This window comes from Acanthaster planci, linkage group LG07, assembly GCF_054643075.1.
Source record: "Acanthaster planci isolate LZ-2023a linkage group LG07, COTS_SCS, whole genome shotgun sequence".
NCBI classification, from domain to species: domain Eukaryota; kingdom Metazoa; phylum Echinodermata; class Asteroidea; order Valvatida; family Acanthasteridae; genus Acanthaster; species Acanthaster planci.
In genome coordinates this window covers 730524-847055 of record NC_141783.1, presented here as the reverse complement: position 1 = coordinate 847055, position 116532 = coordinate 730524, and the positions used below count along the sequence as shown (strand labels likewise).

At 41.6% G+C, this 116532-nt stretch overlaps 6 protein-coding genes and 3 long non-coding RNA genes across 15 annotated transcripts; 5 read left to right on the top strand and 4 right to left on the bottom strand.

Moving 5' to 3' along the window:
- The first annotated feature begins 6300 nt into the window (after window positions 1-6300).
- LOC110986153 (lysosomal alpha-glucosidase-like) lies at window positions 6301-26135 on the top strand. Of its 2 annotated transcripts, none has more exons than XM_087138619.1 (18): window positions 6301-6457; window positions 10452-10868; window positions 11538-11683; window positions 13650-13815; window positions 14195-14294; window positions 14673-14911; window positions 15696-15827; window positions 16692-16802; window positions 17613-17726; window positions 18053-18140; window positions 18500-18617; window positions 19870-20003; window positions 20687-20838; window positions 21434-21582; window positions 21909-22050; window positions 23253-23481; window positions 23994-24196; window positions 24664-26135. In XM_087138619.1, the coding sequence occupies exons 2-18, from the start codon at window positions 10461-10463 to the stop codon at window positions 24739-24741; spliced, it is 2709 nt and encodes a 902-aa protein (XP_086994745.1). In that variant the 5' UTR covers window positions 6301-6457; window positions 10452-10460; the 3' UTR covers window positions 24742-26135. The 2 variants fall into 2 exon arrangements, with proteins under 2 accessions (XP_086994745.1, XP_086994746.1); XM_087138620.1 differs by lacking the exon at window positions 6301-6457 and adding an exon at window positions 7680-7697.
- A 1385-nt stretch (window positions 26136-27520) lies between these two features.
- Window positions 27521-56889, top strand: LOC110986132 (meiosis regulator and mRNA stability factor 1-like). The gene is made up of 24 exons (XM_087138618.1): window positions 27521-27656; window positions 30507-31995; window positions 32715-32926; window positions 33382-33499; window positions 33833-33999; window positions 35546-35718; window positions 36158-36399; window positions 37489-38243; window positions 39199-39374; window positions 40648-40728; window positions 40900-41076; window positions 42764-42934; window positions 43730-43896; window positions 44279-44490; window positions 44797-44904; window positions 45148-45270; window positions 45625-45670; window positions 46208-46410; window positions 48004-48235; window positions 49446-49669; window positions 50547-50820; window positions 50948-51025; window positions 51711-51836; window positions 52868-56889. The coding sequence occupies exons 2-24, from the start codon at window positions 30531-30533 to the stop codon at window positions 53092-53094; spliced, it is 5757 nt and encodes a 1918-aa protein (XP_086994744.1). The 5' UTR covers window positions 27521-27656; window positions 30507-30530; the 3' UTR covers window positions 53095-56889.
- A 142-nt stretch (window positions 56890-57031) lies between these two features.
- LOC110986135 (actin-5C-like) lies at window positions 57032-62735 on the bottom strand. 2 transcript variants are annotated; one of them, XM_022247787.2, is made up of 6 exons: window positions 62626-62735; window positions 61494-61678; window positions 60867-61106; window positions 60230-60476; window positions 59168-59359; window positions 57032-58443 (listed from the first exon to the last, which is right to left on the bottom strand). In XM_022247787.2, exons 2-6 carry the CDS (start codon window positions 61617-61619, stop codon window positions 58118-58120), a joined length of 1131 nt encoding a protein of 376 aa, XP_022103479.1. In that variant the 5' UTR covers window positions 61620-61678; window positions 62626-62735; the 3' UTR covers window positions 57032-58117. The 2 variants fall into 2 exon arrangements, with proteins under 2 accessions (XP_022103479.1, XP_086994747.1); XM_087138621.1 differs by having other exon boundaries at window positions 62649-62667.
- Window positions 62736-65479: 2744 nt separating this feature from the next.
- Window positions 65480-70598, top strand: LOC110986145 (uncharacterized). 2 transcript variants are annotated; one of them, XR_002599083.2, is made up of 5 exons: window positions 65480-65609; window positions 66970-67051; window positions 67924-68112; window positions 69605-69689; window positions 69884-70598. It is a non-coding gene; the product is annotated as an uncharacterized LOC110986145 (long non-coding RNA). The 2 variants fall into 2 exon arrangements; XR_002599084.2 differs by having other exon boundaries at window positions 65503-65679.
- On the bottom strand, window positions 69925-71367 carry LOC147798496 (uncharacterized). Its single transcript, XR_015425782.1, has 2 exons — window positions 71128-71367; window positions 69925-70232 (listed from the first exon to the last, which is right to left on the bottom strand). It is a non-coding gene; the product is annotated as an uncharacterized LOC147798496 (long non-coding RNA).
- Window positions 71368-72445: 1078 nt separating this feature from the next.
- On the bottom strand, window positions 72446-78958 carry LOC110986144 (uncharacterized). Its single transcript, XR_015425781.1, has 5 exons — window positions 78864-78958; window positions 77138-77229; window positions 75915-76066; window positions 74970-75046; window positions 72446-73524 (listed from the first exon to the last, which is right to left on the bottom strand). It is a non-coding gene; the product is annotated as an uncharacterized LOC110986144 (long non-coding RNA).
- A 1582-nt stretch (window positions 78959-80540) lies between these two features.
- LOC110986137 (uncharacterized) lies at window positions 80541-85755 on the top strand. Its single transcript, XM_022247790.2, has 3 exons — window positions 80541-80697; window positions 81481-81554; window positions 83083-85755. The coding sequence occupies exon 3, from the start codon at window positions 83083-83085 to the stop codon at window positions 83914-83916; it is 834 nt and encodes a 277-aa protein (XP_022103482.2). The 5' UTR covers window positions 80541-80697; window positions 81481-81554; the 3' UTR covers window positions 83917-85755.
- A 624-nt stretch (window positions 85756-86379) lies between these two features.
- Window positions 86380-100668, bottom strand: LOC110986134 (lysosomal alpha-glucosidase-like). Of its 2 annotated transcripts, none has more exons than XM_022247784.2 (18): window positions 100590-100668; window positions 99297-99716; window positions 98690-98835; window positions 97942-98107; window positions 97454-97553; window positions 96828-97066; window positions 96536-96667; window positions 94730-94840; window positions 93925-94038; window positions 93353-93437; window positions 92721-92838; window positions 92071-92204; window positions 91073-91224; window positions 90294-90442; window positions 89254-89395; window positions 88481-88709; window positions 88068-88270; window positions 86380-87969 (listed from the first exon to the last, which is right to left on the bottom strand). In XM_022247784.2, the coding sequence occupies exons 1-18, from the start codon at window positions 100590-100592 to the stop codon at window positions 87892-87894; spliced, it is 2721 nt and encodes a 906-aa protein (XP_022103476.2). In that variant the 5' UTR covers window positions 100593-100668; the 3' UTR covers window positions 86380-87891. The 2 variants fall into 2 exon arrangements, with proteins under 2 accessions (XP_022103476.2, XP_022103478.2); XM_022247786.2 differs by having other exon boundaries at window positions 100475-100599.
- Window positions 100669-100880: 212 nt separating this feature from the next.
- On the top strand, window positions 100881-115627 carry LOC110986139 (sorcin-like). Of its 3 annotated transcripts, none has more exons than XM_087139143.1 (10): window positions 100881-101069; window positions 103197-103262; window positions 103614-103691; window positions 104275-104496; window positions 105644-105771; window positions 107182-107256; window positions 107539-107613; window positions 109200-109368; window positions 110179-110239; window positions 110770-115627. In XM_087139143.1, the coding sequence occupies exons 3-9, from the start codon at window positions 103650-103652 to the stop codon at window positions 110212-110214; spliced, it is 747 nt and encodes a 248-aa protein (XP_086995269.1). In that variant the 5' UTR covers window positions 100881-101069; window positions 103197-103262; window positions 103614-103649; the 3' UTR covers window positions 110215-110239; window positions 110770-115627. The 3 variants fall into 3 exon arrangements, with proteins under 3 accessions (XP_086995269.1, XP_086995270.1, XP_086995268.1); XM_087139144.1 differs by lacking the exon at window positions 103197-103262 and adding an exon at window positions 102829-102954; XM_087139142.1 differs by lacking the exon at window positions 103197-103262 and having other exon boundaries at window positions 100883-101069.
- Window positions 115628-116532: the final 905 nt, after the last annotated feature.

Sequence of the window (116532 nt, the reverse complement as noted above, 5' to 3'; positions counted from 1 at the left end):
AACGGAAACTGTCACCGCAGAAATCTCCCGACGAGACACCCAACTTAATTCCCCTCAAGTCCCCGCAGCCACAACGGAAACTCCGGAAACAAACGCAACTCACAGCCACTCCATACGATGCAGCAACCACTCCGATGCCCTCATCACCAACATCCCGCACAACGGCTGCTTCTGCATCCTTTCACGCCCCTTCCACTCCGGCACCCTTCTCCCCCAGCCCCGTCCCTGTAACCCCCGTCTCCTTAGTTGAAGCGACCGATTCTGACTCTCCCGTTACGGATGACTCTCAGACCTTGTCTGACGGAGGAAATATGCCTGCCACTCTTCCCACTCATTCTGGTCCCCTTAACAGCTCACAACTCATCACGTTCCTCTCCGCAGTTAAAGAAACCCCGAAGAAACCCCAAAGCAATTTCCTGTAAGTTCACCAAAGACACTTCAGGACTGATTCGTCAACTGAGACCACTGGTGAATAACCCCATCATACAGAATAATCTCCAACATAGAATTCGCAAACTAATAAAAAAAATTGGAATCTTAATCCTCTTAGATAATTATGTTCACAACGCATGCTCTTTTTGTCTTTTTGATGGCGCTGTCAATAATTACCCTCAATACTGGAGGCTGCCATCAAACTACCCGAAATATGGCTTTCCACCAATACTTCTCAAATCTGCCCCAGAAATTCGATGTTATCCTTTTACAGGAAACTTATGCCCTCAATGAACAATGTTTGTGTTGGAAAAAATGGTCAAATTACACTCCTGTTTGTGCACCCGGAGCTGCACCTGGCTCTGGGGTCACCGTTTTAATTCGTAGCAGTCTTGATGTTGTAGCTTCCAGTGTTGTTGTGACAGGTCACCTTCTTTTCACTCGGGTTAAATATCAAAACACAGTGTATAATATATATAACTTTCTTGTTCCTCAAACTGACAACATGGCCATTGACGTGTTCGACAAATTTTGTACTCATTTGGATAGCTTTTCTAGTGATGACAGTATAAATATCGTCGGAGGTGATTTTAATTGCACTTGTGATCCGCTCATGGATCGTGCTAACAGGCCGACTGAGCACCGTCCCCGTGTCTGCATGGCTCTCAAAAATGTACTTGTTCATTGTAATCTCTGTGATGTCTGGCGTAGACTAAATCCCACTACTAAACGGTACACCTGGATGCGTAAAAACCCTTTTGATTCAGATAGAGTATCCCAAGTCAGGCTTGACCGCTTTTATGTTCCAAATAATTTAATTGCGGCCACTCCGTCGTGTCGCATTGTTCCTTGCTCCTTGTCCAATCATTCTGCCGCTCACTTACACATTAAACTTCCATCGCCCCATCACTGGGGCAGTGCTTATTGGCATTTCAACAATTCTCTTATTGAGGATCAAAATTACCCTGAGATATTGAGTCTTTTCTGGAGCAACTGGCAGTTGGACAAGGAACAAATGAGTGACTTCTGTAAGTGGTGGGATCTCGGCAAGGCTCAAATCAAAACTCTAACGCAAAAGTACAGCGGTAGACCCGCCGCTGAAAAGCGTGCCACCTTTCCACGCTTGAATTCTAACATCGAAAAACTTCAATCTGCGCCAGACCTCACGCTGGAAATTCAGAACGTCCTTAATTAAGGACCAGCGTAATGAATTAAACGTTTTCCTCAAAAATCAAGCACAGGGCGCCCTCGTCCGTTCTCATTTTCAACACATTAATGAGACTGATTCGAGTTCTGCTTTTTTTAACCTTGAAAAATCTCATTCCCTGTCTAAAACTCTCTGCAGCGTTCGTCTTGCAGATGGCAGTATCACTGACGAACCCGACAAAATAAAGTCTCACTGCTGTTCCTTTTACGCTGACCTCTACAGTCGCGTTCCTACGGACGAAGGTGCCCTCGATGTTCTCTTGTCTGATCTGCCTCGGCTTGACACACTGGATGCCGAAGATTTAGATGCTCCCCTGTGCATTGAAGAATTGGATTGTGCCGTCAAACAGCTTAGTAAAAATAAAGCGCCCGGTTTTGACGGCCTCACTTCGGATTTTCTTCTCTCCTTCTGGCCGCTCTTCAAAAATGATTATCTCGACGTCTTAAATTTTGCCATCTCCTCCGGTTCCCCCTCCCCCGTTCGTTTCTCAAAGCAGTGATCACCCTCATCCCCAAAAAGGGTGACCTCATTGAGATTTCGAACTGGAGGCCGGTTTCGCTACTGAACACTGATTATAAAATGTTTACTAAGCTGCTTGCCAACAGATTGAAACTATACATTGGCAATGTGATTCATTTGGATCAGTCCTGTTGTGTTCCCGGTCGTACGATTTACGACAACTTAAATCTAATTCGCGATGTTAGTAATTATTGCAATTCTAACGATCTTCCTTTGGGCGTGGTCAATCTTGATCAACGCAAAGCCTTTGACAATGTGGATCACGCCTATCTATTTAATGTCTTGAGTGCCATGGGATTCGGGGAAAATTTTTCTCGTTATCTTCGCCTTTTGTACAGCGGTGCCGAGAGTCACATCAAAGTCTGCGGGTCCCTGACTGCCCCCTTCCCTTTTCCGAAGGGGATTCGTCAGGGCTGCCCGCTCTCGGGGCTGCTGTATACCTTGGCTATCGAACCTTTTCTTCACGCTCTCCGCAAAAATCTTCCCGGGCAGCGTTTCCTGCTCCCCAATTCTAAAGACTATTGTTCTGTCTCGGCCTACGTGGATGACATCACTGTTTTTATCACCTCCGACGCGGGCTTTGAAACTATTGAAAGGGTGTATGATCTTTTCAGTGAATGTAGTAGTGCTCGGTTAAATTGTGACAAATCCAAGGGGTTATGGGTAGGCTCCTGGACCGGACGAAATGACAAGCCTTTGAATTTTGACTGGAAAAATCAAGGTCTCTGTTTTCTGGGAGTTCACCTTGGAAATAGTAACAACAACAAGCAAAGCTGAGATAATTGTAAAGCACGTCTCTCAAAGACTCTCTCAAACTGGAAACACCTCTCTAGGCTTTTGTCGTTCAAAGGAAAAATTCTCATTGCCAATCAGCTGGCTGCTGCTAAAGTTTTTCACTGTCTTGCTGCTCTCTCCTGTCCCGAAAATGTCCTCCGCGACCTTCAAAGACTGTTCTTTTTCAAAGCTGTGAGAAAGGTGGGCTTGGTCTAGCTTGCCTCCAGGCACGCAGCCTTGCTTTCAAATTTAAACTTCTTCAACGATTTTTCCATTTCAACTCCCACCCTGTTTTTCGTTAATGGATCACAATCTTCGCAAGTACAGACACCTTAACCTCGGCTACCAAATTTTCCTTCTAGACCTAGATCCGAAATTTTTTACCAGTCTCCATCCTTTCTGTAGCGAAGTGCTGCGTGCCTGGATGGCCCTCGGAGCTCGAATCGACACACCCTCGGATTCACTCAACCATGTCCTTAATCTGCCCATTATCTCCCTTCCCTTTGTCGATTCTTTGCCTGGCGGTGCGGCCCTCGCTGGTCGTCTCTGGGCGCGCGGATTAAAATTCGTCAGTCAACTCGTCGACATGGACACAAAAACATGGCATCCCGCTCAGGACTTTCATCTCCCTTCACTCCGTCGACGTCCACCTTCATCTCGTCTCTTTCAACTGGCAATCGCCAACCTCCGTCTCGTGTTATCCAAGGCCTTTCCGGCACTTTTCAACAATAACGAACTTATCCAGAATCCACCCGTGGATCTTCCCCCTCGTCCTCCTTCCCCCGGTCACGTCCTCGTCGATAAGGACACAGACGCTCTTCTGCTTTCACTTAGAACTCTTTACCTCCACCTCAACGGCAACATTAATCATCTGTCTTCTCCTGTTCTCATCCCATGGCACTGACTTGGTTTTTTCCCGTCTCCTTTCGAAATTCCCTGGAAAGTCGTTTACGAACAGCCTACCAGCAAGAAGGAAGGGGACATCCAGTACAAATTACTCCACAACGGTTTGCCCTCGCTCCCAGTACCTCACCATCTCAACAGTGAATTGTCTGTGGTGCGGCGAGAGGGGAACCATCGTCCATCTGTTCGTCACCTGTCCGCGCATCCAACCCAGTCTGAATCTCCTTCACTCTCTCACCGGCTGTCTCCTTCCAGATCTCGACCTCAACTTCGACATATACTGGACTCTCGTTCCGCACGCTGGAGGTCGATCCAAAGAGGCCGTCCGCCTGGCAAACTTCCTCAGTGTCAGTCTCAAAAATGTCATTTATAATCTTTACCCTACCTGTAAATTCTGCGATCCCCTAACAATTTGGCAACATCGTCTAAAAAAACAAAATCATTCTCGATCTTCACTATCATAAAAATCAACAATTCCATCTCTCGTTTCCTCGACACATAGTCTATCAACGACACCCTCTTTGGCTACTCCAATACTAAACTGACATGGTTTTTGTGAACCCGTCACTGTCATAACTTATAAGTCACTGTTAGAAGTTGTACATTTTTTTTCACTCTTAATCATGAATATTATAGATGTTAACAAGTGTCATATTTCTAATATGATGCTTTATTTTCCTTCATGAATAGCTGAATTATAGTTTGTATTTTCTCTTGATTTCAATAATGTATCTAATTATACTACCCTCCCGTCCCCTCCCAGGGTCGTCGGTAAGTGGGAAGTCACCGCCAACTTCACGGCGGGGCGGGGTGTTTTCTCACCGGTCACCCCGCGGCCCAAACATCTTCCAACGGGGGTTTCTCCGGCAGTGGGCACTCACTGCCCTCGTCCAGAGACGCCGGTGGACCCCACTCCTCGTGTGTGTTCTTGTGCTAACTGTGTACTTCATATTGTCTTTAATAAGTTCTCTCCTAATTTTTTGAGTTAATTATTCAATGTATTGCTAATGTATTTTCTCTTCCCCTCTCCTCCTAGGGTCGTCGGTGAGTGGGTCATCACCGCCATTACTGGAATGTCTCAAGATGTACTTGGGAGTATCTTTTATCATCTACAGCTTATCGTGTGACAGTCGCCCTGTGGTAAAATTAACGTGGCTTTTTTTTCTTTTCCGTTAAAAACTAAAAATTGGTGCGGATTTTTTTCAGATGTTCTGTTTTTCCTCCATGAAGTGACATCTTTTTTGCACACATATCCACCGTTATGTCGCTTGATTTGAATTGAAGAATAACGAGTAGGCGTAGGCCTATTATTTTGTATGAAAAATAAGTTATATGTCTTTCTTTTTTCAGATCAGCTTGAAATTTATTAGGTTTATGGTAAAAACAAGATTTGAAAAGCGGCTATATCACTGCTGCAGAAAAAAGGATCGGTGGCTGGTCGCTGCTGGTTCGCAAGATGTCCTTTGTTTTTATCAATTTTCAGTGGGGAGGTAGACACAGTGTTACACGAAATCGTGAATTGAGAAAAGGGCCAGGGTACGTCTCATGATGCACCACGTGACAGTGTTGAGCACGGGCGATATGTGATTGAAATGCAGCTTATCGGTACTCACCGATAACCCAGTTGTTGACAGACACATACCCCGTATCGATAACAATACATAAGAATTAAAACAACCCTGGTCTTTGGAATTCGCTGCTTAGAAAGGACTTTGTATTAGAACAGGCTTATATCAAGAGTCAACTGCACATGCCATCGACGGCATGACTAAGGCTCCGACGCATAGGGCCTAGTGCTTCCACATTCAAAATGAAAATTTCCCTATCCCCAGAGCCAAATTTCCTTATTTTCCTCCCGATTTCCTTTTTTTTTGTGAACCACCAAAAAGCCTAATATACTACCAAAACTACTATGTTTGTTTGGTAGATGATAAGCAGAGGTCAGTACAATCATGTGTTCCTTCCTCCATGGTACAATGCTCAATCTCACGGTCTTGAACAAAAAAATCAGACTGTGTGCATCATGCATGTGTGGCGATACTGATCTGCATAACAGACAAACTTGTGCGCACGCGCAGAAAGTTTTATTCTACTAGTCTTGTTTCCAGTCAAACTGAATTTGACAGAATATTACTGTAGAGTTTGAAATGCAAATTTTGCTGCTAATTTTGAGAATATTTGTAAAATTAGCTCGGTATTTAATTATTTCCTTAGAATTTCTTTAGATTTGGGGCATTTCCTCAAAATTTCCTTCGAAAGCAAAAATTTCCTTAAAATAAGGAAATTTCCTTGAAAGTGAAAGCACTGGATGGAACAGGAGAAGAGGTCAGTAACTTAGCAGATATAAACGTGAAAAAATATACTATTGATGTTCACGCACCACTGATCTCTACTACAGTAGAGATCGGTGACATGGACCGATGGAGCTCTTTACAAGGGTCAGGTCAGGTTCAAGTTGACGAGCACATTAACTGGATCACTACGATCACGCGATCGCTACTACTTACTAGCTTTTACTACCCCAGAACTGTACGTGGGGTCTGACGTCCGCTTATCCCCGCGAACTGTACCCTGGCAAGGTAGGGCGTATGTTTGGCAGTGGCTGTGACAGTTTCCTCCAAAGTGAGTCAAGCTCTTTCTTAAAATGTACCCCGACCATGTACGCAAATCTAGCTGGCATTCAGTATGGGCCTAGGCCTGTAGATTATTTATTTCCTCAGGCTGAAGCTGAGGGAGAGACTCGTTGGGTGTAGAGATTTTCAATTGTACAAGCACAGGCATTATTCTTGTTTAATGCTGGTTTGATGATCTTCAGAGTTGCTTGTGCTCGTAGTGGCAGCTAGTAATATTAGTAGTAGCTGAAAAAACGTCGTGCATGATCTTAAATCCTGAGTCAGCTTTCTTGCTTGTTGTATTTTCTTCAGGAGAGAGAGAGAGAGACTGAGAAGTATAGATCCAGATAGGCCTGTGCCGGGTACCCGCCCGTCGATTTCAAAACCCAGTTCCACTTTTCGGCCCGGGTACCCGTAAAAAAGTAAATAAATTAGGAACAAACATCCATGTATAAATTGTCTGTGAAATTTCTTACTGAAGGGTATACTTCCTGGAAAACTGTCGTGCCGCTGAAAATCCGGTCCTGCGGTCGTACATGAAACTTCAATTCGGAGATCGACAGCTAATTTTGTTACCCACTCCGCCCATTGTACCGTTAGTCGTTTTCCTAGTTCCGGAATTTTCGTAGTTCACAAAAGCGAAAAAACACTAAAATTCCTGGCGATAGGTCACTCACTTCGTGTGATTTCAAATATTTTTTAGATTGGATAGTCATATAAACCTTTGCATCTAATGTCTGCTTAATCAAAACGACCTTTTTTGAAGTTTCCGTTTTTGTTAATTTACCGAAAACTGCAAGCTTTTCCCCCTACTTGTACTTCCGGATCGTGCGGCATTACCACGCAAATTCGTTGCGGAGTTATCACTCCAACTACACGGGCGCAGCAGAAATTTCTGTGACGTAGTTGGTCAACTGTGCGGCGCGGCGAAGGTACCGTTGATAGCTCACTGCACGAGTCAGAGTTCGCAATTTCTACATTTTAATTCATTGGAATTCTAATTTTTCATCTAATTTTCTCAAAATTAAAAAACTATTTATTAGAAAAGCAACTGTTTACAATGGTTCTAGCTGAAAATGGATTCTTCGTATGGTTACTTTTTATTTGTGAAGACGTTTTTGTCTCGATCCTAAACCGATCCAGAACTCACCACACATGATGCACACAGCCTGATTTTTTTGTTCAAGACCGTGAGTTTGAACGTTGTACTGACCTCAGTTTATCATCTAGCGAATAACATAGTAGTTTTGGTAAGTATATTAGACTTTTTGATGGTTAACTAAAAAGTAAGGAAATCGGGAAGAAAATAAGGAAATTTGGCTCTGGGGATAGGGTATTTTCATTTTGACTGTGGAAGCACTGAGGAAAGGTGTCGTAGTCACTTTCGTCGATTGGTCCCGTGAGTCCAAATATAAAAGCTTAGATTTTGAAAAAAAATTGAAGTATATCCAAAACACAAAGTTGACTTCTGACGATATGTCTTTCGAATTTGAGGATTTTTAGCCGCAGTCTTAACGAATAATTTTCGCGATCCGGAACTAGGAAAATGACTGTACCAAACCTATATGAAAAAGAGACCGAAGGAATTTGTCTTCTGAGGTGGAAGCGCTGTCGATGTATAGTTGCATGACTGTACTGCCTGAATGACTTTTGTGCGGAAGTAGTAGTGCTTACTCTTTGAGTCAAGAGTATTTTTGTCAAATAAAACAATATGAATGAAAATTACTTTATGTCGGGTTGACGATGGTGGACTGTGTAATATTCCAGCGGTACTGGGACTCCACACGGCGTGGGGTAAGTAGTGATCATGCACGAATTGTGCGGTTGATCGGCCTCTTTTTATAACCAATGTGCTCTACAAACCCAAAGAGTCAGAGAACCAGTTTAGTTTTTTATACCAAGAATTATGCCGTTTCAAAATTATTTTTAAATTAAAGCAACCTGAATTTCCTCAGTGATTCAGCGGAACTGTAAGTGAGGAAGTGAACAAAAAAGTAGGAAGGATGTTTTCTGTATGTACGAAAGCATTTTAAATCTAAGTATTTTTTTCATTCGAAAAAAGGGACTTGAATGTTGACAGGTGCAAGTCATAATACAGTTAGCCAATCAAATGTCACTTGTCGAAGCACTTATACATTAAAATCTCGACAATTAGAACCTCAGGGGAATGGAGTTATCCTGAAAAGGTAATTATTAAACTAAACCACTTCATCGTAGTACCTTCGGCACGTGTGGCAAAACTTTCGTATCGCTTATTAGTCAAGGTGAAGCGCTGCTATTGTTTTCACTTGGGCTTTCCTGTGTGGGGTCACATGACCTTTCCTTTTGCGGTCACATGGCCGCTGCAGAGTCATCGATTGGACTGCCTGAAGGGGGCTACAATTGGGCTCGCGTTGCCGTTTGAAGCATTTTGGTGGCGGTGTTTTGAATCAGAAACTTCAAAATAAGTGGATATAATGGTGTGGGCATTGTTCGAGTTACGGTGGTATTTTTGTACATAAAACTTTAAGCCTTTTACCGTGACGTACATAGCGTAGCACCATTTGTGCACGCCACGTGCGTTCCGCGTGAATGCAGCATCCGGGACATTTCCTTTGAGCGGTTGCAGGTGCGTGTATCTTGTAGGTGGTTTGCAGCTCTGTTCTCTTTTCTGGCGTTCCCAGTGAGGATTTGTTTTTCTGTTTCATATACCCACCAAATAAAAAAAAAATGCAAACTGAAGGTAACAATTTCGTTTGATAAAAAGGTAGGAGAGATAACTCCGACGTTTAGAACAATGTGCTGCTAGCTTCGTAGGTACCAAAAAGAACCGTGTTTCGGGCACTTGGTCCACCAGGTCGCGCGCAATGTCATTTGGTATGATCTCTTTTCCGGGTAGCTGATGTTAAGAAAAAACAGGTACCCGGTTCTAAAAATACCCGCAAATGCACACCCTTAGATCCAAAGGTGGAGACATTCAGGGATGTCATTCAGAGTTGCTGGTTAAAGGTACGCAGTGGTATCGGTAGGATTTTACTAGTGGGAGGAAGGCACCGGCATCTTATGGGGCACCAGCTTTTGGTGGTGTGGCTTTTTTGGGGGGCAAGCTTTTGTTAGCCTTGTTCAATATCCATTCATCGTGTATTTCGGGGGGTGGCATGGGGGAGGGGCACCGGGAATTTGCCCCGCCCCCCGTGGCTACAGCCCTGGTAGATCTCTCAATTCAGCCTTTCAGGTGCTAGCTCTTCGGCAACTTTATTTAAAGTCAAATGTTACTAAATTTAGTCAATGTATTTTAATTTGGAGGTGTTGACAATGGTACATGTACTATAATATGTTGAATTGGTATGCCCACCAGCCACGTTTTCCTTGCTTCAGTTGGACGCAGTACTCAACATACTGTCCGATGTTGGTCTACTAAACGGTAACCTTAGACTCTGATGGAATTTCAGGCTATTCATGGTGAAGGACAGCAATAGGTGGATAGGCTTGCAGTAACACCATGCAAAGGAAAATATCTCTTATGAGTATGTGTGGTTCTGAAAAGAACCGGGAGTATACTCAACGTTTCGGACTGCGTGCTCAGTCTTTGTCAAGAGCCTAAGACTCTACCGACATCAGTGTGTTTGAATGGCCTCTCGAGCAGTTCATTCACATTCCTGCTCAGTGCTTTTATTACTGCTTCCTTGTCCTCTATTCCATGTTGTCTCAAGTGGCCTCACATTGTGCAATCAGTCAATTTGTATAAACTCTGACTTAACTATTCCTTGAAACAATCTTTCACTACCTTGAATTAAAAAGAAAAGGCAGTTGGTTGATGGCAGAATGATTGGCAAATTGTGTTGTAAGATCAATAGATTGAACAATTGCACAGACAATTGGACCCAGTACATCGACTGTATATCTATATAAGTTCTAGAACGAGACGAAGTGTGAAGCATGATATGAGAAGATGTAAAGTGCGGATTACATGACTACACTTTCTAAAACAGCACTAATTCAATGCTTTTTGTTTCATTTTGAAGGTAGAGAATATGAAGCTTTGTAACATGCAGTCACTGAGAGCCATTGGCTGTCATCGAGCCATCTTTGGTATTGCCTTCATCGGCTACATGCTATCAGGGGTTACCCTGACATCTGGCATGCAGTGCTCTGGTATTCCTCCATCTTTCCGCTTTAATTGCTACCCTGAAAAAGGTGCAACTCAGCAGGAATGCCAGCAACGTGGATGCTGTTGGCTAGCATCCAAAAACCTGGACGAGGGTGTTCCCCACTGTTTCTATCCGTCAGATTTCCCGACCTACCAGATGGGCTCCCCGCAACCGACAGCATTTGGTTACACTGTGATGTTAAAACGTACCACCAAAAGTTACTATCCAAATGATGTGATGCAGCTTCAAATGGATCTTTACTTTGAGACTAGCTACAGATTACACTTCAAGGTAATTCATGACATCCAGTAGATTAATTATATTCATCTGTAAACATCCATATTCATAGATATCATGGAAACAGTTCTATATTTTATTCAGCTGTTTCTTTTTGTTTCTGAAACTTTGCCTGTTAGGTTTACGTATACTTGGTGATGATCCATATTTACATCTTAACCCTGCAGCACAGTGCATCAGGTGAAAAAGTCTGGTGCACATTGATGCGCTGAGTAATCAACAGCAGCCAAATAAACTGACTAAGTTGAGACAATGAGAGCTAATCCCATTGAACAATGCCACTGTTAGATCTTGTGGTGACTGGCAACCACAGACTCCCAGGTCGTTTGGCCTTGGGGATGAGTTGACCTGTTGGATCTTGTGGTGACTGGCAACCACAGACTCCCAGGCCGTTTGGCGTTGGGGATGAGTTGACCTGTTGGATCTTGTGGTGACTTGCAACCACAGAGTCCTAGGCTGTTTGACCATGGGGAGAGTTGACCTGTTAGATCTTGTTACACTGGGCAGGCAAGCCACTTTGACAAATGATGCAGTCTGATGTGTCATGCAGGGTATCTAGCCAAAGTTCCCCGGAAGGTTAGGGGTTACTGCAGAGAATGTGTGCATTGTACATGTACTTGTATCTATGTAACCTTTGTGCGTATTAAATTTGTTTGATTTCAGATATATGACCCAAAGTCTAAACGTTATGAGGTTCCCATCCCTACACCTAAAGTTACCAAGCGAGTGCCATCAACAGACTACAAAGTTCAGTTTTCACGGTCTCCAATGGGCTTAATTGTCACCCGTCAAGTGGATGGTACTGTGATGTGAGTTGTGATAAAGTTTGTTATTTTGGCGGTGTGGTTGTTTAATTTCCCGGGCCTAACCTAAGTTCAAGGATGTCAAGTCTGAAACCGTTTAAGGTCTCGACTCTAGCCTAAACTCAGGTTCTTCTTCAGTCAAGAGATCACTCAGAGAGACCTAAAGGCTAAGAGAGCAGATCCGTTTGGGTGGAAATATACCACCGATAATGATGACTGTGATATACCAGGCAAGATATGAAACGGAGGGGTACCCCCCTTACCTGTCTAATCCCCATACACACTCTAGACTATTGTTACCTAACACATCTCCCCCAGAAGTCTGTGAAGAATTCCTGAGATTCCGATCAAACAAGGACCAACTGACACAAAGGAAGGGGGTTCTCTCCGTCCCATGTCTTGCTTCAAATGGACTGTGATGCTCTCTGCCAATTAAACAATACACAACAAGAAGGACACCTGACAATTAGATTGCCGTTAACCTTAATAACAATGTGATTTTTTCAGACATTCAACGAATAATTACTTGATTAAGTGATTAGGGATAATTTGTATTTGGTAAGCTTTATTACAACCTCTATTGCTTTGCGTGGTCTTGACTAATGTTGCCTTGTGCAACTCATATGCAATACACAAAGCAATATCACATCACATAAATGCTATTAGCAATGCTCAACCAATGTTGCCAAACGTGAGACCAATTCAATTACCAATTATCAACGCCGGACTCAAGTAGCATTGCACATCTCTATGTCGCACTACCTAAACAACATGGCATTGCATAGCCCGGTGTCACATGCACTAAGCACCACAGCACCATGGGCCCAGCCCAAATCTACTACGGTCCACCCGCAAGTGAACGGCTGGACCGTACAACCTGTGTATGCTACACAGAGACAGTCTGCCACGCCTAGCAGCCCTATAGCAACACACGCCATGGCGAGAGCACCAAGAACTCACGTCTACTCAGCTTTGCTGACACTTGCAGAACCTTTAAGGGCAAGCTCTGCGCATTCACGCACTTGCATTAATCATGCGCAAATAAAGAGCTTACTTACCCAGATTACTACTCTGTGCCCATCATGTGTACGTGTACATCACGGGACATGTACACACGACATCAGTAATGCAGTCCTCATCATTATGCACAAACTTTCTGCTACATTATTTAAATTCGTTACCAGCATCATATTGTAACGAAATCCCTTTAATTAGGACTCCTCCAGTAGTGGCCCTCCATTCTCTGGTGATACAAAATAATTCAAATGTAAATGACTGATCTACAGACTGCACACTGAGCTCTGCTCAAGCTTATCCAACTTAACAAAAGAGTCCTGGTTAAGAAAAGAACAAGCCAAATTCTCAGCATGCAATGAGCCATGAGCAAACACAAAGAAACGAATTCTAATTAGTTGAAGGATTTTCGTTACACTATTTTACAGAAAACAAGCTTTAAGTTTAAAAATCTCAAAATTAAAATCATTTGACTGCACTCTAATCATGGAAGTCAAGTGCTATATGAAATTTAAAGGATGTCCTATGTATGTTACCATGGCAAATTCATTAGCCCTTGGATTTTGTGTCTACATAGTGACAAGTCCATGAGTTATATAATCTTTATGAAGGCGTGCCCAGCAAATGCAATGAAATTGTGCATTATCAATTCAGGATGGCCTTATTGTAATCTCAACAGGGCAACCGTTCTTGGTTTGACTGCATCACCGACTGTCACAGTGAGAATGGACTCTGTAATGCCAGTAGGAGCCTCTAGAATTTTACTGCACGCAACGGACAGACTTACCTTGCTACATGAACATAAAAACAACTTCCTTCCAAAAGTGGTTGCCTTTACACCCTGAAAAAGACAGAATTGCCATTCAACTCATCTGTTGTATCAGTTTATTTGATTTTATGTAGTTATGCTTTGTGATACAAGATTTTATTTTCTGTCTTTTTATTTGCAATTTTACAGATTCAACAGTACCCTGAGTCCCTTGATTTTTGCGGACCAGTTCCTTCAACTCTCAACCAGCCTGGTCACACCATACATCTATGGTCTTGGAGAACACAGAGGTCGTTTCAGGATTGCTTCAGATTGGGAGACCTATCCATTGTGGGCGAGAGATCAACCTCCTCGTGTACATTTTGCATTGACCTCAAAATTTACACTGCATTCAAGTATAAGACAGAGGCAGCAATCATTTTCTTACCATTTCTTTTGAAATAACTATTTCTTTCAAGTGATTAAACACTGACAAAATTTTGAAATATTTGAAGTCATTAAATATTGTAAATGCTAACGTATTACAAGACGTCAGATGCATTTTGGTAATCAGTGTACTGAGAAGCTGCTATTGTTTATTCCAGGAATGGATATCCAGAATTACATCTTATTTCTTTTTAACTTAAAAGGTTACTTTTCCTCCAAACTGCAACCCAGTTTAAATTGTCCATGTCAGGCCAGTTCATAGACTGAATGATGTGCCCAAACATCCTTGTTGGGTTTCCTCAATGCAGGTTGGTGATAATTTGTATGGAGTGCATCCGTTCCACTTGGGTCTTGAGGGCAGTTCAGGCAACTCCCACGGTGTCTTCCTTCTCAACAGTAATGCTATGGGTAAGAAATATCACCCTTGACCTCAATGAGCCACTCAAACGCACCCAATCTGTTCACACCGGTGTATTCACTTCCAGTGTGTAGTATACATGACTCATTTTCATTTGAATGTGCACAAATAACAAACCTTGAGGTTCTACAAGTGGGCACTATACATCGGTCAGTCCAATCTCTCCCCAACACTTCTGAATTGATACTTGCCTATGGAGCATATTGTTGCTTGCAGAGCAGGGCTCTCATTAATTCTTTTTGGGAGTGCATGATGAGATACAGAGCAGATACCATGTGACATGCTTTCAGCCAATCAAGTGAGGGAACCTGTGGATGAGAATGAATTGTTTTCATTCTCATATGTCTCATTTTTGATTGTCCAATCAGAGGTCGTGCTACAGCCTGCTCCAGCGCTCACCTACCGGACCATTGGTGGAATTCTAGACTTCTATATCTTCATGGGTCCTGGATCGGACCAAGTTGTCCAGCAGTACACCGAGGTCATAGGTCGACCGTATATGCCTCCTTACTGGGGTCTTGGATTTCATCTGTGTCGCTGGGGTTATGGATCATCAAACAGGACCTTGGAGATTGTCAAACGGATGAGAGCTGCTTCAATTCCACAGGTATTTCAATTCAAAATGGGTTTTCAGGACATAGGTATTAAATGGCCTTGCTGGTCCTTTATACAGTTTATGAGTTTTCTTGAGTACTGTCAATGATTATAAATGGGTTTGTGCAAGTTCACTCCTGTACCTCTTTTGTAATTGCACAAGTGATAAATTGATAGCGTTTGGGAAATTCAAAAGTTTTATGCTTGACCAAGTAAACGTTTCTAATTTTTTTTTTCAAATGGATTCAGTTTACGTTGTATACAAGTTTGAAGATGTTGTTATATTGTCAGGGTTGATGTTTAAATTTTTGTAATCAGCAGCACTCATGAAAATATTATTTCCAATTTCCAAACCTCTTTGGGTTTAATTGGCTTGAATTTACTTTTTGTCCTCCGAATTTGACCAGTTTATTGAATTTCTGAACAAGACGGAGGCATAAATAAGTAACCACTGAAAATAGTTGATTGATTTCATGATGACGACCTTCAATTTTAATCTCGTCTTGAGCAACTGTCTGATGGAATAAAAATACAAAAGCTACACTGCAGAATTGTCTATTCAATGGTTTCTAAGCTGGTAAGTCACTACGGATACTCTGGAAGAGTGGTTGGAAATTTTTGCAGACAGGGAGCTGAATGTTTTGGGCTTATTCTTTAAGAACTCAAAGAAAAGTTTTGGTTTCTGCCTGATTGACTAGGATAGAGCAGGCTCGAGCAACAAGAAGTACATTATCATTGTAATGTATCATTTATGTTTGTATTCGTGTGCTTTTTCTGTGCACGCGTCTGTTGGATAGGACAATCAGTGGAACGACATCGATTACCTAGATGGACAAAAAGACTTCACGATCAACAGCGGATCATATTCAGGACTGCCTGAAATGGTCAAGTATCTTCATTCCATTGGCATGCATTATATTCCAATCATAGTAAGTTGAACGATAACGCTAACTATTGATGTTTTTGTAGTGTTCTTTTGTGTTAAGAGACCTTTCTGACTACCAGAATAAGAGGCCTATACTGAGATGGTAGCTCACTTGCAGGTGGTACTTATGTATTCTCAGCCTGCAGAAAGCTGCCAAAGTACCCATGCTTGAGGCGATCTTGACCACAAGTGTGTTGCCAACGAAATTGTGGCGTCTCCAGATATGTAAACCCTAATGCAAACCACTGTTGATTACATTCTTGTACAGGGGTGTGAGAATTCAGCTTTTTATCTGATTTCAGCTTGTTTTGTCCGGATGTTGACCCTGAATTTCGGCTTTTTTGTACACTTGGTCTGTACAACTTTTGATATTTTAGCTTGTTGCTAGCTGTTCTGAGCTTTGATTTTAACTGGCCACTCACACTGGTACCCCTGCTTGTACACAATTGCGTATGCACAGTTTTGCCATTTCACAGGTCAGTTTATTGCAGTATCCATCTTTGATGTTTTTAAAATTTGTTATTCATTTTACTTGTATGATAAAGCAATTTGGTGCTTTATCAAGTCCATGTGAGGTAACGCCAGACATCATGCCAACACTTGAATCCCCACACAGCTATACTGTTAGAGCTGATCTTGTGCATGCCTGATGTCACTCATTTTGACCCTTGGCATCATGACTTTCAGTCCGACATTTGAACCTTTCCCTCTAGAGTAAGCCTTTTACATTACAAAAAGGAACAAATTGTTCAAAACTTTTTGCCCCAATCTTGCACATTAGTCACTCTACCCCTTTAGGTTGTCAATGCCATGATCATGTTTTTTTCTTGTGTGTTACTTCATGAGTTGTTCACTTTCTTGTTTTCAGGATGCAGGTATCAGCAGCACTCAACCTGCTGGGACATATCCACCGTATGACACTGGCATCGCACAGGATGTGTTCGTCAAAAACAGCAGCGGAAAGCCAATTGTTGGAAAGGTGAGAGAGCAAGACAGCATGGATGTGTACATGTGGTGTTCCTCTTATGTTGTCCTCAGACTGACGTGCGATTCTCTTGCGTAGTGATGGAACTGTTGACACCAAAGTGAAATAGTAATGCTAAGGTTGCAGAACTGAAACTTTTGACAAAGCGGCAACTTCATACAGGTCAATGGCAGTTGATTCCACCTTGTCTGGAAAATGTTAGGAGAGTTGACTTTTGTTCAGCCCTTTTTTTCTAAATGTCACTGTTGCTATGCTCGGGATGCAAACAAATCAATAACTAATTTGTTGCCAACGGTTGAACTCAGGCAAATCTTGGTTCTGAAATGTCACTCGCCAACATTTCTGTGTGATTTTTGGGTCAACCTGATGAGGGCAGATTAATCGTAGTGACGTTCAACCAGGAACCTGTTGTTCACTCTTCTAATATAAATATCAATCCACTGTGCTCAGTTCTGACCACCACAGAACCACTTCTGGTTGAAAGACCCATTCTTTGGGAACAAATTCCAGGGCCATTCACTGAATCCACAGTCCCTTTCAATCAGAAATACTAGCAAGTATACAGGTTTTTCATGTTTTTTGCTTTTTCATGCAAATAGAAGTTTGCTAGTCAGTAGGCCAAGTACAGTTATGCAGTTTGTGGTTAGGGTTGCAAATTATTATAGGGTGTTACTTAAATGCAACCAATTTTGCTAAAGGTAAAATTTTTTGTGGAAAGATCTGAAGATTAAGACCGAGGATTTTTTTGCCAATGTAGATGAAACCTTAATTTATTATTTCACATTTCTCATGCTTCTATTGAAGGTGTTTCCGGGCGCAACTGTGTTTCCAGACTTCTTCAATGAGACAACAAAGAGCTGGTGGCTTGATCAAATCCGGAATTTCCACCTTAACTTGTCCTTTGATGGAATGTGGATGGTAACTTTCCAACTTGCTCCTGTGTTGTCATCAGAAGGAGTTATTTCATAAACAAATCTTATGATGTATACCCAAATGTGGCCAGATGGATATTTCATTTGGTGGGCATGAAGAGATTAGCCCAGAGTGTTATAAAATCCACCGCAGCATTGCTATAATTTCTGCTGTCCTTGGTTTTGTAAAATGCTAAACTCCCCTCACGTGCGTGTGCATCAAGCCAGCTCAAGGGTCATGATTGTCATCTTGGGTCCATCATGGAGGATTTGGGTAACTTCAAGAATAATGTCTTCATTTAATCAAATCTGTTGCTGGTTTTCATTGTTTAGGATATGAACGAGCCTTCTAGCTTTGTAGATGGTTCTGTTGATGGTTGCCCTAAGGATCCCTACAATAACCCACCCTACACTCCAGCTAGTACGTATATTTTTCTATGAAGACTCAGTTTTGAAGTATTTTGGAAGTCAAATGGTAAATTTCTGTTTGGCAGAAACTTTGAATGCTTCAACACTTCAACAATCTCTGTGGGATGGTCCCATGCGATCAGTTATGATGTGTTTAAATGTCTTTTTGGCTTTACCATTTATGAGATAGACTCTATACCAACAGTCAGTGCTTGTGAGGTTTACATTGCTTCAGGATGAGGGTCTTTCCATGTTAATTCAACCGATTGAAATGAAATTCAGTGTGCTGAGTGGATTCCTTTAGAAACTCCCAGAACTGAAATTTTATGTCAATCGGTCAATCATTTGGTCATTTTAATGTGGTTTTTTCAGCAATAGATGGGGGCCACCTATATTCAAAGACCCTCTGCCCATCTGCCACCCAGTCCATCGGCAAACACTATGATCTTCATAGCCTCTATGGATATTCAGAATCCATTGCCACCAACGAGTAAGATTAATCCTTGATGAAAAGTTGAAAACTCAGTCCTAATAATAATAATAATAATTTATTCATTTATAAAGCGCTAATTTCATATAGATATGCTCAAATGCGCAGTACAATGAAGACATTTAGCATGGAATAATGAATATATATTTAAACATGGTTGAGTCGATGGCAAACAAGGGTGCCTCAGGTAGCCGCCAAACAACCCACGTTCACCAACACCAGTAAAGGGGAGACAGTAAGAAGCAGTTACAGTTTTAGAGGTGGGAGGAAAACCCCAGAGGAATATTCTGGGTAAAACCCACGGAGTCAGGTAGGGACTGAAAACCCAACCCACATGTGGACCGGGCCAGGAATCGTACCCGGAACCACAAAGGTGGAAGGCGAGGAAAGAACTACCTTGCCAACCCATCGCATGTTAAGAATGAAATCCATTCTGTCTTGGGTGTCACCAGGACTATTTTGGGGTGGGCGAAGCCCTATTTATTGGGGGGATGCACTCATCAGCAACCATTACGAACTGACGAACCATTAAAGTGCAGCTGCAATGAAATTTTCTCAGGCACTTTTGTGCAATTTTGTACTCTTCTTCAACATATGAAAAGTCTTTGACATTCCTATTTGGTTAAAAGCAATGAAAAGTGCATTTTTTAAAGCAATTAAAATGATCTATGCTTTCCTGGACAACTGAGGGCGCTGTTGCTGCGATATCATGCAGGGAAAACATAATTCAGTGCATAGGTCTTTTCGTCAAATTGTGAACCCTGACTTACTTATTCAAAATGTGTCTGGAACAGGAATTTATGCTTGGTTATTGCTATACATATAAGCAACAATTAACCAGCAAAGAAGAGAAAATTAAGTCCAGCAAAGCTATAAAAATGCAGAAATGTTTTGTGTACAAACCAATGTAGCATTGAAGCCTTCCTCTTGATATGACATCACAGTTATGCACATGAATACTCATTCCCATAAAAGCTAAAAAGGCAGTAACATACCCTTTGAAACAGTGAAGCAAAGTTGAAAATGAAGTTAAATGAGACACAAAGGTGCATTTTTCAGGTTTATATTGAAACGTTGATTGCAGATAACATTTAACAGTAGAAGGGGGTAGGTTTGGAATGTTTTTACCCACATTTGTTATATTTCTCGCTGTTTTCCATTATTTATTTTTCAATTTTTTTTAAGGAGGCAAGCCCCCCCCCGATACCTTTGTATTCATTCCTTTATTTGACTCTCCATTGCGTCTCTCCAGGGCTCTGATGGAAGTACGCAAAAAAAGAAGTTTTCTCATCGGCAGATCAACGTACCCAGGGAGCGGCAAATACACCGCTCACTGGCTGGGGGATAACAACAGTCTATGGCCAGACATGGCTTATTCTATAGCAAGTCAGCATCATTATGCACAGTTTGGGATCACTTGGAGAATATTCTGATTTATTTATTTATTTTATAAGATGGCCGTATTTGTTATATATTTTAGGTCACTGTTGTCCGCAAGCAGTTTGCAGGAGGGTTATCTATTTCACAGGAGGGTTATCTATTTCACAGGAGGGTTATCTATTTCACAGGAGGGTTATCTATTTCACAGGAGGGTTATCTATTTCACAGGAGGGTTATCTATTTCACAGGAGGGTTATCTATTTCACAGGAGGGTTATCTATTTCACAGGAGGGTTATCTATTTCACAGGAGGGTTTATATATTTCACAGGAGGGTTTATATATTTCACAGGAGGGTTTATATATTTCACAGGAGGGTTTACATATTTCACAGTTTGTGACTGTGGTCTTTTATTGATGTCAGTGATGTCAAGACCACTTCCTGATAAGGAAAATTGAGATAAGCACAAAGTGCAGTGTGTGGTACAGAGAGACCTTTAAATGGCTTTTTCACAACCACAAATTGTTTATATCTATATGGAAAAGAATCGAGCAGTCAATTATTCAAGATCCTCACGGTACATGTACTGAATTTTAAGTTTCTGAAGGGAACAGTACTAAAGATTACTCATAAATAAAAATCTTGCAAATATAAATGTAATATTTGTGGTTTAAACGGTTGTTCCAACAGGCATTTTATCCTTCAATTTGTTTGGCATACCTCTGGTCGGAGCCGATATCTGTGGCTTCAACCTCAATACAACGGAAGAACTTTGCCAGCGATGGATGCAGCTAGGGGCTTTCTATCCATTCTCCCGCAATCAAAACGCAATAGGAAATAAAGTAAGATAGGTCCATTATAAGTCCACATTTTAGAGCACTTTGTTTTATTGAGTGTGTTCTAAAGACAGTTTATATTAATTTAAATTGGGTTATTCTAAAATGATCTGAAATAAAGTTATCTCCAGTTGTTGTTGGTTTCTAATACCACACCCTTTTGAGAAGTTACAAGTAATTCATTCATATGCCAAAACATGTAGTTCATTGTCCTTTATAAGCAGAATTTTGTAGAGCTGCTTGAGCATAAATTTGTTTTAAGTGTGAAAAGCCTTGCTTGATAAATGAGATTACCAGGCAAAACTCTGTGTGATGTATATTGTTTTGGAATGGTATTTAGCTGTCTTTTGGTTAGTATGACAATTACATAGAGTTTGAGCTGGTAACCTTTTTTTAAGCACAGTTTTTTCGTGCTTAAGCAATTTTTTTTCTGCTTAAACGGCTCTATGATTCTGGCCCCAGTTTTAAATGGGTAAGCCACTTCTTATGGTTGAATTAATGTTTTACCGCCCCAGATAGATGGTAAGGGTGTTCAGGGATAAATCTTAAAAATAAATAAATCTTGTTGCTCTGAATTTGACTCCAAACATTTTTTTCACAGGATCAGGATCCGGCTGCGTTCAGTAAAGATATGCAGACTTCAACCAGGAATGCTCTTCAGCTACGCTACGGCCTCCTGCCATATATCTATACCCTGTTCCACCTTGCACATACCCAGGGCTCCACTGTGGCCAGACCGTTGTTCTTTGAGTAAGTATGAAGTGTATATCATGGGCTGTAGCGTTGACTCATTACTCACTTAAAGCTGACTTGCAAAAATGTAACACATTTAATGTAAAAAATGGAGATACTTCCAGTCTATCATTATAGTTCTCTACATGTATGAAGTCCTTTAAGAAGGTTTCTTATGCTGGACACCTGATTTTTCTTTAGTTTGACTTTGAGTTTCTTCTTGTGACTGGTCTTGTGCCTGGTCTTTTGACTGGTCTTGTGTCTGGTCTTGTGCCTGGTCCTAACTAAACACTGAGATTTAAGGCATTTTAACAATAAATGTAAATGTTTTTTGTATGTCCAAGATTCCCAGGGGATCCTCAGTTGTATGATGTGGACAAGCAATTCATGTTGGGCTCGGCTATAGTCGTCACTCCAGTTCTGGAAAAAGGAGCATCAAGTGTCACTGGGATTTTCCCTAAAGGAGTCTGGTTAGATATTTCCAGTGTGAGTGATGATTTTTGTCTCGTGTATGTAGAGACAACATGGATGCAAAACAAACATCTAGACTTCACAACATTAAAGATTGTAATTGTTTTTTCAATGGGCACCATTTTTTTCAGAAACTACTTAAGATTTGGGAACTGGTAGATTTACAAAAAAACATTCTATTTTTGTCAAGTCAGTTATCTGACCACTTTTGTGGTGCTAATATTTTGGCACATGACAGCCCACATTTCTGCCCACAGTGGGCGACAGACTGTCGTGTATCTGGTTCGTAAGTGTGACGTCACTTCGGTTTAAACCCTGCCCACTGCACATGCACTGCACATAGAGTTACATGCATTGGTTGCCGTTTATGTGGAACCATGGAAACGGAAGGATGAACCACTTTGCACCGCGGGGGACTCCTGTCGGTTTATATGGGTGGCCGGGGTCTCCAGAATCGGACACAAGGAACTGGGCCCTGTAACAAAAGACCGTACTCCGAACAAAAGACCAGGCTGCTGGGCATTACCGGCATTTTTCACTCTCAAAAGTGGAGATAATCCAGCCTTGTTTTGAAACGGTATACCACGGTTTTGGGCATTTAGAGCGAGCGGATTACCACCGGGGACCAAAGCGCTCCACCACTGCAGCGATGAGCCACAAAGCACCACTGCATGCTAATCTGGCCTCTATTGAAAAGAGGTCAGCAGTGCACTGTTCCGGTTTCGGGAACAAAAGAATCATACTAACACCGCACAATCTGGGTGCTTTTGACAAGGTTGCAGGCCTGGCTGAAATACTCGGGTGTCAATGAAGGTCACCTGTCAACTTAGAGCAGTGCCTAAAGATTACTGCCTGTGGCTATAAACGTGCGTTAAATGAAATGATGAATTTTTAAAGAATTTTGAAAACAGAAAAAAATGATAACCTAACATGTACCCGATACCAGGTCCCCTGGCTTGAAGTGGTTAAGTGTGACATTAATTTTGTATCGCAGTATCAGAAGCAATGATGTAATTTTTACATAGCTGAGTTTTTAAATTCTAAACCTACTTGGCATATTTTGTAGAAGACCATGAGGCCTTTTTCGGTTTCTGCTCGCACCTATAAGCTCAAATCCTTTTGAAGATGTTCTTCATGTCTGAAAGCCTCAAACTTCTGGATTTTTATTTGCCGATGACTGAAATGCATGCCTCATGATGAGTGTCCCTTTCTTGTAGGGGGATTATTTCCAAGTGGACAGCACCAAGCCGGTCTCTTTACCAGCACCCCTCAACAAGATCAATGTACATATGCGAGAAGGTCACATTGTACCTATGCAGTTACCCTCGGGGGGCAATCTCACCACCACGACCCAGTATCGCCAGCTAGGCTTCACTCTGCTAGTCACTCCCAGCATCAGGAGCCCTGGTACCGGTCAACTCTTCTGGGATGATGGAGACTCTCTGAGTAGGTTTCTCAAACCTCTAACATGCTGTTTGTCCTCGTATTACATACACTTTATTATGTGCACATGAGAAAGAACCTTTTATGATCATGACTGCCCAGAAAAACCTATCACATTGTCGTCGCTTTTTGTTCTATATGTAAAACTGTATCATCTAAAACATATTTAGCTCTCATGTTCGGGGTGCCTTCACCATATAAAGTTTGCTTTCCTAGTAATGTACCCACTGAATTTCCAATTGTAGTGCAATCTTTGTTCTCCACACAATATTTCCATTTTCACTGAACTGAGCTTACCCTAGGCTGAAACGATCTTTAAAGCACGCTTGAAATTCGCTGTATCAGTCAGCGCGGGTATTCATATCATGTATCTGTGAGCGTCTCTCGAGGCGGATACCGTAGCATTATAAATATTTGTTATCATGATGATGTAGTGTGGTCCTTTTCTTGTGTGATAGTGAGAATAAACTTAATTGTCTACTAAATAGTATTGTCATAATTGTCATCCTTGGCAGACACATACGAGAGTGGTAACTATCTCTTGGTGGAGTTTGCATCGAATGCAACAGCGATGAATTCCACCGTGGTGCATGATGGGTATTCAGGATCACAGCCCGTCACTGTAGAGACAATCATCCTCGGCGCAGTTCCTCGCCCGGTCAAACAAGTGACAATCAACGGCACCGCTGTTCATTTTGCATATGAGAAACCACTGCTGGTAAGAATGTAAACATGCATGTCACAATTAGGATAAAACATCCAAATTTAGTGTGTGTCACATTGAATTAAAACATCATGACCGTCATGAGTGTGTGACAGTAGAGTTTGGGGGGAATTGGCTGCACTCTTGAGATGCCGCAAAATAACCCTGCTCTTTGAGGATTCAAGAAGCAATGTAATGTACGTGTGCCGCTGGGTTTCGGATTGAAGCCAAATGCATTTGATTGCTTTGCTTGTTTGTTACTGGAACATTCTTGTCATTTTCCGTTAACATTTTGGAGTGGTGTCAAGTTTTTTATTGAGGGGGTCTGTTTTTGTGTTTGGGATTAGGCTAACGATGAGATAATGCACGGACCACAGAATTCAAATAAAAGAATTCTTTCATTTCATACTTTCCATGTCAATCGGCGGCTTATTGGATTATTCCAAAATGAATTTAATTTATAGTTTCCGACTTCATTTCAGGATGTCTACATCAAAGACTTGACATTGCCCTTGCAATTTAACTTCTATGTGAAGTGGGAATACCAACCATGGGAATGAAGTCATTGGACCGGAAGTCTGGAACAAACACGACGATGGATTGGTTACTTTCAATTTACCTTAGTGATTCATGTTCGAGTTCTAATTATGGAGTAGACGAAAAATTCTTAAAGGGCAGATGCAACGAATTCTTCTAAGTTACCATTTTATGCAGCTGTCAAATCCTCTCATGTGCATCAAAATAATTTGACATTGATTGTTTTTTTAAATTCTATTGAAAATGCCTTTCTTTGAACTTTTATACTTTATTTCAAAGACAAATGATGGCACTTGTGGCCACTGAGTTGTCTGTCTCGGAAGGATGTAGTTTGGTTGAGGGATTTTCAGCTATTGTTAAACCATAATTGCTTATTGGAAACATTTGTGAGAAAGAATAGCTGATTGGCTTTCTGCTGTGTACTTACACATCGAATCTGTTTGAATTTTAAAACAAAAAAGAAAAATTTTGTGACAGAAAAATATCAATAATTCCAGGACCTTTCTGTGCTAAAATAGCTGTAACACTGAGGGGTTCTGACCCGACCTCCGCACTTTCACTCATGAATGAGTAAATTCACATCAGGAAAAAGAAAGTACCAAGGTGCCCTCGAAATTTCCACAACAGATATCGAAAGCAAGATTAACTAGAACACAAAGGTGCATTTCCAAGGACTTTGTTTTTTCTTTATAAATTACATGACACGTACAGGCCTTGTAAAAAAAGGTGACGACTTTGGAGAACTGATGGAGAAAACAAATTATAAATTGTATAACAAAACGCTGAGATATCACAGTGGGTAGCAAACTGAAATGATTACTGTGCGGTATTTACTCATCTTAACCATAAACATTATGTACCGATAAGCATTGTACATGTATTACGATAAATGATGGAAAAATCCATCCAAATGTATTTGGTTCAAATACTTGATCTTTAGGTATTCTTATTGGTTCTTATGTTTCAGTGATTTTTTTTTCTGATTGAAATATATGTATATTGGAGACAACGTCATTGAAGGTTGCTTTTGTTAATTAGGGCAATACCAAAGCCACAGTTCAAATGAAAGAGATGATCAGATCATTAAATTTTGTAATTAAATTTTCAAACTTTCAGTGAAACTGTAAGCTTCTAGTTGGCCCAGAGATTAAGTGCACTTTACTTCATCAGATGTACCAATGTGAATCTATGGGAAATAGACATAGAACATTGAGCATTAAATAAAAGCAATTTCATGTAATATCCCGTGGAAGCAATATTTCTTCTAATTAAGTTGAATTATTAAATTCTTTTGTAAGTTTGAGGAGCTGTTAAAGAATTCCAATTCAGTGTTTCTTTTAAATAAATTTCATATTCTGTTTAGTTCTTCTGTAAAACTGCCAGCCAGTGATTAGAATGATTAAATAATTTGTTTCAAGGTCATGTTTACTCATTTGTTCACTCGCACATGAGAGAATAAAACACACGCTTTAACCCCATTTTAGGTCATCAAGCCACCTGGTTCCTACCACCACCGAATTGAAGGTTTGCAAAATGTCCGGTAACCTACTACGCCAACTCAACATCTTCATTCCAAGTCCAACTTTCCGGAGATGTACACCCAAACCCAGGCCCTGATGACAGGTCTTCAAGTTCCAAGGAACACTGAGCAAAATTCAAAGATTAACTGCATTTTGTATAATGCCAGAAGCCTTTAATAAACGTCAAAGTTAAACGTTATAGCTTGCCAATAAAAGTTTCATCAAGCGCGGCAGAAATAGAGCATTAATTACGTCTTTTTGTGCATGATGCTCCCACTTAATTAATCAAGCTGACTGTTTAAAAAGTAAAGGCCGTGGTTTGGAGGCGTTGCACCTGCAAAATTAGATTTCACATCCTACACACGATGGGGAACCGGGATCCGTGAACGTTTCTTTCATTTCTTGAGATGGAATAAAACAAAAATTAAAAACAAGTCGTTGTTCCTCTCCCAATTTAAGAAAAAAATCAAATGAATCGTTTCTCGTTTTACCCACTCGAGAACAAAATAGAGCGAAAATATTGTTTCTTTTTTCATGTTGAAGACGATCACAAACGAAAAACGAAATTAATCTAGGCCCCTATTTGTAATGTTTTTAAATCCCAGTTTGGTCTTACTGATTGGACTTAAATTTTGAAGTAGGATGCTAGTACTAATTCCCTGACTCTCTGTACGTTTCTTTCATTCGTTTAAAATGCAAATCAAGAAAAAGTCACTTCTCGTTTTCCCATTTGAAACTTTACGGGGGGGCCCGAATGCCCCTCCGCCCAGCTCAGGGACAAAAACGTGGACTAGGCCCTAAATTGAATGAACCAATACGATCGTGAACAATGTCGTAATGGATCATCTTTTGTGCTTGTCGGCAACAACTTAACAATGAGACAATGAGACATCCCCGGCCTGACTCCCTCCCTTGGAAAAATTCATGGATCTGCCCCATTACGGGATGTGTAGAACATGGAATGTCTAAAGACGTACTTGGGAATGTTCTTTATCAACCGCAGCTTATGACAAAGATTTATTCAAGAGTTGTGTGAAACAAAATAATAACAAATCTATGGTGGCCTTGGAGGGACATGGCCAATCGTCAATATTGCCATCAATATTGCGACCAAAATTCATGACTCAGTCGTGAATACTCACCCCAATATTTACGACCGTAAAGCGAGTCGTGAATTTTGTTTAGTATTGAAAGCAATAATGACGATTTGCGATGTCCCTCCAAGGCCACCATACTGTGTGATTGGTGTTGCATAATAATTTATTATTGTTTATGTGTGGGCATGCGTACGCGCACTGCACGCGGATGGTTCAGTCTGATCATGGTCTAATAGGTGATGGTGCAACATGCCCGTTGCTGCAGACCTCACATTTCTCGTGGTATGTCAGGATCAGGGTCGGTGAAATCGCAAATCGAAGGTAGGCTGCATATAGACGAGTTCTTGTGCCTGGTGATGTTTTAAAGGTTGGGAGAATTAATGCATGGAGGAATAAAACACATGTAACGACTCTTTTCTCGCCGCTAATGTGCGTGGTATTGTTTGGAAACGTGTTGGTCCATGAACGAAAGCTGAAGTCATAACCACTTGAATGCCATGACTGCTTGAACCTTGGGCCTCGTGAGCTGCTTACACAACAAAGCTAGTGACATAAGTATTAGTTACTGCCGGATTTATTTCCAATCCATGCAATCAGGAGATATTTGTTAGGAAAACTGCACGAGTTTACTGTTTGTATAACTTTACCATCTCACTCTCATCTGTTAATTTCCTCTGAAGGAAAATTGTTATTGTAGGCCTGGGCCTGTGCCCTTCAAATTCCTTAATAATCGGTAGTAATGATCCACAGTATGTTCCCGTTTAAGTAAACTTCAAGCTGTGCCAAGTCTGCAAGTTGCTTGCAACTGTGTATTTGTTATTTAGCCAAAGGCACACTGTATAGATACATGTACACCGTAGTCATGGTCGTGCTGTGTTTATGATATACAAACAAGTGAATGAAGTGTGCAATTTTCAGTGAACTGGTCCTGCATTTTTATGAAGCCATATTGGACAGCCACGGAGGAATGTACCCCCAGAAATGTGGGGTCCGACATCCGTCCCGCTCCCATGGGAACAGACGTCGGACTCCACAGTTCTGGGGGTAGAAGGAATGAACACGACAGTACAGCCTAGGGCATCTTTAGAAAATGTAAGAGTGAATTTAAAAACATTTCAATACAAAATGTTTAATCGGCCATATTTGCCTCACAATGACAATGTTAATTGTTAGGTTGGATAACAGTGTTTTGATACAGAACGACCTACAGTGGAACAAAAACATTTTAGAGACTTCTGTCAAAGTTAATTGTAACTTGTATATGCTCCGTTTACTCAAAAGTTTGATTTTACATGACCGGAGCTCGTAACTGCATACCAAAGTTATATTCACCCACTGCTAGAATACGCTGATGTGGTGTGGCATTCCTCACATGTCAACCAATTAGTACAACTGCATCGTCCAGCCTGTTGAATCATTTTGGATAGAATGTTCATTTCGTATAACGATGCCCTTAAAAACTGTGATCTTGAAACCCTGTCTGGTTGAAGAGAAAACCACTGTCAGTTGTTTGCCGAATGGCTCTCCAAGTCTACCTGCACTGTGGATCTTCTGCGTCCTACAAGATACTAGAAACACTCTTGCAAACTGCAAAATGCCCATAAGATCTCCCAACTGTGTACCCAGACTTCTCGTTTCAAAAACAGTCCTATTCCATATTTTATTGACTTATTAAATAGTCTCAGTCCTAAGTTTATTATCAACATAATCATTCTGTACTTACATGTACAGTATTTACTACAACAATTCCAACCTTGTTTTCTTACTTTCCTGCTCACTCCATGCTTTTTTTGTATCAGTTTCTTGTTTTCATTAGTGTCTGTGTGTAAATTTTAGCCAGTACATTTTTATTTCAGATGTATTTTTTTCTATATACTTTGTCCAATTTCCTATATTTATACAGGCTTCGATCTTTACTGCGGCCACCAGTGACCACTGTCGTGATGCCCCAGTGAATTGCCGTGATGCCCTTTAAAAATAGCGCGTACCTTTCGGCCACTTGGTCGACGTGCCCCTCTTCAATGATCAGTAGGCCTATTTTAAAGTTGTATTCAACTTTCAAGTTACAATAGCACTAGCGTTGCTGTCAATGTGGTATAGCAACCATATCAATGTAGATGAGTTGTGTGATTCTAATGACATGGCACCAGACTACTTTTATACATAGACTGGTTACAGAACAGAGCACAGAATTACACATTCTGCACCAATTGGATCGTGTACATTGCACATGTTGAGACAGAGTCACTAATATTTTGGGATTGCGGACGGGAGTACGACCCAGTCTATATTTTTTCTTGCTATTTTACTGGTATTCACACGGGCACGGCATCAGGCTTCTGTTGGATAAATGTTTGAGATCCAGTGACCGACTTGCTTGAACTACATTGTTTGTAATTACATTGATTTTCGAAATACAGTGTTACCTTTATGGCATCATGAAAAGTAATCACACAACACCAAAGGGTAAATTAAAGAACTTTTTAAAATTCAAGCAGACTGCTCAGCATGTGAACAGAAACAGTGAAAATTGCAGGTTGAAAGTTTAACACCGTGTTGAAATTGAAGGAAAGTCAGTATCAGTTCCAAATGGCCTTGGTGCCCTTTCAGTTGGCCTTGGTTTTTGGGAGCCTTCAAGGCCAAGTGGCCTTGACCCTCTGAAGCTTGAAGTCTGTTTATAATTTAACTTGATGTTGCTAATTGTGGGTTTTATATTTATACTGTACGTACATTCCTTTTGTAATTTGGATATTTTTAATCAATTATAACTTTACTGCAATTTGGCCTTCGGCCACGAGAGTAAAAGTAATAAATCAAATCAAATCATAAAGACTTCATGGTTTCATAAAGCACACTTTGTTGTCTCTATAAAGCAGCAGCGATTACACCAGTCTTTGCTTCGGTAGAAGGCACCCCGTACGCGTACATGTACACGCCTATCAGAACTGATCTATCCCATTTTTACCCATTGTCTCACACCTGCAGAACCACCAATTACTTGGCTATCCCATGTACATGTAGACCCACGTCTCGATACCCTCACACCACAAAGTGTCATAGTGTGATAAGTTGCCTTATCTGCTCGAGTCTGCTCGTTATATCAGTTTGAGGTATGTTTGTTTTCTCATTTATGCTACGTTAACGTCTGAGTAAATATTTCCTGTTTTGCAGACAAACGCACAAGCTTAAACAAGGATGGAGGACACGAAACAAGAAGATCCAGAATTTTGGTACACTAGTAGAAAAGATGGACAGGTGTCTGAGAAGACGACAAAATCAAGGGTGCGCTCAAAAAGTCACAGCCCAAGTCGTCTCCAGGGAAATTCAACGTGCAATTTGAACCCGACTAGTCAAATAGATTGTCCGCTTAACAGTTCTTCATGCCTGGTCTCATTGTCAACAACTGTCAGGGTTTCAAACGGCGACCAGAAAGAAGAAGGTTTGGAATTTGAGCGTCGGGAGACACCGGAAGAGGATTGCAGGAATGCATCATCGAGACAAAAACAAGGGGATACTGTCTCTCATGCAACTACGGAGAAGAAAACTTCATCCGCAAAGAGAAAAAAGAAAAGATCAAAGGCCAGAGCTCGTGATCGTGCCACCATGCAGTTCATCAAGAAGGTTCAACATGACTCTAACCCTGTCTCTGAGCAGAATACATCAGGACAGCACAGTTCCTGTAGCGACGGGGACGTGGATGACGTGAGCGGGAGAGATGGAATCCAAAGTCTTCCGTTGAACACTTCAAATTTAGACTCGGAAAAAGCCACCCCAGTGATGGCCTGTAATGTCCATCCAGAATCTGGACTAAGAAATGTCGCACCATGTTGGTCATCCAACCCTGGAGTGCACGGTCTGTGCCCGACTATGACCCACAATGCTTATGTTCTTCACTGGCTACAGCAGCAAACAGGCCCGGTCAAAAACCAGCACGTAGAGGGAACTCCGCGTAGTCTCGGTAGTCCTTGTCACCAGACTTTCCAGGCCGCTTGTAATGCGTGCAGTGGTCTGCCGCTGCATAGCAGCCCAGTGCGTCAACCGCTGCACGCGCACAGTGGCTGCGCGTGTACCCCCAGCAAGCAAGACGTGACAAATGAACTGATCGCCATGATCCAGCAGGAGGCCTCGCAGACGCCGTGCTCGTTCCAGCTGCCAGCACCTATGGTCCCATGCCAAGGTCAATCCCACATTCCCATCTCTCCGGACGCGCAGTCTTTCCTGGCAATGTTGCAGCGCCGACCCGAATTGCTAGCTTCACCCTGCAGCGTCTGTTCCGTGCAGCTGTCTCCCGGGAGCGTCGCCCATCCCTGTACGAACCAGACCATGCCGTGTACTCCTCACGGAGGTCAAGCGTGCAATACCCCCCAGGGCTCAACTTGTCCATCTTTCCTCAGCCCGCCCCGCATTCAGCATAGCAGTCCCTATGTCCACTGCCATTCTCCAAACTTGTGTTCCTTAGAGCACGCCGCCGCGTTGTTACATCAGAGTCAACTATGCGACAGTCCAGTACGCCTCAATACCAGCAGCCTGAGAGCTAGCTACGGGAGTCCTTCAAGACAAGTGATGATGCAAAATAGTTCCGTCAACTCATCTCAGCAGATTTTTGAAGATAGCATGGCATCCAGCCCTTGCCGCAATGCCAGTGCTGACAGGGCCAAATGTGAGACCTCTTTTTTTCACTATATAACTTCACATTAAATGTTTATAAAAGTGTAACTCATTTGCTTTATGTACATGCAACCCCCATGAAATAAGTTTTGCTAGTTAACCCTAACCCTACATTATACTACAAATTACTGCTTGTAATAAAATGTAATGCTGAGCACAGTCGCTTGTAAGAGGACATGACTTTATTGTTCTGTGAAGCCATAAGATACAATAGATAAGACAATGTACCATACAGTGCTGTGGCACTATGAATGCATGGCTTTATTGTTCCCTGTACAAGTAACAATGGAAGTGCCCTAGCCAGAAGTAGTAATTTGTAGCGCTAGGTCCTTCAGGCTCAGGCTATTACTTAGTATTTTGTAGCCAAACAATATGCTTGGCGGTTAGGGTTAAACATCCAGGGCACATCAGCTTGGCTGCTTACTTCAGCTGGTGTAAGGCCCAGAACATGCACTTACCGATGGCTCAGAACTTGATTTTCAACAGAAAGGTTATTCTAAAACGGCACTTGCATACATACTGTATGGAGGAACAGTTAGCTTGCTCCAGATGAACGTGTACCTTGTGCTGTTCGTTTCTGAAGCTCTTCTGTGCTTCATGTACATGTAAAAAAGCTGAACTGAATTGAAGCTGTAGTGAAATTGCTCTCGTAGCATTTGACGCATGGCACATATCCATAACTCCTCCTTTTTTGTCTTTATTTACGTGTAGTTGATGACAAAGGTGCCAGTGATAACCCGCCTCCCATCGGTGTCTTCTGGGATATTGAGAATTGCGCCGTGCCTCGGGGAAAGTCGGCATTGGCCGTTGTTCAGAGTGTCAGGGATCGATTTTTCACCAACCACAGAGAAGCGGAATTTATGTGCGTCTGTGACATCAATAAGGAGAGCACGACAGTAATACAGGAACTTAACGACGCACAGGTAAAGTTCTTCACATACCCTCTGAGCATAAATCAAATATTTGCTTATTTTTAGCATTTGGGACACTAAACCAAAATAGCTATTATTTTTGTTAAGATTTTCCTTTTTTTCTTTATCCACTTTGTCAATAGGTCTTATTCACATTTCTGATTTCTCTTCTAATTGCTAATTTTGGCACAATTCTAAGTTACAAGAATTACAAACTTACAATTTACACTTCTAAGTCAAAACATTTTTTACCCTTGGGAAAAATCACAGATTTTCCGAAAACTGAAATACGTTTGCATGGTTGTATTAGTGACAAAAATGTGTTCTTTTCCTTCTCCGCCATTTTTTGCTTTGATACATTTCTTTCTGCATGATTTGTAGATACCAATTTTGTAACAATCTCTTCCAGCGACCTTTCGCTAGATGACTCATATTTATGAGGTAGAAATGTTCTATTTTCCTGTCAGGTGACCGTGGCACACATCAATGCTACAGCAAAGAACGCAGCAGACGACAAACTGAAGCAAAGCTTGCGCCGCTTTGCTGACACACACAACCCTCCAGCTACTGTGGTACTCATATCAGGTGTGTGTGTTTTTCTCATCCAAATCTTTCCTCATGCACTTGTAGTCATAGTGAATGCATGTTCACTGCAAGCCCTGTTACTGCAAATCAATGTCATGACCAAGTCATATTCAGTGAGTTAAATCACGTCTCAATTATATTTCCACAAGTCAACATTTCAGTTTTAATTCTTTTTTCCCAAGACAAGACAATTCTAAAGTTAATTTTTTTCCAAGTCAAGTCCCAGGTCACAAGTCATTTTCTCAAGCCTGTCTGACATTGACACCGTCATTTGACTTTTTTCTGGCATCCTTTATTGATCGTGTGATCTGCGGTGTATTGATATATCTATAGGTGATGTCAATTTTGCACGTGACCTGTCTGACCTACGACACCGTAATAACCTCAGAGTTATCTTGATCCATCGAGATGAAGCGTCAGAAGCCCTGAAGGCATGCGCCAATGAGGTGGTCAGATATCAAGATCTCGTCCAGGACTTACCTTTCAGATCACCCAATAAGGTACCTGTCAAGATATTTTTTCCATCTTGACCAGTTTCTTCAACATTGGCTTGCTTCTTTTTTTTATAAGTCTGTATCTTTTGGTCCTCTGCACAAATGTAGAAAAAGACACAGAGGTGTAGATGTAATAGTCAACTGTCATGGTTGGATTTACGGACAACGGGTTTTGTTGGTAGTTCAGTTTTATGCTGACGGAGCAGTTTATATTTGTAACTAGAAAATACACCTTTGCAGTATTTATGCAGGATAATTTAGCTTCTGTTTATTATGCCTGAGAAATATTTGTGAATGAAAATATACATTTTTTGTAATCACTGTAGATTATTCAGTACAGTTTACATCGATAATAGCACATGATTTACTTACGACACACCGTAACACATCAGTCCCAAACCTGATTAAAATTTACCAAAAGACATCAAAGTTGTGGCCGCAAGAGATGGATGAAATCGTTGCTGTGAGTGTGACATTTCCTGTTGGAAAGTTGTGATGACCCTCCACGTGGTGCCGACTTTGCCCTTATGAAATAAGATATATGGGCAATTCCAGAAATTTGGGGTCCAACAGTGTGACATTTTTGTGTCCCTGTTACATCTGACCTTTGTTTTTGACATGGAAATATCACTGGAATTGATTTAAAACTATTACTATTTGGCGGGTAGTTTGCATTAATTCATTATTTTTGGAAAGTAGAAAATATATTCTCTACTTAAATGATACCCACTGCATTAAAATGCTCTGGCCCCTGAATACGTGTGCAATGCAGCACACAGCATACATGTACATGTATGCCACAGTGACACGCAGTCCACATAAGGAGATTCTTCTGAACAACTTGCAAAAAGACTATACCATAAAATGGATGGGGGTGTTTGGGAGAATGGAAGTAAAATTGTAGAACAAACTTGTTGGAAGTCTATTATATATTGACTTCTTTTGACTCAGTGACTGAAAAAGATATTTATGAATGGGAATGAATATGTGCTTGGCCAGTCTAATGTTTAAGAGACCTTGCTCCTGAGGAGAATGAACGCTGATAATGCCCCTCGCCTGCGACTCAGGCATTAGTCGCGTCCATTCTCCTGAGGGGGTCTTAAAGGCTAGCCAAGCACATACTTATCCCTTTATCAACCCTCCTATGCTGAAGTCACTCTTTGGGTCACTTGGTGAACACCTCAAAGAAGCACAGCTGTGTCGTGTTGTGCACTGCACCAACAGTCCCTCACAGGAATATCAGATTGCACTTTTGTGCTGCCCAACAACTGTGCTTCACTGTTTCATGTGCATCATTGTGCAGTAAACCAAATGCAGTGAAGAGGACTGCACAAAAGACCCTGGGTCATTTTGTGCTGGCAACCAACTGTGTACACACTGAACCTGTGCATGTTTGAGTTCCATAGAGAAACTACATGGTCACCAGTGACTGTGGGCATTTGTGCACATTTGTGCTGTAAAACCAAAGGAGGGTTAAAGGATGGATTCATAACATCAGTGTTTGACACAGAAGCCCATACATTTGATGTCCCTTATTTTTGCTTTGCTCCAGCAAACGGCCATTGAAAGCTGCACTCTGATCATCCATAACCTTCCTTGCCGCAAAGATACCACCCAGCTGAGAAATCGTCTCAGGCAACTGTCGGACAATTGTGGGGGTAAAGTCATTCACATGTCGTACAAGAATGCCGTCATCCAGTTCCCCAATGCAGAGAAAGCAAGCAGGTAGGTAACGTCCGCGTACCCACCAGTATTGGTGCTCAGGGCACTGTGCCTCGGATAAAACTCAAGGGGGCGCTATTAGGTGCAAGTGCTTGACTAGAATGCATTATATAACAATATCACCTAGCCTGAAATGTGTTCAATTTGTGACTCATATGTCCATTTTTTTACTGTGACATTACAAATTTACAAATCAAATCTGTTTTCCGGTGTGTCAGTTATAGTGGCTGAGTTGTTCTTTCATCAAACAAATCCTCCAAATTTCTTGGTGGATTGTGAAAAATCTTGAAGCAGCAGGGTTCGTTACATGAATATTTGCATTACGTCGGTGGACACCACGGATACCCTTTCGTGCATAGGTAGTCTGTCATGTTTGAATGACCTTTGTACCTCTGGGTGAATTGATTGCAACATTGCCTCCCTGTGATTATACCATCCTAAGGGCCAAGATCAGACTGGACGGAGAGAATGTATTTGGTAACAAGATCTCGGTCGCTTACCCCAAGAACAAGCTCCAGTCCCGCAACGCAAACTCACCGGCGAGATATTCGAGCAAGGCGTCACCCCAGTTGGCTCAGGATTTGAACGACGATATGACAGCATCCGACAGTCGAGGAGACGATGATGCAGATTGCTCCGATCCGAAGGACGATGCCGTCGAAGGACAGGATGGCCCTCAAGAAGGTATTGGTTCACATCTCAGGCTCCAGATCTGCTTTCTTTGGGTCGTGCAAGCTGCGTGATGCAAACTTCTAGAAACTGGTATCACGTTGTGCAAGCGTAGGGTGCTGCGTTCTACAACAGGTCTTTCATTGGCTTACAGTGTGGAACCCTCATTGAGTCTGAGGCCACATACAGGACGGCATATTTTCGAAAGCCAAATTAATTCATTTTTTTATTCCTCAATCAAGACAAAAAGATTTTGACAAGGGACGTGCTGTTTCCTGTACGAAAATCGTGAACAATTTTTGTCTCACTGACACATTCACTGACACATTAAATGAATTTCAGTGATAATTTTTTGGTTACGTTGTGGAACAAAAACACCAAAAGAGTCCAGTCAATCAGTCATGTTTACAGAGTTTGCCTGATGGTTTGACTTTGTTACCTTGTCTTGGGCGCTCCAACACCCTTTCTTTATATTGCGTCAGTGTGGAGGCCATAGAGGTTTTTCACATGATGTCACTTGATGGGCAAAGGCAGTTCAGGAAAACGTTCCAAGTCTGCAGTAGCACGTGCATTCCTGGATATGCGACTTTCTATAGGCAATTTCATGTACGGTAGAATGCCGACAGACTTTGAAGGTGGTGTAAATTATACACTGACCATCAAAAATCATGTGACATGTGATTTCTGTTTCAAAATAAAAATCAGTTTCTAATTTTATTTCAAGGCTGACATGTAAATTTGTTGACATTTTTTCCATTTTTTGACTGCAAAAAGGAATAATTACTTAGTTAGAACATAAAGTGCTCTACCGTGTGGTTCCAACTATGGCTTGTATGGTCTTTCACATGTGTAGAACATTTGTGGGTCACTAAGACATTGTGTCCTGTTTGATTTTTTTTTCTGATTGGTTGAATACGGCCGTTTCACAATAGTGCGCCATCAAGAGTTTGCAACGCGTTGGCCAATCACAATGCACGAAATTTGTCGACCAAATGCGCGTTTGGAAAGGGTCGGCAAATTTTGCGCGTTATGATTGGCCAATGTATTGCAAACTCTTGGTGGCGCACTATTGTGAATCGCCCGTATTGTTCCTTTGTTCCTCAGAGGGGTCATCGAGATCGGACACTGAACACGGGGCCTGTAGTGAGTCTCTCAACAAGGATGGGAACTTTAGTCGGTCCAGTCAGCCGCATTCCAGCTCCGCAGATTCCCGTAAGCCACAAGCCGCAGACGAGCCGGCAGCACGGAATGCCTCAGCCAGCAGGATAGCTGCAGCATTTAGACCCATACAGCACGATGCGGCATGCAGAACCGAGTCTGGTGACAGACCTGGGAGCAGCGCTGACAGCAAGCCGGTTGTTGAGATCTGGCCACAGAAAGACTTGCCGGATGCTGACGCTAAGGGTGCTGCTAACAAGAGAGGCTTCTTACCTGTGCCTGCCTCTACGGTCTCGCTGATGAACTGGTCGTCAACAGTTGGGATGAACCAGCAGTCAATCCGACCTCAGATTACAGGACAGCCCAGCTACAATGCTGACGCGGCACCGGGTCTGTTGCCATTCAAACCAGCACCATCAGTTCAGCGCATTCCAACCCCACCGCATCCTCCGCAAGGGCAGCCCGTCTGGAACCCGAGAGATTACGAACCAGTCGGGCAGTCGCCAACATTGAGAGGCATCTACAGGCCGCCCTCACCGATGCTGGCCAATCCCATGGGTGACTGGCAGTACATGTCTGTCCAGGACTCGGACAACGGCGTCAGGAAAGGGGCGGAGTTGCTGGTGACCAACTTGGACAATAAAATGTCGCGACAGGACCTCAAGAAATGTCTCCTGGCCAAACTCAATGATCACTGCAAGGCAAGACCACAATGCCGTTAACGCATTGGCTATTTCACTGCATAGTACATTGTTTTACCCATTTCCTGCCGAGGTGCCCAGTTTCGGGGACATAGGCTTTATACACGAAGCCATGCTGCCCGAAGCTTGACAAAAGAGCTGGGCCTTGTAACAAAAGACCGCACTCGGAACAAAAGATTGAGCTGCTGGGAATTGCCAAAGTTGTTTCAGTTTTCAATAGCGGAGGTTATCCGTTATTGTTTTGAAAGATTATACCACTGTTTGTGGCATTCAGCGCGAGCAGATTACCACCGGGGACAAAAGTGCTCCAGTAATGAGTGATATAGTACCGCTGCACGCTAAGCTGGCCCCTATTGAAAAGACGCCAGCTGCACGCCATGCCAGTTTTGGGAACGAAAGAAACTTATGTAACACCGTACTAGCTGGGCTCTTACCAGGGGGTAGGCCTGGCTGAAATACCCGAGCATCAGTAAATGTTGTCTGTTAGATTAGAGTAGCCACCAGAAAATGTCCATTAAATGTAGTAAAGATTTTTTGAAGAATTTTGAAAAACGGAAAATATTGAAAATCCCATGGGTTTACATCATGCAACTTCAATTAAACCCAGCAGCAACGGGTTAATCAGACTTCAGAAATACCTGAGACAATGAATCTTTTCCTATTGGTTGAAAGCCTGTCACATGACCGATCTTAAACGGTTGATAGAACACAAACAGGCAATACAGACCATGTGTTCCTGCCAAATAAAGGATTGTTTCTGACTACTCACGAGAGGAACATGCTCTACAATGGCTTGAGCGGTGTTTGGAAAAACAAAAGCAGAAAGGTGTTGGAAATATAGGAATTTCTTGAAAAAAGAAACTGAAAAATTAACAGACGGAGGTCCATTCCTCAGAAAAACGAGATAAATATGTTTATTTCTGACTTCAATATTCCTGTTCTAACCATTCTGTAGGTGCTTCATCTGATCTTTGGGAGTCCGGTGCCAGGCCGTTACCAAGTTGTTGTGCGAGTACCTAGTGTCCCAGATGCCATCAGAGCCATGGCCAACATAAACAGATGTCAGATTGGCTCCAGACTGGTCCACGTGTCTCTATTAATGCCCAGTGATACCAATGCTGATAAACTCAGGTAAGATCCAATGTTTGTGCCACCTTTTGCCTTTCATGGAAAGATCTGTTTAGTTTGAGAGTTTTTTTTTTTTTTTTTTTTAATCTTTGGCCTCAAGCTTAATGTGACCCGCTCTGCAAAAAAGGGTAATAAGCCACACAATACCAAAACACATATGGCCAGTTCTATTTTCTTCAAAAATGCAATTTTGTGGTTTTTTCCTGTCATACTTTCTGTAATATTTATATTTTCAAAATTTGTGACAACAAACATAGATACTGATGAGAAAAGACGAAAAACTGATCATTCAGAAAGAAATCCTACATAGCATCGTGTTTCCAAGCGCTACATGTTATAAGCTTTTTCTTGAAAATTGCTTTTATTGAATTTGAAATGTGGATATACAAATGTCTATATATCTCCAGAACGCAGTGCACTACAGGGGTCATTATCAAATTGTAGCTTTTGATGTACAGAATCCAGCCATATCAAAACTTCATAACCTGAATCTGGCGACGCATTACCCATTTTTCTAGAGCTGGTCGTATATCAGCTTTCGCCGTGCAAACCTTCTTCAGTTATGCGTGACCAGATTGGCGTGAACCCCAACTCCATTTTGCAATTTTGCAAGAATGCAGTCTGAATTTTTCAACATCCTCTAGCTTCCTCCATGTGAAATTGGATACAATTTCAGTCCTCCAAAACCTTCCATTATTTCTGGAATGTGTTCCATGGAGGGGTGACCGTTGCCTCAGTCCTTCATAATCCTACGGCATTTCCTGTCAATATGTTAAGGCTTTGCAAATGGTATCTTGGAATGGCGGCTATGATTTCACGCAATAATCTTGGCCTGACTTTATGCGTGGCCCAGTGTAAACGACACAGGGTTCGGTCCAGCCCAAGAGCTTGATACAAAATTAGCTACGTGTTTTTGCCATTCAGCCTCAATCCACCCACATGGTCCAAAACCACTCGCAGGATTTTAGAGGATTTAGGAAGGTTAAGGTTAACGACTTGCCAACTTGAATACCAAGACCATTGTGCCATCAGCTAACCAAACTTTGTTGGAGAAACACTCTGAGGAAAATCAAATTGACTCATTAAATTTCCTGCCGTGATATTTGAAAACATGAACACAAAACGATGATTTCTTGTTCTTGTAAATCAGTCGTGGTTTAACAAAGTTTATTTTGGGTGCCTTTGAGAGGTGAGCGTTCATGTACACTTTTATAAACAGGCATTATGGTATTAAATGAACCTTTATTTTGATGATTTTTGTTTATTTTTCGAATAGGCTGATGATCATTCCGATGCTACAAGAAATCCCTGGAATGTGCCTTCCATTGTGTGATTTGAAGCCCTCATTTGAACACAGGTAACCACGCCTGACATGATGTTACAGATGTTACGGGACGATTCACATAGATGTGAATTCTTATTTCGAGATTTTGGCTATTTGAATTTCCACAAAATGTCTATTATCTTTCTGTACACGCTGAAACAGTAAATACAAGAAGGACTTAATGCATCTGTGTTTTGATTTCAGATATCGACAGACGTTGTATGTTAGCGATTTGTATCAGATACCTGATACGGTGACGATCCGAGAAACGCCGATGGGGAAGGTGGTTGCCTTGACAACTCAGAGCAGATCCAGCACACCCAATTCAGGGATTCATTCACCGGCGGGGAACCAGTCACCGGCGTCCTTCCTCCCTCTCAAGTACGTAGCACATGCATACACCCTCATGTAAATCTTTAAACTCATACACAAATTTTATAATGAACAACACCTGAGTAAACCCTGTTACGTGATTGGTTGATTGTCAATCACATGCTTGTGTAATTAGCAATCTATTGGTGATCAATGTTATGCATGTGATACGCACTTTGATGCACAGTTATGTCTCCAATATTGATGGAAACGGACTAATTCAACAGTACGCGGCGATAGACTTAACCCCTTGACGACGGGAATTTCTTCCCGAAAGCCGACTCCAAGAATTCCAGCCTCGCTTGGCCACGAAGGCCACCTGCCAAACCGCAAATTCTCGGTTTGTGGCCCAGCGTGCTCTGCACGCTTTGAATTACACAGTGAAAAGGCTGATTGTTCGGTGGCATGCAGCTCTACTCAAGCTTCCACATTCCCGTTGCCTCTAGTGGGGACTATTGTGAAGCTGGTGATTGTGATGCAAATTCGGCCTTTTCATTTCTGGGCTACACCCAAAGGCCAATTACCATATATACAAGACCTAGGGTCTGCCTTCTTTTGTCGTGTTCGCTGGGCCAAGAGTAATAGCTGAAAAGCGGGCTGAGGATCTCAATTTTTACGGCGTGTCTTAACGCGTCCCGGCGCGAAGGGGTTAAAACAGGATGTCATGTTTGTATGTGCACTTTTCCAAAGGGCCTGTGTCCTCCCCCGCCATTGAAAAGCACGTCACGTGAACAAAGTGTGGTGCTATTATATTATAGGTCTATTGCATTTGTAGTGGCTGGTACATGTGCATGTCAGTGTCTCGGCTAGCCACGTCCCGAGGACAGCCAGAAAAACAATTGGTCTGGCAGATTATGCTCATACCAAATTTACAAGCCTCCCATCTTTTACAGACATCTTTAATACTGGTTAATAAGTCCTCACATTTCTTTCGAAAATACCAGATGCAGTGGAAATATTGTCTTATGTGGGACCAAGGGGTGTCAGTTTCACACTTTTCCTGGGAGGGGGCACGTAGTTTATAACCTTGGCTGGGAGGGGACAGGCAGATATTGCATTCCCAGATAAAACTCTGCTTAATGTAGGTGCAGTTTACCTGTTTGCATTGTTGGGGTGAAGGCTTTGGCCCTCAAGGCCAAGGTTTTGACCCTGAAGGCCTGGGCCTGGACCCTGAAGGCCAAGGCATTGACCCTCAATGCTAAGTTTATGACCCTCAAGGCTAAGGCGTTGACCCTTATGTCTTAAGGCTAATATCAAGGCTTAATCCTTGAGGCAAATGCCGTCTAGCATAAACTTATTTATGCAGCAAAGATGTTTTGCCCTCCCAGGCCTATTATGGTAATAAACTGTGATGGTGTAAATATGAAGGTGTGCAAATCTGGGTATATTTCCTCTTCCGTGGTACAACATGATTAAAACATACCTCACACTGTAAAGACAGCTCACAGCAAACCCTGAGTTGTGTGTCTGCATAACAGCAAAATGTGACAGAAATTTTCCTTGAAAATCCTAAAATCGATTACGAGACATTGGTCCCACAAGGCCAAGACTTTTGCCCTCAAGCCTTAAGGCTAACGCCAAGACCTTCAAGTCAAGCCTCAAGGCAGCCTTAATGCCAAGGGTTCAGCATCAAAGGCACTGCATCACTGCCTGATTGTTTGTTTGTTAAATTTGTTTGTTTTTCCTTTTTTTCCAGAGAGCCTGTGCCAGAGCCCTGTGAAGCCTTCTGTTCCATGCACGATTGCCAAGACTCGCTTCAGTACAGGAACCTGACTCAGGATCCATTTGTCGTTGTGTCGGTCAGAACGTTCGCTGCCCAAGTTCACACGCTACTCCTGATGCACAACGGAAAGATACCTCTTGTCAGGTAAGCGGACATCTTTGCCTGCCAGTAAAGATAGTTAATATTTGACAGCCAGCACAAGTTTGAAGGAGACAGTCCCCAGTAAGTAAGAAATTGAAAGGGAAAGTTTGTTAATAGGGGCATGTAAAATGAGTTCTCGTTCATCTTGAAGGCTAATGTCGGAATTAAATTTGGTCGGCAAACTTTGCTGAGTTCAGAAATGGTCAATGTTGAAAAGACCCCTCAACAGTCGTTGAGCCAAACTTTAGGCCACTTGAAAAAAATAGTTTAACATCAGTTTTATTTGTGAAAAAGAGAAGGAAGGAGGTTTTTTTTAAAAATACTTTGGTATGCATGCTGATCTGGACTGCCGCAACCATGGAACGAAAGTGCGATGTTCGCAGAAGTGCACATGACATTGTGTGTATGTACTCGGGTCGCATGTTATGCATGCACGAGGTTGTGTGGGCATTGTAGAAACTATGGGGGACAGCTAAGGACATCGGAAAAGACAACTTTGACAGAAGAAAAGAAACCCCACGGCAAGATTTTTTTGGTGGGCGCTGATACTAAACTAACTATGTGGCGTTATTAACATCACAGTGACACAGCAACAGTTGCAAATATTCTATCTACCCCCGGCCCCATTCGGGTTTTCTTTAATCACCCTGTTGAACCTGACAGAATCCAACAGTGAGAATAAAGGCATTCTGTTCGCCGCTCACATCAACAAAATCCCACAGAAAGAGCCCCTTATCAGATATCTGTGGATTTAGCATGGTTAGGGTTATTAACTACGTCTGGCTTTTCTCCACGCAGTTTTATGGTTTGTTACGCTGCTGAATTCGCCAAGTTGACAGAGGACTATGAGGACGGAGTACCTTTGGAACATTCATTGACTTGCATCCAAGGTGTGCGCGTAGGAGTGAGTCGAGATGGCTACAAAACCGTTTGTTGGGAGCAGAGCAAACCAGAGGCAGAAAATGGTAATTTTTGCTGCAGCAGTCAAATATCACATATATTTTATACACAGTAGTCAATTGACAGGTAAAGTTTATGTGCATTAGTCCACTGTCAAATTTCATGTACAATAGTCACATGTCAAATACCTCTTATGTGTGGTAGTCAAATGTTTTATGTACAATAGTCAAATGTCAAATTTATCTTGTTTGTGGTATTCAAATATCAAGTGTGTTTCACGTACAACAGTGAAATGACAAATATATCTTATGTGTAGTAGTCAAATGTCAAGTAGGTTTTATTTACAATAGTCAAATGGCCAATATGTCTTACCTGTAGTAGTCAAATGTCAAGTATGTTTTATGTAAAATTTCTGATCCTGTGGATTTTTGTGTGTTTTTTAAAAAGGAAGCCGAAGCACGACTCCTTTGCTGCCTCCACAGTTATTCCAGTTCAGCAAGGAGGTTGTAGAACTTCTCAAGCATACTCCAAGATGTCGACTGGCCTTCTCCAAGTTCATCCCCAGCTACCACCATCACTTTGGTCGCCAGTGCCGCGTGGCCGACTACGGCTTCCTAAAGCTCATAGAACTCTTTGACGCAATATCACATGTGCTGCAGGTAACTCGTTATTACCGGTCATTCAGAAATACCTCTGACAGTCTGTCGTTTGTTGCTGGTCAATAGTTATCACAGGAATGGTTTGGTGAAACTAGCAGCCAGGTTATGAATACTTTCCGATTTCGTTTTAAATTTTGACTCGGAATTGAAGTGCATAATGTAAAAGAATGCTTGACCTCTGTTGCATTTAGTTTGACCTAAGGGTTTGTATAAAACTCCCAACCACAGGACTTTTTTGTTTTTGGATCAGTTTACTTCTCTAGCTTGTGAGAAGTTATTGAAATAAATGGATGTTTTGTATGACAGGTACTTGGAATAACTGAAAATAAACTGCTCACGTTGACGCATCGGACGCAGGTTAAACGTTTCTCCCAAGACTTGCTAAAAGTGCTGAAATCACAAGCCAGCAAACAGGTCAGTTCTGCTTCTCAGTGTGCGGGGACTTTTTGTTGTGTTTGCGCTGTTTTTCGTTTCTTGTTTCTCGGTTAGTTTTGTTTTTACGAGTAACCTTGAGAAACTCGATTTTTCCGATTTTCTCGTTCGACACGATACTCTGTGAGAGAGATTTTGCTGAAGTGTTGAAACCTTAGGACATTTGTGTTCTGCAAGAGTAACTGACAGGTGATTTCAAGAAATAAATTCTTAACTTTTTGCCAGATAACTTTCCAGGAGTTTCCGTCAGCCTACCTGCGATGCTTCAATAAGCCGTGGAAGGTCACAGATTATGGAGTGTGTGATCTCCAAGACCTACTGACGGAGGTTCCCGAAACCATGGCCATGGTGAGGAATGTTGATTTTGGCTTTGTTTTGCCAAACCCACCGGGATATTTTAGCTGTAAACCCTTCCGAAGGCAGAAACGCATAATGTACAATGCCATATTGGCTGGAGAGGGATTGAAGTAGTGGTCAGTGTCGTTGAAGCAGCCTCGTGTACGGAGTGCTTTCCGTGCTGTTACTGTGATGCTACTTGAAGCAAACTGTTTTAGACGTAAAAAGTAGCTTTTTGACACATTTGCGCACTGTGTCTTGACTAACAAATGCGGAGAATTGATCAGGAAATCGAAGTTATCTTGTTTTATGACCAACCCTTGTTTCCATTCTGGCTGATCATGGTCTGGTTTTCTTGTGATACAGATAAATTGGAATGGGGACGACACCGTGGTCTTCATACCGAAGAGAGGTAAGCGAGCTCGAAGCCTCGCCAGGTTTTTGCAGAAATACCAGCGATTGCATTAGAAGAGATCGACATCATGAAGGAACTTTGCGTTAATACTGAAGGATGAGATGATTGCATTGAGACTGCTTGCACAGTGTGTTTTTCCTACAAGCGGTTGCTAAAACTATGACTGGCCATTGGTGCAAAAGTAAAAGAACAGTTCATAAAGTGTTCAAAATCATTGGTAGCTATTGGCTCCCATACAAATTCCAGGCAAAGTGAGAGCGGTCTTTTTGTAGTAAACATTTGACAGCAGTGCATCCCCCCCACTCGAGGCCTGTGCCCCGCCTCCCATGTACCCCAGCTCAGAAATAAGAGAAGGAAAAAAATCCGCTGACGGTCCGTGTTTCAGTGGTGACCAAACCCACCGAGTGCCCCCCCTCGAGAAATGAAGCCCCTCCCCCAAACTACCCCTCCTGTAAAATGTACCCCAGCGATGCCACCGCTTGACACATTTTGAAGTTAGGGCTGAATCATGTCCCATTTCCTCTTGGTCAAAAGAGCAAAACAAGGAGGAGCTGATCCGCATGCGCAAGTTCAGCCGGGAGGTAGTTGATCTCCTCGCCTGCCAGCCCCGCCATCGCATCCTCTTCTCCAAGTTCATCCCCACCTATCATCATCACTTCAGTCGTCAGTGCCGAGTCGGCGACTACGGCTTCAACAAACTCCTGGAGCTGTTTGAAGCGATGGAGGACGTCATCCAGGTGAGCAATACGTCAAGGGCTGGTCCTCATGGACAGAGTTGCATATTGTATATCGCATGCTGGGCTATACAATAGCACGGGCAATCTCTTTTTGGGCTCTTGGGTCGTTCTCTAAATTCAGCGTCCAAAAGCGTGGCATTTTTGTGTCCCTGTTACACCTGACCTTTGTAATTTGCATTAATTCATCACTCTCAGAAATAAGAGAATGTTGCCTCACCTTCCAAATTCGTATGTCAGATGTGACAGGGACACGAAAAAAAAAAGGACCCCAAATTTATCGTGTGATTCTCGTTTGTTAAAGAGATACTAATCGCAAGTTTGTTCGGTCAGATTGTCAAAAGCCAGGTTGTGAGGTTCCACCCCAGATCAATATTTGCTGATTGGACTCAAAAGGATTTCATTTAACACAGTGGAGCTATGTCACATGTACAAGACTTGTATTTATTGCATATTGGAATGACCACTTCAACTTGTAATTTACTTCCTGAATAGCAGAGTGGGGCCTCCTGTTAATTTTTGTGACTCATGGCTCCCAGGGTCAGGGGTTTGAATCCAACTGCTGTCCACAGGTTGTGTCCTTGGGCAAGGCACTTTACCCCTACTTGTTAGCGGCCGCTCTCCGCCGTGGAGTAAACATGGGTACCAGCATTAGCCAGGGAGCAAATTGTCATGGCAACCAATATAGGGAGAGAATAGAAATATTCTCGATAGATTTATGGCAAGAAGATTAGAGATTAAGTTCAGCTTGATGAGCCAAATGGCTCAGACAGACTTGATTATTACACATTACTATCACAGATTCAGTGAAGACCGCAGAGCTGTTCTAAATTCCTTGGTACATCCATTTTTGTGCACAAACCTATGGAAAAGTTTTACAGCTTTATATGGCAATTTGCTTATCTGTGTCTGTATTCTAAAATGATGCCTCAGCAGAGCCAACGACCCAAAAATTGAAACGCACAATCAGTGAATGAGCATTTGACGCATGCGCATATGCACTTCATATGATTTTGGCTGAGGCCGTGTCGTGCGGCTTAACAGTAATAAAAATACGACGTACATTAGTTGCGTGTATTATTCTTGCACTTTGAGAACATTGTTTGGAATATTCCATCTGATCTCGTTTCGTTCTACAAACCACGTAAACTCGAGCGTGATTTCAAAATGGCAGCCCCCATGAGGCATCAAAAACTTTTGCATCGGGAAGGAGGAGTTAGCCATCTAGTAATTCAATTCGCAGTTAAGCCTGAAGTAAGTCATACCCATTCCAAATTCAGGTAACATTTACAGCCAAAAGACCATAGAATTGATAACTAAAAGCTTACATCTTTGCCCAAATGAGCTTTTGCAGGGGAAACACTAGTTTTTGTGTGCCTGGGTTGACCGTCAGTCAAGTTCACATGTTTTAACAAAATAGCAAACCCTTACATTTTTTAAAGGGTACAAATAATTTTGGGCTCAACTGTAGCTCTTTTGTAAATACTTTTTATCAAATTTTCACTTGGGAAGGCTGAGTTATTACTTCATCTGCCAATTCGGGGCTTATTTCTGTGATTTTTAATCCTTGTATCTATCTACACGTTTGGACACAAGGTTGAGGAACAAGGGGACGAACGCGTAGTCATACTGACCGCGAATGAACAGTTGGCTGTCGTAGCTCATCGCACGTCGGAAATCCTACAACGGAACCGTCTCCACCTCATCAACTTGGGCGTGTTCCACGATGTTTACACCAGGTGCTACATGTACCCAATCTGCCTCAAGGACTTCCATGCCAAGAACGTGCAAGAGCTGCTGGCTAGATTTCCTCATGTGGTTGAGGTAGGTCGCATTCGAATGATCGTCGGCGGCACCCAAAGTTTCGAGACCTAGATGCCCAGTGGGAGAGGCACTGTGCGACATTATCTCTTGAAGCTAACTGGTACTTCAGTTAACCATTGTTGACAACTGTGATGTTGGACATGAGGTTTTGAACACCGTTGAATATGTCTAGCGCCCTCAGCTTCACCTGAAGTGTTCTGCATCCCCTGGGCCATTTTCCAATACTCAACTTGGGCTCCGTCTCAGGCTTCAACTGTTTTTTCACTACCTGACTTTGAAGCAGTAAGCACACTAATTAGTCTAATAGTGCCACAAAACATCAAATAAGATGCAAGAGAGCAAAAACTTACAGTAATCCAATTTGATTTAAACGCTTCAGGCCCACAATCGGGGATTGATTTCGGGGATGAAGCCTGAGACAGAGATCAAGTTGAGTATTGGAAAACGGCCCTGGGTTTCCAAAATCTCATATCCCCCATCCAGCAGTCAGCGATTGGTTTTTTGTCATATATCCATCTTGATGATTTTTTTTTATTCGCTTCTTTTTCCAAGGGGAATTAAGGGTAATAAAAAATCTTTCAACAGTGGTGGTTAGCGGTTCCTGCATTAACCTGTAGACATCAGGGGCGCGTGTACATGCATGTGTGCGTGTGCATGATATTATACAATCCTGACTGATGTGATGTCTCATGGTGAGGGTGACATGTTCTTACGTCACCTTGTCACGAGATCATTCTGAACCAAAGAAAAAAACAGTATTCAAGACTGGGATGACACTTTACAGTGTTTCCATTTATGATCAGTTATTTTTGTTGACAATGGAGGGTTTGCATGGCTGCCATCTTGCAGGCCAGTGCTTTTGTTCTGCTGGGTATGTGCAAAGGAGGCTTCCCTGTGGGACAAAAGAACTGCCCTGCACGATGGCTACCAAGCAAAGCTTCTATTGAGGTTTTAATAAGTCCAAGGAGAAAATAGGTCCAGTACATGGTGGTAAAGCAAGAGGGACAACGCTGTACACCCATCATGCCAGGCCAGCCAGGGTGCGTGTTTGTATGGGCCAACTCTGCCAACTCGGCACAGAGAGTCAGCAAAGTTGAACATGACTCAACTTTGCCGACTGTCTGATCTGTCTTGTCAACTCTCTTTATCTTTTCATTTCCATAGTTTGGCAGTGTTATTCACGTAGGTTTGTACCAATTTGGCTTTGTAGGTAGTCAGCGATGGTTCCATAGAGCGTCTGCATCTGGTGGAGAAAGTCCACCTCAGCCAGTTGGCACAGCAGATGTTGGTGGTGCTGTTGGAAACGGAACAGGGGTACCTTGCTATCACTGATGTCCAAACCGCTTATCGCAGTGTCTGGCACCAAGACTTGATTCCCATTGAATATGGGCACAGCAGGCTGGTCACGCTCATGAAGATGCTTCCGTACGTCCTCAAGGTAAGACCCTCGTTTTCTCCTAGAACAGGGTTTCCACAGTCATGGAAAATCCTGTGGAAAAAGATGTCCTGAAGTTCTGGAAAAGTTTGGGAAAAATAGTGTGTCCTGGAGTCGTGGAAGTCATGGAAATTAAGATCATGCAAGCCTTAGTTTTGATGGACGGTGTTTGATGCAGTAACGAGATAATGATAAATTTACAGGTTATCCTTGTCAGTCCGTGGTAGTGGCTACGGCAGTCTTCCAGGTCACCGTTACCAACCAACGTTTCTCTATAAAATGCCATTAAATGCCATGGACATTATCATATTTTAGTTATGGAGAGTCCTGGAAAATCATCGAATTTGGCCGTCAGATTTCTGTGGGAACCTTGTGAGAACCAGCCTGCTTAGAAAATGTACTCAAGACACTCGTACTCATACTGGCAAATACTCATACTCAAATGTCAAAAGTACTCTAACTCAGCAAAGCCTTTGAAGGCAATTCTGTTGTGTGACTGCTCCTTTGTTTATCAAACTCACTCTGACACAATGCCTTTGGCACTTTGATTCAACGCTCTAAGAATGTCTTCAAAGTACATTTCCATTTATAATTGATACTTGTTGCTCCACCTGCTGTGAGAGTTGAGCATGAAATCATCTTGTGAGCTTTGAAAGATTTATACTAAAAAATGTGAGCTAAACAGAGGCAAACAGTTTAAAAAGAACAAATTTTTTCTGTCCTGGATATCGTACTTGTAGATTATAATGTTTTCTCATGTACACAGAAAATGTTGGCTAGTATTCGAGAAGGTGTAAGACCCTGGCAGACATGAAATATAAGTAAGCACCCTGATTCAAACAAATTACTATTTTCATTTCTTGGTTTGTATGACCCTCAGGTGCAGAACGAATGGTTGGATGACTGCTTCGTGGAACTGACCCCAGCCCACCAGTTTGCGCGCAGGGCCCGCTACGTCCTGATCACGGACAACCGGTTGAGCATGACCCTTCAGGAGTTGGTCACTAAATATCACCGGCTGTATGGAATGGAGCTGCAGCCGGCCAACTTCGGCCACAGCACGCTGACCTCGCTGATTGAAACGGTGCCCAGAGTCCTGTCACTAGTCAACAAGGGAGCAAAACGAGCCGTGACTCTCAATCCGAGTTGCTTAGGTAGGGTCAAAACTCAAAGTATGTCAATATCAACTCTTTGTAATGCATTGAGTGTTTTTTTTTCTAGAATCTGTAGTTATTTGAAGAAAGTAATGTAATTCTTTTAAGTGTTCTGCTTTACCGCCAGTTCCTGGCTTGCAGATGGACATGGGGAAGACCAACTCTTTACGAAGACTAAGCGATCAGCGACTGTCCTATGTTAAAGGTATGTAATTGAGAAATCAGGAGTAACAAGCAATATTTGGTCTGAACTGTTGAGCTGATCATGCACCCCTCACAATTTGACACAGTGTTGGGGGGGTGAACCTTGGGGTATGTATGAGCGACAACCAGGTCTTGACTACTGGCTGATTTTACCTGGTGCCCAGGATTCGTTTGGTGCAGAGGTTACCAGGGAAGATCAACCAGTGGTCCACAAAAGGTCATCATGTGAACTCACCCGACATTGGCGACTGTTATCGGCCCAGTTCAGGGAGTTGGTTTTGATTTTTTTCAGTGACATGACCTTCCTGGTGAGCCCTCGCTTGAAAGCTTCATCCAGTGCAGAGTGTAAAATCTTCATTTCTTTCTGTCGGTGTTGTAGTTGAGCCCAGCTTAAGTCCTCATGAGTCCATCACATGTCATCTGGTCTAAATTCAAGTCGCACACCAGGCAAATTATTAGCTGTGGCAAAAACATTCCTTGGTCATCGTTCACGCCGTAACTTAAGCCCAGTCTTGTGAAAGGACTTGTGACTGGACTTTTGAAAAGACTTGTGGTGCTGTCGACTAGAACACAGCTTTCTGTGCTACATCATGAACAAGTTCTTATGGGTTGGACTGATTCTTGTAAATTCTAGTGTTTTGTGCCATCTCTCCATTGCATATTATTTGATCTTTCATGTACTTTAGGAGAGCATCCTAGACCGTCATCTACCCCTGTGGAATCAACCAGACCCTCTAGTTCACCGCGGCTAGTTCCTTCGGCATCTGCCCAATCTCTGAGTAGCCCTTTGGAGGCACCTCCTATCTCATCAGGTATTTTTCAATCACCCGTACACTTAATCTGACAAAAGTGCATCTCAGCCTTGCTTCGTTCATGATCTTTCTGCACACTGATGCCAGTTTTTTTATTGTAGTGATCTTCCGCTTTTTTAGGAGCTAAGACTACCTTCTCATACTTTCCTCCATGTAGATACAATTCCGCTTTACAAATTCCCGCATCAACTTAATGTTACAGAAAATCTTTATTTGGATTAGATGGGACAAAAACCAGTCTGTTGTGTGTCTTACACTCTCCCATTTTGCGTGAAGTCTTCAGAACTCAATTTTCTCAGCTGTGGTGTTCGTTACTTGTATAAAATGCAAAAAGAGTAGATTCAACTTTCAAATGTTGAATTTAGTTCCTAATGTGTTTACAACCTCCCATTTAAATCTAATGTTTTCCAAGATATGTTCTACCGATATCAAGGTTTGCACATTTTGAGATGTTGCCCTGTCCTTATTTGTGTTCCATTTTTGCACTCATGGAAGATTTCTCAAAAGAGAGTGTATAAATTTATAACCACCTGTTGATCAGTAAAGTGGAAATTAGTCAGAAATACGTCACAAACTTTTACAAAATATTTTCAAGTAAGATAGAATTGGGGTGTTCCGTGCAAGTTGGGAATCTAAAGAGAGTCTGGTCTCTGGATTGGAGCCTGTTCCTCACATTCTTGCATCCTTAAAGTACCACTCACCAGTCTACTGCAGCCAACTTTGGAAATTTTGATCTAGTTGTGTGTAGTGGAGAACGACCAGGCTGTTGATTTATTTGACCATTGGCTGACTAATGTCGTCATTCAAAATGGCAGCCTCCTCAAAAGAAATTGCTTGGAGAAGATTCAAAAGGGCAAAGCATTTTTTCCCCTGTTGGTGCTTGAACAGTTCCTAACAAAAAGGTACAGAGAACCAGTCTACACTGCTGTAGAAAAGAAAAAAGTGATGGGTTGAATATCTTTGAAAAAAAGAGAAAAATAGGTGAATAGAAATTGATGCGAATTCCTCCGCGATTTCATGTCTGATCACAGATGCATCAGTCAGCCCAGCAGTTGTGGAGAGATCGTCATCGTCGGCAGTCTCTCTGTCCGACAGCAGAGAAGAATATTCAACACCTCCAGAGAAGTCAAGCAGCGACGTGGAAGGCCGGACTTTGAGCACCCCTTCCGACATCTCCAAGGCCTCACGACGACCCGGTACCAGGAGCCGAGGACGCTGTCAGCTGGCCGCCAATTTTTCAGTGAAGGGAAGCGAATAGGTTCAGCACGTGTAAGTAAATACGACAGTAGGGCTGTTTGGATTCCGAGGTCGCCGTGCGATGCACGTCACCGTTCGTACCTTGCACTTTAGTTATCTCAGTTATTTGACCTGTGGTCATGTTTTGAATGTTTATAAATTGTCTTCAAGATGTACATGAAGTTGAGGTTCATGTAATGAGAAAGTTATTTTTCTACAGTCAGTACTGAAGTGAAATTTGATTGCATTGCCGTCCCTGAAAATGTCAACTCTGATTGAGAGAGTTAATCGTGCAAGTTAATTTTTTGGCCCATCAGTTAGTCATGTGTTGGGAATTAAGCCAATAGTTAAAGAGCACCTCTAAAGAAAACAGGTTTTCTCTGATTTTATCAGTTCAAATAAATATGGAAGTCTCCGAATTGAATGCAGTGTCATTTGTCGTCAGAAATCAACTATAACAAGTTAAAAAGGGCTCTTTTGGGAGGTTCATGTCAAGATGCGAATTCTGAATGTACATGTAGATTGCATCATTCGGAGAAAACAGAGAAAATGAGGGGAACCCTCGCCCTGTGTTTGTAGTGGATAAACCCTTGTGCGTGCCAACAATGCCTACATGCATTGTTGGCATGCATAAGGGTTTATCCACTACGAAGACAGGGCCAGGGTTCTTCTTGTTTTCTCTGAATGATGCAATCTACATTCAGAATTCGCATCTCGGCATGACAGGAAAAAAAAAAGTTTTTAGATTGTTATGGTTGAGCTGTGAAGACAAATGACACTGTGTTCGATTTGGATGCTTCCATATTTATTTGAACAGATAAAATTCGAGAAAACATGTTTTCTTTAGAGGTGCTCTTTAAAAGAGACTTGCATGTAGGCATGTACATGTGTGGTCACTGCTTGTAGACCACCAAGTTATGGCGTGTCGTTCATGACTTCTGCAATGCTTGCTTTTTTTTGGCAGTATTGAGGACATTTCATTCCATGCGTTCATAGCTGGGAATGAATCAGATCACGATAAAGGTTAGGACTCTTTTCCTGTCTAATTGTGGCAAACGTTGATACTACAGAGATTTGGCCTATAAGTACATCGGTGAACCAGACAGGCCAATGAGCTCGTGTTGTATTGTGATGGTAGAGGCCGTGTTTGTTTCACATGGATCAGGATCAAGATCAGCGATTCGTCATTGGTTTACGGACTCCAAAAACCTGTTTAGTGGATGGTGGGAACCAGTGTTCGAATCACTGATCGAGATCCAGATCCGTGTGAAACAAACAGGCCTATAAACAACAGTCTCTTTGCCTTGATTGGATACTTCATGGTCACATGACTTTGCTGAACTTGAGGGTAAAAAACCTACCTCTGTTAATTTATTCGAAGACAATAAAAGTGCTTATAATATATGCACGCATTATTTCTATTTGTCTTGGTGCTGATGATAAAAATTTATAGGTTTATGGTTGTCATCAGATATGTCACAATGGTACCAAAGTATTTGCTAGGATTATATCGTTTACTATTCGTAGCTTCAAATAAGATTTTGAACAAGCTTTTTGTCCTGGAGGTTGCCACTTAACTCTTACTGCCATAACTTTACATAATAGCTTAAAAGAACCCTGGATCATCAAGGGTATGCATGCACAGACATACAAGAATGTTAAGTTCTTCCATTACTGTGACAAGGTCCTTATTCGGTGTTGTGGCAAAAGTAGAGGAAACTTGCCTGCGTCCAGCAGCTTTCCAAGTGGGTTCGATTAATCACGTTGAAAGATTCTGTCAGGTTGTTTTGTGCAGCCAGTCTAAATTTGGAGCCGCCTTGCGGAGAAAGAATGACGAATGTATTTGTGTACATTTACCAGTTGCAAGAAGTCTAAGTATGAACGCACTGGATCAAGAAATTGATCTCCAATATTTGCCTGGATTTGAGCAAAATGATCCCAGTGCAGGGTCGTATCTCACATCTCAATGCAGTCAACAGGACTTTCCAGTAGCAGAGGTGTACCCATTATGCTGACGGCAACTGTTGGCAAGTAATGGGCTTGCCTTGCTGGAAGAGAGGACAGTGAGCCCTGGCTTCACAAAGTAAAATTTTGTGGAATTGAACTCCTTTTGTTTTGGAGTAATGGGAGACTTTGAGATGCTTTTTACCCAGTTCTGAGCATGCATGCGTTGTTCTGAGCGTGCGTGCCTCGTTCTGAGCATGTGCAATATCCTGATAATGGACCTGTATGTCTGCTGCCACCAGTGTCTCAAAGTCTCCCATTGAGCAAGTTTTTCTAGATGCAGGGAAGTTTGATATCAATGCGTTCCTCAAAAACAGGATTGAATATGATACTGTGTAGGTCAGAGTATGTTGGTTGGAATACAAAATACGTTCAGTTCGGCTCCACGTGAAGCAAGATGTTTCACTTTTGTTTCATGTTTTAACTTTACCCTAGTGAATGAATTTGTTCTTGGGGCATTACAGAATGATTTATACATTGTGTGTATAAATTTATTTATACACAAGTAGAGGTGCTTAAATTGAAAGAATGTCTGTTATTTAAATGGTAGCCGATTATTTCTGATTAACAGAAAAGAATGTTATTGAAAAGTTTAAAATGCCAGTCAGGCATTGTCACATATTAATTTGGATGCAGACAGATCACACATCTACGAAGCATAACTGTTTGGGTTTGCCTTGGAGCTGCATACTCCCCCAGGAAACAATTATTTCAGGAATGTCTGTAGGCCTGATGAGCAGGGGTAATAGTGATGTGTACACCTGCTCAGGACATTTAGATATGTGTGCTCAATTAACACACAGCACAGTACCTTGTGTATGCTCTTTGGAATTTTGAGAATTTTTAGGGAGATGAAGTAGACTTGTCAACAAAGGGGGCGGGGCGAGGGGAGGGGGCTTGGATACGCATCATAATGTTCCAGGGAGGCATACCTGAATTACGTGTATGAAAACCATTTAAGTGGTTTTTCTGTTCAGTCAACCTCGGAGTTACCGTTCCCAGTGCGTTTACAAAGTTCTAAACCTTTTTTTCCCAAAATGAAAAACTGTTGAAACTGAGGAGAAGTTGCCATCTGTAGATCTTACCCTAACAGGCAAGCGTTTATTTCAGCTTCATGTAATTTTTAATTTCCTGGAGAAATACCATTCCAAAGGTGTTCAATGATGCTTAAAAACTCGTATAGGTCAGCGTACTGAGTAATTCCTACTCAATTGAGTAATTCCTACTCATTTTCTTACAAAACAATGGAGACCTCTCAGCTCAGCGTATTGCTCGTTTGTCACAGTATTCAGCATTGTGTTGAATGCAGCAAAGTTCTTGGCATGGGGTTGGGCCTTGGTGATGTTAAAATTTTACTATGTTGAGTTTTTGGCTGTTGTTTGTGATATATATCTAACTTGTCTTCCTGCCAAAGATGTAGGGTGTTGGAAATGTTTAGTCAACATGACGATATGCCAAATTGGATTCACGGAGTGGTTTGTGGCATTTGGCCTTCAATAAAGTCTATATTTTGGTCAGTATTGGGATGATTGCTAAGGATCGTAGATATGGACCTCAAACTGTGCACTAGTTAATTTTGTAACTGGTTTTGTTTGCACTGTAAAGATATCTAGAGTTTATTGTTGCAATCCTTATTTTGCCGTTTGTTTTAGAAAGGAACAGTTCTTGTCTGGATTGCTTTGGGCTAAAAGAAAGCCTTCTTGAACTCATCAAGTACATTATTATACATTATGCCATATGTTACATATGGAGTTGATCTTGTATGCAGATAAATGACAGTTGTCAAAAAATAAATTTGGTTTTGCATTCCAAAGTGCTGTTTCATTATTTTTATTTGCGATTTCAATATTGTATTCACTAGGCTTCGGTTTCATTAGACAGGGCTGGTGTGACCATACACACAACAAAGGAGAAATGCACAAAATGAAACAACAGCCAGGTGATACTCAGTTGGATCAGGCAAAACAAACAGGAAACCTTTTATTTTTAATAGTTCTGAACAGGTATTCAGGTTTACTGACTTTGTATTTTTCACGTTACCAACTTACAAAGAGCTTTGGACAGCAATATCATTGAGAGTGTCATTAGCAATCAACTAATTTTTTTATCAGTAACACCGTCAAATTTTGGAGTTTGAATCAAAACTGTTAATCACACTTGCAACCAACTCAAAATCCAAAAAGTTTGTATTCTTTGAAGCACAATTTTCATTCTACTGAGGTATTGTGTGCAGTATGTGAGGTTATAAATTTCACCTTTTATGCTTATGATTTATGCAAACTCCGATGTCACTGTAAAGTCATTTTTCAACTCAAACAACGGGAATTTTGAATCCAGCGTGAGTCAAGTTTGGTCAGAACATTTAAGTTAATTGGTTATGGACAGGAGGCTGAGCATTTGAACAAAAAGGAAGGCCAAGGGTGTTGAAGTGTTAGCAAAAAGGTCCTAGACCAAACATTTCTATTCCTGCTTGATCAGGGTAGTAGTGGAGCCGTGTTACTCAGGATTGATTTTACACTGTTTTTCAGTTTTTACTGCACTGAGGGACTCGGAAAAAACCTTTAGCGTAATACTGTCCCTCTAAAAAAAAAAAAATGTAATCTTATCAAAATTGTGCCCGGAAAAAAGCCGACATTAGGGGTAATGCCGACATCAGTAGTCTTCAGAATTTGATTGGTGATGTTTGTGTTTGCAGTAAGTGAGATTGCTCCACATTATGGAAGCCTGTTTCCAGTGGGGTGAACAAATAATTATTGGCTTCAACATTTCAATGGACATTTTGTGAAAATTACACTTTCTCAGAAGGAAGAAAAATGATTGAAAATGGAATTAGTTTGTGAAAAAATTTCAAGTGCATCCTGGCACACTCCTGACTAAGCTTTGTATTCTTTTCGTGACCGATCTGAAACAATTAACTTGACCAATTTCTTTTTCTCATGTTCATTTTGAAGTTTAACATTCAATGTTGAAAATATGAACAAGAACACCGGAAGTAACCACAAAAAACTAACTGGAGCAAGGTAATGTCTGTCGTGGAACATTTAGAAGCACTTGCGATGGACAATGCTAGGCCCAGATTCGTCATACTCTTGTTTACTGATCCACATCTGTTGGAAAGTGGAAAGTGAGGCCAGAATGGAACCGCCGATCCACACGGAGTATTTTCTCTCAGGAGGAGCGATGATCTTGATCTTCATGGTGCTGGGTGCCAAGCCGCTGATTTCTTTCTGCATCCTGTCAGCAATGCCGGGGTACATGGTGGAGCCGCCAGACAGCACAACGTTGGCGTAGAGATCTTTACGGATGTCCACATCGCACTTCATGATGCTGTTGTAACAGGTCTCGTGAATGCCACACGCCTCCATTCCTGAGAAGCACCAAACAAGTTCCAAGGTTTAACTTGATTTCAATCTGGGGAGCATCGTGCAACTTGAGCTGGCGCTAATGGCTGAGCGTGTAAAGATTGAATATCATAAATCTTTAACCGCACTTCAATGCTGCTTATTCATAGTTTTTCACTGCAATCATCAAGGCTCCCCTTCAAAAATAGGCAATAATACGGGTAGATTGTTTGGTATAAATTCCTTAGGTGACGTGCGTGGATGTGGCCTTTTCTCTTTATCTCTCATACTGTTCAAGATCTGTTATGTTACAGTGTTGAATAAAGGGCTTCAAAATCCTCCGCAGGGACCCAATAAGCCTGCATCTTTGTGAAGCCTCAACGAGCCAGGTTATTTTGGTCCATGTCACGACCGAAGACTGTGCCAAGTTTGATTTGCTTGAAACTTTTCTTGAAAGGCTCAGCTCCTGGAAAAAATGCACTATGGCAATATCAGAAGAAACGCCGAGGAAGGGGTTGACAACACCCCCCCTCCCGAGCTCTTTTAGGGTTAAGTTGTAAGATTTAACTGCTGCGAATTGAAGACTTTAACTGTTCCCATATCATTTTCAAATACAGACTTACAAAGCAGGCAAGGAAGATGCCTTTGCAAGCTGACGAGTGCGGTGTATAGAAGCCAGTGTCAATAAATGAGACAGCCAAGATTGGCACAACCCAAGAATGAATGTGTATAAACATTGTGATTTGTTACCGATGAATGCCGGTTGGAACATGACCTCTGGACCTCTGAATCTCTCATTTCCAATGGTGATAACCTGACCATCAGGAAGCTCGTAGCTCTTCTCAAGAGCTGAGCTAGACACGGAGGTGGCCATCTCCTGTTCAAAGTCGAGAGCGACGAAGCACAGCTTCTCCTTGACATCGCGAACAATTTCTCTCTCGGCTGCAAAATGATTAAAATGTTTGAAACATCTCCTAATTCATCACTGTTTCGGCAACGCACAGATGGGGACCAAATTGCATTTCCACAGTGGAAAGTCGCAACTGATTGAAATAAAGCTGGCCCTGCATCAGTAATTCCCTTCTTGCCCCTCTCAACTACCATCCCACCCCTTCAGAGAAGTGCACCAGTCCGGCAGGGAATTTCAATAATTCTTTTGTTTAAAAAGAGAAGCCCGTGTGCAAGGCATCTGAAACAGCCATGTGCTGCTGCTGCAGGTTGCTGTGCTAAGCTAGGAGAGTTACAGGTGAAAGACTGCAGGTTAGTTGCCTGGGCACTGCAGGAGAAAGCTTCACTGTTGTGACAAGGTAAGACGTAAAAACAAATACTCAATCCCCCTTAGGTTGGAAGTAGAGATATAAATGCACTCACTCCCACCTTAACTCTTCAATCCCCATGACATGACCAAGCCTTGCGGTTGGGTATTTGTTCCTGGTTCGTATTTGTGTAAAGCTATTTCAATTGCCTTGTTTCATCGCACATGACTTGTATCGTCAAAACTATAGACTGCGTGTATTGGTCCTAGTGAATACAGCAATGTGTTTCAAGCCTTTAAGATAAAATTTGTCTACTCTGCACAATCTTTCATTCCACTAAAGGTCAAATTAACAAATGCTCCTGATGCGCATTAAACTATTTTTAAAATCTGCGTCTTTGAACTGATGGAATATGGGAATAGCATTTTCTTCAAGAAATAAAGTTGACTTTCCAATTTCTAAGATGGCCATAAATATTTGCATATGTTAACAACTTTGAAACTTACAAGATGGAACTTTGAAAGTATCCAATATGGTTTCAATAAAACTTCCGAACCTGTTGTTGTGAAGGAGTAGCCTCGTTCGGTGAGAATCTTCATCATGTAATCCGTGAGGTCCCTGCCGGCTAGGTCAAGCCTCAGGATAGCGTGGGGTAGTGCGTAGCCCTCGTAGATAGGCACAGTGTGGGACACACCGTCCCCAGAATCGAGCACAATACCGGTGGTGCGGCCAGAGGCATAGAGAGACAGCACGGCTTGAATTCCGACGTACATGGCCGGCGTGTTGAACGTCTCAAACATTATCTACAGAAAAGGAAAGGTGAAAAAATTACAGATATCCAGTTTAGGTTCTTCTTTTCAGAGTCACTTAGATTTTTAGGTTCCAAAGTTGGTTTATTGTGTAATGTAGGGATGTGTTCCACTCTTGCAGTTGAATGTTGGCAATAGGACCAGTCATTTTTAAGCATATCAATTGTTTGCCAACATCCACAATCCTCAACATCAATGGTGTCATTAGTAAAGTTTATTCAAAGTGTATGGACTCTCTAGCACTGACGTACCCTTTGCAACACAACATAATTGCAACGCAACACAATGCTACAAACAAATGACTGTGGCAATGTCGATAGTTGATGTTGACGATTGTTTTGTACGTGTTCAATCGTCTGAAGACAGCTTCTGTGCATATGTCACCTGTGTCATTTTCTCCCGGTTGGCCTTGGGATTGAGCGGGGCCTCAGTCAGCAGCACCGGGTGCTCCTCGGGAGCCACCCGCAACTCGTTGTAGAAGGTGTGGTGCCAGATCTTCTCCATGTCGTCCCAGTTGGTGACAATGCCGTGCTCGATGGGATACTTGAGGGTCAGGATACCTCTCTTGCTCTGAGCCTCGTCACCTACATAGCTATCCTTTTGGCCCATGCCAACCATCACACCCTGGAACAAGTTAAGTTGTTATATCTCTTCTGGTACCTCTGTAATGCATTTTCTAGTTAGAGTTGCATTGTAAGCCGTAGATTAGACACTGTTGGCTCTGTATTTTAAAATTCAATATCTAAGAGGTGTGCCTGTAATACATCAAAATTCTTGATCAAGGTACATTTAAACACAAATTATCAACCATCATTATTGAGGGACTACTCCATTATCCATCCAGGGGGAAAAGTTTCCCCACCTAGATTTCCCAAGGCTTTCCAATAGATTGAGTCCCTTCTAGTGATAACTCACAGACTTGAGGCCAGGGGAGCATTCAGCAAACTTTCAATAATGTGCTTGGACCCGTGAAAGATTTTAGAAACAGGTGACAAAGCCTGATGTTATTACCTGGTGTCTTGGCCTTCCAACAATGGAGGGAAACACGGCTCTGGGGGCATCATCACCAGCAAAGCCACCCTTGCACATACCCGACCCATTGTCAACGACCAACGCAGCAATATCGTCGTCACACATTTTGAGGAATTAGAAACACTTGCTTCTTGGTTGAATCACGTGACACAAATCACTTGAGCCTACAATAATTAACACATAGAGAAAAAATGAGTTTTACTTGAAGCCCCATATGCTTTGTAGAAAATGCTTTAGCCTGGCTATCCTTAAGCTTAGATCTAGGAGTAGAAGTGTCTTCAAACTTGACATTAAGAAAAAGACACCCTTGTTCGGTGTTCACAGAATTTATTGGGGCCTAAGGCAAGAATTTTGATTGGCTAGGCAACATTAATTCAAACTTTCCAATTAATTTAATCCAAAAGGTAGATCAGCTAAGTTAGGCCTACACGGAAGTTTCACTCAGCACTGCTCACTGAAAAGTGAGACCTAGGCCTACTCAAGTGAGGTTTTGTAGTGGACGAATCTCATACTTGCCCATGTATCATGTGAAAGTCAGAGCAGTTAGTATGGTTAGAAAACGTAAGAGCCAACAATGAAACTTCCTGGCTTAAACTTTTAAGGGGCTATTGATCTCATCAAGTCATTACATGCATTATTCTCGACTCGAATCGGACTTGAGTCACCTCAAACATTGAGCAAGGAACAGAATCAGTTAACCTGATGAAGTAGGCCTAGGGGCCTACTGCCTACTTACTCCATGACGATCTGATTTTCGGCATGGAAACTTTAGGCCTATCGCTAAGTCTACATCATTTCCACTTTTTGAAGCCGTCAAAGAAAGATTAACAGACCAATAATGAAGCTTTCAGAAGCCTAAGGGGTCTAGCCTTAATAAATTAAGCCTTAGGCCCGAACAGAGAGCCTAGTATGAGTAGGCTACTGGTAAACTTCGCTTGCTTTTTGCGTGGCCTCTTTAACGACAGAAAGACAGACGTCTAATTTTCACCCTCCAGTGCAAGATCACAACAGGGAAAGGCCCAACGACAGATGCAAGGAATAATTAATTGTTTGATAGTACTTTCTGTCATGTATTTGACTGTACAAACCCACTATAAACCAGTAAACTTACGTCAATATCAGTAACCACCAGACCTTTTTCTTTGTGGATTGAGCGAAGAGAACAGACGCACGTTACGCGCACTGTTGCTACAACCGCACGCTGGGCCTGCCGTTCATGCAGCGCAGTGTACGTGTGCGCACATAGAAGTCACGCGCTTACTCGATTGTGGCCATTTAGTGCACGGGTGGAGAAACTATTTAAAAATCACTATAATTTCCCCCAGGCACTTTACTGAATAAATACTGAGAAAAGACAGTTCTTTTCTTACGTCGATTGTACTAGGGTCTATAGAATCCACAGCTTCTTGTATTTTAAAACAAAGTGTTATTCCAAAATTTTTTCTATCATAAGCAGGCCCACCCTGAGAGAAATGAACCGTTCCATGTACTTTCATCACCGTATTTGGTAATATCTAGGAAGGCTGCATTTGATTTGTCGCAAGTTCCACTGGCCACGCCTTCTCCCTCGCAACCACCGCGCGCCGGTTATTGTTACAGTGTCCCATTGAGATCACTTTGCCTGTCGCTAAATCCCCAGGCGTAGCAGGGATACCTTATTTTAAAGACAACGCACCATGTTTTTGAGTTTTTATCTGAGAGTGTTTTCTTTCCTTACACGAGGTGTTATATTTTTGCATGACGTGCTGATACACTTCCTTAGAAATGTTTCGCTTATTGATTTATTATTGGAATTATGTGAATTACATTTTGTACCGCAGCACATGCTGAATATCGAACAGATAGACCTCTTTTACTGTAACTTTTAGTTCGCGACTCGATCAAACGTAAGGCAACTCCTTTTCCAACCACATTTAATTCGATTAGTTTTTAGAGGTTTAATATCATAATCATCATTAGCAAGCGTTAAGGGTTTTCTGCCCAAGGCAAATGCTTCCCGGACTTCGTAGCAACCCGCGTAAATTATTTCTTTCAAGTAAATGACATGTACATGTACGTAAATCCGACCCCCACGTAACTGAAAATGTGTACGGTAAACGAGCCCCGGTCACAAGTCTAGCACCCAGACTGCATATGTATCAATTTTATTCCAACTGTTTTTGCGCGGTGTCTACAGATCCCCTTCATAGGACGCCACCTAGCGCGCCTGAGAACCAACCCGTGAACCAACACGCGCGCTTTCTTCATGCATTTGCACCAAACTTCTCAGTTTAAATGACGTCACGCCTCAATACTCTATAAAGTCATTCACGCGTGAGCATGTACAACTTCGACTGATTGCAAGAAGTCTGCAGAATGACGATGGCTGCCAAATTTCCTGATTTCTTGCAGAAACAAAGCTCGATTGATTTTACATAACCAGTTCAAAAAGCAACGTCATTCGGGAAGAAAGCCCTACACACTGATAGGGTAGACTTTACGTGCGTGCAAATGACCTGGGACTGGTTCATTATTGTAATTTTTTTATCTATTTATTTTTAATTTTTTTTAATTTGATAGCCTGAGATGAAGGGCTTAAACAGTTGAAATGTATTGTCTGTGGACTGAATTCATCACTTTACATGAAAATAACTTTTGAATGGCAAAACTAGAGGAACAACATTTCCTGGAAGGGGCCACTAGTCTTGAGGGGGACAAATGATCGGGCTAGTGGCAACACTCTTCCTCTGCCACAGGCATTCTCTATCCAGACACAATGCCGTGCTACATAAATGTTGCAAACTACATGTCTGTAATTATGGGTATTCCTGACCGATTTCATTTGTTTACGCAATTTGATTTATTTTTTGTACACTTTGATTAAAACGTACATGTACGTTATTCCATATCACGTAGCTTCAGGTTCCAGAAACTGCGCTGAATTGTTTTTTTTACTAAAGCATGAGTTCTATTTCATTTTGTGCTATCAAAGTTATTTACTGGTTACGAAGTTCCTCCGAAGGAGTGTGTTTTAGTTGCTTTCTTGAACAATGTATTTTGATCTTCAGTTGAATCCCATGCACTATTGGAAACTAAAATCAGTTTACTAATAGTACTGCACACTCAGTATATTGTGAATTTCTATACACGTAATAATCAGAATATCAAACGGAATGGTAAAGCTGAATAGGGAAAACCTCATCTGTGTTTCAACGTCCAATAACTGGTACGACGGGGGGGGAACTAACTGGCTCCTGGCGTCCCATGCCATGTGCTTTTCAGTGGATTTTTAAGAGATACGTTCTCCCCTCTTTCTCTTTTTTTTCTGGATCGTTTGAGCTCCATAAAACAATAATAATAAAAGAAATCCAAAGAAGAAGAAAAATAACACTGCCGCTCGTTTTTTCAGGTGTAGCCCGTCTTTTGGCACGCCCCTTTACTACTATCGCTTCTAGTGTTTTCAATATGCTGGATCCGTCACTTCCTTGCATATAGGTTTACACCTCATGAATTTTAAAAAGTAACTCAACGTTCCAACTTCCTCGAAGTCACGCAACATGTTAATAGTGGCAAAACAGGGATGGAATATCTCTGGGTATATGATGGTAAGTTTGTTTCCAAGGGAGGGGCACTTAAAACAAGCTAACTGAGATTTTTTTATAGGTTATAGTCAAGACTGGAATGGATGGTAGGCATTGGGGGACATGTTACCCTTTATTTACACCACAAAGGGTTATGACACATTTTGAAATTTACCAATTTTTAATGAGGGCGCAAGACATAAATCCCCCTCAAATCTGCGTCATTTTACGAGCTGCAGAGGGCGCCATTACTTGCATGCTTATCCGTTCTTAATATCAACAGAGGGCGCTATGAGGTTTCATTGCAATTTTTAGGACTCAGCAGAGGGCGCCGTATCCAAATTTTAAAGAATCTCCAGTCAAGGCCATTAGAGGGCGCCGTTTGTATTGTCAATAGGGGGCGCTGTTTATTTGATCGATAGCTGGCGTTATTTATTGGACTGAATTAATCATCGCGGCCCGGGCGCGCGATCAAGTTCTTTCTCAGAAACGTGTAGGCAGGCCTATGCACCACTAAAAGTGAGATTTTCAGTAGGTAAGGTAATTGAGCATGGGAGAAGTGAATAGCCGAAGGCGGTTGATCATGACGGAATTTTTTAGTAGAGGTAGGGCCATGCTGATGACGGATACCGCATGAGTGATTTTGCACAAACTAGAAAGGCAGTGTGGGAAAGAAAAGGGGGCAATGTTTGCTCCCTTTTCCTTCCCACGGTGCCTTCTACCATTGTATAAAATCACTCATGTTGTATCAGCAATATAAGGCTAATATGAAAGTTTCACTATATAGTTGACCTGCTAACATTAGGCTAGAGGCCTAGATCGTAGGGAAGTTCTCACCATCACTCGTATGCCCTAAGATTTCGCTGAAGTTTTTCAGGATATGGTTGATGTTGTTATTACCTTCATTAATTAAAACAATTAAATTGATGTGATTTTTTGCTTATCGATACTAAAACTCGGCGTGCTCACAGCATGCAGCAAGCAAATGGTTGAAGTGTTCATCATGTCATGTAGAAGGTCATTATTGTCAACAGTAAGACAGCTTTACCAATTACAGATGAGCTCCAATTTTCCTTTCATTTTAGAATACCTAGCATTGCACTGTAGTTGGTCACTTTCATTTCGTCATTCAGTGACTGCGGCTAACCACGGGCTGACGTATTTTTATTGAGTGGACATCCTCCGAAACCTTGTTACATTTGTTTAGCATTTACTAGTCTTTGGCAAATGGAACGTGTTTGGTTTCCAGAGCAAATGCTGTAACCATGGTAACTCTGTCTCTCCCGCTTCAAAGTTGTCTCACTAGCTCTAGTGCCAATATGTCATGAGTTGTACATAATGAATAATGAACAGACTCTTCGAGTTCATTTACTGACCGTACCAATTAAAATGCCACCAAAAGTACCAGTCTGAAAAACACATAATTAACTGCCATGTCTGCCCTTAGCAGAAGCATCCTCTCATCGGTTGAAAACATCCATGTTGGTGTAAAGTTTTCATTTTGTTGGAAGTGACACAACCGTTACGCATTCATTTTATAGCCGTTTGTGAACCAGCAAAGAGCAGTTCCTACCAGAGGAGCCTGCAGTGCTAGGAAAATTGCGCCCTCTCTTGGTCCTGCTGGGGGTTCATAGTTCAAGTAGGATTAACTGTATTAAAGCCCAAACAGACATCCATTTCCTGCGGGTCAAAAACAAAAGATTTAACGTATGTACCTGTTTGTGGTCCTTGGTCCATTTAGCTTGTTTGTTTTTAATCGTTTTGGCAAGTTATGTGGCCAAAACAATTATGTGGGGGGGGCTTGGTAAAAAAATCACCTTGTGGTGTGTCAGCCATATCTTTCACAAATGAAGTATTTCTCATTTAATGCTTCGTCTTTCTGTGCATCATTACAGGTATGCTGTACGCTAGAAACTCTGCTTCCATATGTGATCAACCAAGTTCCAAGCCAGAAAAGTAAAGTTTCTATATCTTAAGGTAATCTATTTGTTTAGCGTCAGATCTTTCCCAAAATAATGCTTCTCAGCATCGTTTTTCTTTAAATGCATCGGAAGAATCCATGTCAGTAATGACACCAGAAAAAGAGAAATTTTGGCTGAGATGTCTTCAGAAAATTTCTACACGTTACCAAGATTACCACTTGTCAAATGCACCAGAATTTTTCAGTGGGCTCATGTAGACTTTTCGATTTTCTTGTACCGCAAACTTTTTGACGTATTGAAAGAGGAACTGCTTCTTTTTTCATTTTCAAAACAAAAAATCCATTGTAAAACTACAACCAAAAAGAAGTTTGCAGTCATTAACATTTTTGATAAACCTTCGTAGAAAAAAAGTGAAATAAAAGTGTTAAAATGCAAATATTGAAATGATACTAATAGGGTAATTATTCGACTTTAATCAATCAAATGAAGTTACTTTTTTATTCCTTGGAGCTGATTGGTCAATCTGATAGCAACCCCGGTGAGATATTTCCAGGGTACTTCCAACAGCTTCCATAATATTCATTGTAATTCTAGATGTTACTGGAGTTCAACAATTGGGAGGTGCTTCATCAAAATCAGTTGTGTGTTTGGACAATCATTTTGCTTTGGACTTTCACATCAAGTTCACTGAAGAAAAACTTCTTTGACCTAAAATGCTTTGGACTGACAGTGTCATTGGTAAATCTCCATTTAATTCTCCTGGCAAACATTTCTTAAATTGGAACTGGGAACGATCCATGTGCATAGGAATTGTCACTATTTGTCGAACATTCTTGGCAGCTTCAAGTGTATGGCACTTTAGAAGTGGTCTTCCTTGAGCCTAGGTGTTGAGGATTTGTCTTTATTTCCTCCGGAATGTACATGTAGATATGAAGCCCAGTTTTTCCCATCATTGGTGAAAGGATGTCACCAGCTTTTCTCTCCCTGGCGAGGGGATGTCACAAACTTTGCCCCTCCCCTGGTGAGGGGATGTCTCTAACTATGCCTCTCCCCTGGTGTGAGGATGTCTGCCCCTCCCCTGGTGTGAGGATGCCTCCATCTTTAATTTCATGAAAGGTACAGTAAAAGATTTCAGATGTTAGTGTTCAGCGTTTTCATTTTTTGGTATCATGAAATTTGTTTTCTTTAGTTACAAGTCAGATATCCATTAACTTCTTTAAAAGAAATTTTATATGAATTGTTTTTTCTCGCAAATTTGTTTGTTCCTGTTCACATTCTGAATTTTTGAACTTCCTGAACATTATTTTGACTAACATTTCCATTTCAAATTTTATTTTAAATTTCAATTTAAGGTTGTCAGGTTGGCAAGGTAGTTCTTTCCTCGCCTTCCACCTCTATCTGTGGTCCCGGGTTTGAATCCCGGCCCGGTCCACATGTGGATTGGGTTTTCAGTCCCTTTCTGATTACGTGGGTTTTACCTAGAATATTCCTCTGGGGTTTTCCTCCCACCTCTAAAACTGTAACTGCTTCTTACTGTCTCCCCTTTACTGATGTTGGTGAATGTGGGTCGTTTGGCGGCTGCCTGAGGTGCCCTTGTCTGCCATCGACTCAACCATGTTTAAATATATATTCATTATTCCATGCTAAATGTCTTCATTGTACTGGGCATTTGAACATATCTATATAAAAATTTGCGCTTTATAAATGAATAAATTATTATTATTTATCTTCTGTAGTAATGCCATTTTATTTCTCAGTTTGAGGATATTTGCTGCCAAAGTAGCATACATGTATCTAAAATATCCCATTTGAGAAAAGTTTTTGCACAGTGTGAGAAATTTGTTATCCCACCAGCTGTAGCATAATGACTCGGTACTGAAATCAGGCACAAGAGTTTATTTTCATTGTTGAATGGCGATAGGAATTATCACAGGGGTGTAAGAATTCAGCTTTTTAGCTGATTTCAGCTTTTTTTGTTTAGTTATTGACCCTGAATTTCAGCTTTTCTGTACACCTAGTCTGTACAAAGTATGGAAACCTTTTACATTTCAGTGTTTTGCGAGCTGTTTTCAGCTTTCATTTAAAGTGGCCACTCTCATTCCTGTTATCGGCACAAGTCAAACCTGCCTGTAGATTCAAACTCCCAAATTCAGACAGTTTTTTGGGGGGCATATTTCTCACAAAAATGACTCACTTTTAAGACCTCCCCGGTTCCGAGATTGAGAAAGCAGTCAACTAAAGATAATCAGAAGAGATGCAGGTGTAACAGGTCCACGTGTGTTGTCTCGTGGTTCCCATAATGGTTAAAGGCGCATAGTTTTACCCGAATTTAAAACTTTCCCTTGACCCCGATAACACATGATAACTTATGCAGTCATATGCAAATCGCCCAGACTTGGTCATGATGCACAAAGTTCCAATATTCACCGTAGCCATCTCAGGATTAAATAGTTTATAAATAGCTTGATCAGTGACCTTTTGACCAAGATAAGGACTCTGAAGTCTGAAACAATTCAGAGGAGAGTTTGTGTCTAAATTTTGATGTGTTTTATTCCCACGATTTTATTTGTTTTGTTACCATATTGATGGTTTTGTTTCTTTTACACAGGAATGTGGTTGGCAATTGTCATTTGAAGTCACAAGGGAATAATGGAGCTCCATTGGCGAGCAGTGGTCACATGACAAGTTGACAGGTAATTTCCATATATTGCAAAGAACCTATGACTTTTCAGTGAGTATAAAAAAGCTGTGTCTCAGTTCTCTATGGGACATGTTGATGTGAATTTCAAATTGAAATTAGGTAAACTTTGACCCAAAACCACTGCAGCATACTACTGCAAAGGTCTGTTCAAAATTAACATTGGGTGATTTGGTTTGCCTTCATCAGGTGTCGGCATCAGCTGGTGGGTGCCTGTCACCGATGTCTGGTCCTTCCAAGATGCATGATGTCACCAACAGCTTCCTTCATCAGGTGTCGGCATCAGCTAGTGGGACCCTGTCACCGATGTCTGGTCGTTTCAAGACTCATGATCTCACCAACAGCTTCGTTCATCAGATATCGGCGTCAGCTGGTGGGTGCCTGTCACCGATGTCTGGTACTTTCAAGACGCATGATGTCACCAACAGCTTCCTTCATCAGGTATCCGCATCAGCTGGTGGGTGCCTGTCACCGATGTCTGGTACTTTCAAGACGCATGACGTCACCAACAGCTTCATGCATCAGTTGATCCTTCTTTCTGAATGAATAAAAAAAGGAACAGTTTTCTCATTAAGAAGTGCAATTTCTCAACGCCGACCTCAGATTTGATGAAGTTTTTTGAATGCTTAATACACAGTTTATTTCTTGGATTAGTGCCTTGCTGTACCCAACATATGTTCAAAATTTAGAGCTGACCTCTTATTGGTCGTTGATTCACAAATAAATCAAATTTGCATGCAAGGCACACACACAGGATCTTTACAAAGCAATGGTTGAGTGTCACACATTAATGTCAACCAAAGTGAGCAATATTTGGCAGTAGCTGACTCAATCGACATCACCATTGTGTTTTAGAGATAAAAGGACGGAAAGAAAGCATATATACTGACATCCAGTTCATTCATTCATTCGTATGATGTTGTCTTGTTCTGTATTCTGTTTTGAACGAATGTTGCATTAATTCTGACTCTACATATTTGTACCTCCTGAAGGTCTGTGACTGCAAAAATGTTGAAAAATAGAAGTTTGAGAGGATAAGTTTTTCAAATCTTGTGAAATAATTTGAAAGTAGTGCTCCTTCGTCGTAGACTTGGTGCACAAACAAGTGGCAGCACGTACAGTACAAGTCGCAATGCATTAAAATGGAAACTGCACTGTGTGGTACAGAAAAATGGCAGCAAATACCTGCATGCTCACCCGACAAATGAGTCCGAGTAGAGAGATGATTATTTCTAATTGAATTCATTATCAATGGCTTTTGAAGCATAGCAGAGAACCTGAATTGGACCACGAGATAAAAAGTAAGCAATTCAGAGCCTTTGACGACCAAGGAAATGAGCAGCGAACAGTTGATCCCTGCTCCTATTTGGGAGGCAAATGGATGGCCGTTTTTATAAGTAAATGGATGGATATTTTGGTACGTCTTGCCTTACCTTCAAAAATAGCGGACGGTCACAAATTGGCGAAAAATGCAACTAATTTTGGCAGCAGGGGAGCGCCGGATATTACCATGATTTACTTCTGAAGACCAGTCTACAAATGACCGGAATACAACCTAAGTAGACCTTGTGACAGGTCACGTGAGCAAATAAGGGCGAGAACCCACCATTCAATTCTATGGCGGGTACTTGGAGACTATGGGACGAATACAAGACGTTTTGGGGTTTTACTCTCATTGCGCACATGCTAATGGTTTGCTCAAGCGACTGGAAATAAGACCAGTTCTTTTGTTGGACTCCTTCGATTAGCTCCACAACAATAAGCCCCTTTGAACCAGAGCGAGGCAGCTGCCTCCGTTATGCTTGAATGAACACCAGGGAGTAGATACCGGAAAATCGCGCAAAACTCGCCTTTAAAAGCATTCTAGCCGACAAAATGATGCTTTTTGCAGAGGAAATCACCTAGCTAATCTAGTTACGGTTTCAAAATTCGAAAATATTCCTGGAATAAAAAATTAGCTTTTTTCTGACCCATGGGTTGCACCCAAAACTGTCCATCTTTGAACGTGGGTGGCGCTCTTTTATTTAGTTCACGGTTTTGGGGTCGATCTGTAGCGAGGCTGCCACCTTCGCATTGTTGAAGATCGAAGGCTGCAGCCTCGTTATGGATTGTAGCAGTTCATTATTTCGACTACTTTTCCAGACCCCAAGACCGTACACTTTAAAGAGCGCCACCTACGTTACAATCCGAAACGAGGCTGCCACCTTCCTATTGTCGAATAGCGAAGGTTGCGGCCTCGTTATGGATCGCTATTGTTGAATAGCGAAGGTGGCGGCCTCGTTATGGATCGTAACGTAGGTGGCGCTCTTAAAGGTATGCGGTCTAGGGGTCTGAAAATGTAGTCTAAACAGTGGACTACTGGGATCCAAAACGAGGCTGCCGCCTTCGTATTGTTGAATAGCGAAGGTGGCAGCCTCGTTATGGATTGTTACAATTCTCTGTTTTCAGACCCCTTGACCGTATACTTTAAAGAGCGCCACCTACGTTCGAAAGTGGAAAGTTTTGGCTTGGAAATCGAGTCAAAAAGGCCAACTGTTTCAAATTTTAAAACTGCTGTCTAGTTTGTTTCCTCAACTGAAAGAATAATTTTGTTGGCTGAAATGTTTTTTCAGTTTAGGTTAAGTTTTTTTGGCTTCATTTTTCCGCATTGTTTGTCACTCAAGCGTTACGAAAAATAGTGGCATCTAATCCTCCACGCCTCGAAACATGTTATTATCCGGGCAAGGCTGAATAAAGGATCCCACAAAAGTATTAGTCTTCTTTGCAGCCGTTTACTCATTCAAATTAAGCAAGTGCAATGAGAGCACGGCCTAAAAATGCTTGTATTCGCCCCATAGTCTCCAAATACCAGTTCCATGATTGGCTAAATGTTATTCCAAAATTTAAATGACCATGCAGCACATTTTAAGATGAGTTGTTTGAAACACATCCATGCAAAGCCATCCAAATTAGTGGGGACGTTTTAGAGCTGACTTTTTCCGAGTTCAAATTATGTCTTTTATATCTCAGATTTAAGTCCAAGTTTATTTACACTGCAGTCGCCATTTGTAATGCTTTTGGGATAAAAACAATGTATCCTACTTCCTTAGATGTGTACAAAATCGAGAGAGATTCAACATTTTCAGTGTTTGACACAAAGTTGGAAACATCTCAAGTCCCTGTCTTTTGAAAGACTGACCTGCATGAACTAATGACGAAATGCTGTATCAAGATTTGGCATTCTTTCATTCTTTCCAACTTGAAAAAGGCAGGAATGCAATAAAGAAACATTGAAAGTGAAAAAGATCCTTTATCCTGGATTTATTTCTCAAACTTTAACACACTGATCAAATTTAAGGAGAAAAACATTACTGCATTTGTAACTGTCCTTCTGTAACAGAGTTTGCTGCTAGATAGTCGATATTAACTGTCTATGATATTGGAAGTTGGCAAACTAGTTCCAGAGTAGCCATGTTGTATTTATTTACAATACCTCACACATAATGTAAGGAATCATTGAGGAGAAACATAAATGGGTGTCACTTAATGAAATCCAAGTAGAACAAAAATTGCCATTTTCAGTTAATGAGAAAACTGCTCTTTTCTAGGTTTTTTTCTAGTTTCAAAGTATTAAGTCCTTCCCTAACTCCGCTGGACATCGTTGTGATTGATTCCTGCCCTCAGCGACGGAAATCAACTGATGTATGAAGCTGCTGTGACATCATGCATCTCGGAAGGACCAGACATCGGTGACAGGCACCCACCAGTTGACGGTGATACCTGATGAAGGAAGCTGTTGGTGACATCATGCATCTTGGAAGGACCAGACATCGATGACAGGGTCCCACCAGCTAAAGAAGGAAAACCAGAAAACATGCAAATTACATGTATAAAAAGATATCACTGCGTAAACAATTGCAACAAGTGAAATGTAATTCAGTGATACAACTAAACCTTTGCTTCCAAATACAGTAGCCTTCTCTGTTTAGGAAAAAACCACAATATTGATTTTTAGGAATCTGATAATTTGTGTTTACAATAGCATTAGGATTTTACCCTCATTATATTATCAAGATTCTATTCTCAAGGTTTACACTGAGATGTCTACAGTAATGGCCGATTTCTACCACAGTAGATATTCTCATAGTAAGCTTTTCCCTGGGAATCCTGAAGTTGAAATGACGCCTCTTACATGGCCCTTTGTCTGTGATTCTCCCGTGGTTGTTGCATTTTGAAACTTTTCTCTGGTATCAATATCATTTTGAACTTAAATATTCGTATTTCAGCACTAAATCAAATAAAAAAGGACTAAAAAAGAGGAGAGCCGTGTTAGTCAATCAGTGGAAAAGATGGGGTAGCACTTACATAGACTTACTTAACGTGAGCTTACGCAGTTTCTTATATTACGTTAGTTGTTAAAGTGCTACCCAATATTTTCCCCTGATCGTAAAAAGGGAATAACATTTTGGAGTGCCTTATGCATCATGGTATATTGAATGAGGCTTCGATACCCACTCTGATTTCTGATCCCCACAATACAGGCTCTTTCAGTTTTAATAATTTTTTTGCAAGAGAATTCCTTTGATAACTATGAAACTGTTATGTAATTGCAGGAAATGTCTCTGAATTTCAAGCTCATCTGAATATGCCATGAATGAGAACTTTCTCAGCTAATGTTGTTTCATTCTCTGCCCAAATTTCAAACTAAATTCATATTTATGCTTGGCAGTTTGTTTATCATACATGAATAATTTAATAACTTATAATAAGATAATAAAGTATTCCTGAAATGGCTCTCCTTGTGTCACTTTCAAAATTCACGTTCATGTGGTACTGCAAAGTTTGACAATTTTACAGAAATTTGAAGTATTTCTGCCTACGTCTTTACAAATGTTAGTGTTTAATGAGCAAGCCAAAGTTTTTTTTTTGGAATACAGGAAACCTAGAGCACTCCTTTTGTTTGGGCTTGTAGAATTGTTACAAAGAACTTGACTTACGATATCAACTGGTAAATTCTCAATTGAAGGATATTTGTAACCGCTCACTAAAAGTTCGAGTCAAACTAGATGCATAGAGTCAGCTTTCTGGTTTCCAATAAACTGAAATCCAGTACGTGTAACTGTAGGAAAACTTTGCTTTATACTAAATGCACGCATATTGATCAGAGGGAACCTAGACACAATGACTTTGCAGTTAGGATCATTCTTTGATCATTCTGTGGGGTTGCAGTGGAAGTCTACACTTCCTTCAGAACCTTTCAAACCTAGTGGCAACAAATTTTAGAGTCCAGTTTTACCTTGTCGTGTGACCTTTGTCAACGAAGCTTGTCCATGGGCGTTTGGGCCGAATGAAGATCATCCAATCGCTTCATTCCTGTGGTAAAGATGTGACCAATATATCAGCTTCATTACATTTTCAAAACATGGCATGAAACTGTTTGGACCTGTAGGTATACTTTGGTACAACAGCTTGCTTTGTGAAAGAAAATCTTGTTAGGATGACCCACGACATTCCATCTCACAGCTGTGCACATCTAAAAGGGAAACTTCAGAAAGGCTGGAACTCCGCTTGATAACCAATTGATCCCTGGACTCTCAGAATAATTACTTTAACCCATGTACATATTGCAGAAACATTCTAATTTAGCTGAAAAAAAAAGAAAACAAAGTTTTCAAAACAAGTGGAAAGTACATGTACATGTAGTCTGGTAGACCACTGAGTTTTGCTTATCTCTAACCATGTTAAATACGCAGCCATCAAGTTTGGTAAGCTGAACACCAACTTCAAAGATTGGGTGCTGCATGTGCATTCTGGGATATGTCATCTTGAGGTTGGTTCATACTTTTGGACATGAACGTAAAGTTGCCACTTCAGATCAAACATTTTGTGCTGTGAACTTGCCAAAGTTGAACACAAATCAAGCAAACTTTGCTTCCCCTGATTCCTGACATCAAATTTGGTTCGCTTTCACTATCACATAAACTATAACCTTGCTTTTAAGCAACACAAGCTTGAAAGAAAGAGCTGGCTGTGAATGTCCAAATTCACTTCAAATTTTTGCGAACAATCTACATGTACCTCCAAGATGGCCAAAATTGCACTTTACCTGAAGTTCAAAACTCTTGTTGAAAGGGTCCCTTAAATGGGCCCTGAACCAAACACTTTTAAGACTTCTCCCTCCCATTTCAATATTTTATGAGTCCAAAACAAGTTTAACATTTAGACTTTGGAGAACACTCACCGTATTTATCAATATCGTCTCTTCAGCTCTCACAACAAAACCCCGGGCAGAAGTCTCTGGCATCCAGCAGGGCCAGTGTCCCCTCTGATCAGACGGAGTCTGAACAAGGTGTGAACAAGGTGTAATCTTCATCGCTCTATCAAAAAAGTGGCCTGTTTATGCAGGAACAAAGAGCAAAGGGAATTAATCACGAAATCAATATGTGCTCGGCCTGACTTCCATGTAAACGTGCCTTCAAGACCGGCTCAAGAGAATGGACTATTGCCCAAGTTACAGGCAAGGGCAGGACTTACGCAACGGGCATTATCACTTCTCAGCGGGCATTATCAAATGTTAATACATGGTCACATGACGTATTTCGACCAACAAGAATAGAAAAACGGTCGCAAGTATTTATGAATTGAAGATTGCAAAATGAATGACAAACACAACAAATACGCGGGGGGACATTCATCTGTGAAATACTCCTGTTCACACGGACACCTGAAAGGTACCTGATAAAATATGCGCGCATTCGTACAATGCTTTGCAAGTGGGAACGACCCTTTGAAATGATGCACGGCAGTCACTGTATCCTCAATTCTCTTTTTTTTTTTACATTTTGTTAATACACATATGGAAAAACACGAAATGTTCCTTGAAAAAATTATTATGAAACGAAACTTTCCAACGTTTTTAAGGTTCGTTGTTTATGTAGTATTCCATTCAAAATATTTGTTGAACTCCCAAATTAAAATTATAAACTTGTTTTCTGTACACTCTTCCAAAGAGATTAACAGTAACTTGATTAAATAGGCAGTTTTCATGTTCAAGTTGATCAAAATGAGGAAGCCTGTATTTTCCTACATAAAGAATTTCCCGTCAAAGCAAAAAGCCTGATGTGCTCGAAAGTTGAGCAAAATTGAGAAGTTTGACGTTTCCCACATGCACTAAAGTGTCTTTGTTTATATCATCAGCAACCTTTTCAAAAAATGTACACCAACTGAAATTTTACCTTTATTTGTATTGGGATCACACTGCAAAAGTTGTACTGATAAAAATGAGACGTCAATTTTCTTTGTTCCTCTTGAAATTGGATAAAAATACCTCTCTACCTGATTTTTGATGAAAAGTTCAGAAACAAAATTCTTTGAAACTATTCAAACGGTGGATGTAGTTTGAGGCACGTTTTGAAGACAAACAGGACAGTTTTGACCGATTTCACAAAGTTTCCTTATATTTACATTTCTGGTGACAAGGTACTTGCTCAGAAAACTCCGGAACCAGGACCGTCTCCATGACGATGGAAGATATTGCTGTCTGTCACATGGTTTACCTACAACAATGCAAGCGAGTTGAAACATATCATGAAGTGACCAATGGTTTTTTCCTCAAACAAATAAAAGCAATCTTATAATTCACTTCCCCATTGTTTCAACAGACTCTTCAATGTTTGTCTATCATAAAACTGTCATTTTTTTAATCACTGTATGTGATAAACTATGGGAAAAAACAGCTTTACAAAATTGATTACCTGCACAAAATTATCTGACAGGCAGTGGAGCAGTCCAAAACTGCCGCAACAAACAACGGCTTCTGGGTACAGTCTAGACCCGTAAGCAGGGCTTGACGTATACTCCTTCACCATACACTGTATACATGTATGACTAAGGAGTATACATCCGGCCATGTTTACGGGTCTAGGTACAGTCCATCATCTGTCATTTGTGCATTATGTTTCTTTGAAGTACCAAAATCTAAAGAAGGGTGTCTGAGAACAAGCCTGACGAAGTTTCAGCTCAGTGAACACTGCATATTTTGAGAAAACCAATATTCCAGGATGTCCAACATCTCACAAGGCGGACGTTGAACCCTACAGTTCTACGAGTAGTACACCACCACTGAGTGACACTTCAATCCTGGCCAAATCCCGTTGGGTTCCCCACCCTCAAGCCCCCTCTCAATGTTGGGTCTGTATGCATGGTCTCCGCTCCAGCCTGAGATGACAACATTGACCAGAGGAGTGAGGGACCTGGAAAGGGTGTGGCTATTGACACATGTCCCAATAATTTGGTCCAGGACTGTAGCCCAAGCTTCCTGGAGAGCATCTTATCATCACCGTCAATAACATGCCATGCAGTCTATGAGCAGATGAGGTGTTCAGAGATGCAGTTGGAGAAGCAATCCTACATATCTAATACACGGACTGAGCGATAAGATACTACATGTACCAATGGGCTCTTCCAAAACTTGGGCAGCTGTTTAGAAATGTCTTGACATGGAACAGCCATCGAGACGATGAGGGGTCAAGTGACCTTATTTTAAAGATGGCGACTGTGAGAGCGAGCTTGTGAGATTGAATGGGTGAAGGCAAAAAGACTGGAAAATACCAGAACAACGTGAGTGAAATCATTCAATAAATGGCGCTAAGAAAGCGGAGAGGCTAAGGATCATCTCTGTGTGCAAAGGAAATTGCGCCCATGATGATAAGTGGGTGCACCAAAAATGTTCAGTACGCTGACACAAAATTGCGTATATGGATGTGTGGCTAAGGATGGATCGGGAGTGAGAGTCCGTGCCACACTAGTGGGGCTACCATCCTACATGTACCAACCAGTGGTGACTTCATGGTTTCTTTTTACTTGCATTTCATGACTTAGTTTCTTCTTAGCACTGAGCTGTGGTTACTGCACATGCACATCAAGTTTCCTTAGCATTATATCCAGACTTATGGACCCTGCCGAGTGTAAAAATAGAACCAGAACTTGCAGAAGTCTGGAAGTAAGATAAGAAGTGCACTTAGAAACTTGTGAAACTTTGATTTGAACGGCTAACCATCATTAAAAGACTTAGGCATGTTAGGCCTAATTTCTGTAACGGGTGAGGATGACTTCAGATGGAACTCTTTCTTTTCCAACTCCCCATCAGCCTACAAAACCAGTGGTGCAAAGAATATGGAAGAAAACTTACCTTTTGGCTAATTTCTCCAAGACTTCAGTACATACTACAATCTCTCTTCCGATAACGTCGGCCAGTCAATTCATAACTACCGCCATCTGTTGAAAAAAGAACAGCGCCCTCTATTGACTCGAATAAAGATCGTTGACAGGATTATGCTACAGACCATAATAACTCCATCTAAAACAAACATCAATGATTCAGGCGAAACTTGCTTAGGCGTCATCCCGGGGGTAGGGAGGTTTATATCCCCACCTTTTGAAGGGGGGGGGGTTGGGCTATTGAATCATCCCCCACACTTTTTGTGATAAGCATAACAATTAAAGCGGATTGTGACAAATTTTTAGGATTTCCCAACACACACGTTTGCTACTCGCCAAAACGGGAAAACAATTTTAAAAAGCCATACGTACACCATTCTGATGTAGGATTCTTCATGAATTAGGTACATGTTACAGATGTACATCCCCCGCCCACTTTTCAAATTTCTATTGCCGGGCAAGTCATCAAACACCCCCCCCCCATTTCAAGGCGAACAGATTTACCCCCACTGGCTTGAATACATTGCGGTCCTATCGTATTGAAAACACACACAAGCACTTCAAAATCAGCGCAGTCCTGATAACCAGCTGCAGGTCGCTGTTTTCTTTAAACAATAATTATTCTTCCTGATTACTGATCTCACTGTTTACCGTTGAATTCCTTTGAACAACCAAATAAACGCGTCAGAAATGCCTTCTATTAACTTAAAGGTCCATTCTGCTCTTGCAACTGTTTTGCAGAACAAAATTTGAACAAAGCTTGAGTAAGATTTTCATAGACACTTTGATTCCTGACAACATTCCTTAGATAAGACCGTTGGCTTTGCTACAAAAAAGTACAAATCCCCAGTTTGTTTGAGGAAGTTTATTAAGCAGCAACAGTCAGCTGCCGACAGCAAGGAATTAATGGGCAAAGAACACCATATATCAGTGTAGAAACTGAATTTGTTTGTGTCAGAACCAACTACATAATTTTTGATGTACCTAGATCTTTGTGCTGTGAGCATGGAGGAAGGAAATACCAACTGCACTCTACATAAAACACTTCCTGAACTGGTTCAAGAGTTCAGGGCCCAGTTCGTTCGAGACATCCCCATGCTTTGTAACAGGCGTACACAATTACTGCAATGTTTTCAGAAATTTTAAGTTCAATTTTTGAACCCTTTTAATTGATTCATAAGGGAGCAAGTTGTTCAGAAGACCTGCATTTGAGCTCGTAAGTCGCATTCTTGCATCATGTCAAAACCATTACGCTGTTACGTAGATTGCTTTGCAACCTTTGTTTCGAGATGAAAGTGGTCGCTGGCCTTGTTCCATTACACCCACACTCTGACAGTACTAGCGGTGGCAGTGGAGTGGCACAATCCGCGCAAACGTACACTGCGTGATACGTCACTCTTCTTTTCACCAATCAGAGTTAGTCACCAAACATGTCGGTGAGTGTGATAGACAGATTTGCGCGTGTCAATCAGAAACCACGTGAACTTACATGATCCTCCAATAAGACTCGGTCATTTCACAGCGTCGGTGATGGCAGTTGTAACTGCGCATAGTCCGAAGTGCATGTAAGCATACATTAACATAACTTCCGCTCATTGGACATGACTGAGTATCGGTGATCTGTGTGAGTGACAGCGCCAGGCCAATCATGAACCGAGCAAGTTTCACCAGTCGCTTATCAGGAAATGGCTCTCAAGTACAAATTTGGTAAGGGCGGCCGCTTCACTCCTATAAGAATGACCGCCACTCATCTTGAACTTCACACGTCGTCCTGAGAGAATTGGCTGCCAGCAAGAGATCACCAAGTGAGTATTCAACATTTCAAAACAAACCTTTCTTAAATAATTCCCACAATCTGAAAACTTCCTCTCAAATTTAATAAACTTTGTTTTGCCTCATATTTTGAATACTTTACATGACCGGTTGAATCAGCGAGCGATTAAGATTCTGTTGAATATTGCTGAAAGAATCGTAATGCCCAATGCGATGGTGTAGTTGACATTCTTTCTGCCCTTCATTGCGATGGAAGGCTTTATACAGTCTCGAGTTTTTGTTTTTACACAAAGCTCTTCATTTTTACAACAATCCACGACTGCAAAGGTCAAACAAGATCTATATGATTTCCACCCGTCACTTTCGTTCTTCTATTTCCATGTTCTAAATTTTAGAAGCGAACTTGAAGTTCTAATAGCAATTTATACGATGTTCTTTTCCCTTTTTGTGCACTTAACTGCATTAAACAAAGAGCGACGGGCAGATGTGTTGATTATGGAAGGATTTCGCAGAGGATAAATCAAGCTTTGTGTTTTATACTACGTCATTTTCGTGCCCACTCTGAGCGATATTTGCCTAACAATTCCCGCTGTTGGTTTCGAAAATAGTCTACAATAAATATGGCTTATAATTATTTTTAATTTGAAGTGAACCCACGTTGTCGCCAAATCATTTATGAACGCGGTATGTTGTGTCTCTAAAGGGGGTAAAACTTTTCCAGGCAAGAATTCAATTTGGCTGGGATGACAGTTTTGTCCCAATTTTGTACCTACCCGCCCTTTAGTTATCACCTGATTTGCGTCTTTTCCCCACAGGTTACATCTGGGCCTAATCTCCATGCACTGAGATTTCTGCTTGAACCTAGTCATCAAAGACACAAATCTTCAAGGTGAGTGTCTTTATGATCATCTTAACATTCCACAAAGTTATTACTCTCGGTTTTGCACATGGTGTTATTTTCCTTAAGATTACTTCTGTGACTGTACAAAAAAAAGAGTCAATCCCCGACTATTTCTTTATATCAGTAAGTGTTGTCATTTCATTCCTCCAGACTGGGCCGTTGATTTATAGTGTATTCCACTCTGAAAACAACCCCAAAAATATTTGTTAGGCAATAATGCTTTACGGTGACATTCCAGCGCCCCTATCACCATTTCCCAAGTTAACGTCTTACAGTCGGTTCATACTTCGGACAAACGCAAAGCAAATCTATTTTACTCCCAGAAACATTACTTGAAATTCACTTGAACTGAGATGTGTTCAATTACCGAACACTCGCTGCTCGAATATTTTCATCTGACATTACAATTGTGCGTTCGTGTTCGCCTTTGTACGAAATCCACTTCCTGCTGGGGATTCCGGATCCGGACACGTATGTTTTATATGCGTAGCCGGGGTCTCCGAACTCGGACAAAGGAACAGGGCCTTGTAACAAAAGACCAGGCTGCTGGGAATTACCAACATTTTTCACTCTCAAAAGTGGAGATAATCCACCTTGTTTCGAAACAGTATACCACAGTTTTCGGCATTGAGAGCGAGCGGATTACCACCGGGACAAAATTAAGCGCTCTACCACCGCAGCCATGAGCCACACAGCACCGCTGCACGCTAATCTGGCCCCTATTTTTGTAGGAGCAGAAAAGTGGAAAAGTCGAAAATAGCCTGTTACAAAGACGTAAAATCGGCTTTTCTACTATTCGGATAGCAGAAAAGCAGATGGTCATTTTTCGTCCTCCATACATAGTCTATGCATTGACTATCAGGCCCGTAAGTGACTTCCTCATACATGCGCACACACCATTCATTGGCTAAAAGGAGCCACTGGCGATAAGTCACCGTTTCAGTGCCAGTTCGTCTTTAATGGGCATGGCCTAACTTGAAATGACGTCACACTTACGAACCAGATTCCTCTGCCGTATAGGCCTGAAAGAATGGAACAAAATAATGTCCTTTGAGAAACATGTCTTCAGCATAAGTAAGTTGTGAAAAGATAAAGGCTATGATGGCACCCGTTGTTTGGAGGAAAGCATCGAGGGGTCTAAGCGTAGCGGACACTGTGTGGCGATATATGAAGTGGGTAATTTAAGATTTTACCCAAACCAAATAGCGCCCTCCTTTTGTGTACGTCGTAGGTAATTGGTAATATCTGCAAGACAATCGAAATTTTTTTAAATAATGTACTTTGCGCCCAGGAGATTGACGTCCAGGAGATGGAAAGTTTTCGAAGTTAGTTTCGCCTAGCTTACACCGCGCAGACGTATATTCATAACACTGTACGCTCAGTGTTTGTCCGACAGTTTTCAAAACATTTACAAGCTTATATTTGGGTATTCGACCCACTCGCCCCCCCGAAATCAGTGTTATTATTTTATTTACGTCTACTTCCCTTTCTTTTTTCTCATTTTCTTTTTTTACAGATGTCAGTCTGTTTTGGGATTATCCTTTCGATCGCCATCCTTCTAGGTAACTCTTTCAAGCTCCGAGCTGCCATTACCGGGCCAGCTCCTTCGGACGGTGATGGGCCTGGGTCTCAGGCGTGTCCAATGTGCTGCCAACAGGGACCTGCTGGAACACCCGGCATACCAGGCCTGCCCGGAAGCCAAGGCCTGTACGGCCCTGCTGGGTCAAAGGGCGATGCGGGTGAGCCAGGTCTAAAGGGTGAGATGGGTCCAATTGGCGCCGTGGGTGAACGGGGAGCACCCGGGACCCCTGGGTCGAAAGGGGATGACGGGATGGGCCTGCCTGGAAAGATAGGTCCCAGAGGTCCACCTGGTCTAGTTGGCCCAACCGGGGAATCTGGTGTCAAAGGTCAAAAGGGTGAACCGGGGGAGATTCCAGAAAACTCCAACCAGCGGGCGGCATTCACCGTAAAGACGAGGTCATCAACGCCATCGGATGCCCCTACGGGTCACACCTACCGTTTGCCCTTCCAGGAGACCGAGACGCTTCTGCCGGGTACCAGCTTTGATCTGGAGACTGGTACATTCACATGTAACACGCCGGGCACTTACGTGTTCATGTTTTCCGTATGCAGCGTTTCCTCGAGCGGCGTTACGATTCATCTTTGGAAAAACAGCAACGTGGTCGTCACCGGCGCGAGCAGTGATTCAAGTCACCACGAACAGGTGTCTGGGAGCGCCGTGCTGGTTCTGCAGCAAGGAGACTCGGTGTATTTGACTATGCACGGTAGGGCGCACAGTAGTGACAATTCCCACACCTCATTCAGCGGGTTTCTTCTTTTTGCCGAATAAACAAAATGAATCCACTATTAAAAGGTAAAATGCACACAATTCCAAGTTATTAAATACTCTACCTTGGCGACTGCACCGAGACGAAATCTTTTAGCCGTAAATTTAACCAAAATTGAATCTTTAACTGCACTTTAATACACGATTCCAATGTTTTGAATTGGTAGCATCCAAATATCTTTTTCGAAAAGATTCTGCGGCTCTGAAACAATTTTGAGGCTTCCAATCCAGATGACACCAGTTACCTCAAATATGATTAAAAAAAAGTCCTGTACAGTTTCTGCAAAATTGATCCTCGCGATACTTAATGGGATGTGACCGTCGCCTGCTCAGGGGAGTTCAATGCTTTAAAGAGGAATTTCGTTCTCTTTTTGATCGGGGGACGGCGTTCTTGCAACTGCACAATCGCCCAGATACAAATCATTTTGGCAAGACGTCGTCCGGTGCCTTATCATTTAATAGTTCTTCGTGTGGATGTATTATCAAACACTTTATCATGTTTGACTGTATCATTTGAGTCGCCCCATACTTGTCAGCTACACAGTTTTGTCGGTTATCCATCTTTCAAAGAAGTGGCTTATCTGGCGAGGAACCGGGCAGGAAGACATCTGAGACAATTGTTCAGAGACTGGAATCATCAACACATTAGAAATGATAACATACCATTCTGTTGCGGATTTCTTTTACGGGTGAACACAAATTTGGAAGACGAATTTTAACATCCTTCTGCTTTGTGCTGCTTGGAGCAAGCGAGTGTGGTAACAAGTTTACACTGAAGACAAAAGTGATGTGGTTAGATGACAGATCTTTGAAAACAAATCAGTGTCCACTGCATGAAATGAGTACATATAGTTGAATCAAATAATGCAAAACTTAACAAAATTTAAAAAATCAGCTTGTAAAAAATGCTCTGATAGAATCAATTTGTAAAAAAAAAATGCACCGATATTCTATCAGAGCATTTTTTTACAAGTTGATTTTTTTTTAATTTGGTCAGTTTTGCATTGATTCAATTCAACAATGTGCAACCAAAGATCTAATTGTCCACAAACCAAATTACTTTTTGTTTTCAATGTAAAACTTGTTTGGCCGATTGATTAATATATCGCAGTTGTATATCAAGACTATTGTTAAAGTATGCTTTTCCAAAGAGAACTGTTTCACAAATGCCTAGATAGGTATTAATTGTTATTTTATGATTCTGTATTATGCATGACAATACCTAAAACTTACTTTTGTATTGCACAGAAAACCTTGTTTAAAACGGATTTAAGTGCGATAATTGTTTCTACCAAAAAATGCAACAATTGGCACTTTTCATCTTTAAATTGCTTCTGCAAAATAGCAGAATTTCGTTTTGATCAACCCTCCGATGCTGAAGTCACTCTTTGGGTCATTTGGTAAACACCTCAAAGAAGCACAGCTGTGTTGTGTTGTGCACTGCACCAACAGTCCCTCACAGGAATATCAGATTGCACTTTTGTGCTGCCCAACAACTGTGCTTCACTGTTTCATGTGCATCATTGTGCAGTAAACCAAATGCAGTGAAGAGGACTGCACAAAAGACCCTGGGTCATTTTGTGCTGGCAACCTACTGGCAACCATATAGAAAATACATGCTCACCAGTGACTGTGGGCATTTGTGCACATTTGTGCTGTAAAACAAAAGGAGGGTTTTAAATTTTAATTTTTGATGACCTTGTTGAAATCATAAAGGCGCATGCATGCAATTTCTGTTACAGCGTCAGGGTTTGAGGTCTTGCACTCGAGAGTTGTAAGGTGAATCATAAACTGTGAAAGAAAGCTGTAAAAGAGAACCTGAGCTAGTACTTGCCATCAGGACACCAAGGTGTAGCGCCAAGCTTTCATTTTGACGTCAGGTGGCCAATGGTGTGCCGACATTGTGCCGACATTGTGCGATTAGTTGGTAAAGTTGACGTGAATTGCCAACAACATGCCGAGGATGGTGATTGGTTTGTAAAATTCATGTCAATTGCAAACAATGTATCAGCATTGGTGATTGGTCAGTATTAAGTTGACATGAATTACAAACGATGAGCCGGCGTTAGCGACTGGCTTGTAAAGTTGACCTGACTTGCCAATGAGGTGTCGACGTTGGTGACTAGTTTGTAACATGACTTGCCAACAATGTGCCGACGTTTATCATTGGTTTGTAAAGTCTGACGTCAGGTCGCCAATGACATGCTCACGTCGGAGAACGGTTTGAATACTCGACACTATATTTGTGTAGGGAATGCAGATCTGATGACAGCTTTGCTGATGTTGACGCATGGTTTTAGATGACGAGTAATCAGTTGCCAAGGTCATACGGACCTATGGTGATCAGTACAAATGTAGGGAATTCCAGGTAATGTTGGGTCGTCAACATCGGTTGACAAGGTACGTGCGGTATAAATATTTAAATTGATATCAAAACTGAAAAAATAAAAACAAAACAAAAAGAAGTTATTACCTTGCCCAATCATGGTAAGCTTTACGTAGAAGTCGTCAATATTGTTTACATGTTAAAAATGCAAATATACAGCATAGCAAATTCCCTGAGAAGAAGAATACGTGTAGAAATGCAGTGTACAATTTCTGTCCTCATAAACGATAATCGATCAGTTACCACCATGGAAAACATTAACTGGAAGTCGAGAAAAACAAAGCTTCCACCTCTTAACGACAGATGCTTAATTGGAATGACTAGTTCCTGATAAGTCCACAGGTTAACAGGACGTCTGCTTATCAATTAAAACAACAACCAGAAATGTAGGCCTACACTGACTTGACTTGTTGGGTGTATTTATAAATGAATCCAAATGCACATGGTTTTGAAATTAACATCTTTTTGCCTGTTGTAGGCCTAATTATGAAAACCTCGGTTCTTGATTTTATATATGCTAATTTATATTGCAGCTTTGGTGGTTTTATCACTCTTAGAAGCACCCTTCACTCATCCAGTGACAATTTCTGGTCAGTGCATGCATTTCAGTCTGTTGAATTGACCCTGGAACATTTTGGTCAAAGTGGCAAGTTTTCAAAATAAGCCACAAGCATTTGTATGGCTGTCTGACATTACGTTAAGAAAATGGAAGTAACACTTCCAATAATTTCTAAAAATTTGCGTAGGCAATTCATGTTTTGCAAATTTTGAACTTGCAATGAATAAAAAACTCTCAAATAAGAAGCCCCAAATATACTTGCTTTCTAAAAACTAACATATCTCTATTTCTAAGTCAGAGCATTTATACATCCACGGACTGGTTTTGAACCATGTTGCTATATATTCAAAAAGACACCGCTGGTTATAAAAAAAACAAATGAATGGCTCAATTTTTCTTCCAAACATGTACAATTTAGAAATCGAGAACGTTGTGGAAAGACTGAATACAACATTTCAGCTTGTAGGTATTTTGATGTTTCAATAATAGTTTAAAGAACAATTTATTCATTCATTATTGGTATAATAACTCTAAAATATCACATCCTTGCAAGGGGCTGCATCGAATTTTTCCCTGACAATGAAAACACTTACAGAAACAATATCACACACTGACTGGATAAATATACCATACCCAAGTAAAAAAAGAATGTGACTCAAACATGAAATGAAACAAGGGAACCACTTGACAGGAGAAATTCTGAGGTTACCAACAGGGGCGGTTCTAGAGCTGATTTTCTAGGAGGTGGCTAGACCCTCCATATGTGACATCATCTTTTAACATTTGCTTCTGATCCTTAATCATGGAGTATTTATGAAAAAAGAAACTTTATGCAAAATTGCAAAGCCAAAAGCGTCCAGCCTTTTTTTTTCTTCTTTGGGGGTGGGGGCTAGACAAAAGATGAGGGGGGCCACCCCCAACCTAAATCCCCATCTGGGTACCAACTTCCTAGGCTTAGATAATGCAGACGTCATAATTACCAAGGATGGTTGGAAGATCATCACTCCATCACCGTGTTAGTTCCAGACTTCCATTACTCCTGTGTTTGGTATTTCCACTTGACATAGAAGTTGAATTGCATGGGCACTTTCAACTTATCCACGTAGACATTCTGAAGAATAAAAGAAATGTGAAACTTGAAACTGTTTGAAGATACTCCAAGATCAGGCAGGGACAGCTGAGATGGGGGGATACATGTTCTATCATTACCTGTACATCAGGTAAGTAGTGGAATGGAACAGCGGTGCCGTTGATTGTCACTTGACTGACCGGGCGAGGAACCGCGCCGAGGATGATTGTCTCTACAGTGACGGGCTGTGATCCTGAATACCCATCATGCACCACGGTGGAATTCATCGCTGTTGCATCCGATGCAAACTCCACCAAGAGATAGTTGCCACTCTCGTATGTGTCTGCCAAGGATGACAATTATGACAATAATACTTAGTAGACATGCATGTTGCTTGTCATTGACGATTACCAATTACCGATTCTGCATTTTGAGCAGCCAACTCAAGAAAAACAAATCATGTTTATGAACGCCGGAGAACACGCCGCCTATACTCGGCCCATGCGTAGATTACTGAGCACAGAACTGCATGTTGCAGGCTTAAAGAGCTTACCTAGAGAGTCTCCATCATCCCAGAAGAGTTGACCGGTACCAGGGCTCCTGTCACTGCGAGTGATCAGCAGAGTGAAGGCAAGCTGGCGATACTGGGTCGTGGTGGTGGGATTGCCCCCCGAGGGTAACTGCAAAGGGACGATGCGACCTTCTCGCACATGAACATTGATCTCGTTGAGGGGCGCCGGTAAAGTGACTGGCTGGGTACTGTCCACTTGGAAATGAGTCCCCTACAAAGAAAGCCACAATCATCACAATGAGGCATATGCTTCAATTTTTGGCTAATTAAACCCAGAATTTGAGACTTTCAGGCGTATAGAATATATTCAATTTGAGCTTTTAGATACAAACCGAAACTGCAAAAGATGTAATCTGTGAATCAAATTTGCCAAAGAGTTCAATATTTTTAGGAATCAAGTCATAAAAAGTTGTTTTGGACACTCCTGGCATACATTTGTATTTGCCTAAAGGCGTCCCTTCCAATACCAAGTTCTTGGAGTCCATGTCCGAAAAATTCCCTGAAAACTCCTAAGATGAGGAAAAGCAAGATAAGAATATCCTGAAATCGGAAAAAAATGACAAATTTCACCACCGCGTTGCTACTTTTACACCAACGTCAGATTTTGTATAAAGAAGCATTTTGCTCCAAAATACAATAATTCATAAGCATGGAGTCTTCCTGTCTATGCCTGATTCAAGATTCCTCTCACGTGCTATTTGAAAGATATTGGACGACATATTTTTGGACGACATGAGAGAAAAATGTTTACTTACATAGTAAACACCCAACCAGATTCCTTTCGGGAAAATCCCAGTAACATTTGTTGCTCCTTTTTCCAGAACTGGAGTGACGACTACGGCTGAACCCAACATGAATTGTTTGTCCACATCATACAACTGAGGATCTCCTGGGAATCTTGGAAATACAAAATCGTATTCACATTGATCGATGAGTTGCCTTAAATCTCAGTGGTCAACACAGTCAAGATCATTACACACGACCAGATCTAGACATGAGACCGGTCACAACTACAGTCAAAAGACCAGTCACAGATCAAGACTGAACAGAAGGTCAGACACAAAGGTCAGTCCCAAGACCAGGGTCCAATTTCATAGTGGTGCTATTCCACACGATTTTAGGCTAACAGCGGAACAGAGACTCCATGTGTTTCATGCAGACTGCAAGCAGTGAGTATGACGAAAGGTATGCTTACCTTGGCTGAAAAATTGGTGCCAAACAATGAAATTAGCATCAGATCCAGTGAGGAACACACCTGGCCCCTCCAACCTCCTTGAACACACCTGGCCCCTCCAACCTCCTTGAACACACCTGGCCCCTCCAACCTCCTTGAACACACCTGGCCCCTCCAACCTCCTTGAACACACCTGGCCCCTCCAACCTCCTTGAACACACCTGGCCTCACCAACCTCCTTGAACACACCTGGCCCCTCCAACCTCCTTGAACACACCTGGCCCCTCCAACCTCCTTGAACACACCTGGCCCCTCCAACCTCCTTGAACACACCTGGCCCCTCCAACCTCCTTGAACACACCTGGCCCCTCCAACCTCCTTGAACACACCTGGCCCCTCCAACCTCCTTGAACACACCTGGCCCCTCCAACCTCCTTGAACACACCTGGCCCCTCCAACCTCCTTGTTTTTAATCAAAAGTCTTTGGACAATCTCTTGTTCTTCCCCTTTTTTCTTTACTTCGAATAAATATTCAGTAATCTAAATACGGTGAAAATGGTCAAGAGATATATCCAGTTAGTGACGTAAACAAGACCCACTCAACATGTCCTTCATACTTACTCAAAGAACAACGGTCTGGCCACAGTGGAGCCCTGGGTATGTGCAAGGTGGAACAGGGTATAGATGTATGGCAGGAGGCTGTAGCGTAGCTGAAGAGCTTTCCTGGTTGAAGTCTGCATATCTTGACTGAACGAAGTTGGATCCTGATCCTGTGATGAATGCAGGCGTCAAATGCAAGCTTAGCGAAACAACTCAAACAAAATTCTATCGTATTTCAAAGTTCATTAACCCTAACTTCTCCATCCGTTGTCTCTTGGCAGTCTGCCAGTTACAACAAAATCCAACACGACCACATTGAGAACAATGCTGAGGTCAGAAAATAAGATATGAATCACATCACAGCGGTGGGTTTTGAAAGACAGAGTCTTGGTCACTGGTGTTGACTAATTCATACAACTTGGCAGCACTGATAATTATGCGCATACACCATATCTGTGTCAATTCTTTTACAAAAGAGTCAAGGGCACTAGAATTTTCTCACTAATGAGGAATAAACCAATCAAAGAAACCAATGAACAAATATTCAGGAGGCCAGATTTTTTTTGAGGGGGGGCTAAAAAAATAGGAAACTTTCTCAGCCCCCAAAGTAGTCGTGAAATCATCTTTCATTACTTTTAAAAACAAAACTGTTCCCCTTTTGCAAGGACCATGGCTCCACTGTTTGCCCCTCCCAGATGCTCTCATGGAGAGCAAGCTTGGCTTCATTTTTCACTTATTTCTAGTTTTGCTTTTCAATAAAACGCACGCCGATTTGAAATGGTTCAGAAATCTCATCTTACCATGGCTCCGAGTGTGTTGTGATTGCGGGAGAACGGATAGAAAGCCCCTAGCTGCATCCATCGCTGGCAAAGTTCTTCCGTTGTATTGAGGTTGAAGCCACAGATATCGGCTCCGACCAGAGGTATGCCAAACAAATTGAAGGATAAAATGCCTGTTGGAAGAACCGTTCAACCCATCAATGATACATTTATATTGGGCAAGACTGTTCAATCATAACGTGCTGCATTTATGGATAACCTTTAGCACTGTTTCGTTCCTCTAAGATTTTTTCACTTTAATAAAGTGAAGAGTTGAAGCGGAGCGTCGGGGTGGAAGAGATCAGGGAGATTGTAAGGGGTAGACTGAGGTGGTACGGTCACTTGGAGCGGAAAGAGGACGCCGACTGGGTCAAGAGATGTACGAGGCTGGAGGTAGGGGGGGTTGAGATCAGTCAGCTGACCATGCAGGTCCTGAAGGAGACCGTGTCTGCCGACATGCAACTGCTGGGTGTGAGTGTGCGCGGAAGATGCGAGGGACCGGACTAGGTGGAGGGACATCGTGGGAAGCAAGGTCAACCCAGCGCAAACTGGACGACGACCTCAAAACCGATGATGATGAAAGACGAATATTTCAAATCGCTTGTGAAGGGAATTTCATACCACATTTTTAAAGCCGGCATATCTGTTTATTTACTCAAAACGACCAAGGTTAGTATCTGCCTTTCATTTAGTACCGCATGAATTCTTCAAAACTGATAGTTTAGTTCTTTATATAGCTAACAACAATTTGTGTTTGCATGAAACGACATTTAAAATTTCTGCCACAGCAAATCACTCTATACCTCAAACTTCCTGGACAACAATATGCCCCCAAGTCACAAACAACTAGCTATCCTAATAAGATAAAAAACAGCTGTAAACTGCTTGCTACCTGCAGTGACCATATACAAATTGGACAAGTGAGGTCAAAGCCTGATTATGTTACAAGTGACCCCTTAACTGTGCATAATGATGCTGACCTGCTATAGAATAAGCCATGTCTGGCCATAGACTATAGTTATCTCCCAGCCAGTGACCGGTGTATTTGCCGCTCCCTGGGTACGTTGACCTTGAGATGACAAAACTTCTTTTATGGCGTATTTCCACCAGAGCTCTGACATGATCAAAACAAAGATTCGTATTTAAAATATATTTATCTTGCAAGAAGAGGAGTGACGTCTGTGAAATGCGGTTTCTCAAATCCAAAGGAGACACTGTTGCTATGACAACTGCATCCTGGGATGGGCAGGCTTTGCCTTGTTAAATTTCATCCAAGTCTGACTTTGTCACTTCACAATCTTTGGCTAAATGTACATACCAAATATCCCCGTGTAAGAAAGTAAGACAAATCTTCTCTCGTACAGAAAATGATTTCTTTCCAATACAACTGACAGCTGGAACAATTTCCGAAGGGGGGGGTTGGGGTGGGGCAGTGTTGAGACAGATCAATCTGTCAGGCCCAAACCAATGAAACAACCTGCCAAGAGTGGGGGGGGGAGGAGCCATACTCCCCCTCCCCACTTCAGCCTTCAGTGCATGGATCAGAGTTAACGAGGATTCGGACATCCCTAGCTTTGGGCACCCAGTGGTAACACTGTTATAATACAGCTTACGTGTAGGCTAAACTTACTCATGTGTAGCGATGGCTTCTGAGTATCCGTAGAGACTGTGAAGGTCATAGTGTTTGCCGATGGCCTGGGTGGCAGACGGGCAGAGGGTCATGGCAGAGAGTTTGCCCCCAACTATTGCTGAAAAACAAAACAAAGTCCAAACAAAATCACGGTGAGATTTATTGAGCTACAAAATTGTGTCTGTCAGTGGCAAATTCACGTATAATACTACACAACTATGTGAAAAAACAGTAAAATTGTGGCCAGAAATAGTCCCGGATAATCGGATCCATATATTCATTTGTTCAAGAGCTTATCATCCTTTCTTCATAATAAGTGAAGCTTTAAGACTGATATCCGAGGAATGTAACTACAAGGTAGTCAGCTGAGGGAATGTAAGGGGCCTTACATTCCCTCACATAGGCAGCCATCAAATGTCTCATATCTGACTACGGAGCACAGCCAGGGATGGAAAATGTTGATTTTTTTTTGTTGCAAGGGGCAAAGGAGAGATTGAACCAGCAACTCTGTTCATCGTGGCTTGAGGTGGGAATCGAACCCGCCACACAGTTGAGAAGAAGGTGCCCTACTAGCTAATACCATTGAGCCATTTATGAAGGGCATGACCGGCTTTAAATGACCATTCAAATACCTGGGGTGTACGGTGGGTTGTTCCAGGAATTTTGGGGGCATCCGTTTACAGATCCATTCACAAAGTTTGAAGGTTCATTCATGTCCTGAAGAATGAAATTCAGTCATTTGAGTAAGTGCTTTCTCCTCAACTTGACTACCAACATTTTCAAATCCACTGGGGTTTTGCATTAAAATAGTCTTGGTTTTTTTAAACTGAGAAATGACGAATCCCTGAAGATATTACAGAAAGACCCCTCAAGTGGCAGTGGTGAAGTGTGGTTATTACTGGATAAGCGTTCAAACAGATCTTACAATATTTCACTTAATTTCTTGATCTCAAGATGAGACATCCATCTTGCCCGAGTCCGAAGTTTGAATGAACCTTTCAAGGTTTTCTTGATATGGTTCCTTCTGAAATCTGCGTAGGGTTGCAGTCAGGCTTATTTTTATTCACTTATCACTGGCTTGTTTGCCCAAGAAGTCCAAAGAAAGAAATCAGCTTGGAGTCAGGAATCACATCAACTACAGGACACAGGTGTCATTAAAACCACTACCTTTTTGACCAAATTGATGCAAACGAAGACAACTTACTATCCACAGTCCGTCAAAGGGCACTTTGCCGTGGAAATCCCTGATTTGATCAAGCCACCAGCTCTTGGTCTTGTTGTTGAAGAAGTCTGGGAATACAGTTGAACCCGGCCACACCTTCAACATGAAAATGTACCAACACAACACATTAAACAAAAACTATACAGTCAAACATCTTTGGTCTAAATCTTCATATTATCAAGCAGACTATCCCATTTCAATATTATCAACCGACATAAATCATGAGCTATTGTGGTTTTTGGAAATTCGATCTTCTTCTGAAGGTGTATGTTTCACTAAAGTCGCTTAAGAAAGTTGTATCAATGTGTGCTCCCAAGTTGTGACAGACTTTGAAATGATTCTGGTAAAAAAAAAACCCAAACCAACAAATAAACAAATAAAAGACAAAAAAGACCCATTCTCAATTCATTTTATCCATGCATCACGGTAATTTCATGGAGCTGTTAAGCAGACAAAATATTTGCGACAGGTGACCAGACAAAGTGCTGTGCCAAGCATAAGGTTAATTGTTTCCTAGTTAATTGTTTTAATATTCGTTTTATTGGGGCAGCAGGTCCTTGGATCATAGAATTTTACTTTTGCTGCTACACGCCTTTCTTGTTATTTTGATGAGGAATGGCTAAGTAAATAAATAATAACAATATGATGTAAGACAAGTTCCTGCTCATTCTTTGGTCAGCACAGAAATTTGATGAGCATGATTTGTTGAGCAGGTGCAAGAAATACGGCTAAGACCAAGGACATGCATCGGGTCTGTCATCTTGCCCTATTTCACGTCCACATTTACCCTTCCAACTATTGGTTTTCCGTTGCTGTCTTTGATGAACACATCTTGTGCGATGCCAGTGTCATACGGTGGATATGTCCCAGCAGGTTGAGTGCTGCTGATACCTGGGTCCTGAAAACCAGAAAGTGAACAATTCTTGTATAAAATACCCATGTAAATGAGAACCGAAGGAGATCGACTCATTCCAAAAGATTAATTCTTCTACAAAACATTCATGCTGAGAGACAAAGGGTTGTGCATCTGAACAGGCAACCTGGAGTAAAAGGCTGCTTCATGCTTCAGGCAAGCCTGAAAACAACACGACTTTGACACAACGGAGGATTTGCAGAAAATTTTTGCTCCAATTGAAATGTGTTCAACTTTTACCAATCCTTGATCCGACATTTTTGTGTTTGCTTTTTGCAGCAAGCATGAACTGGCATTAACCTTCAAAGAGCCGGGATTTTTTGGCCTTGTCACAGCTGGGGGGGACAGAATCTGCCCCCTCTCAGACCTCGGCCATATGATGATGTACTTCAATGAAATTTGGAAGTGTCATAGAGGCATCCATACTTATCATCTGTGTGAAATTTCATGTAAATTAATGAAGTCTTTGCATAATTATGACTAATTAATTATTCATGGTAGGATACCACTCTGTCCTATGTACGGTGTATTGCTGTGTACAAAGTCATGGTAAATTTCACATCACACTTCACCCTGCCTTCTAAAATTCGTCGCTGAGAGAGAACGCCACGTCTGATTTTCATAAATTTGGAGTCAACATAAAGCTAAAACATTTTTAAAAATTGTCATAAAGTATTAGCACGCAGAAAATAATCTTACAGATGCTTTAAGAAGAAATCAACAGGGGGGCAGATTCTGCACCCCCCCCGGCTCTTTGAGGGTTAACCCAGGAACCAGTCCTAGCTATGGAACCAGAAACCCATAAACACCTAAACAAATTGTAACTCTTGAGACAAAGAAAAACAATGGTTTTCAAACAATCTGTTTGTAAGAAATTTAAAAATTAATACCAGGCCACATGGAATGCTAAAACGGATTTCCTGTTTATGCCTGAAGGTTGTTGAAATGGACGGCTCTTGTGTGTTTGTATTCCAACAACCAGCTGCTTTACAACTCAATCACAGTGCTGATATGTAATATTGACGTGCACATGTACAGTATGAATCTGACACTGACTTGGTGCCTGTTTGCAGGTGAAAAACCTGCCTTCAACAGCTTTCTTTTGGTGTTAACCCCTTCAAGGCGGGACACGTTAAGACACGCCGTAAAAATTGAGATCCTCAGCCCGCTTTTCAGCTATTATTCTCGGCCCACGCTCGAGCGAACACGACGAAAGAATGCAGACCCTGGCTCTTGTGTATATGGTAATTGGTCTTTGTGTGTAGCTCAGAAATGAAAAGACCAAATTTGCATCATAATCACCAGCTTCACAATAGTCCCCACTTTGAAAAGAGGCAACGGGAATGTGGAAGGGTGAGTAGAGCCGCATGCCACCGAACAATCAGCCTTTTCACCGTGTAATTCAAAGCGTGCAGAGCACGCTGGGCCACAAACTGAGAATTGGCCAAGCGAGGCCGGAATTCTTGGAGTCGGCTTTCGGAAAGAAATTCCCGTCAAGAAGGGGTTAAAGAAAATCTGACATTACCTGGTTTATTTGTTTCAAAACCCAGACTGTGGTCTTAGTAAAGAGTAGAGTAATGACAATCAAACATCATAACATAACCACGATTATTTCAAAAGGTACAATGCATCTGGAACATGGCCTTTTTCTCACTCAACTGGAGTGGGGATTCCACTTACTGTGATTGGAATGTAGTGCATACCAACTGAATGAAGGTAACCAATCAGTTCAGGGAGTCCGGCAAATGGTCCGTTGTTGACTGTGAAGTCTTTACGGCCGACAGCGTATTCGATGTCATTCCACTGAGTGTCCTATTCAACAGACGTGCATACAAAAGAGGACAGCCCAGGTTGAAATGGTTCAACTTATTCAATAAAAATCAGTCAAATGAATATAAAACGAATAAACTAAAATACATAGGACCATCCATTCCACGACTACATCCCGATTAAAGACTCTCAACTGAAATACCTGTGGAATTGAAGCGGCTCTCATCCGTTTGACAATCTCCAAGGTCCTGTTTGACGATCCATAACCCCAGCGACACAGATGAAATCCAAGACCCCAGTAAGGAGGCATAAATGGACGACCTATGACCTCGGTGTACTGCTGGACAACTTGGTCCGACCTAGGACCCATGAAGATATAGAAGTCTAGAATCCCACCGATGGTCCGGTAGGTGAGCGCTGGAGCTGGCTGTAGCACGACCTCTGATTGGACAATAAAAAATGGGAAAGACATCAGAATGAAGAATTAGGACACCTCATCCGCAGGTTCCATCGCTTGATTGGCTGAGCGCATGTCACATGGTATCTGCTCCATACTATCCTATCATGCGCCCCCAAAAAAGAGTTGACAGCCTTCTGCAAGTAAAAATATGCTCTAGAGAAAAGTAGAAGACATGTTGGAAAGAAATAGATTGGATTGATCCTTGTTGTCTATGAGTAACACAAGTATGCAGAACCTAGAGGTTTGTTATTTGTGCACATTCAGATGAAAATGAGTCATGTATACTACACACTGAAAGTGAATACACCGGTGTGCACAGATTGGGTGCGTTTGAGTGGCTCATTGAGGTCAGGGAAGACATTTCTTACCCATAGCATTACTGTTGAGAAGGAAGACACCGTGGGAGTTGCCTGAACTGCCCTCAAGACCCAAGTGGAACGGATGCACTCCATACAAATTATCACCAACCTGCATTGAGGAAAACCCAATAAGGATGTTTGGGCACATCATTCAGTCTATGAACTGGCCTGAGATGGACAGTTTAAACTGGGTTGCAGTTTGGAGGAAAAAATAAATTTTTACAATTTAAAAAGAAATAAGATGTAATTTTGGATATCCGTTGCTAGAATAAACAAGAGCACCTTCTCAGTAGACTGACTGCAAAAATGCATCTAAAATTTTGTAATACATTAACATTTACAAAACTTAGTAACTTGAAATATTTCAAAATTTTGTCAGTGTTTAACCACTTGACAGAAATGGTTATTATTTCACACAGAAACCGTACAAAAGTTTATTGCCTCCTTGGTCTTATACTTGAATGCAGTGTAAATTTTGAGGTCAATGCAAAATGTACATGAGGGGGTTGATCTCTTGACCACATTGGATAGGTCTCCCAATCTGAAGCAACCCTGAAACGACCTCTGTGTTCTCCAAGACCATAGATGTATGGTGTGACCAGGCTGGTTGAGAGTTGAAGGAACTGGTCTGCAAAAATCAAGGGACTCAGGGTACTGTTGAATCTGTAAAATTGCAAATAAAAAGATAGAAAATAAAATCTTGTATCACAAAGCATAACTACAAAAATCAAATAACCTGGAACAACTTTTGTTCTTCAACAGATGTACTGAGTGGCAATTGTTTCTTGGAGGCAAGTTTCTTATAGGTTCATGTAGCAAGGTAAGTCTGTCTGTTGCCTGCTGTAAAATTCTACAGGCTCCTACGGGCATTACAGAGTCCATTCTCACTGTGACAGTCGGTGATGCAGTCAAACCAAGAACGGTTGCCCTGTTGAGATTACAATAAGGCCATCCTGAACTGAAAATGCACAATTTCATTGCATTTGATGGGCACACCTTCATCAATTTAGATTACGTAACTCATGGACTTGTCACTATGTAGACACAAAATCCAAGGGCCAATGGTGTTGCCATGGTAACACACATAGGACATCCTTTTAATTCCATTTAGCACTTGACTTCCATGCTTAGAGTGTAGTAGAATGATTCTGTTGAGGTTTTTAAACTTAAAACCTCTTTTCTGTCAAACATCAATTACTGCCATGCTGGTGACACAATCAGATAAAATCCTTTATCACAACTCACATTACGGTACCATCCACTCGACGGGTGACAATTAAGCCCATTGGAGACCGTGAGAATTGCACTTTGTAGTCTGTTGATGGCACTCGCTTGCTGACTTTTGGTGTAGGGACGGGAACCTGATAACGTTTAGACTTGGGGTCGTATATCTGAAATTGAAGAAATTTGATACACACAAAGGTAACGTAGATACAATGCATGCATTCTCTGCATTAACCCTAACCCTCGGGGTCACTTTGGCTACAAAAGGCCAGATACATCAGTCTACATCGTTTGTCAGAGTGGCTTGCCGCTCCAGTGTAAGATCCAACAGGTCCACTCTCCCCAAAGCCAAACAGCCTGGGAGTCTGTGGTTGCAAGTCACCACAAGATCCAACAGTGGCATTTGTTTAATGGGACAAGCTCCCTTGTCTCAACATGGCCAGTTTGTTTGGCTGCTGTTGATTACTCAGCGCATCAAGATGCACCAGACATCTTCACCCTTGGCAGGGTAAATACATATCATAACAGGAAACATTTCAGAAAAAAAAGAAAGAGCTGAACCAAATTTCAAGCTGTTTCCATGCATTTATGGACGGATATAATTAATCTACTGGACGTCATGTATTACCTTGAAGTGTAATCTGTAGCTGGTCTCCAAGTAAAGATCCATTTGAAGCTGCATCACATCATTTGGATAGTAACTTTTGGTAGTACGTTTTAACATCACAGTGTAACCAAATGCTGTCGGTTGCGGTGAGCCCATCTGGTAGGTCGGGAAATCTGATGGATAGAAACAGTAGGGAACGCCCTCGTCCAGGTTTTTGGATGCTAGCCAACAGCATCCGCGTTGCTGGCATTCCTGTTGAGTTGCACCTTCTTCGGGGTGGCAATCAAAGCGGAAAGATGGAGCAATACCAGTGCACTGCATACCAAATGTCAGGGTAACCCCTGATAGCAGGTAACTGATGAAGGCAATACCAAAGATGGCTTGATGACAGCCAAAAGCTATCAGTGACTGCATTTTATAATTTTCACCCTTCTGCTTCACCTGCAAAAACAGAACAAATTCAAAATATACAGGCATTGCACGTCAAGTATTTTTAATGGTTTCCAACCATGTTAAAGGAACCATTGCTGCATGAGTACCAGCTGCAAGGGCTGTATGCCTTGGTCAATACTTGCTACATTCAGTCTTGGCCTGGATGCTGTGATCCTACTGATGATCAGGTATCATGGTACGTTGTCAACAAATAATTCTAATTAAGCAACTGAATGTCAAATCCCCACTGCCCACCATCACTAGTAATGGGTCGTTCATTTTGAATTATGTCAATTCATCATTTGTCCAAACACCACAGCAGACATGAAAAAAAACGAAGTTCTATTCTGCAGTGAATGGAAGTTCTGTACCATGTTCACTTGTAGAAATTTCTGAATATAGGCATTGGGCCTATATTAGCCTGTAGGTATATACAGGTCAATTTGGGTGATTTTTCAGAACAGGTGCATGGTACAGTGATATTTCAGGGTATTTAGGTGGAAACAGAGACAATATGAATATTAAATTCATTTGTTTTTTTGACACAGATGCCGAGGTATATTAAACTTAAATGAAACGTGTTGAAATCAGTAAGTTGAAATTCATCAGTCTACACACTCAATCAACATTTTCTAATGTCTCAAAAAGTCCCGCAAAGAAAGTCCCAACATGCCCAAATTGCACGAAGTCTGAAGTTGTTCTCACGGACGTGTAGGCTGTTATTTGTTGTTTTAATTTTAGTAACAATGAATGCACACAAGATTTACCGATGTCTATATCTTAGTGACACGAAGCACTTGCCCTCCACCTCCGAATTGACACATAACCAGGCCAAGCCAAACGAACTTTGAAAAGTTCCACATAAAAACTGAGGTTCCTTACCATAATTCAGCTAACTACAGACTCCAGCTTGGTGCAACAGCGCCCTCGTTTGTTTCCATTTACCCTTTCTCAATTTTCCGGTATGGTTCTCAAACTGTGGAGCCAGTTGCACTTGGTAGACCTTTAAATGTCAAAACCAAGCAAAATAACTAAATCTGCAGCTTTGAGTCATGCAATATGATAATTTTATAATAAAACGTTATCGTTTGAGTTTTATGTAGAAGTTGGAGTTCTTGTATAATTTGATTCTTTACTCCACTGTAGTGACGAAGCCGAAATTTGAGAATGGCCTCAGAAAGTGAGGCCTGCTTGATCTCGATGCAAGTGAGACGCGACGAGGGTTCGTGTGCGTGCATATATGTTTACGGAACTTGAACTTAGAAGTTGAACTTGGTTGCTGGGCCTTATTTTAACATTTCACTGTCGTGTTGGGTGCGGTCTTTGTGAGTTGTTCACTAAACGGATTTTGTTCTCTTAACCGTAAGTAAAGTAATAACATGAAGCCATTGCTCTCGACTGTCATTTTCGCTGTTGGCTGTAAACTGGTAAAATAATCAGATTGGCTAGGCCTAATGCAGTATTTGACACTCGCTGTTCCTGAACATTAAGTTCCATCATAACAGATCATGCTGTTTGCAAACGGTGACTAAGCCTCGACATTTCCCTCCACTTTCCTCATGCAGTGTAGCAAAGTCCCTTCACTGGAAAATATTAAATTCATGTCATGCAGTTTATAAATAATGGTGTTAATTACCTACAATCCCTACATTACTAGCCTATCTTCAAGCAAACTTGAATTCTCAATTCTGATTGGTTGATCCATGGCTACAAACAGTGTGATATGAGGCAGCGCAGACACCCAGGAGTTTCACAAAATTGCGGGTGTGCTGATCAAAGAAAAGATTGTGTAACCCGATCCTCGGACTGTCTTGTGCGTCCGTACATCACCATGGTTGCTTTTTTCACCGGCGCGGTAGGCCTACAGTACCTGCCATTTTGTGAGAATCCCAGATGTCCGCGCTGCCCCATATAACCTAATTGCACAGTTCATATTAAACCCCGTGTAACGTGCTGTTCTAAACTCAACGCAGTAGGGGTCTATGCTATTTTTATGCTAAAAGCAAACCCACATCTGCATGACTGTAAATTCAAAAGTGGCAAGTTTGCCCGTGCTGATGTGTTTTAAATCCACGTGCACAATTTCCTTTCTTAGTGTAGGCCTTGTTGTCATTGTTGTTGAAAGAAGTTAAAACGTAAATAATTCTCATGCTCCCTAGATAAAATTACAGAATTGTGGTACATCAGTGTTACTTTTTTCGCTGTGCGCTGTCTTTTTTATGTAAAGCGCACCTATCCATAGGCCCCTTTACTGCACGTCAAGTTTGTTTGAGGATAAATTTGTTATCACGCTCGCGCTCGTGGAACACAGAATAATATATGCCGTAGAACCTTTCTGATCAATTTAAGTGTCGTGAAATATAGTCCAAAATTTAAACCAGTGGTGTCCGGAAATTGGGCACAGTTTTAACTGAGTGTTCCCTAACAATACATGGTACATTTGTTGTACCGGTACAAATCTCAGCAAAGCCCACATTAACATCTAAGAATTACTTCAAAGTGAAATAGCTACTACCTGCACTCACATACCCCACACTACTCTTGTGACGTCACTCTATCCATTAACCCTCCTATGGTTTTACTGCACAAATATGCACGAGTGCTCACAGTCACTCTGGTCGAGTTCGGGTGGCCTGTTCTTGACACAGGTTTCTTGTTCTCGCACTCGAATGGTGGGAACACGACTCAAGAACACTGTTCTCGGAACAGGAACACCACCTCCTCGTCAGGGTTTTACAGGAACACACGGAAAAAACTCGTGAGATTTTGATTTTTGAACAGCTGCAAAAAGTAGAGAGATGGCTTCCAAAGCCGTAGACAATGGGAAGTTTTGCAAAATTAACATTAATTATTTTCCGTAACATGGAAATGAATATTCCTGTTTATATAGAAAAGAATTCAGCCCATCCAAACGTTAACTCTCGAATAACGTAGCCTACATGTACATGGACGCCGCCATGTTGCTTGTCACTAACTACCATCGATAACCGGTGTTCTGACCTCTAGTTTCACAATCATCCAACACATCCATGGTGTAAGAAACTCTGCCAAATGTGGAATTAAAAAGTATGGTCTTGTTACTTTCTCTTGCTTTTTCCTATCATTTCCTGGTCAGTTACAGGGGTCCCGAATCGGCCGGAGCCTTGCAAAGTAGACAGTATTCGAGGTTGCTTTGCCCCCGATTTTGCCACGTCCAACTTTTGCGAGTAGCAATTATTTCATCGTCAGATATGTCCGAAAATACCGGGTATTGGTTTGAGTCATTACTTGAGGGTGACTCAACATTACCTTGAAATGAATTTTGGACAAATCATCATCACTGGAATACAATGATGTAGCTGGCACAGACCGACAAGAAGGGCGATGCAGAAGGAAGTTCGTTCGCCAACAAATGACTTGCATTCCCAAGGCACTGGGCATTTAAATCCACACTTTTAATTCACTTGCAAAAACTGAACCTTTTATTCCTTTGCTTTATTGCGCAACCAGAGGACCAGAGCAGAGTTTTCACGTGGGTGCCGTACCCAACATCTCGTTCATGTAATACCTCAACACGTTAGTAGGAATGCACAGTTTTTATTTCCTTGAAATCTTTACAATGGGTGTGCGAGGGTCGTAGTTAAAGTCGCAGATTCGCATCCTTGCCCATTCTTTTCTCCTTAACATAGTCAAACAAAAGTCCCAGTGCGATGGAACTTAAAGACAAATGTCATACAGTCTTTACAGAGTCCTTGGATGCAAGAACTAAGGGGATATTTTGTCAAAGTTTCCTCATTAAAATGGACGTTGCCCCTCAGTGTGTATGGTTGCGTATTGAGGACATCAATAAAATTCGTATTGTTTGGATTAAATTGTTTGCTTTAATATTTGTTTGCATTATGTTTCTTCGAAATCTCTCCTGTGCAGTTTTTGTGTTAGTTGCAAAGTTTGACGTCAAGCCAAATGTCGTGGGGAGGCCAACAGCCAGCCTACAATCCCAACTATGTAAGATGATTTTACAGTGAGCGTTTACCACTTGCATTTTTATACCCAGCAAGAAATGAGACCGAGGGGTACCCCCCCAACATGTCCAATCCCTATACACATTCCAGACTATTGTTACTTAACACATCCCCCCAAGATGTCTGAAAGGAATTCCCCAGATTCCTGCGAGACAATGACCAACACAAAGCAGGGGGGGTTCTCTCCGTCTCATACCTTGCTGCATATGTGCATTTTGGACCCCCCCCCAAAAAAAAGCCAAGTGGAAGGTCCGTGCCTCTTTTGCTATAACAAGCCCTGAGCCAAAACGTTTTCATTATTACTAAAGCATGGACTGTTTGGAACTTGACAACTTTGTTCAAGTTGTTGTCACAATTCAATGACCCAGTGAGAAAGGAAAATAGCTACTTGTTCACAGAGAGAATTTCAAGGCGTTTGAAACAGTGTATCAGAGAATTCACATCCAAGTTAATCAGCAACGGTGACAAACAGTGAAGGGAACCGATACATCTATACGGTGATATCTTAAAGTCATTCAAAACATGTTCATGTTGTTTGTTTGATCATTTGATTTACTTGCTTACAGCAACCGCATGGCCAAGCACCGCCAATGCAGGGCTATCATGCACAACCACCGCCACCACACTATGGAGCCCCTCAGCATGGTTACCAACCTCCACAGCAGTACAACACCCAGCAGTATCCCAGTGGAGCGGGCTACCAGCAGCATGGATACCAACCACGAGGACCTCCTCCTGCAAGTGGGATGCCACCTGGGGCTGATCCAACCTTGTGGCATTGGTTTCAGGTATGGACCGCTAACTTCCAAGGATGGGGATTTTGCTGTAATTTGGGTTTTGAATTCAGAAATCTGGATTGTTAGAGGTTTGAATGGTGATGTTTTGCTCCTGAAATTTTGCATTTGATACATCAGTTATTTGAATCTAGCAGAATATTGACTGCTTTATCTTGTGGTGTAGTAAAACTAGTCTCTTTCAAGACTAGTGCCTCAGCATTTTTGCTTGAAATCACTAGAAGCAGTCAGTATTTGTATATTGACCCTAACTGACCTGGCTTTCTTGCTTGAAATCACTAGAAGCAGTCAGTATTTGTAGATTGACCCTAACTGCCGTGGCTTTCTTGCTTGAAATTACTAGAAGCAGTCAGTATTTGTAGATTGACCCTAACTGCCGTGGCTTTCTTGCTTGAAATCACTAGAAGCAGTCAGTATTTGTAGATTGACCCTAACTGACCTGGCTTTCTTGCTTGAAATTACTAGAAGCAGTCAGTATTTGTAGATTGACCCTAACTGCCCTGGCTTTCTTGCTTGAAATCACTAGAAGCAGTCAGTATTTGTAGATTGACCCTAACTGCCCTGGCTTTCTTGCTTGAAATCACTAGAAGCAGTCAGTATTTGTATATTGACCTTAACTGCCCTGGCTTTCTTGCTTGAAATCACTAGAAGCAGTCAGTATCTGTATATTGACCTTAACTGCCCTGGCTTTCTTGCTTGAAATCACTAGAAGCAGTCAGTATTTGTATATTGACCTTAACTGCCCTGGCTTTCTTGCTTGAAATCACTAGAAGCAGTCAGTATTTACTGCCCTGGCTTCCTTGGTTGAAATCACTAGAAGCGGTCAGTATTTGTATATTGGCCCTAACTGTCAGTTCTTTGTACATTGATCAAGGGGTAGCAAGTCTTACGTTTTATGATGTATGTATTCGTTGGACTGTACAATTTTCAAGTCTTGTGGAATTTTCCAAAATTTCATGGGTTTTTAAGGATCATGGAGGTTTAGGGTCGAAGTAAGGGAACCTTCCACCAACACATGCATTTTGTTTTTTTTTCTGTAACTGTTGTCAATGAATTTGTGGTACTTGAAACTCGTGGAAATGTCCCCTTTGCGGAGCTTAAATTTGTTTTCATGGTCTTGATCTTTTTTTTTTTTTTTCAGGCTGTTGATGCCGATCATAGTGGCTCAATAACAGCATCTGAACTCCGGCAAGCGTTGGTTAACGGTAACTGGACCCATTTCAACGAGGAAACCTGCCGGCTGATGATCGGCATGTTTGACCGTGACAGGTAAGCTTCGCTTCTTGATTCTTTGCCTGAAGTAACATCAAAGTTCAGTGGTAGGCATAATTATGTAGTACTGGGTGAGGGGGGGTAGGTCACAGAATATAACATTTCTGACCGTATTGTTGCCGGATCCCTTGTATTGCCACCTCCTGTTAAGTCTGATTGGTGTTCACAGGAAGTGGCGAACTAGGGGACCTGGCGACTATACCATCGTAAGAGCCAACGATTTTCTGCAATCACGGAAAACGGACGGAATTAGCAGATTCAACACTTTGAAGTGGAGTCCATTGCTTGAAATGGAACTTGCAAAGTTCCCTAGTAAGCATGCCTTTATAAAGTAAAGCAAACATTCTGCACAGTATTTCCAAACAGGGTATTTGTTATATATAACAGGTTTTGCCCTTACCCAACGTATATTAATAAGCACTGTATGCTCAGTGCTTGTCCGAGAGCTTGCGAAAAAAACCTCACAAGCTTACTCGGGTGGGACTCGTTGGGTAAGGGCAAAACCTGTTATATATAATTAACATCTCCCCAAAGCAAAAATACATCTTGAAAAAAAGGGTATTTGTTGTTTTCATTAATTTTTTTTTGGGGGGGAGATTTGGCAAATGGTTCCCATGCATAGTTTAAAACTTGCCCTCCTTTTTAATGCTTACTAAGGTAGGAAACGGAATTTGAAGTTCTGAAGTAGAATTTTGGATTTTGCGAAATGGAAAATGGCTGTTTTGAAACGAAAAATCATTGGCTCTTCATCGTGGACGCCGTAGGTTTTGCACAAGCTGTAACAATATGGTGCAAGTTGATGACAAACAAAATCAGTTTGGACCACCAAATCCACGATAACCTACACGATATGCGATAAAGGGGACCCCCTTAGACACAATAGGGGGGGGGGTCTCCCTTTGCCGCACATCGTGCATCATATGAAATCCATTCATTTTGCTTCAGCATCCAAACTTCGGACGACGTCTGTTCAAAGTTCAGAGGGCATTACCATTGGTGAGACAGGGGCGGGGTACAGATGATACATGATGACACATGTGAGCAGTGCCACCACGCACTCCTCATTGGTTTACATCTCTGAATTTCCATGTTTTTGATTGACAGGGAACCAGCATATTTCACTCGAGACAACAGTATCAAAATATGCTTCTGATAACTGCACCAAAAATTGATTATATTCAGCATGCAGTAGCCAAATATGCATAATTTGTAACTGTCGAAAAAGAAATGACAAAGGCTTTCTTTTCTCTGCGTTATTACAAGTTATTACATAAAAGAGGTCATTGACAATAACTATTGTATTATTGATTCAGACCTGAAGAAGTAACTTCCAGTTTGCAAACTCGAAGCATTTAATAATGGACTACATTTATGTGTAAATTTAAAAAAAAAATTTTTTGTGACCAGAAATGGAACAATCAACTTTAATGAATTTGCTGCGTTGTGGAAGTACATCCAAGACTGGAGAAATTGCTTTGAAAGGTGAGTGAATTCAGTCACAATGAAATAATTGTGTTTGTTGAATGTAATGGCCTGACGGGCACAGTTGTGACTTCTTTGTCAACACAGCTATGCAGTGCTTTTTCAGGTATGTATCAACAGAAGGATGACTGTTACGATTTCTAGATCAAGAATTGAGATAATTTCCAATTCCTTTCATTTTGGTTACCTCATTATTCAAAGTGCTACCTGTTTACTTGTTTGATTGCCAAACAAACAAACAATCCATAAATGTTGTTGTTTACTCTGCACTTCTGTGAACAGATTTGATCGAGACCGATCAGGGAACATTGACGCCAATGAGCTCAACCATGCCCTGCAGACATTTGGCTACAATGTGTACGTAGAACAAGAGATTTTAAACCACAGACCTGGAGAAATAACAAAACAATGGACTGCTAACCCCAGCGGCCGCACTGCGCATTGCACGTCGGCCGGAGTTGCCGGCACAGGAAACTTTCCGTTGACCTTTGAAGCACGTGCTCACGTGCGAATAACAATTGGGGCCGTCACGCGTCGCTGCGCTCGTAAGTGTGCCTTGGAATTCTTTATTTTTCACGTTTTTTGTGGAAAAAAAATCGTAAAATGGACATGAATGGATGAGACAGACAGCATACAAGTATGTTATGATATTCAGTATACCTTAGAAACTAAACCCCAGAAACTCTGCAATTGTTTCCTGGAAATTTATGACATTTTGAGTAGTTTTTATTTACACATTGTGTGTGCAGCACAATCTAACCCCTTCACGGCTTGATTCTTTTGACCGTGACTGCTGGGCTGTGGTATGCCCTGAATGGAGGGCTTTGTCCAGCAGCAGGCCCCATTGAACCAGCAGCTGCATGGTGAATAGACTGTATGTGTGGTATGCACTAATCCTCACACAGCGGTGCTGTCGTAGCAGTCCTCCGTAGCGAAGGGGTTAACATACGGAAAACAGCAAAACGGAAGTTATCTGTGCTCTTAACTGAGGCCCTTCTGGTTGACGCAAGATTGACGTGTGCCCATTGGAGTTGGCAGTCCATTGTTTCTTTTTCTCCAGGACTATCTTTTAAACCAAGTTCTCTTGGCTTTGCCTCTGGATCCAGTCTGTCAACTTTTAATAGAGGTTATGCACGGCGGCCATCTTAAAGGTCATTGCTTTTGTTATGGGGGATATATAAAAAATAGCCTACCCATGTGTATCGCTATGAAACAAAAGCCGTGCATAACATCTGTACCTTTGGGAGCTAATATTAGCTATTTACCCTCAAACAACATGATATTGACACACTAAGAGTAAGTTGGGTTAACCCTCCTTTGGTTTTACAGCACAAATATGCACGAGTGCCCACAGTCACTGGTGAGCATGTTGTTTCTATATGGAACTCAAACATGCACAGGTTCAGTGTGTACACAGTAGGTTGCCAGCACAAAATGACCAAAGGTCTTTTGTGCAGTCCTCTTCACTGCATTTGGTTTACTGCACAATGATGCACATGAAACAGTGAAGCACAGTTATTGGGCAGCACAAAAGTGCAATCTGATATTCCTGTGAGGGACTGTTGGTGCAGTGCACAACACGACACAGCTGTGCTTCTTGGAGGTGTTTACCAAATGACCCAAAGAGTGACCTCAGCATAGGAGGGTTAATCAAAGGCTTAACCATTCAGACTGCATGCAGTACTGTGATGCTAAATGGTTGAAGAATTTTTTGTAAGAATATGAATAGAATATTGACTGGTGCAGTATTTTAACCATGCACGGGATGCCTTGAGCAGGCGCGACCTATTTCGGTTAAAATGTTTGGTCTTTACACTAAGTTGAAATTCTCCCACCCGCCTGTCTCTTCTTTGCTGGTGAGGGGGTCATCAGGTCAACGCCGATTGTATCCGTACTCATGCTGCTCAATGATTGGCTTCTTCATGCATCTTGTATTACCACAGCTCCCCAGCCTTCTGTGCCGTGCTCGTCCGGAAATTTGACCGGTCCGACGCCAGGACGATGAAGCTGGATGATTTCATTCAGTGTTGTGTCATGATTAAGTCTCTGACTGAGGCCTTCAGAAAGAAGGACACTGCCTTAAGGGGAACGGTTAAAATTCACTACGAGGAGGTAAGTCTGGTGCCAATGCACATTAGTGGTGTTTGTATGCATTGATACAAGGTATGACACCAGCGCTCAGACTCAAGACTGTCTCTTGGTGTATTTGCTGAAGTTTATTATATTAGCTTAACACTGATTCCAACTTCTTTTCAAAGAGAACAAGTGTATATTATGAAAGTTACCATCTACACATCCCATAAAACACATACAAGAGCCCCCAATCTGAAATCAAGTCATAAGCCATTCAAATGAACTAACGACAAAAGCAGATTTCTGTCATTGTGCACTCTGCTACTTGTGTTTCCTCTTTTGACTGGCCTGTGACTGGTCGGGTAGCTGATCTTGTGACTTGTCATGTGAGTGGTCTTGTGACTAGTCTTGTGGCCAGTCTTGTGACCAGTCCTGTGACTAGTCTCGTTACTGGTCTTGCTACTGATCTTGTGACTGGTCTTGTGACTGGTCTTGTGACTGGTTTTGTGACTGATGTTGTGACTGGTCTTGTAACTGGTCTTGTGAATACTCTATTAACTAATCTTGTCATTGGTCATATGAGTGCTCTTGCAAGTGCTCTTGTGACCGGCGTTGTAGCTGATCTTATTTTGGTCTTGTGACTGGTCTTGTAACTGATCACGTGACTGGTCTTGTAACTGATCACGTGACTGGTCTTGTGCCTGGTTATATGACGATTTCTACTACAACACAGAAGTATGCCTCTTGCCCATAGCATTCATTTTTGTGACCCTTAACAAACAAACCCCAACCTGTATTTTGAATTCAAAGGCATACCTCATCATATATTCTTATTCTTTCTCCTTATAGTTCCTTGAAATGGTTCTGGAAAATGGTATTCACTAGGGGCGCCATTTTTCACCAAAAAAAGGTAAGACAAATTTTATCAAAGTTTCAGAGACAAAGACTTTCAACTGAGACAAAGTTTCTCGACTGGCCTCTTGCAGTCGCTTTAACATCAGTTTTATAAACATACCAGTCTCATGTAATACCAATTTTTTTCCAAAACGGAAAGGCCAGACATGTAAGCTTTTCCCACCGACGGTCAGTGCGCAGGCCAACATGTGTGACCTTGAACTGCCAATGGCTAGGACACCATTAAGTGGTGTTCTGGTTAATTTAAACTATACACATGTACTCTTATCGGATGTGTTCACATTCGTGCTAAGTTTCACAAATATTGGTCATGGAATCCCCCCCCCCGCAGAAGGTTTGAAAAATCACCTGGCTCTTTTCAAGTTGCCGGTATCAGAGTCAAAGGTTCTGTTCTGTGAAAACGGGATAGTTTACAATAACTCGCGTTGCATAGTTGATTTTCTGGATAATGAACGGTAGTACACAGTAGGTTTAAAATCCACTGAGACTCACGAGTTGTCGTTGTTTGTTTGTCTTTTGTTACAGAGCAGTGAATGGGGGACACTGCGACCATGTGAATAAATTCCATCAGTGCTTTATATACTTGTATGGCAGCTTGCTGTTCTGAATTTTTTTATATATCCTTCAACTTTCTTGTAAATGGCGATCATTCCTACTTGAAAAGTACTTGAAAAGTCTTACTAAATTGTAAAAAAGTAATGAAAGTAATATTTTCGGTATTGGTTGCATCATTAAAGACGGTTTGTCAGCTTTCCATTATCTTCCTGTTTGGAACAACTCAGTGCTGTTAACAGTAAAACGAAACCTCTGAGACGTTTGTCTGATATGCGCCTTAAGCAGAAGCACCCCCTCATTGGTCGAAAAGAGCCATGTTGGTAGGTAGTGTTTTATTTTGTTGGTAGCGACATGACCGAAAGGGATGCATTGTGTAGTAAGAGAAGTGTGGTTCCCACCTTAGGATCTTTCGTTGCGCCCTCTCTTGATCCAATTCAGGGCTCAAAGTGATAAAGAGAGTTGCTTAATATGCTAAATCACAACTATGGAATGAACGACAGAATCCCACTTACTTCACACCACTGCGAGGCATCCTTAGTGATCAGTACTACAGCCCTGCACATGGGACGGGGCCACGAATTTCATCGCTACCAAGCCTTAATGGTGTTTGAAGAACAATCTCATTGGGTAGTAAGTTCCAGTCGTGAGTCCTCTGAGAAAATGTTTGTAAGACATCGCAAAGGAGTAAAACTCCGATTATATTTGGTTCTCTGAATTCTTTATCCTTGATGAATTGAGTTGGGAAATATGGCAGTTTCTTACTGCATGAGTAAGTAAGTGGATGTAAGTGGATGTAAGTGGATGTAAGTGGAACCACTGACTTTTTCAGTGCTGATATTGAATTTGAAAGTGAAGTTGATAGTGACAATTTTGTGGCATATCCAGAACACTTGATGGATGTGGAATATTAACCATGCAGACCTTGAAGCTTCCAGGTTTCTCATCGCTATTGCTGATTTACAGAGAAGTACTGGACTGGTTTTTGGACAGAAAGGATTTTGTGGTGTCTCCTTTCAAAAGGCTCACAGCTAGAGAGATTCCGCCTCTCAACACCAGTTGCTCTGTTCGCAGTGCTGACTGGTGTGCCAATTGAGAGAATCTCTCAAAATCCCAGGTGCAGAGGTGGATGGATCCTTACCCTGCCGCCTCTGTGACCCTGACATGCAGGTTGGATTTCTTGTCCCAGCCTGATTCTGTGGCCTTTTCTCTGCAATATCCTGGTAGGGTTTTCCCTCTATTTCATCTGAGTCTTCTCCCTGTATCTTTTGTTAGGCCTCTTTTGTGACCCATGATTTCATTTATAAAGAAAATCATAATATTCCTAGCAGATTGATTGATTTTCCATTATTGTTATACCCCTACCTTGAATATTGCATTTTCATTGGCCCAGAAAGATCACTCGACTGGTCCACAGAAATGCATATTACCCTCATCATTTTGCATATCACATCGTGATATCATAGACTAGTCCCTGCCTCAGGGTCAAATCTATTATTGCAGGGACTACCAACCATGCCACTGATATTCACTGGTACCTATGCTACTTTGACCTGTACAGTTGATGATAGCTAACTGTAGTGGTACCAGTGAACTGGGGAACAATCAGCTGTTGAAGCACTTTGTCAACACCCTCACCTCAGAAGCTGTGAGTTCTAGGGGCTTAAAACATCATAACCCTCATCAGACCAGTCAGTAATGTTTAATTTATGTGTTTCAGTCCTGTGGACAGGAGGCTGTCGTCAGCAAGTAATTTGAAATTAATAAGGTTCTTACCTCGCTGACGATATCACCCCAACACTTGCTTTAAGAAAGAAGCATAGTAGACCCGAGATGTGCCTGCTGCAGGACTTGATGCTTTCCCATAAATGACTTATAGTACTCGCTCAATGCAAAAAAACAAAATACAAAACAGTAGCCACTTTCTCTAAGAACAGTATGCAGGAAAATCCTTTGTATTTTTTTTCTTCTTTCATTCCATCTGAGGTAATGTTGTGTCCTTAAGTGGGTTTCCTCTGTTGCCAGTGGGAAAAACATAGTCTTGAAGAGTTTATTAACTTGGAAACTCTGTTTTAACAAAGAGGTACATGATTGAAAACTTGGAGTGGGTTTTCACTTCTTTGCATTAAGATGGCACACTATTAGGGTTTTACCTGGTGAATTGAATTTAAAATAAAACTGGTTATCTGATCATGTTTACTTCATCCCAACCGAGTTTTCTTTACAAAACATACATTCTAATGCATTCAGAACTTACTCTTTGCAACAGAATGCAAGTAACATATGGAAAACTGATGAACCAGTCTTAAAAATGCAACCAGACAAGTGAGAGTGTTTGTTATGTAACTCATTAATTTCATATTTGGATTGCCTTTTTTCATGCTCTATGATTTACATGTATATAATTTTTGGACATTTATTATGGTATATTTAGCAATCAGAAAGTGGTGGGCAGACTTTTAGTAGATGATATCGCTGGTATTCGAAATATTTCTGTAGAATATGTATAATGATTGAATCCATTTGTGTGGACTGGATATATTAGGGTGGTCGTAGCAGTGACCCTGGATGATCTCTTTGACTGAAATAAACTGAGCTTGGGGTTGGTTCGTGTACATCTAAAAAAGGTCCCTTTGGGCATTTCCCGTGAATTGTTTGTGTGGTTCTAGTAACTACAAAACTTCCACCTTGCCTCATGACAGCCAGGGAATGAGCAGTGTAGGAGTCGAGTGCTGTTCTAGTACCAAATTCACTACAGGTTTGCAATAGCACCCATGCAAGGATATCTCACCTTGCCTTATGACAGCCAGGGAATGAGCAGTGTAGTAATTGAGTGCTGTTCTAGTACCAAATTCACTCCAGGTTTGAGATAGCACCCATGCAAGGATATCTCACCTTGCCTCATGAAAGCCAGGGAATGAGCAGTGTAGTAATTGAGTGCTGTTCTAGTACCAAATTCACTCCAGGTTTGAGATAGCACCCATGCAAGGATATCTCACCTTGCCTCATGACAGCCAGGGAATGAGCAGTGTAGTAATTGAGTGCTGTTCTAGTACCAAATTCACTCCAGGTTTGAGATAGCACCCATGCAAGGATATCTCTTTTAGGAGTACTCCGTTCAGTTCCGTTCAGTTTTATTGTCGAAAAATACAAACGATGGATATTTGCTTTGTTCGCATTTCAATAATATCCAAACTTCACAAACATCTGTAAAATTTGTTAATTTATGTAATACAAACAACAATTAAACAGGACGGAGAATTGACAAGTCACTAATATAGCATTTTGCATAAGTAAGACAAGATATGACAGCCAGGAGGGTCCGTTGTAAGAAGATCTTTACCAATGGGAATTATGGGTACAAATTGAGGTAGGAAGAAAGGATTTCAGGAATCGTGTGGTTTATGAGGGCAGTGAGCTTGGTCGTTTACATTATCGCATGAATTGATCCCAGCTGGAGAGTGGGTGTGAGTCATTACTTGAACATTCCTTGACATCTTCCCAATTTTATTCGTGCACGCTTCATTTGATTGTCTGTGTTCACCGATCAGTTTGCTGGCTCGTTGTGCAATTCTTCCTGGGCTCGCCTTGTCTTCCTGCTTAGATGCCGTAAACCAAACAATCATATCAAATAACAAAACAGTTTCAATTACTCACTTGTAAAAAAGGCCGAGAACTGGTGTTGAAACATAGGCTGCTCTCAGCCTTCGCAAAAACTGCAATCATCTTCGTATGGTTCTGAGAAGAGCTGGAGGGTAGTCAACGTCACGGATGGTATGCTCTCTCCTTTGTCGACCACACTTGCTCAGAAAGAGATGTCCTTGCTTGGTTCTACCGCAAACCTCTACAACGTACTTGCTACCTTCAACATTAAAAGCTTCGAAGCTTACCAAGTTCACTGCTAAATATTGAGCTGGTTTGGAAGGAACCAAGCTAGACAAGGGCATTTTAGAGTAGGCCTAAATGTACAGAGGTGAGATAAAATGAATTGAAGACCTCAGACACTCCCACTTTTGTAAGAAATTAGTTCTATGAAGAAAAGTACTTTAGTTTTAAGATATTTTTTATTAAACGGTGATGGCCGGAAGTCATGTTATTTTGTAATATTAACCTGTGTGCATTTAAGGTCAAATACCCATGTTCTTCAGCTTTTTTCCTTGCTAATCAGTTCGATATTTGGCACAGATCTTGATTCGTGAAAAGAAATCGACCACCACACTGGGAACATGGTCAGATTGTTAGGGTTCATGGCATGTCATCAGCGGATCTCGAGGATTTCAGATTAATGTACGGCCGTGTGTTGTGCCCTATGGGCAATGTACAATGTGTAGTTTTGCTTCTTTCTACCCGGGAGTAACTTGCAATGACTCATAAATTCCTCACGAGCCATCTCAAGACCTTGACTTCGCATTTACCCCACCAGTTTCTCCTCCTGATTTGCTCAGTCGCGGTGATGACAGGTTCTCTGTGAGAAGGAACGCCTGAGCAAGTCATGCATCAGTGCCCATGCGCTTAAACTCCACAGTTTGCGCCTGTCTATTACCGGCAGAATGATTTGCAATATATAATAAATGCCCTGCGACATTTGAGCGGGTAGACTGGTGACCTGACATCACCGATATAGAACTCACTTATTACAGGCAGGCGCCAGACTGCAAGGTGTCCTTGCCTCCTGTTTATCGATCAGTGTACATTTCAGTTTTTAGTGATTTAATTTTCGTTTGATTACAAACCAAAATTGTTAGTGCATTTATTTTCATGTTCCCTGAGAACTGTATCATCAATTGTTGTCGATCCACTACGGAATAAAAGCCTTGTCGTGGCCACGTCACGTTTATTTGTCTTGTTTTGTTCCACGGATCAACTCTTCCTTAGTGCTTGCTACTTTCATCCTACCATTTTGCCTGCCGTCATTTTCCCCATTACTTGTGCCTTGTGCCATACACTGGTCTCTAAGTTGTCCCTTTGCATGTATTTCTAGTAATAAATGTTCCCTTTGGTGCCGAGTTGGAGTGACTGGTTCGAGAGTGTTTGACTTTCATTCTGGTAATGGTAAATGCTCTTAAAGGAGGCTTAAGATTGGAACATTTCGATTTTATTTTGATGAATTTCTTACTGCACTTTACAGTAATTAGACGACTTGACTCGTTTGAACTCACCATATTACATTGTATTTACCAGTTGGTCTTAGAGGGTGGGTACGTAGTCGAGGTTAAAATCTTCTGGGGAACGAGCCTCAGGTCAGTTACAAGACCGTCAGAGAAAGACCCACTTTCAAGTTCTCAAGGCGTCGTTGTAAAAGAAAATGTGTAGAGTTATTCTTGCATTTATACAGCACAACGTTTCCTCGCCAAACACTCAAAACTGTTTAAACAACTCTGACACTCCGGCGCTGTTATGGAACTGTTTAAAAGGCTACGAAAAATGCACCCAACCTTGTATAATGAGGACGGGATATAAACATGTACCCAAGTCGCTAGTTCATCCATAAAAGATCGGGTCAGTGCGCTACACTAGTGTGAAATTCAGACTCCGTGAAATACGGACGCTTGTTCCAAAATATTTGATGGCTCGCAAACCAGAGAAACATATAATAAATGAGATAAGAGAGAAAACATCGAAGGATATCGGTATCGGTTATACCTGAATATTGATCAACTAAGTTGTATTTTATTTCTGGGTCATTTTATACACGAGTTGTCCAATTTGTTTATTGTCCCTGTCATATCTGACATG

Excerpts from the sequence above, each read along its gene's own strand:
- LOC110986153 (XM_087138619.1), top strand. The coding sequence starts at position 10,461 with ATGAAGCTTTGTAACATGCAGTCACTGAGAGCCATTGGCTGTCATCGA. Across the intron at positions 20,839-21,433 it reads AAAACGCAATAGGAAATAAA|GATCAGGATCCGGCTGCGTT; the intron begins GTAAGATAGGTC and ends TTTTTTTCACAG. Across the intron at positions 23,482-23,993 it reads GGATGATGGAGACTCTCTGA|ACACATACGAGAGTGGTAAC; the intron begins GTAGGTTTCTCA and ends CATCCTTGGCAG.
- LOC110986132 (XM_087138618.1), top strand. The coding sequence starts at position 30,531 with ATGGAGGACACGAAACAAGAAGATCCAGAATTTTGGTACACTAGTAGA. Across the intron at positions 50,821-50,947 it reads TCTCAATCCGAGTTGCTTAG|TTCCTGGCTTGCAGATGGAC; the intron begins GTAGGGTCAAAA and ends CTTTACCGCCAG. Across the intron at positions 51,837-52,867 it reads GGCACCTCCTATCTCATCAG|ATGCATCAGTCAGCCCAGCA; the intron begins GTATTTTTCAAT and ends GTCTGATCACAG.
- LOC110986137 (XM_022247790.2), top strand. The coding sequence starts at position 83,083 with ATGTCAGTCTGTTTTGGGATTATCCTTTCGATCGCCATCCTTCTAGGT.
- LOC110986139 (XM_087139143.1), top strand. The coding sequence starts at position 103,650 with ATGTCGTGGGGAGGCCAACAGCCAGCCTACAATCCCAACTAT. Across the intron at positions 105,772-107,181 it reads GGCATGTTTGACCGTGACAG|AAATGGAACAATCAACTTTA; the intron begins GTAAGCTTCGCT and ends TTTTGTGACCAG. Across the intron at positions 109,369-110,178 it reads TTAAAATTCACTACGAGGAG|TTCCTTGAAATGGTTCTGGA; the intron begins GTAAGTCTGGTG and ends TTCTCCTTATAG.
- LOC110986135 (XM_022247787.2), bottom strand. The coding sequence starts at position 61,619 with ATGTGTGACGACGATATTGCTGCGTTGGTCGTTGACAATGGGTCGGGT. Across the intron at positions 61,107-61,493 it reads TTGGAAGGCCAAGACACCAG|GGTGTGATGGTTGGCATGGG; the intron begins GTAATAACATCA and ends AACTTGTTCCAG. Across the intron at positions 59,360-60,229 it reads CTACTCCTTCACAACAACAG|CCGAGAGAGAAATTGTTCGC; the intron begins GTTCGGAAGTTT and ends ATCATTTTGCAG.
- LOC110986134 (XM_022247784.2), bottom strand. Across the intron at positions 92,205-92,720 it reads GAAGCCATCGCTACACATGA|AGCTCTGGTGGAAATACGCC; the intron begins GTAAGTTTAGCC and ends TGATCATGTCAG. Across the intron at positions 88,271-88,480 it reads GGATGATGGAGACTCTCTAG|ACACATACGAGAGTGGCAAC; the intron begins GTAAGCTCTTTA and ends CATCCTTGGCAG.